This window comes from Pseudonaja textilis, chromosome 6, assembly GCF_049901715.1.
Source record: "Pseudonaja textilis isolate UNSWEBS1 chromosome 6, rPseTex1.2, whole genome shotgun sequence".
NCBI classification, from domain to species: domain Eukaryota; kingdom Metazoa; phylum Chordata; class Lepidosauria; order Squamata; family Elapidae; genus Pseudonaja; species Pseudonaja textilis.
This window is the reverse complement of record NC_141995.1, coordinates 28,432,274-28,576,452: the sequence shown is the minus strand read 5'-3', so window position 1 is coordinate 28,576,452 and position 144,179 is coordinate 28,432,274.

Genomic DNA, 144,179 nt, shown 5'->3' with positions numbered 1-144,179 from the left:
GCTTGTATTTTTAAAGCCATAATTGGGGTTGCAGTTTTGAAGTGGGTCTCAATGACTAAAACAAGAAACATAATTTATCATTACTTTTCTAAAAAAAAAATAGATAAATAAATAAATCTTTCCAAAGGGGAAAAAAGTTTTCAAAATGCATTCTTTTGTATAAGAATGAGTCAATATTAATTACATTTTATTTACTTTTGATTTCACACTCTGATGTACACGGTTTATTTTATGAATAATAATACTGTGAAAGATAAATTGAGAACATCTATGTAGCATAATACTACTAATCTACTGAATACTACTATTAATAATAATAATAATAGTAATAATAATAGTAATAGTAATAATACATATCATTTACAGTTCGGGAAAATATGATTGCTAAAGTCTAAAGGTGCTTTTTCAATCATGACCTGGATGACTGAGAATCTCAATAGACACGATTGCTAAAGCTTTTTTAAAAATTTGTTTATTAGTTGTGTTAAATTATTCAGCAAAACCGTAACAAAAATGTAATCTATATACAGTTCATAAACATTATATCCTTTCTTAGAACTAGATTAATCACAAATTAACATGACAGCAACATGCACTTTCACACAGATTGTTTTAAAAAGTATGCAGAACAGAACTATCATACGACCAGATGTTTCTGCATGAACCACCTTAGTTACCATAGTGACAGGCCAGCCACAAGAGTTATCTAAACATTTGATAAATTACAGACATCTTGTAACTCAGCAAACCTACCAGTATGGCACATAAGAAATATTGGATATGTCAATAGATCCTTAAGGGAAGAAATGAGTGCATGATGCCATATCACTGATTTTCTGAATTTTCTTTCCTATATTGTAATCAGATGCAATGTTCATATAATTCTGTACTTTCCCTTTATTTTGGCCCTTTCGTTAAAAAAAAAGTTGTTTTGTTCATACAATATATAGACAGGGTCACCACACATGCACAAATAAATAGAAACACACACATTTACTACTTTGGAAAGAGGCAATTCCATTCTAGCAAAAAATAAAACCAATAAAATATAATTCTACTAAACAATTTACAAGAAACTACATCCCTCATGAAATTAAAAACATAGTAACAATACTTTAAAATAAAAAAAAAATACAATTTTTGGAATATTTCCTGAAATCATTTTAGTTAGATAGCTGAATTAGTTTATGCTTAAAAATGGGGACTGTGATGGCACTTTTTAAAAAATTGACCAATGGGAAAAAAAGTACTAACATTTATTGATTGATTGATTTTACTTACCATGAGGTAAGTAAGCAAACTTTATTCTTTTTTATGCCAAATATAAATATGTATGCTATAAATAGTTTATTCTTCTGTTTTACTGAACAGGTTCTGTTTGTTCTGAATATTTTCTTTAATTATTATTTTATTGTTATTAAGAGTTGATAGATAGCAAAAAGAGCAAGTTAGTCACTTGATGATGGGTTTGCATTATTGGCTTGTTGGACTTAGATTTCTATTTCTACTTACATACACTGACACACACAATTTCTTTTCTGAAAATAATGTAATTGGATTTTCATTCTGCATGAACTCATCTTTCATAGTGGCATTCATTAGTAATAATTTCAAACATTAATTTCATGGATTATAATAATAGCAATCTGTGAACATTATCTAGGCAATGTATTTCCCCTCCCCAATAACTTACTAGGTTATTAAAATATATTTTCATTTGGTTATCTATTTTAGCTATTAAAATATAGAAAGCACCTTAAACCTGTCAAGCCATTCAATTTAAACATATAAAAACTATGATCTGAACAATTGAGTTGAGAAATTAAACTGCTAATTAGTTGAAGCATGCAATTGTGCTAAGATTAAGGATAAACAAAAGCAACCAATTTTCTGGTAGAAAGTGTCAGTGAGGTTCACAAGAATAATTTTAAATTGCTTTTTTGAAAACTCAAGAATATTATATAGATTAATGATCCATTAATGCCTATCATTTATAATCATAATAAAGTTTACCACTCAAAGTAGAAAACAATATTCTTTTCAAGAAGTACTATGGAACTTCCTCTATTAGTGTGGAGCTTAGGGAACAAATTTTGAAATTAAATCTAATTTTTCATGAACAGAACCAATGCATTTATGTAAGTGTAAGTGTTTGCATGTGTGTTCATCAGGTTTGAGAAACATTCAATTTCTTGTGAAGCTATATTAGAAAATTATTCACTTGTGTCAATATTAATTTGCCACTGCTGACTCATTTTCTTCATGGTTTGCTAAGGATTGAAAACCAAACTAAACTAAACCAAAAAAACCATTGCTTTTCAGAATTGAGATAAAATATGTTTCTTTTTCTTTCCACTGTAAATAATAAAGCTTAGCATTCTATAAAATGACATAAATCACTACTTTGTATGTATAGTTTGATAATTCACTTTACAAATAACAACATGAAATTATACAGTGCAAGTAACATTTATATAGGTAGTACTGATCCTTGCTGCAATCTCTGAGATAGAAAGGTATGTTGTGACATTATGGTGATCCTTTTGTTTGGTTTGTATTACAAATTTGCTTTATTGAAAAGCAAAGCAAAAGCGAATAAATGCATTAGATCAAAAAGTAGAGAAAATAATTTATTATTTAGTTAACTATAGTTAACCAAAAATAGGGGAAAATAGAAAACATTGTAGTTTTATTGTAGGTACTGAAACTTCTGATTATAATAGTAAATAATGAGAACATGATTAATTAGTATTTTTAAAGAAATTTCATTTGAAAAAAAAATGTCTTCCAATTTTCAGTTGTGCCTTAAAATCTCTACAATTTACATTTTATAACATATAAACATGCTAATAGGTTACAACAAATTGATAATTTGGAGTTTGTCATATGCAATCTACATCAGCATACATACACATGCAATACAGATAGTCAGTCAGTCAGACAGATAGATGTACACATGCACACACATATAAAAACACACACATACATATATAGTATATATACACATTCAAGCTAATTAAAACACTGACTATATGAACAGTACCATTAAGCAACCATTTTATTAATGTCTTGCATACATCTACATGTTCAAAAAGTATATATTCATGGGTAGGCATATGTCAGTTATCTTTTCTGATATCATGATCTTGCATTATGATGATATTGGTTCATGTAGAAGTCAATATGTTTGTTTTTGCACATATTCACTCTAAGCACATGAATGTCTACAAGAAAAAAAAAAGTCTTTTAAGTAATATGGTGGATAACTAAATAAATTGAATGTGAAAGGAACTACCAAACAATATTATATAGAAACTTAAACCTTAGGAATTTTGAATCAGATGCTGTGAAATAACCACACTTTCTAAATTGTAGATTATGATTATCCCTAAACTGCTGAGACCACAGCAATCAGGATTTCAGAATATTAATTTAAAATTTCTGATTATATATTTAATTTTTAATTCCTTCCTATTCTCAACATTATTATTTATTATTTCAACATTTGGTTGATCAAGAAGTCACTTGCAGATAAGTTATATCATTTTATACAATCACTGCTCAGTAGCATTACCTTTTCATTATTCTCTTTTCCTTCCTCCTCCCTCCCTCCCTCCCTCCCTCCCTCCCTCCCTCCCTCCCTCCCTTCCTTCCTTCCTTCCTTCCTTCCTTCCTTCCTTCCTTCCTTCCTGTCTTTCCATGCAACCATCCATCCAAAGTTATTATACTGGCTTAAAGTCATATTTAAACACATTTGGATTGAATAAGATAAATAATATATGAGTTCATATTTGGCATAAATGCATAATTAGAAAATTTAATGTTTGGGATTTTTTAATCATATATTTATGCTTTCTTTATTATACACGGTATGTCATAGGAGTAATCATTGATATGCCGCCATTTATTTAATTACATATCAAGGTAACAAAGGTGCTGAAAAAAGTGACTTAGGACTGGTCAGGACCACCATGTTCACATGATCAAAATTTGGCAATTAGCATATATTTATGATAGTTGCAGTGTCCCAAGATCACATGTTTGCCATCTTTGATCTTCCCAGAAGGCTTCTGACAATGGATGAAGCATATTTGCTAAAGAACTGTGTGATTCCTGAACAACCACATGGATTCACTTAATAACTGTGGCAAAAAAGTAATAAAATCTAACACAACTCTGTTAATAGCCACTTTTCCTACAATGGAAGTTCCATTCCAAGTATGGTCATAAGAGGAACATTACCTGTATGCAATAAGAAGAAAGATCAAGAAATTCCAATATGAACTCCAAGAAAAGAAAGGATTTTTTGAATACCTATTCATGCTTTCTGTTGTGGCCCACCAGCGGCCAGCAGAACTGGTGGCAGACTGGACAGTGAGGATGTTGGGGAGGAACATGGGCCAGTCCTGGAGTCTGGGGAAGACTCTGACAAGTGCTCTACATCGGAGGCAGAGACGTGGCCAGGGCCGTCTGACAGTTATCTTCAGTGTGGCAGAAGAACAGCTGGAGCCTCTTTCCAGTGTGTGTATGCACAGAGCTGCCAGGAGAAGGGAACAATTAGGGAATAAGAGTCAACTCAGGAGTAAAAGCTCAGATGAATGGTGAATAGCCCATCCCACAGGGAAGAAAGAGGAGTGAAAGGGGAGTGGTGTTTGCAGGAGACAATTAATTCAATTCATTAGAGTGAAGATCTATTCCTGACTTCTTGCCAAGTAATTTCTGCTATAGCGTGGTGTTTGGAAGATAACAGCCTGGCAACTCTCCAAGCCTGATAAAGGTCTGTAGTTGTGAAATTTCATGAAAGACTGTTTGCCAGGACTGCTGGAGATGAATTTACTTTAACCTAAAAAAAAAAGAGGGGGGGGTTAATCAGGACGAGGAGTCTGCTTCATAATCTTGGGAAGTCTAGGTCAGAATAATTTCTTTGTTTGCAGATATACATGTAGTCATTTCTATGTGCTTGATTATGGTTATTGTATGAAGCAAAATTATTGGAAATGAAGGTGAAAAAGGGTAAGTGTTTTCTATAATTAAACAGTGATAATAGTAATATGATTTTGCAATTAAAGACACTCAAGATAGGGTATATATTGATTTTCATTTCATACACCAACACACACTGAGTTTATAATTATGTTTTGAGAGGATTCTTTTTAATGAAAGAATTTTTTAAGGATTTTATAAGAGAAAACTTTGATTTGTATCATTATAATTACAAGAATTTACTGATACCATTAAGTTTATGAGAACAGAAACAGTCCCTGCTACAATAGGTTTTTATTTTTGTTTTGTCTTTCTTTTTCTTTTCCATAAAATAAGACAGAGATAGAGCTTCACATTTTTTCTATTGTTAGAGGTATATTAATGAAGTATTTTTACAAAGTATTTTTCTTTTCCCTTCATGTTGTGAAGCCTACATATAAAAAATATTGAAGCCTGGTAAAAAGTATTCTCTTGAAACTCTTCCCCACATTTTTTAAAATTAAAGATGGGTTACTAAATTTTGTCTACAACTTTGGCATAGAAATTGCAAATGATATTATCATCAGGAATCCATTGTGCTCAGCCTGGTTTCATAAAAGGTCAACAAGCTTCAAATAATTTCAAAGTGTCAACAACTGGTATGTTAGAGATATAGTCAGTGTATCTGGGTTATGCAGTTGTGGCATTGCTGGAGACACAAAAAGCCTTTAATATGTCGAATATTAAATCTTTGGAATAAATTTTGGTGTTGTTTGGATTTGTTTCCACTTTTATTAGTTGAATTTACAAGTGGCATTTGAAACCATAAGCTCAACTCAGGAAGAATATTTTTCCTATCATGATGTATTGTGGATTTCAATAAGGATATAATTTATTTACTTGAATGTTTTATTTGGGCTTGGAAAAATTGCTTTATTAGACAATCAACAGAAATTTGAAGTATCAAAAGTTGGAACATAAATTTAAAAAATCTGATTTTGAATATCTAGACAAAATTATGTATAAAAAAACCACTTATGGCTTTATTCAAATGAACTTAAACTTGTTAGAATAAGGTAACATCAATTTTTTAACTTAATTTTTGTTGATTGTTTAACAGTTCACAGTACTATAAATACATGGTATGTTCAGTGTGTACATGTTTACACACACACACACACACACACACACACACTCACACACACACACAAAGACATACATTCATTCTATCTGACATTTCTTAGATGCTTATGGTAAAAAATGAATGTTAAGAACAAATTAAGAACCCAAGGCAAAAACAATCTAAATGGGTCTGTCTTTGTTGAGAGAAGAAGATGAGATCAATCTAATCATGACAAAATTCGAATTGTAATGCCTTCTATATCCAGATGATAGACCAATACCTTGGAGGTAAGCATTAGATCAACATGATTTTCCATATGAGTTGGAGCTGGTAGGGCTTGGGTAAGGCTATTATAAACCCATATTCTCTGCTGGGACATAGTGTTCTCCCATGGTCTTTAAGTTGAAGTCTCATAGTTCCAGAAGAAATGAATCACTACTTGATCAACTAGTACACTAGAAAAATCATCTGCTTTTTTCTCCCTCTGGGCTAACCTTAATAGCCAGCAACATCCAAACAATAATTCTGACTAGATTCCAGAGAAGATTGAAATTGGTACTGAATCTGAAATTTAGCTGGACAAATCTGCAAGCAGATATATTACAATTATTTCTCAGCCAGGTCACACATACATCCAGCTAACAGCCAGGTAATACACATACATCCAGCTAACAAATAATGGGTTAGTGAGGCCTAATTGAGGACAGACATGGTTTTGTCAGTGCATACCTGAGGCCAATAACTTCAAGATCCAGTCACTGGATCCACAGAAAGAGAAAGCTAGAAAAAGATACCAATTTCTCACTGGAGATCTCTCTTCCCTTGCTTGTCAGCATCTCGCAATGCTTGTTCCTGAGCATAACAACACAAACTCCAATACCAACCTGCATGACACTAAAATCGTTTTCTCACAATTTATGAACAATTTTGGATTTAGGGAGCTTTTTGTTATTGCCAGAATTATGGCTTTATTTTGTTGGGAAAATTTAGTATGAATTTATGAATCAGACCTGAAGATCTCAACCATCTATGAGGGAGATGAGTGGTTTTAAAATGTGTTAAATTAATTAATTAATTGTGAAAAATAATTCCAATTTCTTTAGAAATCAATCATGTATTGGTATTAAATAAATTATTAATCATTTCTTTGAAGAAAGATGAGAACATGTTTTAGTTCATGAAATAACCTCAAAAAACAGTTTTTGATCAAATGTTTTCCACTTTTATGTTGATAGAAAGCTTTGTCTCATTGAACAAGCATACTATAGATTTGAAATTCAGAGCTCATGAAAATCAATATATACATACATATATACATACATACATATGTGTGTGTGTGTGTGTATTGTATATTATCCATGACTAAACAGAGAAAAATATTTAAATGTACTCTTCCTCAATAAAAAGCACCTAAAATCACTACATCATTGGCATTTGATACAAAATGGGTTGATAAACAATTAATAGAAGATGGATTGCAATATTATAACACAAACTTTATTCTTTTACCTTTGTTCCTTGATATCAAACACAAATAAGTAAGTTATGTGGCTTGTATCACAGCATTGTGGCTCATTTCTCTTGTTCATCTACTGATGGACTTTTATTAATTTTCCAATTTGTGATGTCACTGTGTTCTCAACCTCAATAAAGTATAGGTTCCCGCTGAAAAGAGTTCTCATTATCATGTACAATATTTCCTAAGGTTTTAAATAGATTTCCTTTTCACCTCTTCTTAGATAGGTCATAAATTTAGTACAGTATCTTCACGATGCAAACCAACCACTCTTCCACAGAACCAGGCTTCCTTCTGTGCAACATCTCTTTTATTCTCATGAATTCTGATTTTGATAGTGCACAGTGATTGCCAATCATCCTAGAGTAGCATGCTGCTAGCAAAGCATTATTAATAGAGCAGTGGCAAAAATAGCTATCTTTGCCAGAAGCCCTTATACAAAATCTTTTGTAAAGTTACAGAATTAGGACAATGGCTATGTGAGCTGGTTAAGCTGAGCAAGACTTTCATGCCTGGAGGCAAAGTAATATTGGATCTTCACATTCCATGACCTTTCTATTACTGTTATCATTTCTGGGGTATAATAATTTAGCTTTTTAACTTCCATGTACCTAGCTGTGATAAAGTACAAATATTTAGATAATAAATGATTTGCACAAGTAAAAGTCTGATGTCTTAGTGAAGATACAAGAATCAAGAAGAGGAAAAGAAGAGGAATAAATATAATTCATAGTAAATGTCCCAAGAAATAAATCTTGATGACCGATCTCATCATAAAATTGCTTCCCAAGTTGACCAGTGAATTTGTCAGATACTTTATTATTAAGTCACCCTCAGCAGCACTAGTACATGTATAAAATAAATTCATTCCTGAAAAATAGAATTGCAGTTGCTAAGTAAAGACGTATGCAGCAATGGCCAATGAGGTACATCACTGTTGCTTCGGGGCAATTCGCCAATTCCAGATTGCAGATTTGCTTCATTACTTGTTTCTTTGTCTCCTATAATTATCTATTTGTGCAGGCAAAACTACTTAAGGTAGCAAACTCCATTATCTAAACTCTGTTTACAAAAAGTCACCCCCCTCTCGCCATTACTTATATATTTTCAAAATCTATTAAGGCTCCACTAATATCCTGGCCATAATGACTAGGGAAACAGTTTGTCTTAATAGCCTTCCAGAAAGCGAAGAGGATGGAGGCCCTCTAAAAGTCAGGAGGAGGGCTAATTGATATGGCAGATAATGTGACAAAGATGACACCTCCTCAGTCCCTCAATATGCTAATGTTTACCAGACTTGGAGCATACTCCAAATCTAAATCATCCTGCTGGATTTGATGGAACTTGCAGAAACCCTAAGAGATCGTGATCTTGCAAGTTATCCATTCACTTGCCATGCAGGTGATTGCCAGTTCCCTGAACTGTAGACAAAAGCATTCTAGAAGCCCATGCAGATCACGTAGTGGGACCGTTGCATGAAAAGCTTTTGAGCATTCTGGTTCAATTGAAGCTTCTAAGTGTTTTTCAAGAGCAGCCGTATATAAGGCATGTAGCAATAATTATAGGGTGATTAAGGCATGAGTGACAGGGACCAGAACATCATGGTCACAATTAGCACACAAAATCAATATTTCCGGAAGCCCTCTTTTCTATAGCCTCCTGTTCTTCAAAAATATGATACAGTATATAATATCTCCCAATATGTGACTAACAGCTTGTATTTCTTGCTTTCCCAGAACAAAGATACCTAAAGTTTTGAATTGGCAAGTACAGATGACAACATTTTTAGTCCTCCCACTTCCTTCTGATGAGGTGACATTTAGTTTTATTATGTTGAATATTTTATATTAATTCATGAAAGCCAACTTGATTTTACTACATTTTGTACTAAGTTTTCCATGATGGCTCCATAATCTAAGTAATATCTGTTTGATTTCAGTTGTTATCCATGCATCAGTGAAAGCAGGAGGCATTTCTATAATGCTGTGTAAATGCTATTACTGAATTGTAAGGAGAAATTACTTATACCAAGCCCTCGCATCCATGCTGTGGATAATGAGCATTTATCTATCAGGAGCAGTATTCTATTTCAGCAGACTCTAACCTGCAGAGGCAGCATTTGCGGTAGATTGCTGTCTTCTCAGTTCTGACTTTTGTTTGCATTTGTTCTTAAGACTTGGTCTTATGCAGACAGAATTAACCCCTGTGTTTTTCTTCAACTTTTCTGCTTTAGTCATTGCCATATCTTGTAGTTATTGTTTATTAGTTTTTTATGTTCTGGCATGGGATACTTTGCGTTGCTGAGTCTCTTTTCTATTCTTCATGTGGTCTTTCTTGTAGGCAGTTTGGATTTAGGAGGTCTTTATGCTATACTAGCTTCAAAGCATCTTCTTCACTCTCCTTCAGTTTATTTTTAATGTTCTTTTTCTTCTTCAACTGTCTTATGTACTTGCAATATTCCATGCTCACCTATTTTCTTTAGTATGTAAAGTGTGTCAACAATTCTGTGTGGATGAAAAGTGGGATTTGTTTATTTATTTGTTTGTTTGTTCTTGCTATCCAGGGCTTCTTGTTTGGGTTGAGTCAAATCCACTATAGAGATAGCTGTACATCTCATGAATCTCATGAGAAGAATTGCCCAGGTATTAATCAGCTTGATGGTATTTCTACCACCACGTTTAAACTTTTTAAAAATCTTCATTCTTCTGATATATTCACTATAACCTTCTTCTTGATGTAAGTAAGCTTGAAATTGTCAACAAGAAGAATACCCAGGTTTTTGTAATAACCTCCTTCACCCAGACCATGGGTGTCAAACTCAATCACGTCACAGACTGGATCGTGAATATCGTGATTTTTTTTGCCTTTGTGGAGCTATGGTGGCCATGAGCTGCATATGATGTATCCGACCTGTGGGCTGCCAGTAAAGCAAGACAGGCCTGCTTCAGACCTTTGAAGTTCCATAGGGACTCTTCAGTTTTCAACAGGTTTCATAGCAATTCATACCAGATATTAATTTTCCTTATAGCTGCAGATTCTCCATGTAAAGGAGGTGTGATAGTCTAGAAAATGCTTTTGATGTTTGATAGTAATAGCCTGCCTTAATTAGTATTGTTGAAAAGAGGAATCAGTGCAATGACAAACAGTAGTGACAATAATGAGTATCTTTGAAAGATTCCTATCTTGCTGTTAACTTCTCCTAGTCTATCACCATTGATCACCAACTGTATCTTCTACTGTGCCATTAATCTTTGCACAAAGTTTCTGATGTTTCTAATGATTTCTGTTATTTAGAGACACTTGATTACCCAGTCATGTGACAGAGTGTCAAATGTATTTTTGTAATCAATTCAACATACATTCAAATTAGTGTCCATTCTCTTACAGTTTTCCAATCATCTTGTCAATTTGGAGGTAATTTTCTGTTCCACTGCTGTTTGGTACAATTCCCTTTCTGCTCAGATTGAAAAGCTTGATTTCAATTAGATACTGTTTGACAATTACCATTTAAGTTAGAAATCTGAAAGTTGTTTATAAGTAGATAATTGTCCTGTAGTTGACTGGTGCTGCCCCTTTTGTTGGATCCTACTTTATCAAGTAAGTTAGTCTGGATGTTAACCAATTCAATTTCATCTACTTGTTATTTGCTGTTACATTTTTTGACAATGAGTCAATGTACTAGACCAATCAGAAGTTTAACTAAAACCATGAAGTTTATCTTCATTTGGTGCTGATGAATTCTTGATCTCCCTTGTCCTTCCCTCCATCATTTCTGCTGTTGTTACAAATTCTTTCATTTCACTTCTTTTTTTTTAATATTGTCCTTTTATCCAAACTGCATTATTGTTGTATTTGTTTATTGTACTATAGCTGTGTCCAATTTCTCATTGTTGGTTGGTTCAATACAATCTATCTGTTGATGAATTAATAAATTGGAAGAAATATTTCTAATTTGTATGAAATTTGAGATGCTAACTTTAGTGAGCAATTCAAACTTTCGATTTTCTTGGTTATGTCTTTTCTTTGCTACTTCTTGTTTCCAGTGCTTCCTTAATGTTCCATGTCTTTGGATGACATTTGTTGATCAGGTACTCCTTGGTTTCTTGTTCTTTAGCTGCTTTTCTTTTATCTGTTGTAGCCTATTCACTTCTGAGCTCAGCCTGTTGATCTAATTTCCAACCTGATCTTTCATTTTGAGGATGCATTATTTTTATTGCTTTTTTTATTTTGTAGCCAAGATCTTCAGTTATAACTTCAGTTGTGCTGTAGATCAGTTTGTTCTTATAGTGAGCTGGTGCTTATGTTTGATGTCATAGTGTTGCCCTGTTTTAATACTTATGCTAGCTGTTCTTTGGAACAGGCTTTCAGTGCAGGCAATCTTGTAATGTTGCATTTGTGTTATTCTAGATACTCAGTTATTCTTCATTTCAGTTCCTCTATTTTCATTTAGAGGACTTTTTTAATGAGGGGAACATAGAGAAGAGGATGCCTTGAATAAGAATAGTTCAGTAGCAATGATAGCTTCCTATATTGCCAAGTTCACTGATTTGTCTATTGTCTGATAATATTTCCTTATTGTTTCTCTACTTCTGCAAGGCTTAAATTCCATTCCTTACACAAATCTTTATAGTTCCTCCAATTCTATTTCTGTTAATACTGTTAATATTTGATGACATCATAAATATTGATCTGCTCTGTTACTAGTGATTCTGAATATTGTTCTTTTGAGAAATGGTACAGTCTTTTCAGATATCTTTTTCTCATTGATCTTGATTTTAAATGATTTTTAAAACATTATTTCTTTAATTTCACTCTTTGCATATTTGTGACAGATAAGACTTTTTTTTTCCAGTAGTCCTGCAGCTGATGACTTCTGTTTCACAACAATCTTGTAACCCAAACTTGTCACCAAATGTCCAGGAATTGCAACATCTTGCATGGTCCTTATTGATCTGATATAGTTTCCTTTAAGTTGCTTTATTTTAAGTGGGATAAATGGTTTTCATCTGGTTTCTCTGATGAGGCCTGTCCAGTAATTGGACTTCTGGCAAGGCTCTAATCTTCCTCAAAACAGAAGCCCCACAAACACATCAAGGTATTAGTAATATTAATTTTAATCATACCTTAAACAAATTTTATATTGAATGTCTTATGGCCAGGGACCTTCCAGTTCAAGCCCAAGAAGTTTTTGTATCGTGGGACATTTTAAAATATGTTTTTATCTACTCTTAAACTTACAAATTATTTCAATGATACATTTATTTATGTCAGAGACATTCAAAGGCAAAAGACAAAGGAAAATAATTTTTCTTTGTTCTAGAAAATCTGCTACATTATACACAGAATACTATTTTTAAAAAGAGTACAAATTAATTCAAAATATTAAAAAGACGGTAGATTTCTAATTAGTACCTTAATATGCTATACCAGATAGCATGTTAGCATTATTTCAAATAGGTATAGATATTTTATTTATATTTTCTTGCATTAGTGCATTGATTTAAATACCAGTTCCTTTATTTTACCATGTGTCTTCTGTGTCACCTTGTCCATATGTGGGTAAATAGGAAGGGTAAATATGTAGATGGATGGATAGTTAGATTAATGAGACATATAGACAGTTATATTAAAAAAAAATCTGGATGATTTTCAATTTATGACACAATTCTGCTGCTATTATAAATAATTTCTGAATGGAAGAATGTCAATTAATTGATCAGAATAAATATTTGCATTGTAAAGCAGTTGCATATGTCTTTCCTCCATAGTGGTTTCTATTCTAAAGGACATAAAAATACTTTGTAAAGTGGAATATCAGAGGTAAGTGAGTCTCTGTTAAGCAAAAATTGAACTATAGTCTCCTGAGAATTAAAGCAGCATCTGCTTCTGTACAAAGATAAATGACCATTTTTTTCTTCCTTCTCCAAGAATCTATGTGAGGCCAGGCATAAATTCTGCACTAATTCAACATAAGGTGTGTCATTTGCTGAGTCATCAGCATCTACCAATCCAGCAGTTGTAGCAGGTGTTACCTGGCACCATTCATTGTGGATCTAGTATTATCTTGACCTTGTTAAAAAAAGTGTATTTGCTGAAGGGGGGCGGGGGAGAAATTCCCATCAGGATAACATTTCAAAAATATCGCTTCAACAACCTAATTTATTTTCTTTGTCCCATATAACAAGGTGAGTTTAAATTCATGTCTGTTTTACATCTTATCTAAATTTATTTTTTATTGTTTTCTGACCATTGGTAGCTGAGAGAGACACTTACACAACACAGCTACTGAAAAGAGATATAGCTTTATTTTCTTTCTTCCTAATTAATTTCTTGAAAATACACCCATTTTATTTTTGTTATAGCCTTGCTTTTTTTTTTTAGAAAGAGAGAAATGCTTTGTTATTTTTTTTTTCCTTTCAACCTAAAATTTTAACTAGCCTTTGATGACAGGACTGTGGTTGATTAGAAAGTAAGTCACTGGATTGTAGTTAGACTATAAAAAAGTGACAAACCATTTCGGTATTATTGTTAAAAATATACATTCTGGACCAGTAAAGCTTCCAAGGAATCTTCAATAGCAGCTCTGCAAGAAGTATGTCACAAACTAGAGGTTGAATTGAGCTGCTATTGAAGATTACTTGGAAGCTTTACTGGTCCAGAATGTAAAAGCAGTTCTGAGCATGTCTTGATATGGTCAAGTGTTTTCTCTGCTTTGTGAGCTGCACTGATTGCCAAATGGCTTCTGGATACACATTCAGGTGCTGGATGTCGCTGTACAAAACCTTACATTACCTATAGGCATGGTATGGAGCCTATATGAATATGGGACTGAACTTCTCCTACTATATGACAAGATCAGATCAAAGCAAGATTATATTGCAGGATGTCAGATACATGCCTCCTCTATGACAAATCCTGTGTAATAACATGATCCTGAAATCTCCATAGTTCCTAAAGGGCTAGCTTTTTCAATCAATTCTGGGAAAGGACAACATAAGATATTCTGTACTGGTTTAATTTATGTGGACAATATGGTTTTAATCTTTGCCTATATGAAAGGTGTTTTTCTTTTCTTTTTGAAATCTCCACAATACTTTGACTTTTTTTCATGAATTGAGACAACTAATAAATTGACCAAGAAAATAAACAAATATATAGCTATGGCTAGGCTATCCCCAGCAGTTGAGCTTAATTCAATAATATATGCTTTTTACACCCATTTTATATAGAAAGAGGGAAATACTAGGCAATAAATTATGTAATGATGAATTCCACATAGATATAACTGGAAAAATAAAACAGTTGATCAGTTAGAACAAGTAGAAATTAAAGCAGAGTTTAAAATATACTTTTAATATATGAAACTTTTTAAAATGAGGCATAACAGAAAAAAAATAATAGAAAAGTGAAACCTGATCTGAAATAACAAAATAAGTTTTTTTTTTACCATCATATAGCTCAAATTTGCCAAAGTCTTCTCTACCTGGGCAATTTATTGTGATGACTACAGCAACACCTGACTCACCTGAGACCCTATTTGTCTGTGAATTTTGAGAAAGAGGACAGTTCTGTTGACATAAATTCTGTCCTGACCTGTCTGCTAATTGATAACTTAATCCCTGCCTCTCCTGCATTTTATATTAGGATACAGGATGGATGACAACCTGATCCAGGAGCTTATCAGTGCTCTGAAGGAGGCTATAAAACACCTTCTCGTTAAGAAGTCATTCCTGGATCTAGCACTGTCTGAATTCTTTTGTCCAGTCTCTTTTTAAGGAAGGTTGTTGAGTAAGAAATAGAAACAGGAACAATTGCTCTTAGAGAAGTAGATTGTTTGGACCTAGATTAGAATTCAAGCCTGGATATGGGAAGGGAACAACATTTATTTGTTTGTTCTTTGTATTAAATAATTTAAGAAAATGCTCTCCAGAATAATTTTGTTTTCCATAACAGGTCAGGAGGGAAGAAGTAGGTCAGCTGTTCAATGAGAGGGCATCCCAAAACTATAATAATGACCGCAGTCGCAATACATATCCTCATCATCTTTCACATCGTAGAACTGAATTAACAAAATCTTGATCATGCTAGTATATGGATTTTGTTGGGACCAGGATAGAGTATGGCACCATCCTTAGTCTTTTAAAGACTTCTTAGAAACTTTCAGTGCATTGACCATTGTATTATCCTGGGTTGGCTGTGAGATTTGATTATTTATTTGTTTAAAAGGTATATAGCTACCCAAATTGTCAGTGGCATACATCAATCCATCCAAAAGACACTATAGCTATTTTTTTTTTAAATCAACAAATATGAAATAAATAAACCAATACATCAATACATATATTTTGAACTTTCCCTCCTAAAATATTGTTCTATTGCCTTGGTCTAATCCTGTTCATTGGTAACTTTCTTGGATGGCCAGTTAGTATTAGTTCTCTTCCCCATGCCCTAACCATAACCCTAATCCCAACGTCTATATAATAAACCACTGGAATAAATAATCCAATTATTTAGGACATAATAATGCCAATATGCTGACAATTTTATAACATTAAATTGTGCCCAAATGGAAGTTCCAGATGAGTTTTGTTCTGGTGTCTGGAGGCTTTTATAGCTTGGATGAAAATTGAAACCAAACATGAGCATGGTGATGTTATTGTTTGTTTATCATCATTTGTCTTTCTTTTCCAATGTTGTTTCCCAAGGGAAATCATGGAATATTTCTGAACTCATAATTTCTGGTTGATGATTGGCAGAAGCCCTGGTCTGGAGAACGTTTGGCTCCTAGTGTGGTAGTTGTAGGAGGACCTGACCATAGTGACTCATACCTTTATAATCATATGGTTAGATTTCATCAACATGCATGGATCTTGGAGTGTAGTGCACAATCACCTAAATATGAGCCAGCAGTGTGCTGCAGCTGCCAAAAACAACAACACAGTCTTGGGCTACATTAACAGAGGGATGGAATCAAGTTCACATGAAGTGTTAATATCACTTTGTAATGCCTTGGTAAGACCACACTTGGAATTCTGCATCCAGTTTTGATTGCCACAATGTAAAAAAGATGTTGAGATTCTAGAAAGTGGGCAGAGAAGAACAATAAAGATGATTAGGGGACTGGAGGCTAAAACATATGAAGGATGTTTTCTGGAATAGTCTAGTTTAATGAAAAAGGATTAGGAGTAACATGATAACACTGTCCCAATATCTAAGGGGTTGCCACAAAGAAGAGGGAATCAATCTATTCTCCAAAGCACCTGAAGGGAGGACAAGAAGGAATGGATGGAAACTAACCAAGGAGAGAACCATTGTACAACTAAGGAGAAATTTTCTGACAGTTAGAACAATTAATCAGTGGAACAACTTGTCTCCAGAAGTTGTGAATGCTCCACACTGGAAGTTTTTAAGGAGAGTATAGGGCTTCCTGCTTGAGCGGGGGGGTGGACTAGAAGACGTCCAGATCTGTTATTCTTTATTTTGTTATCACTGAGAAATTACAGTTAACATTCTCCTTTCTGACTAACATTAAATAATGTTATTTTATTTGACTTGCAATATTATATTAGTTGCCAGATGCTTTCCAGGAACATTTCAAAATGCTGATTTCTGTTATAGAGCCTTCTTTGAATATCTACATTTAGGACTGCCTACTCCAGCTAGAGTCAATTAGTCCAAGAGTTTGTGATTTGTGTTTATAATTACATTGTTATGTGGGGTGATTGAAGCTGATGTCATATAATTGTTGGTGTTAAATTATTATCCCAATGTTTTGGAACAGATTCCCCCCTAAAAGTCAGCCTAACCCTCAGTGATGTAATTTTGGAAGGTAATAATCATTGTATTATTAAAAAGGTTATTAGCCTGCTAGCAAGCCATAGTATTTTAGTATGTAATACCTTTTGAACAGAGCCTCTGAGACAGATTTAAAACTTTGAATAAGAAGATAATAGAATACATTTCTGTAATGTATATTATGGCCCTAAGCCATGAAAGATTTTAAATAGGTTTGAAGTAGGCTCAGGATCAAATTTGGAAACAGCAAGATAAAGCTTTAATATGATCATTAATTACCAATTATAGTCAGTAACAATCTGCCATAGATTATGCTAATTGATTTTTCAGATAATATATCTGAAAAAATATATGCAGCATATTGCCATAATTTAATTGGAGTTTTCCAGACTACATGAAGAAAACATATTTCTTTCTAATTATAATTATAGCTGGAATAGAAGTTTAAGCTAATAAAGGTGTTCCATACAAATGAGATCTGACATTCTAAATGATACAGATTATCAACTACATTTTTTAATCTACAAATTAGAAGTTGACTAATTTAAAGAGAACTCAATCCTTCTCTACCTCCCAAAAATTCTAAACCCAATTCATTTGAAAACATAAAGTAATTGGCCTTGTTGGAATTAAACTTCAATTCTTTTGTCCATAAATAAGGTAAAACAGTGCTGATTTCCATCTTGCTGAAATCTGATGATAGCTGAAGTGATCTAATATTGATAATATTAGATTCTAGTTTGCTTCACTTAGCAATTTCATGTAAACGCTAAGAAAATATATCCTGAAGAAAAGGTAAAATATATACTGTGGTGATACCATAAACCTCTTATGGTTTTCAGCAACCAATCAAGCAGATTCTGTTCCAAATCTGGAGGGATTGTATAAACTATTTCTAAATCAGATACCCTCTCCAGAAAAAATAATGTGTTATTAAAACACCCCAAGAGATTAAGGGGGGGTGTCACCTTTCTGATTCTCTCCAACAAGTATCATTCCACAAAGAAACTGGCAGAATGCAGTACCTTATTCTGGATTAAATAGGTATTAGAATACAAGTAAAAAAAACATATTCCATATACATTACTGCTGGATATGATTGCTCACTTGGTATGATCGTTCACTATTAGTTGAACATCTATTGAACTTTCTTCTTCTTTCTTGTACTTTCCTCATAGTAGTGATAATGACTGCCAGTATAACTTTGAAAAAAACTAAATCAGGGCTGTCAAATTCCTGGCATGCTGGGCAGTGGTGGGATTCAAAGAAATTTACTACCAGTTCTGTGTGCGTGTCTTGGTGGGTGTGGCAGGGGAAGGATACTATAAAATCTCCAGTCAGAGGTGGTATATGCTGGTTCTCTGAACTATTCAAAATTTCCACTACTGGTTCTCCAGAATTGGTCAGAACCTGATGAATACCACCTCTGCTGCTGGGTAGATACATCACATGCTAGCCATGCCCATGCCTGGTTTAGCAAAGGGGGAAAATTCTGATATGTTGCTTAACACCACCATGACAATGTGAGTTTGACACCCCTGCACTAAATGAATGGTTATAAGTCAGGGGTCTCCAAACTTGACAATTTTAAGACTTGTGGACTTCAACTCCAGCATAGCTGGCTAAAGAATTCTGGGAGTTGAAGTCCACAAGTCTTAAAGTTGCCAAGTTTGGGGACCTCTGTTATAAGTCAAGACTATCTATATTCCAAATCTTAATGACAATGGTAATGAGATACAACCTATTACCATTGCCACTGGTATTTGGAATACAGATAGTTTTGAATACAGATAGTTTTGATTTGATTGGAATACAGATAGTTTTGATTTATAACCATTCATGGTACATAACAGATATAAGTGTACATAAAAGCTATAAGTGATAAATCATGATATACACTGAGATCTTATGCACTGAAGCCAAATTCCTTGTGTGTCCAATCAGGGCTGCCGAGAGGATTATTAAGTGCTGGAACAAGATTAATATTGGTCCCTTCACCTACATATTAAGTTAACATCTCCCCTCCCCTGCCTACCACCCTGTGGATTTCGAATTACTCCCTGCACCAACATCACATAATTCCTAACCAACCTAGAGGGTCATTAAAAAGGGGGAGGGGTCTTCCAGGACAGTGAAGCAGATTGGAAAGTTGGGGTGTTGGTTACAAAGTACAGAGAAGCGGTGTTGGAGTCTGTGCAGCTCACAAATAGATTTTTTTTTCTACTGGGAGAAGAATGATTCACTCTAGTCTATATGGATGAAAGAAATGAAAGCCTGTTGCCCTTTGGCATGGCTGGCACACACAGATCCTCTGTCTAAGCTAACAGTGGCACCTCCTTCCTTTTGGTGTGAAGGATTTTGACAGGGTGAGAAGTGGAAATTCATTTTTCAAGAACTGGGGAGAAGGGGAAAAAGAGAGAGGATGAGGTGGAGGGAGGAACAATCATTGCTGCTGCATGATCGTTGCTGCTACGCAGGAAGGACACACCTTCCTTCCTTGCCAATTGCCCTCTGATGAATTGATTTGATCCAGTTTTGGAGTGTTTTGCTGGAGTCATATCATCATCATCATCATCATCATCATCATCATCAAATATTGTTTGCAAGCTTGCCAGTTGATTTCTAGCCAGAAAACTCAATTCAGATTCGCATAATAATTGTGGTAATTCACTGAACAACCATGGCAAAAAGGTTGTAAAATTGAGTGTAACTCACTTAACAATCACCTTGCCTAACAACATAAATCCTAGTGTCAATTGTGATTGAAATTCAAGGACTACCTGTACTAATTCAACCATTACCTGTGCATATCACATGTATTGTGTTATATGATAGTTCACCTACCTGTTCCACTTGATTATGAAATTAAGAAAGGCTTACAAAGTATGAAACACTTGTGATGGATCCACCTTATAGTACCTACAACTATTTTACACCTACTTTAATCTTTCTTTAAGTGTATAGGGTTCAAATGGACCCGAGTTATATTTCCAGAGGACTAAAGAAGGATAAAATAAAGAGAATAAAAACCATACTGCAGGCAAAGTGATCTGTTTCAATTGAACAAATTTTGATGATGATGACATTTATAAAACCTTTGAATATAAACATATATTGTCATAGACAGAATGACAAATTACCATTGTTAATGTACACAGAGGATATAGTACTAATGAAAGTGTTTTCAATCAATTTGAATAAGTAAATAATGAAAAAAGTTAAAATTGGAAATAAGAGCACAAAGCCAATTAATTAATCCCAAAGTATGTAAAACAAACATTAAAAGATTACATTGTTTCTTTCCATTATATTGAAGAAAGGTTTCCAAATATTCCCATGCTATATGTTGAACTATGCGTTAGAATCAACATTGTGCACTGGATTTTTGTTTTAGTTTTAAATTGATTTTTAAAAACTGATCCCCTTCACCAAACTGAGTATTTATTGAAACATAGGTAAGTAACTGAAAGACAAATGTTGAGAAAGTGACTACTTATAGAATTGCAGGATTAAAAAAAAAATCAAAGAAGATAGACTGAGCAGTCAGCCAGACAATTCCCATGTTTATTATAAGAGAATATGCAAGGGGAAATTTAAAGTGTGTCTGTGTGAATGCTGTGTAACCTTTGAATCAGGATTAACTCCTGGTAACTGCCTGGAAAAGTTTCTGCAATTTTCTTGGCCCATTTTTTCAGAAATGTCTGGCCAATGAATCCTTCCTAAGGCTGATAGTGATAGATCCAAAATCACCCAACTTGGTGCCTAAAGTGGGACTGGAATTCATAGTCTCCTGAATTTTAGAGTAGGCTAATGCCTTAACCATTACATTAAGCATGTTGCACTGTAAAGGACATTCTAACAGATGATTGTTTATTGGGGAAAATGAATTACCCCAAAATGTCTGGTCCAAAAGTTCTGTTGTCACTTCACAATATCAAATAGGTTTTTTTTTTTTTTTAAAAAAAAAGAAAAACCACCCTTTACTCAGTTATAAAAGTTAATTCCCAAACCCATTTTTCAGTTTTTACAGGTTTTTACATACCATTCTTCTCTTCACATCTTGAAGCCTTCACAAAACTACAAAACAGATGCCGTAGAATCTATCTTTCTTTCTTTCTTTCTTTCTTTCTTTCTTTCTTTCTTTCTTTCTTTCTTTCTTTCTTTCTTTCTTTCTTTCTTTCTTTCTTTCCATATGAAAATTGCATGTACTGTAAATTAGTAGTTAGGATCAAATACCATTTGAGAATGACCCAGCTATTAAGCAGTGAGGTAGTTGCCTTGAGCAACAGCAAGGATGAATACACACTGTTAAAGAAAACATCTCTGTGCATAATGTTTACTATGAAGCTTTAAATTCTCTGTTACACAGGAACATCTCACAGGGACCAGACATCAAACAAGGTCTTTTAACAAAATATACTTAATAAGTTTGCATTCCAGAGTAAATACAGACCACTAAAATGGTGACTATTCATGTGGCACATAGCAAAGGAAGTAACAGTCAATGTAAAAAGACGTGAAATGGAAATAGCATTCAGTGGAGAAATTGATTGTAAGTAACATTAGGATAATGTTTCTGACTCACATACCATGCTCCACCACTCATACTGAGTTTTCAATATTAGGATGGGAAGCAGAGGTATTTTTCATCTTAATCCTCTACAATCACTTCCATTGACCTTAAAAACACCTAATTCCCTCATTACTTCTATTCTTAGGCAACCTCTGTGAAAAATACAACATGTAAAATATCGTGTAACGAAGTCTATCGATCATCAAATTTATTGCTTGAAGTCTAAGCATTATCCAAGCATGTGGATTTCAACTCTCCGAACTTCTCTGCCAAATAACAAAGAATTTATATAAAATACATAACATTTATATAAAATATATAAAATTCTTTTATAAAATATATAAAATTCTTTGTCTACTATTCCAGCAGTACCATATATATATATGGTATATATATATAAACTCTATTACACATCTACATATTTGTTTTTATATATTTATTAAATTTGTTTGTCACCCATCTCACTATGAGGTGATACAGAATAATGTTCTATCAGAAAATAGGGGATACTCACATTTTGGATGAGAGATGGAACAAGGAATTATGATACTAGCTCTGAAATTGCCACAGAATAAAAATATGTGAAAATGAAGATTATATGACTGCAGCAGCAACACAATACAGCCACCGCCTATAACATGGCAACAGTCACAATTTCCCCAAATTTTATTTCTTTAGGAGTCAAGGGTCCCAGATTTTGGATACATGTTCTAAGTTAGCATCTGATGGTACCTTGGTTCAAACATTATTACATATTATGTAAACCACTTAGAGAGGGCTCTAAAGCACTGTGAAGCAGTATGTAAGTCTTAGTGCTATTGCTATTGTCTTATTATCAGTAGTGGGCTTCAAATAATTTAACAACTGGTTCCCTGCCCGATTGCTAGGTGGGTGTGACCATGGTGGGTGTGGCCCAGTCAGCTTCCTGTATTATCCTGGGAGTGAAAATGAGCTGTGGAGAGCCTGCTTTCAATGTCCCCGGGCTACGGAGGCTCTATGGATGCCAGAAATAGGCCTATTTTTGCCCTCCACAGGTTTCTGGGAGACCCATTTTCCATGTCCCTGGGCTCCATGCACCACCTGCTGTTACCTGGGGTCCAAAATGGGCTGTATGGGGACTCCTGGGGGGGCAAGGTGGGGCCAGCTGGTAATCAAAACTACCGGTACACCAAACTGGATGTAAAATTAACAGGGGGGGAAGGTGGGGCCAGCTGGATATCAAAACTACTGGTTCACCAAACTGGATGTAAAATTAACAGCCAGGTCACCTAAACTGGTGCGAATCAGCTAAAGCCCACCCTGCTTATTATCCACCATTTCACTCAGTTAAAGATCATGACAATGAGAGTTTTAGTAGTATATAGATTTTCCTAACCAAACTAGCCAAATTACATGAATGAGCTTGCTTTCATGTGTGCTAACAAGAGATGCTTTTGTGATCAAAATACATCAGAGATATATTTCAAAAGCCTATTTCACATTCTATCATAAGATATAACTGATTTTGTAATTACACATTTGTGAAACTGACATGGACACAGACTTTGCTTTCAAGCTATATAATAAGGAAATCAAACATATGCTAATATAATGCACATGGATATTGAAAATAATTATCAAGTTTGTCATATGTGGATCATATAGATTTTATTTTATTTGCTGCTGGAACATGCAGCACACTTTTATTCATGACTGCTCTTCATCTCTTGCTGAACTTAAAGGTTTGTTTATTATTCTCTTCATCCCTCCTTGGTTAACCTTTTCCTTTATTTTCCTTTTTCCCTCTCCGGGCTTATTTTATTTTGTTTCTTTCATGTCTTCCTCTCTATCTTACATTTGTAACTTGCAGCCATTATTCCACATTTTTTATATCTTTCCTAACTCCAGATTTCATTTCTTGCATTTCTATTTTTGGGACATGTTCTGTTCCTTTTCTTAGTCACCCCAAGATACTTTACATTAATTGTCTTCTTGCTTCTCTTAATAGCTGCCCCAACATTTCTAAGGATTTTTGTCCCTCTGCTTTTGACTACATTTAATTACATCCCTTTGCAATCAGATTCTGAGCACCCGAATTAACTCATTTACTTATCAATTTTAATGCAATCAATTCAGTTGCATGAAAATAAAATGAAGGGAATTATCTATTCTCTATTGCTTTGAAAAGATAAATTAATAATGATAAAATTAATTAACAAATTTCATCGAGCTTAAAGTGACCTAGTGCTCTGCTTTTGATTGCGTGTGTGTGTGTAGGTGTATAAAAATATTCATATTTATAGTACTATTTATTTATTGTATGAGAATCCTTGAGTACATAAAATGTGATAAACAGGAACAGGCTATATAATAATAAACTTATACTATTATAATTATACTAATTCTATAGCATGCTTTGATAAACTACATTTTCACACATATTTATGGGACAAAAAATTAAAATGCACAATGTTCTCTAAATTTTGTTCCATGCCTTAAGAAGCAAAAAGTTAATATTATATTTGTACTCTACTGCTTCTATGTTATAAGCTAACGATTAATAGTATATTTATACTTCTATGTTAGACAGAAGTTTGATATTGTCTTGCTTTATATTAATCATGATTAGGTCAGACTTAAAACATCATTAAAAAAGAGTTAATACAACATGAACAAGATGACCAAAGAGAGAGAGAGATTTCAGGACATTTTAACCACTTTTAGAAATAGATTTCTAAATAGCAATAGGTCTTAGACTAAGGTATAATGTATACCAGGGATGGGATGCTGCCGATTCGGCACGGTTCTATATAACCTGTAGCTGTGAAGAGCAGTTGACACTGAACTGGTTTGGTATTCAGCCCACCCATTAGCCCAGGCTCTAGGCTGTCCTTTATTCCCTGCTTTTCCCTCCTCAGCTGCTTTGTGCAGCACAGATGAGGTTGAAAAAGCAGGAAACAAGGATTTTCAAACATTGTGCACCCAAGCGCAGCACTTGTCAGCTGTCCAGGCGGCACAGCTGATTATTTTTTGCAAATGCTGAACACACCATTGTCAGCAGTTTGGAGAACCAGCATATCACTCCACTGGCCGGTCCCTCCCCTCCCCACTCACTCCTTACCTGGCATGCGAGCCATTCAACTTGCCTGCTTTGGTAAGTTGCTATTTTTCCTTTTCTTTCCTGACCACCAGCTGTTTTGCTCTTCCAGGAGATTTAGACTAGTTAGAAAGCAGGAAATCCTTGGATTTTTTTTTTTTTTTTTGGCTTTCTAACTAATCTAAAAGCAGAGCCAAACCTTCCTTAGGACTGAAACTTTTCAGTGCAGACTCAGGTAGCTCATTGCAGATAGATAGATCTCTAAATTAATCTTTGATTCTGTGAGCAACTCAATCTGCTTGCCTGCTTTGCCTGCTTTTAGGTAAAAGTTGCTCTTTTTTATAAAAAAATCAATATTTACATCCATGGTACGCTGTCAGTTAATTTTGTAAGTTGCTTGCTAGCAAATTTTATGAATTTGCTTGCAAGCAAATTTTATGTGACAGACTCAGATTGAAGATAGATAGATAGATCTCTAAGTGATTCTGTGATTCTGTGAGCAACTCAATCTGCCTGTCTGCTTTGTCTGCTTTAGGGTAAAAGTTGCTCTCTTTTTATAAAAAAATTCAATATTTACATAAATATTTATAATACTTACATACAAGCCATTCCCAGCCAGTCACATGACCACCAAGCCACACCCACAATTAGGCCACACCCATAGAACAGGTTGTTAAAAAATTTGAATCCCACCCTTGCTGTATACTGCATCATATAGTGCCTAACATCCCTGTCCTATTGTCCCCACTTATTTGTATCTATTTCCTGTATTCTTACTCATGTTTATACTTCTACTTATTATCTTGTAAGTGATTGACAAAGAAAATAAATAAAAAAATATGTATTACAGCATTCTCTAAGCAGTTTATAGAGTCAACATGTTGTGTCTAACGATCTGGGTCCTCATTCACTAACCTCAGAAGGATGGAAGGCTGACTCAAGCTTGAGCCAGTCAGGTTGGAACTTCTGGAAGCAGGCACAATTATCCTATAATATTGTGCCACTATGGTTCCTAAATGAAATAAAAGTACAAGTTATCTTTTAAACAGTTATCTTTTAAAGTTGAGAAGCCTATAGATAATGAATGTGCATGCCTTTTCAGTTTTATATTAGAGATTAATTAGAAACTTCAAGATCCTTGCTCATCCTTCTTATACTTTATTATCTTTAAACCAGATTTGGACTGGCAATCCTTCAAACAGAAAGTTCAATAAAAACATATCCTTTGATAAACTATCCAAACTTGATTGTTAGTCATTACTAAGGGAAATCATACTCCATATGAACTTGAAGTAGGTTATCTGGCATTTGTACCAACAATAGATTCCCACTTACCCAGAAGAACATGTATCATAATTTCATATATATGAAATTAAGCATTTGCAAATATATCAAATAATAAGTTAAAATGCTTTTCATTCATTCTGTTTGGTGTTTTGATTTATGACATTTTACAGGTCTTTCTTACACTCTGAACCAATAATACCTTCATTTGTATATCATGGTATTCAGTTGATCTTCATTCCTTTGAATGCCTCTAGAGCTTATTGCCCTGAGACTATCAGTCTTCCAAACTGTTTTCCAAACTGTTTCATATTTCCCCAAACATTCTCACTCTGATCACTGAAGAATTTGAAATTCATTTAGATTCCCTAGTGGGAGATAACTTATCTCTTTTTAGCTATGCATGAGGTTTTTTTTTTTAATCCTCATTCTGTAAGTCTGATCAGTGATTGATCTTATAACTTGCTGCTTATTCTTTCTGATATATCGGTTTTGGAGTGTGGTCTTTATGATAACTTTTCCCCCTTTATTTTTCATACTAACCCAGAAAACAAATAAAAAAATTTGCCATTGTTCTTTTGCTAAATTTTAGTTGATTTTATGACTTGTGGGATTTATTTTATTTTTATTACTTCTTCCTATTTTAGAATACAATATAATAACAGAGTTGAAAGGGACCTTGGAGGTCTACTAGTCCAACCCCTGCTTAGGCAGGAAACCCTATATCATTTTAGACAAATAGTTATCCAATCTCTTCTTTAAAACTCCCAGTGTTGGAGCATTCACAACTTCTGGAGACAATCCTGATGCAGATTTGGCAGGAGAGAAAATGATTTACCCAAACTCATCCAGTATTTTCACACTATACCATGCAAGCTTTCATTTCTGAGCCTCAACCATCTTATTTATATTTATTTGCTTTGAGAAATTATTTATCTCACAATGATTTATAACACTACTGAAGACAACCTACACATTTGTTTTGTAGATGAAATTGATAGATTTGAAAAGCTACTAAAAAAAATTATGACCAAAACTGAAACACAGTTTACTTCTGAACTTTCCAAGTAAAAAAATTAACTTTACTTTCTTTGTGTAATAATTTTTACTATTTATATATTTATTTGAGCTATTCTGCTATCACACTTTATTTAATTTAATGTATTATTTGTCTTGAAATGTTTTGTTTGTTTGTTTGTGGGCCAATATGATTTTTGGAGAACTTTTTCTATGGTGGCCTTATCTTTGCTTTAAATCTTCATTTAAAAAAGGAAATACATACATGTAAGCTATATTTTTAGTGACATGGTTGCTCAGTGGCTAAGACACTGAGCTTGTTGATTACAAAGATCAGCAGTTTGGTGATTCAAATCCCTAGCGCCGCTTAATGGAGTGAGCTCCTGTTACTTGTCCCAGCTTCTGCCAACCTAGCAGTTCGAAAGCATGTAAAAATGCAAGTAGAAAAATAGGGACCATTTTGGTGGGAATGTAACAGTGTTTCATGCACCTCTGGTGTTTAATCATGCTGGCCATATGACCATGGAGATGTCTTCAGACAGCACTACTCTTTGGCTTTGTAACGGAGATGAGCACCCCCGCTAGAGCCAGAAACAACTAGCACACATGTATGAGGGGAACCTTTACCTTTACCTAAGCTATATTTTATGGTGATAGTATAATAAACAGTGAAAAGAAAGAAAGGAGAGGGAGCTGTGTAATACTGTTAGTTTATATAATGCAGTTTAATAAACTATACAGTGTCTCTGCCAGTTGTAATATTGCTCCTTTAATAGTTCATAGACAGTAGAATAGAAGTTAAACAATGCAACAACATGAACCATAACCAAAGTCAATATTACTACAATTGTTAAATCTTGTTAAAAAAATAAAGTCTTGTTTGAAAAGTAACTTTTGATTATTCTAAATGCATGACAAGAGTTTGCCAATTGAGCTTTCTTAGCTGATATTTCAAGCACAAGTAACATAAGGAAGAAGACCTTTGAGAACTGTAACCATTCACAACATTTTAAAAAGCAAGGGCAATTCACTTCCTGTGCATCTAGAGTAGATAAGGGAGTAGTTTTGAGAATAAATTAATGCTCTGAAAATTAAAAGATGTGTTGTCATTTTTGTATCCTTGCATGTATGGAAAGTACTCCAAAGATACAGAGAGGTGAGATATTCCAGCCATGAATTTGAGCATAAGTATGTTGAAAAAAATCAACTGCATTCCCCTCCACTTTAAACTTGCACCCAGGGAAATAACAATGCATAATTTTGACCTTGAAATCTAAGACTAATATAAACTAAATTTTAGTGTAGCACTTGGTTATATTTTACCCCATTATAAGCCTGACCCTAATTAACCCTCTTAGTAAAATGGAATTCATTGGCTCTTAAGGACAGTCTCCTTGAAAAACAATGTTGCGGTACTATTCAAACACTTAAGTAATGCTGCTTTATAAAGGGATTTGTGGTAACAGCTTTTGAATTTTAATAACTTCTTATGGTATGCTATACTTTTACTCTGTTCATGTAAAGTCAAAGACTGAACTACTATATGTCAATCATAATGTTTAATAAGAAAAAGGAGAGAATTACTTCAGGAAAATAGGGCAGTAAATCTGTTCATGGTGATTTTCATGTCATTAGCATATTTGGAAGAATTCATAGCCATGCTTCTGGATGCAGTCTGCTGAAAGATTCAGCCTACAATATTACAAAGATTCAGCCTACAATATTACAAATAATTTTTTCCCTAATGTGCTAAATGTAATGGAAAAATAGGGAAAAACTAGAATTTGTAGCAAATAATAAGATGGCTAAAAAAAAACTATCGTGGAAACTGATCTAGGATGAGGGATAAATCTACCTGGAAAATAATTTGGAATAGGAATATACAGCAATTTGGTTTTTAATCTATGTTTATTATCCAGAGTCAGTAGGCATGAAAGGCCTTGGTTTACAAGGCATTTGTGTGGATATTCTGACTTAAGGGGAAACTTGTATTGCTAAAGGTGCTCCTTATGTACATAATTAAAAATTTTTTTTTGCAATGTTTATGCCATTACAAATAATAAAAACTCAGTTTTTTGAATAATTTAATATTACTTCTGAAATACAACTCTAGTTATAAAAATTGTCCTCTTGCTTAATGGAATAATTTTATTAATGAACTTTTGTTTTGGCCAGGGAAATAGAATGTAGGAGTACCAATACCCTCTTTATGCTGTATCAGTACTACAAGAATGGAGGAAAGGAGGAAAAAAAGGAAGGAAGGGAAGACTATTCGGTTTATGCCACATCAGGCCCATCTTTTACAGGCTTCTTTCTTCTTCAAAGTATTAGCTGAAACAATGAGTTTTAACATTCAACTTTAAATGGTAAATGACTATTTAGAAGGGGATCAAATATAATATTTCTATATGAGGTACATGGTACTTCATATGTTAACTGGAAATATGCTACTGCATTTATCTAGGGTTGTTTACTTCTTGTGTACAGTACGTGGCTTTGGCCTTTAAACACACAGAATGATGACTCGAAAGACCATGGGCCTTTTTGGCAATGCATTTGTTTGTAGAATTAAACAATTGAAAAACACCAAATAATATCTTAAGCTTTCTTAGCTGTGCTGCGGTGTTGGTAAACAAACTAGTCATCCATACATAACTATATGATTGGCTGAATGTCACCTGGAAAGTTGTAATAATGGAGGGTTCCAACTCATGCTTTTATAAACCTGTGAAGTCTCGCACTTAGAAAATTACATTGTAACCAGCTCTACACTGTTATCACTTGTGTGTCTTCAAGAAGGCTATTCACTTTTTTTTCATGAGATGAGTTATAAACATAAACGTGCCATCAAAACAGTGCTATAGTATTGGTCAAATCCAATATGACTTTTATAATGATATTAGAATAATTATGTTTCAGATTAACTAACCTTCTTAAGAAACTTGCAATCATGCACTACTGTCAAGAATTTCCAGTGTGATGATATAATACGTAGCTTCTACAGAATACAGCTAATTGTTCAGATGGCTAGAGAATACAAAATGAGTAGATTGGTTAATTGGATACGAAGTTTCTTATTAAATGTATGGTGCCTGTGCTCTTATTTGTCTTTCAAATTAATACTATTATTAATAATATTTCTCTTTGTTTATATTTTCATAATTTTTCTATGAATACTTTATTTAGGAACATTTTATTCAAAGTTTTACATATGGGATTAGTTTGTTAATATCAATTTTAATAGTATTTGTGTTTTTTTAATATTGAAATTCAATTCATAAAAAAACATTACAGTAGGTCTAATTCTTTTTTTTTTTAATAAATTTTTATTATTTTTTTAACATAGAAAACACAACAACAAAACATAAAAGTATCAGCTCCCCCATATTTTTGTACACACAGTAAGTCGGTTGGTCCATCGGTTTTGTGCATTCACCTCATAGTCACAATTACAGTTACTTTATATAATACTCTTATCAATACAAATTTATAAATCCTAGTATCGCTATTAAAGAAAAAAAAAAGAAAAATTTGACTAAACTTTTATTCGGTCATGCCTTTATGAGATAACTATATTTTAAATATTTTATTCTAAAACAAATCTTATAATCATACCAATTCTATCCCAAATATGAAAAAGAAAGAAACAAAGAAAACTATTATATAGATATAGTATCAAAAACCAATAAAAGGAAAGGGAAAATAAAGTCATTATTATTCCTTATTATCTAACTTTTATATTTTAATATTTCATCATTCAACCATTGATAGAAAAGATCCCAAACTAAATAAAATTGTTTATCTTCTTGCTCTCTAATTTCAAAAGTCAATCTACTCATCTCAGCACATTCCAAAATTTTCTTTACAACTTCTTCTTGCAATGGAATTTTCTCATTTTTCCAATTTTTTGCAAATACAATCCTAGCAGCAGTCAATACATTTACAATCAAATATTTCAACTCTTTACTATAAGTATCTGGTAGTATTCCCAATAGAAAAACTCCGGTTTCAAGTCTATATGCTTCTTTGTCATTTTTTCCAGCCACATGTGGATTTTAGTCCAATATTTTCTAGCATCCTCACAAGTCCACCACATGTGATAGTATGAACCAGGTTTCTGATGACATTTCCAGCATTTTTCGGATTTGTTCTTGAACATTCTTGCTATCCTTGTCGGGGAAAATGCCACCTGTAAAACATCTTATACAAGTTTTCTTTATAGGCTGTAGACATTGTCATTTTATAATTTTGCGACCATAATTTCTGCCATTTCTCTAAATCAATCCCATATCCAAAATTCCTCCCCACGCAATCATAGTTTCTTTAACTTGTTCTTCCTCAAGCTTAATTTGCAATAAATAACCATACAATTTTTTAATCACCTTTTCATCAGTACCCATCAAAATCTTATCCAAGTCAGTTTGCTTATCATAAAATCCCTCTGCTTTGGAATCCTCATAGTACTTTGAATGTATTTGCAAATATGAAAACCAATTCATCTGTATACCTTGTTCTTCCAATTTTGCATCGATTTAAGTTCACCCTTTTCATCTAATAATTCCCCATAGTTAACTGTTTGTTCCTTTTTATAAATTATAGGATAAGAGAACGCTTCTATCGTCGATAACCAAACTGGAATTTTCAAATAACACTGTTTTTTATCTTCTCCCAATTCAACCACAGAGACTCCCGTATATAATGTCTTCTAAAATACCCCTGTGTTTTAGTTCCTTATGTACCATAAAAAAGCATGCCAGCCCAACAACAAATCATGACCTTCTAATGTCAACAATCTGGTTTTCCTTAATGTTATCCATTCTTTAACCCACGTCAAGTTTGCAGCTTGGTAGTACAACTCCCAATTAGGCAGACCAAACCCTCCTCTAAATCTAGCATCCTGTAAAAGCTTTAACTTTATTCTTGCTTTCTTGCCTTGCCATATATACTTCAAAACAATTTTATTTAAATCCTCAAAATATTCTTTTCCAAGCCTAATTGGTATTGTTTGAAACAAAAATAAGACTCTGGGTAAAATGTTCATCTTGATTGTTGCAATCCTTCCTATTAATGACAATTGTAAGTTCTCCCATTTTTTCAAATCTTGAGCTATCTGTTGTTTAAGTTTAATATAATTATTCTCCTTCAATGTACTACATCTTGATGTCAAATATATCCCCAGATACTTAACCTTGTTTGTAACTTGAATTTTTAACAGTTCTGCCAACTCTTCCCTTTGTTTCAGCAACATATTCTTTGACAAAATCTTTGTTTTATCTCTATTTATTTTCAGACCAGCCACCTCCCCATAGACCTCTATCTTTTCCAACAGTTTCGAGGCTGTTTCTATAGGGTCTTCCAAGATAAAGACTAGGTCATCTGCAAAGGCTTGTAGTTTAAATTCTTCCTTTTTAATTTTCATTCCTTTTATAGTTTTATCTTCTCTGATATTTCTATTCAACACTTCCAAAGTCAATACAAATATCAAGGGAGAAAGAGGACAACCTTGTCTTGTGCCTTTTCTTATATTAATAGGATCTGTAAATTCTCCCTCCATCATTACCTTAGCTGTTTGTTCATTATAAATTGCTTCTATTGCCTGAATAAATCTTCTAGCAAAGCCCATCTGTTCCATTAAAAGTAACATAAATCTCCAATTCACGTTATCAAATGCCTTTTGAGCATCTAAAAATATCAAAGCCATTTGCTTTTCAGGATGCACCTCATAGTATTCCAAGGTGTCCAGAATTACTCTCATATTGTCTCTGATTTGTCGCTTTGGCAAAAACCCATTTTGGTCTGGGTGGATAAAGTTATTCAAGTACTTTTTAAGTCTTTCTGCTAATATTGAAGCAAAAATTTTATAATCTGCATTTAGTAAAGAAATCGGTCTATAATTCTTGATTTGCAGTAGGTCCGCCTCCTCTTTTGGAATAAGTGTAATGTAAGCCTCTGACCATGTTTTAGGTATCATCTTTTTTAACATAACTTCATTCATAACTTCTAACAGTGGAATACACAGTGATTCTTGAAAGATTTTATAAAATTCTACAGGAAACCCGTCTGGACCTGGTGCCTTTCCATTATTTTGTTTCTTAAATGCTTGGCTTAACTCCATCATTGTTATATTACTTTCTAGCATTTCTTCAATCTCTTTAGGTATCTTAGGTAGATTTGCATTCTGCAGGTATTGTTTAACTTTCTCCTCATCAATGTCTTCTTTCTTATACAAATGCTTATAAAAATCATAAATAATCTCTTTTTTTTCTTTGCTGCCATAACAAATTTTACCTTGGTCGTCTATTAACTGCGGTATTTTCCTCGACTCTTTCTCCTTTCTCAATTTGTATGCTAGCCATCTACCTGGCTTATTTGCATCCTCAAAATAATTCTGTTTAGCATTCCTAATTTTCTGTGCCAGTTCTTCTTTCTCTATTAAGTCCATTTTATGTTTAGTTATATCCAGTTTCATTTTAACATCTTTTCTGTGTGGCATTTTCTGTAATTCTTTTTCAAGTCCCTTATATTCATCATCCAAGGCTTTAAGAGTTCGCCTTTTCCTGTTATTCTTTTTTCTTGTATAGTCTATTATCAAGCCTCTAACATAGGCCTTCATTGTGCAGTAGGTCTAATTCTAATCAAAATGCTTGCGAAGCATCATTTCTTTTGTAATTATATTATACATTGGAATATTTTTTTTAAAAAATGTGTTTTATTTTCAAGTGATTAAATTTATCATTTTCCACTGAAGAAATGTATTTAAATAGGATGAATTATAACCCCCCCCCCCCAAAAAAATGATACTTATTCTATCATATAAACAAAATAAATTTTCTTACCGGAGCTCCCCAGGAAAAAGCTGCATTAACTATTTTAATTAAAATAGAAAATATAGAACTGAGTCAACTCAAGAAAGGACTTGTAGAGCTAGAACAATATAATTCAGAGCAACAGACTGTGACATGATTGACAGAAAGGCTCTTGACATGAAGGAATAGATGACAAGTTGTAAAATAAGTTCTGGATCTGATTAAATAGCTTGAATGACTACTTATACAGTAGGTCAACATCTAAGGAATATGTCATTTGGATTAATATAGAATTAAAAATTCTAGTATAAATTAATATATAACAATTAAAATCTATGATAAAGTCCAGTCTGTCAATTATACATTGTCCAACTGTACTAAAATTACAATCCATAAAATGTATGGCTCATTGTCACTTTAATACTAAAACATAAAGGAATAAGCAGTGCAAAGGGTTTGCCACATTTATTATATAACATAACTATAGTGGATTAGACACGTGTTTCCAACAAATCACTGTTCACCCTTAAGCAGCAACTGGAGATAACCAGAGTGTGGGTGGGTGCGCGTACACGCACACGCACACACATACACACATGAAATTAATAATATGTGATAGATTTTTATAAGCATAACTATTTTTATAAAATCCTTGAAAACACATAACTGATTAAATGGGAATAACCACTAGCTGATGGAATGCTCTGTATTTTACTTCAGAGCCTGCAAATAATGAAAGTACACCAACCTGCATTATTTCATAAAAATATTATTTCAGGCTATGGACAGAGAAGAGTTTTTAAGAGATGGTAACTCATATACATTTTGCTGTATATAAATTTTATTTGCAATTTAGAAAACCAACATTAAGGCACAAGGAAGAATAATTTTACTTAATTCAGTAGATATTATTGTTAATATTTATGAGCTGCAATAATTTACACATTTATTTTGGAGTTAAGTTCCACTGAAAATAATGACATTGCTTATCAGTCAACAAATATGTTTATGTATTGGGGATTTGTGTGTGTGTCTCTTGTGTATGTATCTGTGTGTGTAAGAGAAAGAGGGAGATCTCACATTTGCTATTAATGCTACATCAGAAACAGTTAGATTATATGGCCCTCTTTTGAAATTTAATTCTGATTCACAATGTTTGTTTATTCATTTATTCAATTGCCATAGCCACTCAATAACCAAGTGACTTTTGGACAACTTTATCTGTAGTTACATTAGTGGAATAGAACTAGAGATGAATTCAGCAGCTTCTGACCAGTTCTGGAGAACCAGTAGTAGAAATTTTGAGTAGTTCGGAGAACTGGCAAATGTCACCTCTGATTGGAGATTTTACAGTATCCTTCCCCTGCCACGCCCACCAAACCACATCCACAGAACCGGTAGAAAAAAAATTGAATCCCACCACTGAATAGAACCCGAATCTTGATACCATTTAATCTATCTGTTGAAGTGGGTAGATTTTTTAAAAAATATATATATTTGTGAATTAAATTTATTTTAATTTATTTACTTCATTTTTAATTATTATATTTATAATCATATTTTTAGAAATATTCTTAATAATTAATCAAAATTAATTTAATTTTTTGTCTTGAGTTTTAAGCCTTAAAGTTTATCTATCTGAAATTAGGAAAACACCATTTTCTTTATTCCTTGCAGAAGGAAATATTCCATTTTAAATTGTGTAATCCACATTCATAACTTTTAATCATAAATTAACTAGCAAGCCTCCTTTGATTTAATATTAACATACATTTATTCAAGTTAATGAATAATGTTTGAAAAGTACCATCTCTCTGTCTCTGACTATTCTATATAAATTCTCATGAGTATATTCAATGTGGTACAAAAAGTTAACAGTTAATTGATCATAGCTAAATTTATAAGGTTTTAATATTTGTAGACCATTGCATTTGCTAAAGATAATGTTAATGATTTCAAAGTGTAATTATGCTCCATTTTTCTCCTTCTTCGTTTTGGTATTGTTTCTATAAAAAGGGAAAGTGGATTAATCAAACCCGCTGCATGTAAATGACATCATTTCATGAAAATTTGACCTTATTCCTTCAGTCAAACATAATTTAATATTTAAAGCAAGGATTATAGAAAGATTTACTGCTTAAGATTTGTATTGTTAGTGATGGAAAGGATAGCAGTTTCATTAACATATGTTTGCACTTTCTTGAAACAGTAATATATGGTCAGTTACACACACACACACACATGGAAAGAGGGAGGGAAGGAGAGAGAAAGGAAAATATTCTGAACTTTTTAAGTGTGGCTTCCTCAGAAGCTGTGTTTATACTGTTACTAGAGAAAAATAAATCCAGCCAGCAAAGATAAATGTATGTATCCAGGATACACATATCATGCTGGAATCATATTTAATTGAAAAAGGAACTTTTTGCAGTTAACTTTATTCCTAAATATTGAACACCTACCTACTAAATATTGAACACTAACCTACTTTTTTTATAATTTTTATTTTATTTTTTTAAAAAATTAAATATTAACCTACTAACATAAAATTATTTTAGCCACAAAAAAGTATATCTTGTACACTAACTAAAATAACACTACAGGCTTCAAATAGATCAATAAGTGGATGTTGTATGACAGAGAAAATTATTTCTCCTGTGACTTATGCACGCGATTCAAGTTACTCCTGTCTTGACAGGAAATAACATGAAAATTAGCATTTACAAACTTGAAGGATGAGAGATTTGTGCGCATTACAGGTGATTTTGGAATCTACTTAGCTTTTTAGACCTGAATGAGATTTTAAGGAACATCACTTCTCTTTTGCTTCCCCACATCCCTAGTTTATTATGGTAAGTTCTTTTTTCCATTCAGTTAGACAATATCGTTGGTAAGTTAATTGAATTTTAGCTAACCTCAGTGCTGGACTCAGCTTTAGGCAGAATTGAGGTACTGTCTCAGAGTGGTGAATGCTCTGTGAGATGATTGCACAGAGTAATGGCAAAGTTCTATGGATCACAACAATGCCATATGTTCTTCTTTGTGCTTTATAAAACTCTAAATGCCACTAAAGAATGCTATTTTGTTCTCATATAATGCAGTCAGTATCTGGAATAGACTCAGTTTGTTTGTATTAAAAAAAATGGTGCTTGAAGACAAGACAGACTCAAAGATAAGTAGATAGAACATTTTTGTATACAATAGAAATAAATAATAAAAGTGGATTGAGAAATTGACTTGAATTCAGATATTTATATCAGAGAAAATTTTTGAGATTGTACTTTTTTCATTTATTGTTAAGTATATCTTTTTAGTTCTATAACATGTGGACCTTTTAGCAATATTTGGAAATAAGGCTTCTTAATACTATAGAATACCCAATTGTATCTATTTATAACTGAAATTCTTTGTAAAATTGGTTGTTCTAGTTTGCAGTTTTGGGATTTTCCCAGAACTATAATCTGAAAAGTAAAATCTTACAATATTTTCTTTTCCTGCCTGTTAAACTAATCTATTTTACACACAGATTTAACTAGTTTATATATATGATCAATATTATTATAATTATTAGTTGCGGATCTGATAAAACAAAAATAACTTATATTAAATGCTGAAACATAACCTCAAATGAATATTTTAGAAACAGTTTTGGTCATATTAATGTGGTATGTAGAGATCACAGCCTATGATAGCTACATTTATAATACTGAACGTTGCTTTTTTAAATGTCATACTTTTCTCTAGTTGAGCAAAATACTTGTGATAAGTAACACTAAGAATTTGTATGCTTTTTGAAATTCCAATACTATATTTAAAGAATACTTTTTCTTGAAAAAAATTTAACTAAATAAGAGCTAAGTCAGAAAAACAAAAGTGTTTCTTTTTGCTGTGAGTTTCAGCTTTTGTTTATATGTACACACATGCCTTGTATGTCAACTGCCATTTGGGAAGGCTGGAATCAGATGATGATGACATTGAAAACAACCAAAATAAACAAATATTAGATGACTCCTTAGAACAGTATTGCTAAAGCAGATTGCTAAAGATTAAGAGTAATTTGTTATCTTTCCCATTCACTGTTTGCTCTTGTAATGGAATTAGTGAATTTAAATGGAGAAATTGGGATCAAATTTCCTTCCCAGCATGATGCATGATCTGATTTACCTGTTCTTCATTACCTAGTTTTAACTACAAAAAACAATATGAATGAAACTCAACTGAAAAAGTTGACATTCTGACTTTGGACAAAGACAGGGTCTAGACAAGATTTATCACTGATTCTGATATTTTTGCCTGACTGATGTGAAAGTGCTGTTGAGTCACCGTTGCCACTAAAGAGCTCACAGCAACTTTCATTATCCTACAGATTAGTATATCATAAATAAGCCAATGTAAACAAGATACATCAGTGCAACAATTCTTCACATTCTTAAACTATGCATATGGATGCCTTTAGAAGTAGTCTGAATGGGGAATGGTCATTTATATGTTCAGTATTGCATTGGCTTTTAGACATTTTAAGTCCAATTCTAAATGCTGGACATAATGTTTAAAATCTTAAACTATTTTGCCATGTAACTTAACAAAATAGTTCCTCCCATATTTATTGATAGCTTAACATCTTCTTCAACACATTATTTTCACCAAGCTAAATTGATGCAAGAGAAATGCAGTATATCCTGCAAACAATGCAACTGTATTATGGTGCAGCACAGGGCACTTCTACAATATTTTTTTCTTTACATTTTAAGAACTGTTTATATTCATAAAACATTCTGTTCCTTTTTTTTTAAAATAAACTTTATTAATTTTACTTTTTAAAAAAAAAGACAACAACACAGCTATAAATTATATACAACAAAGAGACGCACCAGTCTTGGCATAAGCCAAGAGGGAAAAAAAGGAAAGTTTGAGAGAGGAAAGAGGGAAAGGGAAGAAAAGGGGGGAAAAGTGGGGAAAACAAAGGTAGGAAAGACAATTATAATAAAACCATATTTTGTGACTGTCAGTAAGGTCTTTTCTTCTTCAAAGCTATCGTCGGCCTTAGTCTTCTTAGCGGTGAACTATCTTTGATTAAGCCAAATATACAAAGGATTCCAATTGCTATAATAGGTTGAAGATTCTTTATTTTTTAATGCTTGGGTTAGATTGTCCATTTCTGCACATTGTAAAATTTTCTGAATGACCATAAGTTCAGTGGGGATAGAAGGTAGTTTCCAGCACTGGGCAAATGCCAGTCTGGCCGCGGTTAAGATATGGATTGTAATATACTTTGATTTTTTGGATATTCGTTTATCAAAAATTCCTAGAAGGAAGGACTCCGGTTTGTACTCAATCTGTTCCATGGTTATTTCCTCTAGCCAGTGCCTAATTTTTTGCCAATACTTCTGGGTTTCCTTGCATGACCACCACATGTGGAAGAAGGTACCTTCTATGTTTTGACATTTCCAACACTTGGGGCTCGTGTTGGGGTGCATCTTGGCCAATCTCGAAGGAGGCAGGTGCCATCTATAAAACATTTTATATAAGTTTTCTTTATAAGCTGCTGATTTCGTGATCTTAATGTTCCTGTTCCAGACCTTTTCCCATTCTGCTAGGGTAATGCTCCGACCCACATTTCTGCTCCACGCAATCATATTTCCCTTGACAATTTCTTGTTCCAGTTCTGTTTCTAATAAATATTTGTAAAATTTAGATATATTTTTTTTACTTGGTCCTAATAGAATTTTGTCTAGAGTCTGTAATTTATTGTAGATTCCAAATTCTTTAATGTCTTGTTTGTATTTACTATGAATTTGAAGGTACACCCACTGATCAATTATAAATCCTCGTTCTTGTAATTCTTGTCGTGTTTTTAACTTTCCTTGTAGGTCTAATAAATTTTCATACTTAATCATTTTGGTTATATCCAAATTATTAGGGTGTACTATCGCTTCCATTGGAGACAGCCAAATCGGTATTTTTAGATAAAGTTTTTTACGTACTTTTTTCCAATTAGTTAATAAAGCGTCCCTAATAAGATGCCTATGGAAATATGATTGCCTGGGTTTCCCTGATTCCCACAGAAAGGCATGCCATCCTTTCTGCATATCGTGGCCTTCTAATACTAGTGTTCTTTTGTTGGTTAGGTTTACCCAATCCTTTATCCATAGTAAGGTGGCTGCCGTATGGTATATTTCCCAGTTTGGCAAGGCTAACCCTCCTCTGCTTTTCCGGTGGCAGGACAGGGACGTCCAGAGGTGGAGAAGCCCAGCTGGGGCTTTCGAACACCTCTTCTCGCATTTGGAGGGATCCCCAGTGGATACACGAAACCCGTAGAGCTTCGTGTCAGAATAGAGGACCCCCGGGTTGCTGTTTGGGGGAAGGCAACTCCCCAGCAACGAAGGAAGAGCCTCTGAGACCAGCGCGATTGAGCCAGCTGCCAGCTAATGGCGGCTCCAAAGTCCGGTCTGCCACTGAACTGACGAAGCAAAAAGTGACAGTCTGAAGGGTCTGAGCGGAAAAGGGCAGAAGGATTACAAAGCCGTGAGAGTGATCGGTCCGATTCTCCCTGTTTCATTGTGAGTAACAGGGGGGGAAGCTGGAGACAAGCGGCTAGAAAAGCAGTTTGAAAAGTGAATGGGGGATAAACGCGTTTAGAGTGGCTCGACACTCAGAGTGAAAGTGTGGATTGGAGCGTTGCTGAGGAGAGAAAAAGGCAGTGGGAATTTAAGAAACTCGGAAGTGGATTGCCATCCAGGATCAGTGCTTGAGAAGGCTGGAAGACTAGGAGAGGATTTTGGCTGTGAAGGAGGGCAGAGCGAGAGGTGGAGAGCCGGAAAACGTCGCACTGACTTTTATATGCAAGATCCTTTCCTCTCAGCATTATTGTCTACAAAAACTGATTTTTAAAGTGATTAATCTGAGGCGGATACCCAAAGTGACGGTGGATTGACGGTTGCTGGCAGAGGGGGAGAAGAGGAGGGAAGAAGAAGGAGGAGACAGACGGAAGCCTGGCCAAGACTGATCGCTGACAGCAATTAGTCAGCACTTCCTCCCCCTGCTTCCTTGGTGCGCCCAGGAGGAGAGACTAAAAGACTAAACGCCAGCCCTAACTCAGACTTGTTTTTCTATGGAACTAATCCTACAGATACGTGCTTAGTGATTTCCTATAATTGGAAAGACCCCTTTCCTCTGGCACTCTTTCTCTCTCTCCCTTTCTCTCTGGTCTTTCTTTTTTTTTTATAATAGTTAAAAATACAAGTATAAAGTATAAAGCCAAACTGCTTGTTACAGGTATTAGGGTTTACAGATTAGACTCTCTTGGATATATAAAAATCTTAAGGACTGTTAATAGGGTTGTCTCAGATAGAATGGAATCTTAAATATTTATATATACTACAGGACAAAAGTATATATAGAGTGAGAAATTCTAGAGTTGGTTGTATGCTTTAAACAAGTATGATTTACTAGGGGTAAAATACAATTAACTCTGGTATTTGAATTTAATATAGAGAATAATACATAATACATAATATTTGATTTCATTCTATTGTATAGCACCTATTGTATAGTATTGTATAGTAACTGATAACACTCTATTGAATTGGAATTTAATTTGCCTGAATGACAGATTGGGCCAAAGAAAGAGAGCTAAAAGTATCTGGGGTGTAAGCATAGCAAATAGATTTGTAATCACACTTAAAGGGCTATTACATCGAATGGTGATTTGGGATAATATTCTTAACATTGTCCAATTGCAAAAACAAATCTTAGCAGAGATGACTTCCACAACAACCACGGCCCTGAAAACAGGAAGGAAGAACAATCAGACCTTGTTGACAACTCTGGCATCTGCCTCCCCAACAACGCAGAAAACTATAGAAGAGACCTTGAAAGGAGAAAAACAACCGACTGTTACGAATGCCAACTTACAAGTGACATTATTATCCCTGCAAGAATCAATGCAAGAATCGATGTCTAGAATGCAGGAGATTATGATTAGGAATCATAATGAGACCAGAGCAGATATTAGCGAACTGGAGGAAGAAATGGGTAAATTAAAAGAGGAGATGAGAGCAGATATACAGAGAGTTGAAGATAGGGTTGGGACAATGCAATTGGTCATGGAAAGAACTGAATTAAAAATAAAAGAAATAGAGAACAGGACGGAACAAGTGGAGAGGAACCTAGAAAGGACTGAGGAAGATTTCAAAAATGTTAATAAAGAAATGGAAGATTCCTTGGTCCAACTTGAGATGGACAGAGCAGCTGCATACTTAAGGTTCCAAAATGTGGAGGAATCCAAAAATGAAGAATTAGAACAATTAATGGCAGGTTTGTTGGCTGAACTAGTAGAAAAGAGAAAGATGAATTACTCAAGGAATTTGATGAAATCTATAGGGTGAATACCAGCTATGCAAGGCGTCACAATTGCCCAAGGGAGATCCATATCCGTTTTTCAAGAAGATGCATGAGAGACCTAATATATAGAAAGGCCAGAGATGAGAGAATATTATATAAGGGCAAAGAGATTATAATTCTTAAGCAGATTCCAAGTAAAGTGAGGGCCATGAGGCAAGAATATAAATTTTTAGCTAATTACTTAAATAAAAACGAAATCTCATTTAAATGGCTAATCCCAGAAGGGATGCTAATATCGTGGAAGGGAAGAAAAATTAAAATAGACTCAATTGAACAAGCACAAAACTTCCTAGAACAGCTAACAACCACGGAGGATCAACTCACTAGGGAGAAAATCCAAAGAAATATGCAGGAGGATCGTAACCGCCATAGGAACAAAGAAGAAGGATCTGTCCATATTCAAGGGAAAGACAACTTACATCGAGAAAGAGAAGAAACAACTCCATATCAACCACAAGAAGAGAGCTGTAGAGTTACGAGACAAAAAGCGAGGCAGACTTAAGTAAATGGACGAAGGAAAGAAAATTCTTTCCATTAATATAAACGGCCTAAATTCAAGAGCTAAAAGGAAAAGGACTCTAACCAAACTAATAAAACAAAATGTTGATATAATTTGCATACAAGAAACACACGTTAGGAAAAGTGAGGAGAAATTCCTAGAGTGTCCAAAACTGGGAAAATTATTTACAGCACCAGCAGATAAACACAAAAAGAAAGGCATCGCAATCTATGTGAGAGATGACTTAAAAGCGGAGTTAATCTGGGCGGACCCTGAAGGAAGAACGCTGGTAGTACAAATCTCGATTAATGGCATTACACTCTTACTGGTAGTAATCTATGCCCCAAATGATGATCAAGGTAAATTTTTAAACATCTCCATCAAAAAATAACAGAATTCGAAAATGGTAATATTATTCTGATTGGCGATTTTAACTCTATTGCTGACTACCGGAAGGATCATAGTAATAGGAGTAAGAACAAAAAGGGAATAGAGAATTTTCTAAGCCATGTAAGGATATGTTGAATGAAATGAATCTGGTAGATATCTGGAGAAAATTAAATCCCAAAAAGAACAGTTTACTTATTATTCTAACCCGCACAAAATTTGGACAAGAATAGATATGGCTTGGATAAACGGTGAATTGATTAATGAAATCAAAGATAGCGAAATCTTACCAAATGACTGGGCTGACCACAATCCAATTCAAATAACCTGGAGAGGTAGAGGAAAACCAAAGAAAAGATGGACTTTTAACACTCATTTAACAAAAGAAGAAGAATATATTAATAAACTGAAAGAAGAACTGAACTTCTTCTTAAAGGAAAATAATAATGATCTAACTTGAAACAAAATATATGGGACACATTTAAGGCATTTATAAGAGGAATAACAATCTCTTACAATGCTATGAGAAATAAAAGAAAGTATGCCCAACAAAGTAATCTACAACAAGAAATTAAAGATTTAGAAATCCAATTACAAAAGAACCCCAAAAACCAAAGAATACAGAACCAGTTAATAACAACTAAACACAAATTAAATTTACTGGAACAAGAAAAATTGGAGATTAGTCTGAAAATGACTAAACAAATCTACTTTGAGCATGCAAACAAACCAGGGAGATGGTTAGCCCACAAACTTAAGAAAATGAAAGAAAAAAGATTGATACACCAATTAATGGATGAGGGGGGCAATATGCAGGAGGAGATAGAGAAGAAAAAAGAGATTACTTTTAATTACTTCGAGAAATTATACAAAAAAGAAGAAGTCTCTGAGGATAAAATAATGAAATACCTGGAGGAAGCGAATGATAAAGCAATTGGAGAGGAAGAGATAGAATTATTAAATCAAAAAATAACATGGTCCGAACTGAAGTCAGCAATAGAGAAGCAAAGTAACAATAAAGCACCTGGACCAGATGGGATACCGGTAGAACTTTACAAAATTATCATAGAACAAATTGGACCACTGATGCTGGATGTTTTTAATGAGGTACTCTTAGCAGCCAAGATGCCGGACTCGTGGAGGGGAGCCTTAATTTCGCTGATCCCGAAGGAGGACCTAGACCACAGACTTATTAATAATTATAGACCAATTTCACTCCTGAATGCAGATTACAAATTATTCTCTTCTATAATAGCTAATAGATTAAAACAGGTTTTAAACACTTATATCCATGAAGATCAAAATGGATTTCTCCCATTTCGACAAATTAAGAATAATTTAAGAACAGTGATAGACATTTCAGAATACTATGAAGCACACCCGGAAAAACAATTTGCATTTATGTTCTTGGATGCTGAAAAAGCATTTGACAATTTAAATTGGCATTTCTTAATTCAAAAAATATATAATATGAATCTTGGCACCAGATTTGAAAATGTCATCACAACAATTTACCACACTCAACAGGCAAACATTCTAATAAATGGGGAACAAACTGGCCCGATAAAAATAGAAAAGGGGGTAAGACAGGGTTGCCCTCTCTCCCCTCTGCTTTTCATATTCGCCCTAGAATCTCTTCTGACGTACATTAGGCAAAATTTGAGAATTAGAGGTCTGAGGATCAAATCAGAAGAATATAAACTACAGGCTTTCGCTGATGATTTGGTTTTTTTTCTGGAGGAGCCTATAGAAAAAGGACACAACTTATTAGAAGAACTAGAACGATTTGGAGAAGTCAGGATTTAAAATAAACAGGGAAAAACAAAATTAATGACTAAAAATTTAACAGGAGACCAGAATAAAAAGCTAGAGACAACAATGGGAATACAGGTGACAAAAAAAATTAAATACTTAGGAATTTGGCTAACTCCACAAAGTAAATCGTTAAAAGAAAATAATTATGACAAACTTCTTCAACAATCTAAGAAAGACTTGGATTTCTGGAGCAAGTTACAACTTTCCTTATTGGGCAGGATTGCTTTGATTAAGATGAATATTCTGCCAAAATTTCTATATTTATTCCAGACAATTCCAATCAAACTAAATAAAAAAATTTTTATGGATGATTTTGTTTTTATTATGCTACACAACTCTTTCTTCTTTTATTGCTCAGTTTTATTTGTGTTGCTTTATTAGTTATTTTTTAAAGTAGAGTGTTTAGATGATATAAAACAAGACTTATTTTATAAAACAGGAAAAGACAAGACAATCTAAACTTTTTAGAAATCTGGTACATCTTTATTTTGGGTTGAAATATAATCACATTTTATTCTATTTACACATGGAATAATAATGAAAGAATTGTATATTATTCCATGAATGCATAGAATAATAATATATAAAATAATATATATATTCTCTATCAAATGTATATATTTCAGGAAAGGGAAAACAAACACATCATTTAATGACTTCAGGTTTTTTTCCTTTATTATCTTTGGTTTGAACCCTATTTATTTCATGTCTACTGTATTTATACACAGAATAATAATATATAAAATAATATATATATATTCTCTATCAATTGTATATATTTAAGGAAAAGGAAAACAAATACATCATTTAATGACTTCAATTTTTTCTTGTATTATCTTTGGTTTGAATGCTATTTATTTAATGTCTACTAATCAATAATCAGTAAAATTTATTTCCCTCACTTATCGTTAATGTTCTTTGGTAAAAAAAAAGATTAATTGAAAGCATTTTTTCTGCCTGTACTTTAGTGGTGGCAAAATACATAAAATCAGTGAGATAATATGCAGCCATATGTCAGGAGACCTGTGTCATTTTTGGTAATATAAATGGAATAATCATCTACATTATTTGTTAATGTTTAAATATCAAAACAATTAAACAGACCCAGAGACAGAATATCACTTGTTATAACACACAAAAAAGAAGCATGAGATTTTACATCCCACTGCGCTCGTAGTTTCACAACTTGCCACCTTCAATTATTGTCACATGACTGACCTTCATTAGTCTAAGCTAAATTAATTTGAAATCTCACCCCATTTTTTAATCAACATGTGACTGCAGAATATAGCACTATTATTGATGATATCAATAGCACAGCAAGATACTGAACTATGTAGGTCAGGGCTTAGTTGTAAAATGTTCCTAGTCTGTAGAAATACCGAAGATTAAATGCAATTGTTCGATTATGTACAACCAACTGTGATAGTGTAACTATAAACAGAACAGCTTTTGCAAATCTGCTTTACTAAGTTAGAATGATTGAGATTGTAGATTGACACAGCTGGAGAAGATGATGAAACAGTCTGATGTAAGCACATCTTTAACTAGATACATTTTTTTTAAAAAAAGGTCATGCTGTCCATTGCTATTTTATGAAAACTATTTTAAGAGGTTTGTGCACCTGTTGGGGCTCTTGGGGTTTGTCAGAATATTTTATTTATATTATTAAATGCATAGAGCCATACAAGGATTATTAATAATTAAACAAGCAAACAAATGTGGAATACCAAGAAATAGGAAGACTGAGCAATCAGTTCTTCATTTCATTTGCAATATTAGCAAATCCAAAGTCAGTTCAAATATGTATTTTATTTATCAAATTTTAAAACTTTAACATATTGTACATTGGATCTGGATTGGTAAATGTAGCACATTTATTCTGTATTATAATGCCCCCATATCTAGAGTTGATGGTAGGAAAAGAAAAGGTTCTACACAACAGCCTACACTCTTCAGAATTGAAGTTATTATCATAATGGCAGCAAAATGATGACCTTCAGTGAATGATAATGTGCAAAGTATTGCTTTATTCACATTGTGCCTTTTTCCTACAGTACTCCTTCATACTTTGCAGGAAAATAGCAATAGCACTTAAACTTATATACCACTTCATAATGTTTTACAGGCCTCTCTAAGCAGTTTATACAGAATATTTTCCCCCAACAATCTGGGTCCTCATTTTACCAACCTCAGAAGGACGGAAGGCTGAGTCAATCTTAAGCCTGTGAGGATTGAACCCCTGGCAGTCATTAGAATTAGCCTATGATACTCAATAATGAGAGAAAGACTTAAGAGATATTTGAATAAATTTATACATGCTGATCAAAATGGATAATTTTATACATGCTGATCAAAATGGATAATTTTATACATGCTGATCAAAATGGATTTCTGCCAAAGAGGCAAATCAAAAACAATATGAGAATAATTTTGAATAATTTTGAATACTTTGGAATATTATGACATACATCCTGAGAAGCGAATGGCCTTGGTATTTTTAGATGCACAAAAATGTTTTGATAATGTAAATTGGCAGTTTATGATATTACAAATGGAACAAATGTTTTTGGTGAAAAATGTACTATAGAGGCAATATACTGTAAGCAATCTGCCAAGTAATGATAAATGGAGACATAACAGATAATATTAATATTAAAAAAAGAATTAGGCAAGGATGCCCGCTGTCACCTCTGTTGTTTGTTTTGATTTTGGAGGTTTGAAATAGAAATATTAGAGATGATAGTGAAGTAAAGGGAATGAAAATAAAAGAAGAGGAATACAAGTTACAAGCATTTGCAGATGATCTGGTTTTTATATTAGAGGAACCATTAAAACAGCTCCTAGATTGATCGAAAAGATTGAAAAGTATGGACAGGTGGCAGGTTTGAAAATAAATAAGGACAAAACTAAGATTTTGGTTAAGAATATGGTGAAAAAACAAAGGAAAGAATTAAAAGAGAGATTGAATATCCAGATCACAAATAAACTTAAATATTTAGGAATACAATTAACAGCAAGACGTGGAACTCTTAAGATAATTATTATAAACTCAAACAACAGATTGCGCAGACTTGAAAAAATGGGAAAATCTACAATTATCTATAATAGGGAGAATATCTATAATAAAGATGAATATATTACCAAGGATTTTATATTTGTTTCAGACATTTCCAATTAAACTAGGAAAAGAATATTTTGAGGATTTAAATAAAAAATAGTGAAGTCTATATGGCAGGGAAAGAAGGCAAGAATCAAATTAAAATTGTTATAAGATGCCAGAATAAGAGGAGGTTTTGGTTTACCCAATTGGGAGCTATATTACCAGGTGGCCACACTGATATGGGTGAAAGAATGGATAGTCTTAAGGAATACTAAATTGTTAACAATAGGGGCTTCCGGTTTGAGCTTCTTCGGCGAAGACAGAAATCCACGATCATGCGTGGTTTTGGTCTGGGCTCGCTGCTGGAGCGCCATGAGCTGGCTAAGCCACCCATTAGAGGTGGTGAAGAGGGGGGAGACTTCCAGCAGGGTTGAGGAGAGCCGCATCTCTCCTCCTCAGCTGGCCATTACTCCCTTTCCCAAAGGCGGTTGCAGCGGTGGTCAGAAATGGTCACCTCAAAGAAGAACTCAACTGGAAAAGAATGTGCAGGAGGAAGATAAGGAGTGAAAGTTTTGGCTGACTGGGTTAAATTGCAAAAGCAACAACTAAGGTATCCTGGAATTTAAACAACAAAAAAAATAACATCGTTCCCAAAGAAGATTCTAAAGCAGCAAAGGAAAGTGAAAAGGGAAAGGTTTGAGTTTTTTCTTTCTTCTCTCCCTTTCCCTATGCTGACAACTAAGAGACTTAAATAAGAAATTGGGAAAAAAAATCTGCTTTGACATCAACAGGCCATTAAGCTGAAAATAAAACAAAATGTCAAATGGATAATAAAGATTTCTGGACACCAAAACTTTTTTATAAGCAGGAAAGGGGAGAAAAAGAATAAAAGGACAGGATCTGAAAAAAAGGGAGAAGACTGCCTGGAATTAAAAGGAATCTACAGTAAAACTTCAACAAGACTTCTAAAAGATACATTTTAACTGAAACTTGGCAACTAAATAGTAGAACCCCAGGAAGAGAAAATGAAAAAAAAAGCAAAAAGAAACAGCTTGCATGTATTTGGATTACTTGGTGATCTTTGGACTCTTGGTTATTGCATTTGAATGACTAAAATTAATTGGGTAGTTGTTTAAAAATTTATACAATGGCACTACTTCTGGATGAATTGAAAATGGAACTTAAAAAGTACAAAGAAGATGCACAAGAAGGGAGGGGTTCTTTTGGCTTCGTTTTTCAATTCTTAGAAATGGAGATTTGGAACTATGAGAAACAACAAGAAATGTCTGCAAAACAAAAAGACTGGGACAAAGAAGAAGCCATCTTTAATGAACAAGTAAGTAATGAACAAGTATTAGCATACAATACTGCATTGTTACCACTGCATCATAGATCTTAATTACAATAAATATGCTTCTGTGTTTAATGTGGATTTCTTGGTTCAGGAATGAATGTAGAATTTCATCTACATGTTACTTCTGAACCAGCAGAAGGAACCCTGAGAACCATAGGATTTTTATTTACTTTAATTTATTTACTATTAATAACTGAATAAAATAAATGGAATATTCTGAATCCTAAATAATATGATCAGAATTTATTACAAATAGCATGTTTCACTAGCAATAATAAAAATAATAGCAGAAATTCTATATTAAGTTGAGAGAAACAATGGTAAGAAAAAGTCTAACTAAACAAAAAATCCAATAAAATAATTATACCTTATATTAGTTTGGAATTGCAATACTATTTTCAGTATATTGTATGAATGATATACAGGTAGTCCTTGAGTTAAGAACAGTTCATTTAGTGACTGTTTGAAGTTACAGTAATGTGCAGCAGCAGCCAAAAAACCTAACACAACCCTAAATTGCATTAACAGAGAGATACAATCAAGATCAAGTGAGGTACTAATATCACTCTATAAAGTCTTAGTAAGACCACACCTAGAGTACTGCATCCTGTTTTGGTCACCACATTATAAAAAAGGATGTTGAGACTCTAGAAAAAATACAGAGAAGAACAACCAGGAAGATTATGGAACTGGAGACTAAAACATATGAAGAACAGTTACAGGAACTGGGCTTCGCTAGTCTAGTGAAGAGAAGGATCATAGGAGACATGACAGCAGACTTCCAATATTTGAGGAGCTGCAACAGAGAGGAAGGGGCAAGCTATTTTCTAAAGTGCCTGTAGGCAAGACAAGGAATAATGGATGGAAATGAACAAGGAGATATTTAATCTGGAAATAAGGAGAAACTTTCTGACAATGAGAACAATCAACCAGTGGAATAGCTTGCCCTCAGAAGTTGTGAGAATGCCATCATTTGAGACCTTTAAGAAGAAGAGATGAAAAAAATAACTTATAACCATTTTTTCACACTAGCTTTCCCATAGTCACGGAATAAAAATTCATTCAAGTTATTATATTTTTTATTTTGTCATAGAAAATATTTAGTTTCTAACTGATCCAGGGTCGAAATAGAAAAGGTGAGTATCCTTTCTACATGACATAGTGGTTTGAACAGAATCTATGACACTACATTTAGCCTGAAAATTTTCTTTAGACGAACTAGCCTCAGGATTTCTCCCTTTTGAACTTCAAGCCAAGAGATAGCCAGCTGTTACACAAGACCTTCCAATGGATTTTGATATATTTGATAATGTCGTTCTGCACCATTTTTTGAATTTATATACACAGGTAAGGTATATTAAATCTTATTTCATGGAAAATGTGGTTCTAAAAATGTGGTATTGATAATGATTGTGAAACATGGTTACATATTTAACATAGTTAACATCCACATGAAAGCAATGTACAAGCATCTCTACATGGATTTGGCTAGACGTTGCTATTATTTTACTCCTCTCTATTTTATTTTTATGTGATTTTCCTAGGAAAGCTTTTTATTTTAAAAAATGTTTGGATGTAATTTGAGATGCTCAATTTCAGTTTGGCTATCAGCTTTCCACTTCTTCCTCTTTATGTCATCAACTGCCTTTTCTTAAAAGAAAAAAAATCTTTTATGATTAAAGAAGGAATAAAAGCATAATTTGTCCCTGTTGCTTTGATCAATGTATCTTCAATGCAATGATAGTATAATAAGTGGGGAAAGAAAGGATCTGTATTAAGTGTCAAAGAAGAACAGGGAACATGGTACATGTATTCAAACATCTGAGAAAGTGAAGGAAAAAAAATCAGATTTGTTAAGAGGGGAAGGAAATCCTGAAAAATCAATCAGGCATACAAACACCAGGAGATCCATTTACACATAGAAACCAGTCAGTGAGCCTTGATTTTCCTTCAATAGATGAGAAGGGGAAAAAGGGAGAAATTGTGAACCTGTGATGACCATAATCAGGATTGAAAATCAACTCAACTGTATTGTCAATTCACTGCAATCCAGATTGGAATTTTTAAAGTTACCTCCCTCTGGGGACAGCATTAGGACAGCAAATGGGCTTCTGTTGCAATATGAAATTGCCTGAAATCCGGGCAGTTATTTCTCCAATAAATATTAAATATTTCTCCAATAAAAACTAAGAACTAATAAACCTTCAGTATCTAGAACATAAGGCGCATGTATACTGATCTGTGCAGTAAGTGCTAAGCTGTATGATTTCAAATACTTTGGGTTCCAAATTACTTAGTTTTTTTTTTTTTTTTACAGCAAACAGCATTTGTTTTCTTAAAGAACAGGATCATTGCACACTTGTTTATTTTAAACTAACACATATTAAAGTTACAGAAGGAGTATAAAGGCAGACACTGTTCAATTTAGGCAAAAATGCTTAAATACCCTTCCCTTCTTCCAAACTTACAGAGTTACATAAATATACTTGGACCAAATAACTTAATTTCTTCTTGTTTGAAGAAAACACTTCAGGGAAATGCTCAATTGTCAATACATCTTTTTTTATATTTCAGTATACATTCTTTCATCTGGATTCCTGAATTCATAGTTTTTCCCATTTTACATTAACTGGGTGATTACCAGAAAATTTTAAGAGCTTTGAAACAAAGACTTGAAATTCCAACTTAAGAAATAATAGCTTGTAATATTTATTTTGGCTTTACAATTGAAAAACAAGTGCTACCCAGTTGAAGTCAAGAAAGTAAATCAACACATTTGTTTCATTCTTGTTTGACTTGAGCATTTTGTGCTTAACACTTTAAAATGTAAGTTTTCTTTCCCACTTAACAATATTTTTTCTAGTGTATCAAGAACAAAACACTGACTGACTGTAAACAACTGCTGATCTTTTTCCCATTATAACCGATCAGTCAGTATTTGATAACATCACAATATTAACATAAAGGAGAGGGTATACTTCTGAAGTAACTATTTTGAGATCTTATCAATCACAGGTAATTGCTCTAAAACAAGATGTGGGCAGTCGGCAAAATGAGCAGCAATAGCCTAATATGAGCTAAAAAAAATTCTGAAATATTTATGAACTTGTTTGATACCTTCTTTTATTATGTGTGCTTAGATTTTCCTATAAATATCAATATTGGATAGTACCTTTCAATTCACAGTGTTAGAAACTATGTGCTAAAATGTCAACATGATTCTAGATAGATATATGGGTGAAACTCAAAAAATTAGAATATTGTGCAAATGTTCATTCATTTCAGTAATTCAACTTAAAAGGTGAACCTAATATATGAGATAGACTTATTATAAGCAAAGCAAGATAGTTCAAGCCATGATTTGTCATAATTGTGATGATGATGGCTTACAGGTCATGAAAACCCCAAATCCACAATCTCAGAAAATTAAATATTGTGAAAAGGTTCAATATTCTTAGCTCAAAGTGTCCCACTCTAATCAGCTAATTAAGCCATAACACCTGCATAGGGTTCCTGGGCCTTTAAATAGTCGCAAAGTCTGGTTCAATAGGTATCACAATCATGGGAAAGACTGCTGACCTGACAGTTGTGCAGAAAACCATCATTGACACCCTCCATAAGGAGGGAAAGCCTCATACAGTAATTGCAAAAGAAGTTGGATGTTCCCAAAGTGCTGTATCAAAGCACATTAATAGAAAGTTATGTGGAAGGGAAAAAGGTGGAAGAAAAAGGTGCACAAGCAGCAGGGATAACCGCAGCCTGGAGAGGATTGTCAGGAAAAGGCCATTCAAAAGTGTTGGGGACTTTCACAAGGAGTGGACTGAGGCTGGAGTCAGTGCATCAAGAGCCACCACACACAGATGGATCCTGGACATGGGCTTCAAATGTCGTATTCCTCTTGTCAAGCCGTTCCTGAACAACAAACAACGTCAGAAGCCTCTTACCTGGGCTAAAGAAAAACAGAACTGGTGTGTTGCTCAGTGGTCCAAAGTCCTCTTTTCTGATGAGAGCAACTTTTGAATCTCATTGGAAACCAAGGCCCCAGGGTCTGGAGAAAGACCGGAGAGGCACACACTGCAAGATGCTTGAAGTTCAGTGTGAAGTTTCCACAGTCTGTGTTGATTTGGAGAGCGATGTCATCTGCTGGTGTTGGTCCACTGTGCTTCATTAAGTCCAGGGTCAATGCAGCCGTCTACCAGGAGATTTTGGAGCACTTCATGCTTCCTTCTGCAGATGAGCTTTATGGGGATGCTGACTTCATTTTCCAGCAGGACTTGGCATCTGCTCACACTGCCAAAAGCACCAAATCCTGGATCAATGACCGTGGGATTACTGTGCTTGATTGGCCAGCAAACTCACCTTACTTGAACCCCATAGAGAATCTATGGGGCATTTCCAAGAGAAAGATGAGAGACATGAGACCGAACAATGCAGAGGAGCTGAAGGCTGCTATTGAAGCATCCTGGTCTTCCATAACACCTCAGCAGTGCCACAGGCTGATAGCTTCCATGCCATGCTGCATTGAGGCAGTAATTGCTGCAAAAGGGGCCCAAACCAAGTATGAGCACTTATGCATGCTTATACTTTTCAGAGGTCCGATATTGTTCTATGTACAATCCTTGTTTTATTGATTGCATGTAATATTCTAATTTTCTGAGATTGTGGATTTGGGGTTTTCATGAGCTGTAAGCCATCATCATCACAATTATGACAAACCAAGGCTTGAACTATCTTCCTTTTCATGTAGTGAGTCTATCTCATATATTAGTTTCACCTTTTAAGTTGCATTACTGAAATAAATGAACTTTTGCATGATATTTTAATTTTTCGAGTTCACCTGTTAAAGTTAAAATAAATAGAGCTATGTGTTATGACTCCCCTTCGAAATTCAAACGAACAAAACAGAAAGCAGCCGTTTCACAATTAAATCAAACTGAAAGAAGTCTTACAAGATAACGGCTGGCAGAAACCACAGCATAAATCTTTACTCTGTCCGGCAAACCAGTCCTGGCAATAAATCTTCAGCCTCAGAGCTCTTTGCTGTAACGTCTTCACTCAAATAGTTATTTTGTTCCTGGCGAAATGTACCAGCCCAGCTGTGTCCTTTTATACTCATTAAGGCAACGTGCTAATTTACTGACTTGCCCTTCTCATTCGCTCCAGCTGATTTTGCCTTTTCAACCGTCTTCTATTTTTTACATTTAACCACAAATTTTCCAAGTTCTCATCTCCACTAGAAGACTCTCTCAAAACTTCCCTGTCAGCCATTCCTGGCTGTTGATCAGATAAGGAACCAGAGGAGGTCAAAGGTCCTGACAATTCTAATACATCAGGTCTGTCATCCTTTGTCACGTCCATCTCCTCATCCTGGTTATCAGTCCAATCAGTAAGCCAGGCCGGTTCATATCGTTCTGCCATAACCTCTTCACCTGAACTCATATCAATCACAGGAGCTGAATCCAAGCCCGGAGCCACAACAGCTATAATAGCATTTTTTGAGGCTTAATTGTAATGAAATAAGTGCCTTGTGATTGAGAGGTCTGATTTGGACATTTAGTAATTCCCTTTCAATGATTGGTGCTAGATGTTGTATAATTTTAAGCAGAAGCTTGCTGATGTGAGGGATCAGAGGAATTGTGTGATGATTGGAACAATTTTTGGAGCTACCCTTGTCTGGCAGTGAAATGAACACTGAGCATTTCCAATCCTGTGGCATATGTATTGGCTTCCCAAATTTTCTGGCACCAATCTCTAATGATTGTAGGTGGTGCAGGTCTCAATAATTCTGCCACAATAGTGTCAATACCTGAAGTCTTGTTGTTTAGCAGTTGGTTAATTGCCCATATGATTTCTTACTCAATGATGCTCAGTTCTATTTCTACTTCTCTTTCTTTGTCAATCTGATCTTGGGCGTTTTTTCTACCTGTGTACAACTCTTCTGTGTATTCTCACCATCTGTTCTTGATGCCTTGTTGATCGGACAGTTCTTTTCATTGCTTGTTTTTGATGATTCCTTTATGAGCAATAAAAGTTGCTAAGATTTTTTTTTACTTGCATAAATACATTCTTGGTGTGACTTTTCATGCAGTCTACTTCAAGCTACTTACCTCACTCATCTCAGTAAACTTTGTTATCCTTCCTTATTGCTCTCTGAAAAGCTTCATTTAGTCTTCTTACTTCTCATTTGTCTGCTGCCTTGGCTATTTTTGTTTGCTTGGCTATTTTGGTGATTTTATCTGAGTTACCTGCACTTTTTTCTGGTTTCTTGTGTGGTATATGTTCTTCTGCAATTCCAATAATGGTTGATTGAATTTCCTGCCACAGTTCATCAAGTGTGTTCTGAGCAGTATTCAGTAGTTAAAATCTATTTTTCACCTGTATTATATTTGTAGTAGGAATTTTGGCAACATCAATGTTCTTTGTAGGCACTACCTTTTGATGGTGAATAATTTAACTTTAATCATTGCCACCAACAGTTCATGACCTAAACTGCAATCAGCACTTGGATATGTTTTAACAATAAGGACTAAACTGGTCAATCAATGTCTACATAGGACATAGTCAATCTGATTACGGTGAAGTCTATTTGGTGAGGTCCAAGTGTAAAAGTAGCTCTTGTGTTATTTGAATCACGTATTCATGGTAGTTCAATAGATTCTAAATCTTTTTTTCTTTGCAAAATTGTATCAAATGATCATCTGCATTGTTCCTTTCATTTAATCCAAAATGACTATGCTGCTTGTTACCAGTTGTTTGCCAACTGTTGCATTAAAATCACCCAGAATATAAACAATGTGCTTGAGGACACTTGTTTCTTTGTTTCTTGGACTATGGCATAAAAGCTCACTTTTCGAGCTCTGTTGCAGCAGTTGTTGGGGCATAGACTTAAATGTGATATTGAGAAGCTTGGAATGAATTCTGATGGTCATAATTCAGTCACTGACAATTGAAAAGCTTTCCACTGTTCTTGCAAGTTTCTTGTTTATAATAAACACAATTCTATTTGTTTTCCTGGTGTCATGTCCGGAAAAATTGACAGTGAAGTCCTCGGACTAGAAAAAATCATTGTCCGACCAGTGTAGCTCACTGACACTAAAGATTTCAATTTCCAGCCTGATCTTTCATGTTTGACAATATCTAATTTACACCGACTCACTGTTCTGACATTCCATGTCACTATTTGAAGTATCTCTGTATAATGCAGACCTTTGTTTCTACCACTGGTTGCCTCACTTGGATTCTTGTTATCTCATAATTGAGTATGCTAATCAGACATGTTTGATTCCCTTTCCATTGAAATTTCTGGGTGAGTTTTTTGTGGAGTAGGTCACCAATTCTTCCTCCAACCCTGTAACTCACTTTTTGACAGATGTCCAGAGACAGCAACTGCCTTATTAACCTAGGCAATGACCTAGCCATTATGGGATTCTTTTTCTATTGTCTCATCATTATTAATGGATGTGTGGATGCTCTTAGTCTGGATCCTTGAAATCTGTCTTCCTTTTGGTATAATTTCTGATAGTATACCTCCAGTATAGCTCTCAATCACAACAGAATACACAAGCCCTTTTCCCCAAGACAGGGGGACATTCACATGGTGGGGCTTTAATACCTTAGTAGTAGTTGATGAACAATTTCCTAAAGTGATTAGAAAGTGAACTTTGCAACTTTAAAGTCTGTGTCAGGATTGCAAGTACAGTGGCTAATCCTATCATTTCTTAAAACTCAGATGACTGAAAATATTGTTTTTCAAGTCTTCGTATAAGGATAAGCAATTTGGTCATTTTTGGGCAATCTCGCATCCTCTATGAGTTCTTTGGTCTTTGTCTTGTCTCTATTTTCTTGAAGATATTCTTCAGTTCACCATATCTCCTTCAGAGATCCCAAAATTAAATATTTGCTATTTCTTTTGAAATACTGTAAATTCAACAATAAATAGCGTGTTCTTAATTTTTTTTTTTTGTCTGAAGGTTGCACACATTTACTATATACATTATATGGCAATGAGATCATGGTTCTTTATCATATTTGAATTTTATTTGAACTGAGAGATTAACATTAGCAAATTCCAGTATGTAAGGCTGATAATGTAGTTCCATTGACATGAAAGACTAAGGCCTCGGATTCAGGTTTGAAATCTGAAGAAGCTGCTCCAGCTAAACATGTAGATGTCAGTCTCAGGTCACACAAGCCAAGAATCAAACACTGACCAAACACAGGTGCTACCTAGACAGCTGAAACAGTCAGAGAATGTTAATATCAGGTCTCTGAGCTCCTACACCCAGTGAATAGACTGAAGAACAAAGCAATATTATTGCATGAAACTTTTTGTCAAGCTAACAAGTACATTTCTTAATTAGTTCTATCTAGCTGCAGTCTGATTTTAGAAGATTTTACCCAAAAACCACAACCCAATCCACAACCCAATCCACAAAAAAAGCATAAATCAGATGAATAATGATATCCCAATCCTCATCAGAGAATGTTGAGAGCGAACGGAAATGTCAAAATGCCATCTTATTTAGTCTAGAGGACATCAATGACAATGATGATATCACAACTGTCCGAAACATCATCAGTGATTATCAAGTATCAACCAACTCCCCTGATGAAATACTTGACATTTCCGGCATTGGCCGAAAGCTCAAAAACAGAGATGGCTCTGTAGCCCCATGCTTCTGCAGGGTCATTTGCAAAAATGAATCAAGCAAACGTAAATTCATTTATACTATAAATTCACTTGCTAAAAGCAACACCAACCGTAAGAACCTCTGTTCTTGCCCCGACCTAACCATACAGCAACATGCCCGCTCCCATGTACTCTGCACAGAATTCAAAAAATGTCTAGACAATGGAGAGAAGGACCTGTAAATTGACTACCGTGCTGACTATATCAAAAGTAAGTCACACAACCTGCAACTCAGCTTTAACCTTCAACCACAACCCTACCTCAACCACTCCACCATCACATAAGATGAGACATGCATGGCCTTAACTACCTCAATTCCAACTACAGCTGGCCTTAAATGTAAGCTACTCAATGCAAGAAGCCTTGTGAATAAAATATCTGAATTTCTCCTCTTACTAAATATGGCTAAATTCGACATCATATCTGTCTGTGAAACATGGCTCAACACATCTCTCCCTCCATTACCACAGTAAGAGACTATCATGTTTACCAATCAGAAACTAAAATCTTATGGTATCTCTGGACAACTGCATAACTGGATAGAAGCATTCCTGTGAAACAGACAACAAATGATCAAAATTGGGAGTGTCCTATCAAATTATGTAGCTGTCAATAGTGGTGTCCCTCAAGGCAGTGTTCTAGGACTAACTCTCTTCATACTCTACATAAATGACTTCTGTGATCATATTAAGAGCAACTGTATTCTCTTCGCTGATGATATAAAGCTGTTCAATACCACAGATAATACTGCTATCCTTCAAAAAGATCTTGACTATGTATCAGAAAGGTCAAAAAAATGGCAACTTCAAATCTGAACAAATAAATGCTCTGCCTTACATATTGGAAAAAAAATCAGAAAATAAAATACAAGCTGAATAGTCAAGACATTGTTGATGATCCAAGCTCTGTAAAGGACCTTGGAATACTCATCTCTAATGATCTAAGTGCTAGAGCCCACTGTAACTACATAGCCAAAAAAGCATTAAGAGTTGTTAACCTAATCTTACATAGCTTTTTCTCTGGTAACATCACACTACTAACTAGAGCATACAAAACATTTGCTAGACCAATACTCGAATACAGCTCATCAGTCTGGAACCCACATTGCATATTTGATATTAGCACAGTTGAGAAAGTCCAGAAATATTTCACAAGAAGAGTTCTCCACTCCTCTACTCATTGCAGAATACCTTATACCACCAGACTTGAAATTCTAGACCTAGAAAACCTTGAATTACGCTGTCTTTGATCTGATCTAAGTATGGTATATAAAATTATACATTGCAATGTCCTACCAGTCAATGAATACTTCAGCTTCAACTATAACAACACAAGAGCACACAATAGATACAAACTCAAGGTTAATTGCACCAAACTTGATTGCAGGAAATACAACAAGTGGTCAAGGTCTGGAATACTCTACCTGACTCTGTGGTTTCTTCCCCAAACCCCACAAAATTTAACCTTAGACTGTCTACTATTGACCTCACCCCTTTCCTAAGAGGTCTGTAGGGGGTGTGCATAAGCACACCAATGTGCCTACCATCCCTGTCCTATTGTTTCTTTTATTTTTCTTATATGTACCCATTTCATGTATTCATAACTATGTATATACTTATACCTATTATCTTGTAAGCGATTGACACAAATAAAAATAAATAAAAATAAAATAAAATAAATAAAAAGCAGCTCTGGCTCATTTTCCCTTTGCTAAAAATAATGTCTGATCTCTGATGCTTGCATGACATTGCTATGAACCAGGTTTGTGTAATCTGCCTGACTTCTAGATTGGATTTGAACTATTCTTTTGTATGCACCTATTAAAAATAAATTCCTCAGGTAAGCTTCTCTTTGGCTTATGTTATTAGTTTGCTATTTAATTTAGCCTTGAAATAAAATTGATAATCTCCCATTGCCAAATATTTTTTTTATATTCATCAACTCTTTTTGCATCATATAGCTATTTTTTTTTTGCATTAGTATTATAATTATTATAGTAAATCACAAAAAACCTCAATATTTAAATTACTTGTATTATTCTATATACAACTCATAATTAATTTCTGGTAAGATTGCCTAAACTAAAAATTGTTTAACTTTTAATGAGAGAAACAACTGTTAGAAACTAAAAATATACAAGCTGATCCAAATGTACACTTTAAATTCTTTTTCTTTTTACTATGAATGCAAGCCATATAACAAAAATTCATAATGGATTTAAAGATCAGCAGGGATTAGTTTAGGGGCAACTATAGAACAATTTCTCCTTATTCACTCATGATCTATTTGTGTAAAATCTACCTGCCAACCTACCTGTGTAGATCTGGTCACTGTAATTGTTGAATTAAAATTCTATCCGTCCTTCTGTTTATGAGCACTTATGTCCTAAACTCATTACCAAAATTCATTCAGCTGTAACAAAGCTCCATTTCAAGATCAGATTTAATGAAGAAGCCAAGCCAAATCAAAATGATGGAAATTGATTGAGGCTGTGAGTTTCATTCTCAGAGGGTCTATAGTTTCTTCTGATTACAAGAAGAAATGTGATCCTGTATCCTTCACAGTATGATTTATACTGTTTGTATTAATATTTTTATATCAGATGAACTGTTACAACAGTAGAAATCTAAAACCATTGTTTGATATAAAAGATACACTCCCTGCAGATGTGTGGGTGTGTAAACAAAAAAGTCTTCAAAGTTAAGAATCCTAGATTTGTAACACCTATTTAAAATTTTAAACAATATAGTAATACATTTTTTATTCTTAAGTATTTTTGCATGCCTAATTACATATATAGGAGATAAATTTCATAGATCTATAGCAACTGTAATAGATCAAAGAAAATAAATTAAATACTGATTATAGCAAATGCACTTGGTTTTATTCCAAACAGTTTAAGATATGTACAGCTTTGCAAGAAAATTACCTGTACTTATCTACTTACATACCAACTCTCTTCCAATCATGACAACATTTTGAATTTCTTGAAAATACTACAATAATGGTTGGGATACACTGTTAATTGGAACAATAATGATAGGAAGAAGCATATTCATGAAAATAATTTAGTACTCTGCTAGTGGTTCAGAACAAGAGCCAATAATATACAACTAAATTTCTTACTTACTAAAATTCAATGGAACATCCTGTTGAATAACCTAACCAATGTTTTATTTAGGATGGATGGATGGATGAAGGAAGGAAGGAAGGATGGAAGGAAGGAATTTGACTATATTTTTATAAAAGATACTGAGAATGTATAATCCTTATAACACTAGAAATATGTATGTCATGTTTTAAAAACAAAGAAGAAAAAGTTGTAATTCTTCCAAGAAGATTTCTTTATTGTTCTATAGACAGAATCTTGCCAAACTAAAGCATGCTAAAACCCACATAAGGCATATACTCTGGAAATGTCTTTACCCGCTTTCATACAAACTATCTGAACTGTATGGTCTCTTGTTTTTTTGGAAATCACTCCATTCCTTTTGAGAGTCTGGACTACATTCCATGACAGTGCATAATACAGTTCATTAGCTAAATCTAAATCCAGAATAAGATGATGTGGTTTTATAAATGTGATTAAATAAATAAATATTCATATTGGAAGAAAGATTTTAGAGGTTTTATGGATCACTAATTCTACAGACATGAAATTTCAGGTTTTTTTTTTAATAAGGTATTTATGATCCCCATTAACATTATATATGTGTTAGTAACCTAAGTGCTAATCATGATGCCTCAATATTAATTCATTAGAAGTAAGTACATTGTAAAATATCAATACCTGATGTAACTCAAGTATGAACTGTTTGGCTTATTATAAGCTGTGGTGGTGCAGTGGTTAGATAACAAATAATCAGAGTTGGAAGGTATCTTGTAGGTCATCTAGTCCAACCCCCTGCCCAAGCAGGAGAGCCTACACCATTTCTGACAAAGACACTCCAATCTCTTCTTGAAAGTCTCAAGTGATGACGCTCCCACAACTTCTGAGGGCAAGCTGTTCCATTGGTTCATTGTTCTCACTGTCAGAAAGTTTCTCCTTATTTCCAGGTTTAATCTCTTCTTGGTCAGTTTCCATCCATTATTTCTTGTCTGGCCTACAGGCACTTTAGAAAATAGCTTAACCCCTTCCTCCCTGTGGCAGCCCCTCAAATATTGGAAGACCTCTATCATGTCTCCAAGCCCAGTTCCTGCAACCATTCATTGTATGTTTTAGTTTCCAGTCCCCTAACCATCCTGGTTGTTCTTCTCTGTACTTTTTCTAGAGTCTCAACATCTTTTTTATAGTGTGGTGACCAAAACTGGATGCAGTACTGCAGTGTGTCTTACTAAGGCTTTATTGAGTGGTATTAGTACCTTACTTGATCTTGATGTATCCCCCTGTTAATGCAACTTAGGATTGCATTAGCTTTTTTAGTTGCTGCTGCATACTGCTGGCTATTTAGCTGGTTGTCCACTAAGACTCCAAGATCCTTCTCACAGTAATTGCTGTTAGGTCTGCTAGAATGCAGGCTACTTCTGCTGACTGCTGTCTGAGTGCAATTTGGCAGTACAAATCTCACCAGGCTCAAGGTTGACTCAGCCTTCCATCCTTCTGAGGTGAGTAAAATGGAGACCCAAATTGTTGGGGGCAATATGCTGACCCTGTAAACTGCTTAGAGAGGGCTGTCAAGCACTGGTAAAGTAGTATATAAGTCTAAGTGGTATTACTGTCATTCTATTTGTAAATGTGGTGACAGAAAAAAAGCCTCTTTTTATTCTATGTTCTTATCTCATTTATCCCCTTTTTATTTATTTAAGATATGGTGTTTGTATGTTGAGAGCTATGGAGTCTACAATGTTTTTACAGTAGTTTGGCTGCCTAAGATTGCTAATTCATTAAGTTTATGCTCATACATTACCCAGGATGCACTGCAAGGGGTAAACTAGCTCAACACACAAAATAACTAGCAATATTCTGTTGGGAGTGTCAGAATCATCTGGGTCTTTTCTCCACCAACTTTGCCTCCTATTCAGGGAAATCCATCACTGGTTAGTTTCTTGCTGTCACACAAACTGTCATTACTTTCCCACCAGAATGTTACTTATTTATCTACTTGCATTTTACAGCTCACTTCATCATGGGCTACTAGGGTTCCAACTGGTGGGATACAGAGAGCTGACCTTTAATGGTCAAACATCAAACAATCAAACTTCTTTAAGCAACTGAGGCACTACACCTCCCATTGCAGGGAACACTGCACTGCACTGTTTCCAAAACATTATTGTCCAAACATCAACTCAATCATTTCTTTTATTCTACTTTGCAGTATTTGTAATAATATTGTGACTGAGGGAAAAAAGGCTCACTTCCATTGTTCGTTTATTTTTCTGTTTCCCATTCTTTGTAAATAGTTAAAGTCTTCATTGAAAGAATCATGGTATTCCTACAATCCAGAAAGGGGAAAAAAAAAAAGGTTCTAGAACTTTCTCCCCAGAAAACCAACTTTAGAGAAATAGGAGTTAGTATTCCCATTCTTTTTAAAAAAAATAAACTCTTATATTATGCACATTTATTCTGTTTACTTAATTATGAAATATTTCATTTAATAAAGATCCATAATCCTTTTTTTGGCATTCCATGTAATAGTTCTAACATTTTAAGATGCAGCACACTGTATATATGCATTTTACATATACAGTAACCTTATTCCATCTGGCATTTTTAAAGATAACAGGGCTAAGAATTCTATACTATGGAACATGCTCCTTTCCAGTTTGTCGAGTGATCCTGACACCTCTGGAGAATACTAGATGAGAGGAAGTCAATCTATAATATTGTAATACCAATGTGATAAGAAATTCATCTCAAAGAATTAACTTGTGAATCCTGAGCAAAGTTGGAAATATTCCTGGGTTCTTGAACACCTTTCAGAAAAGTTATACATTTTATGTTGATTTATAAATTGAATGATTGAAGTATGCATATGTTTTTGTCTGTAACCTAATTTGGTAATTCAGAAAATAGGCACCAATAAGCAATCAAGAACCCATCTGGGATTATATCAAATTCAGAAGCTTCATGATTTTTAAACACTATTAGGACTAAGCATGTTAGCAGAAGTGAGATACCTTCTTCAGAAGTCTGTACCTAGATACCTCTTTGTTGATAATCTCAGTTAAACTATCATCTGTAAATGCAGATGGGAGAAGAGAGAGAAAGAAATTACAGATGAGACACAATTGAGCACTCATCAGGCTAAAATGTAACTTACCAAAGAACTAATTGTAAGAGGCTTGATTGCTTGATTGACAGCAGAAGAGCTGAGAAGGGAAGGAGCCTCTTTGCTGAAACAGACATGTTGACAGCCTAGAGCTAACTACCAGTTTGTAAAGAACATTTTTTCCCATTCCCAACACAGGCTGAAAGAGTGCATAAAGCCACACAATTTAAAACAGCAATTGAGAACAGAATCTGAAACAAAAGAGTTCAACTAACTTCAAGACTAGTATCTAAAGACTTTGTTATAGTTCAGGTCAAAAAGAGGAAATGAACTGTTCATAAGAACATGGTAACTGATATCCACATAGGCACAAGCATTAGTATAGATATACTATATACAAAAGTTTACTGTTAAGATTTAAGTTATAGCTTAATAAAAACAAAATAAGTAAAGTTTTTTTTTTAATTATCAGTGAGTTGACAAGTTGAAGATATAGAACCAAACCCATTTTTTCTTGTGGTTCCTAAACAACTTGTGATTATAGCTGCCAAAATTTGATTGCATAATTCCTGGAATTTCAAAGTAGGACACATATAAATATATAGACTAAAGGCATAAAAATAGAAATAGTATAATTTATAAGACAAACAACCACCCCAATGTCTCCATCACAAAATCTTAGTTCCATCTACTTGTATCATGTTCTATCCTCTGCTGCCCTTGATCATCCATGAAATATTAAATGTATATAAACATCAAAAGATATAAATTTAAAGAAAAGATCCGAAGATGGAATTAACCAAAATTCTTAGGATTTTTTGTTTGTTGTTTTAGGAAAAAATAAAATTTTATTTGTTTGTTTCTTTGATTATTTATTATTTTTATATGACACAAATCTCACAGTCACATGGCTCTGGACACATGATAACATAATAAAAATAGTATTATAAGAGTAAAATAGTATATGTAACATTAAATTAAGAATTACCTAAAATGGCAGATGTAAGCAATCGATGGAGGTGGAATCATCTATTTATTCCAATAACGCCCTCCAGATGGCACTTCTCCACCTAGGCTCAGGCTGACCCCAGAGACTTTCAGAAAGCTAAGAGGTGGGCACTTTGAATGGTAGGATGTTACAAAAGGAAAAGAGGCACAGCAGTAAAGAATTCTCCTGAACTCTGCCAGTGAAGTTTCTTGGCAAAGGAAGCCCACTACATGCCTCCTCTGCAGGCACAGGTGGGCTGGATGAATCCTATTAAAATGAAAGAATTCTTCATTTAAACTGGAATTGAAAATGAAATTAGTATAAGTAATACATGGCTTATAGAACATACAATATTCAATACATTAATTATTTATCATTTGCAACTAATACTTTTGTAAGGTGACCAACTTTTTTACAATGAAAAAGAGGACACAAATAAATTGAAGAAAAAAACCAAAGCCACTGGCGCGTGGTCCACTCTTGTGTGTGGCACACTCTCTCAAAACAATTATCCTGTGTGGAGCGCATGCGCCCCATAATCGTGTCTCGCTGCACTGTACCGAGCCTTGACAAATCATCATGTCAAATACAAATACATCACATCACACACAATGGATTGGCTAGGCATTGATCAAATATGGAGATTTTCAAATATCAAAAAGGAGGACATGTAGGAGGACACTTTTCGAGGGAGGACAGAACTTACAAAAGGAGGACTATCCTCCCTAAAGGAGGACGGTTGGTTACCTTAACTTTTGCCCAGGGGTGGGCTTCAAAATTTTTAGCAGTGGTTCTCTGCCCGGTTGCTGGGTGGGTGTGTACATGGTGGGCATGGCCTACTCAGCCTCCTCACCATGGTGGGTGGCGTTTTTGTACTCCCCATGCTCCGGAGCCTTTCCTTGAGCCTCCAGGAAGGCAAAAATGGCCTCCCAGGCTCCAGAGGCTCTCTGGAAGCTGAAAACAGGTTCATTTCCAGTTTTCCCAAACTTCCAGGATGTCCATTTTTTCACCCTCCCCAAACCTCTGGGCATACCCTGCACTTACCTATATCCAAAACTGGCTGCCTGAGGATTCCTGGGAGGGGAGGGGTGGGTGGGGCCAGGCAGGAGTGGGATTTGGGGGGTTCTATGAACTGCACAGAATCTTTGCTTGGGGCTCTCCCAACCCTGAGAACCCCCAGCAGCCCACCCCTGCTTTTGCCCTGAAAGATTGTGATGCAAACTTAGCTATTTTTAATTTGATTCATTGTTTTAAATGTTTTATAAGACAAAAATTATGAGGGCTATTGTATTAAGTGGGTGCAAGTCTTCATAAATTTTTAACATTCACACCTAGACCATAAGCACAAAGATGTGCTTCATGTAACATTTGGTGGTACTTCTTTTACAGAAGAATATATAAAATATTGGCAATGTTTGGTAGGGGGTAGGAGAAAAAAAACTTTCCAGAAATGCAGACTCCACTCTTGCAGAAGTAATTATATATCTCCAATGATTTGGCAGAAGTTGAATTGTTGTGCATGAAGTTCCAACTCAGTCTGGTAGTGAAAAAGAAGAGAGATAAATGGACAATGGACAAGATACTTAACTTATTAGCCAGCCCTGGATTGCCCACATAAAAGTCAGTTCACCTGGTACAGATATTCTATTGAAAAAGCTGTTTTTGCTTCCAGCAGGCCACTCATTAGTGACATTTATGTTCTGCTTTTTTTTCTCCAACAACCACCAGATTCCATTTTTCTTTTTTAATTAGGGGGAAAACATGTGAAAGGATTCATTGACCCCTTAGAAATAAAATAACTGAAGAGTCTTTTCTGGTGCTTGATTTTATCTGTTGTTTAGTACAAAGACTAGAGTCTTAGAAAGCTTTCTGCTAGTTATTCTGCAGTACACAAAGAACACAAAAAAAATCTGTACATTTAAAAGGAGTCTGTAGACACACAGAGATACACACAATATTGCACATTCGTAATATCCAAGATAATATACACAGTATGCTTTTCATTTGTTATAAAAATCTGATAGTACAAAGTAATGTTTCAGATGTAGATTCCTGAAAGAAGTGCTTGTATGGAGACTTTAAGAATTTTCAAGTAAGAATAAGTATCAAAGAAAATTTACATCATCCCTTTATCTTATTAAAAATGTTACACTTTACCAACCTCCAAATGCTAATGCTGTATGGAATTGCTTACAGTATAATAGCAAACTGACATTAAAGTAGCTTTTCTAAATCTAAAGGGGAGGAGCAGATGGAATAGCATAATCCTATACATGTAGCAGAAATGAGAAATATGTTCCATTAAGTACAATTAAGATTAACTTCCAAGTAAGTGGATATAAATTGACAGCATGCAAATATTTCATCTCTGTCTTAAAGAGAGAGAGAGAGAGAGACAGAAAGATCAAATGATGTCTGCTTAAAACCAACAAATAGCAACATTTTACATATACCTATGTGGGTGTGCACATGTGTGTATAATTAGAGAAAATTGTGCATCTTAAGAAAAGATACATACAAAATTAAATGTAATTTTAGTACATCTTTAAATTATATAATATTAAATTTTAAAGTATAAGATTAAGGGCTGTGTGTATAAATAGTTTGCCCAGTATAAGCATAAAGTTATGAGTATTTGTCAAGGGTAGTAATACCACAACATGGTCTTTTACTATACCATGTCCATAAAGGCAATCTCTGTCTGGAAGGCAACTTCTTTTGCTATGTAGCAACAATATTGTTTTACCAGCTCAAGTGGTACTGTCAGTTTTCCTGCTCTTCATCTCATTTTGGCCTGGTATGGAATGATGAAAAACTGGTTTTTCTATTTGTCAATTTTACACAATTTTAGTAGTAAAAGAATGAAAAGAGACCTGGTGACAAGGTTTTGTTTTGTTTTCTCTGTTTCTCATTATAGAGCAGGGGTTCTATAATCAAACTTGACAGCTTTAAGACTTGGACTTCAACTCCTGGACTTCCTCCTCCAGTCATGTTAACTCAGGAATTCTGGGAGTTGAAGTTCACAAGTCTTAAAGCTGCCAAGTTTGAAGACCCTTGTTATAGAACAAGTGATAAAATTGTGATCCCCTTGTCCCCACCTCCTCTTCCTCTTTTCCAGACTGAGACGGGTGGTTCAAACAAATCAAGGGGAAGGATAGATCCTGTTATAAATGTGGAAGGTAGGACATTTAGCTAAAGGTATTGAAGTCACCTATGCAAACAAAAGAATATTGGACAGGAACAGAAAATAAATGTGACCTTCAAGAAATGTGTGTTGGGAAGATACCTGAGAAAATGAAATTGAGGTTGTGGTCTGCATTTGAGAAAAGCAGCTGCAGCCAAACAGAAGTGGAGTTTCCCCGCCTCCATTTTCCCAAACAAATCTCATGCTTTTTATTGCAAAGGGCACTAAATGTTTCCAGCGCCATTGACTTGGGAAGAAACAAGCTCATTCATTCATTCATTCATTCATTCATTCATTCATTCCCCCCCTCACAGTTTACTCACAAGCATCCATGATGACTAATTGAGCCATACCCAAGACTTCCAGATATACATGTGGAAGAATATTTTAGTGCTGTACCAACATCTGTAGGCAGCATCACACACCCAGGTCCTTTGCCCACAAAAAAATATGAATGTGTGGGATAAAAGGGGGAATAAGAAGACAATGAGGAGACAAAAAACCTGATATCTGGGAAGTTACAGCTATTACAGGCAAGCAAGTCAACTGCCAGTACCATATGCAACAGTAACCAGTCCATTGTGATGTGATGCCTGCCTGGAGTTTGCCTGGAGCTCCAAAAAAGGAGCAACTATGCATAGACAGTACCTTATCCCAACAAATGCAAGAACTTTTGATGAGAGATAAAGGTTTTATGCTGCTGAACATACTTTTATTTGTTTAACAATTGCTCTGTGAAGGTAGACTATAAATTTGATATGTAGTTTAATTAAATAAATAAAGAATATCAAAAACTTACTTACATAAATTTAACCATCCTTGGAGGATGGAGTTAACCCTGGGCAACAGCCTATTATAAAGAAGGCATGAAATTGCAATAAATCAGTTTCCTCAATGTTTAATAAAACAGTTATCGTTTATATGTCCAGTCCTGTGAGCCCAAAGAAACCTCACAGCCCTTGGTATAAATATTTCTCCTAAATGTTGGCAGACCTCTGCTGGTGTCTTTATGCTTTATTTTTATTTTCAAATTCACAAAGGAATAGCAAAATACTCAGTGCTTTTTTTAAAAAAAATGGAACAGTACAAACCAAATGTCCCTGTGTATTTTATGCTCTTTTTTAAAAATCGTGTTTAAACATTTCTCATTTTGTGTCTATGTGATAGGGGAGAAATGTAATTATTTATTTGTCTTCTTTACCAGTCTAGGAATCAGGAGAATTCACCAGTCAGTGGCTGTGGTAAACAAAGTCTGCATCATGGCCAATGAAAGGATGTCTTAATTCATTCCCAACTAGTTTCCGTATGGAAGACAACAGCCGAACATTCTGATGTGGATTTTTTTTTGTCACAAATAATTATATATGAGACTTTCTGACACATATATGGAAGAATCTGTAATGATTACTCGAGGAGAGTAGGTAATGATTTCACAGCTAGACAGGGCCAACATAATGTAGTATTTATCACTAACTTGTGCTCATAATTTCCTAGCTTGAATGACCTTAGTAAGAATATTTTCAAAGATTCACAAAGTTATTAAAATGTTTATTAGGGTTGTCAATCAACATAGGATAGGTGGAGTATGGACAATTAAAAAGATAAAAGATACACCAAGGTCTAACAAAAACCAACAACCCTTGAACTATGTGTACTAATTGAACAAATCTTGATTGAAGAAACCTTGATTATTTCATATCTTAGCTAGTTGGACAGCTGCAATGTGCTCTACTCAAGCTGCCTTTGAAGATTATAAGAGATGTGTAATTGTTCAGAATGCAAAATGGGTATTTATGGGTCACTATAGTATGTCCACAAGCTGAACTGTGAACTTCTTTGTGTTATGCATAGTTTTCACATAAGAAAAGCAGAAGCCTTAGTTATTTGTGGAGCAGCTGTCTATTTCTGCCATATCATCAGCTCTCATAGATTAGACAAATTTCAGGGCCCTTGCTGAAGCAGTGTCATCTGATGGGTGATAGGAGAATGCCTTTCCAATGTTAGTCCTGCTTTGAAGTTCAAATAACCCTGTCCTATACTTGCAAATGGTTTAAAGTCTGGGTTTATTTTCTCTAGAAATAGGCCCAGGATAATAAGCAAGACAAGTGTGTATTGGTTAATTATGACTGGATGTTTTCTGATATATTTTTTCTTTTTCTTTTGATTTTCTCTAGTTTCTTAACCTAAAATAATTCTCTTTGTTTGGTTTTTATTTTCTGTATCCCATTCATAGCCACAATTACACAAATTGTATAACTACAGAAATTCTATAAATAGATGATAGATAGATAGATAGATAGATAGATAGATAGATAGATAAAGCTTGTTTTCACTATGTGAGGATTGTACATTACACAAAAGAACAACTGAGATCCCTTTTACAATTTTATGATTCAGGCATCCTGGAATTTGGAGATGGAATGAAAAATGTTACCCAATGAATTTTCTTCATAGAGACTGCGAAATATGACCAAGCAAGAGAAACTTTAAAAGGTAAACACACGTAAAGATCAAGTTAAATTATCTGTAAGTGTAAAAGCCAGGGTCTGATTATATAATCACCAGGTGATATCATAAAATGTTCACATCTTTGAACCATTGCACATTTTAACATTTTCCATAAGTAGTTTTGGGGGATCCGTGCCTGAACAATCTATTCATACCTTTCTCTACCTATAGTAGTAGAAATCCTCCTCAAAGTTTTGTCTACATTGCCTCTTTCATATGGGCATCTGAAGCACCATGGTTCATTGATTAATTGCCATCAGGTCATTATTGATTCTTGGCAACCACATAGGTAAGGTTTCTTGGTAGTGGTCTGTCCCTAATCTGATTTTTCAGTTCTTCCAGTGATGTCCCCTCATCACCCAATAAATTCATCCATTTTTGCTTTTAGTAGTCCTTCTCTTTCCTTCCACCTTGAACAGTATTAGAGCCTTTCCCTAAGAGATAAATCTTTGCATAATCTGTCTAAAGTAAGATAATTTGAGCCTAATTATTTGTTGGACTGGGTTGATTTGTTCAGTCATCCCTTTGTTTGTTGTTTGTTTTTTGGCAGTACCCACTATTCTCAGGAGTCTTTTCTAACTACTACCATGACAGCCCCAGTAATGAAAAGATTTCTAGGTGCTACAAATAAGTTTTATGCAAATTATCTACTTGCAAACAAATATTCAAAATTCACTGTCAGAAGCAAAAATGTTTGGCCACTTGCCAGGAAGAAAACATTGCAAAACAGAGCAGAGTTGAGATAATAAAAAATGTATTTTTACACTTCATAAAAATTCATGAAACTCATACCTTTCCTTTGTATCTATAAGAATAAATCTAATGAATCTTTGACACTATTCTGAAACAATAATAATGTTTATTATTAATTGATTTTTTTGTCCTTTTTCTCTAATCTCTTCCCCATAGATCCCAGATGGAAATGTTAAAATGTCAATCAGCATTTAGTTTGGGGAAAAATGGTCTAAGATAATACTTTTTAAATGTGTTAACATTTCACAATATTCCTATGGCAAGCTATGAACTATAAAATTACATACAAAACTAAATTATGATAACCAATAGTAGAACTTTTTTGTCCTTTACTGAAAGACTATTGAAGCTTTTTGTTTTAAATAGCAACAACAACAACAACAACAAAGCCTGATATTGATCATGTATCCATCTACTGAGTCAACTGCTAAGTCTTTCCCAGAATATTGTAATTTATCTTAAATTCACAACAAAACAAACTGCCATAATTCATTGTTTTCATCTGATAATTTCCTGGAACATCTGGCTGCTTCTCTATGAAATAGTTGTTCCAACACAAAATTTGGACCGGCATATTTAAATTAATTTTAACAAGAGGCTTTTTTTTTTTAAAAAAAAAAGATCCAATAGCTTATTTATTGTACTGCTGCCAAATTGTAATGCATTGGCATGCTGTCTCTGCTCTATTTGCTGACACTCAGCAATACTATGACAATGTGGTGAAGCACTTAAGCATTTCCCCCTTACTAAGTGGCTCAGCATGCTGCTTTATTAATCAGGAGCCAAATGTCATTGGTCTCAATCCTATTTCCTTGTATCATTTTAATGGTAATGATGCTGTTAAAACTGTGGCATGGAATAAGATTGTGCTTAATGCTGTTATTTTGCTGATCTTTGTACAACAAGTGTCATTGTTGATGAGATATTATTTCCCTAATTAAAGCACATCCATGATTTTGAACTTACTATTCCTCCCCCCACTTTAGTATCTGTCACACAGGCAGCTAAATTCATGCTCAAGGACTTTTTCTCCCAAGTTAATATAAGGCAATTTAGTGATATTGAAAACAAGTGGAATTCAAATATAGTAACTTCTTGCCTTATTGAACATTAAACCTACATATCTAACAAGTTGGGGAAAGATGTTTTACTGTGTTTTAAAACTGCACCAATAGCCTGGTATTCCAATCTTCTTTGCCTACTTGTTCAAAGAAATTCATAAAAATAAAATAAAACAAATGCTTATATAGATGACAGTATCATTTTTGAATCATATTGCCAATCTCTAAAAAATAAAATCTATTACTGAAGATTTGGATTTGTAATATTTTTTAAAAAAATCATACCAGGATAATTAGTTTTTTGCCATTTTATAAAACCCTGATGCTGCATAAACAGAAAGGGCAAAATTTATTTCATTCATAGAAAATGCATAAGGTCAAACATAAATATCAAGTGAAAATAATTTCTGGTTTTTCTGCTGAAATATTTTCATTAATAAAAGTTATTATTAATAACTTTTATTAATAACTTTTAATAACAATAGTATACCATGATAGGCAGGCAGGTTAAAACAAGTTTTAGTTATTAAAAACAATAGCTATATATTTATTATCTTATTTTACTATTATACTAATTCTACTCCATATGTTGTAAGAAGTATAGATTTTTCAACTGCAGACAAAATTGATGAATCTATAACATAAAGCTATTGAAATTACAATTTGGAGATCTTATACCTATTACCCTAGAAACCCTCTGTGTCTATTTTGTAGCACCATAGTAGTTTCTGCTGTAATTATCTTCTAGGTCAATTTAATCATTGCTTTACTGTATAATTCCAGTGTATAAACAAATAGGATTTGTACAATCTGTACTGCCTTTCCAGTTATTATTTATACTAGAAATATTTTTTGTCACTTTAGGGTTATTCCAGCACTTTAAGGTAGGCAAGGTCAAGAAACAGAACAAGCAGAATAGCCAATTATTTCAGGGATGGAATAATAGAATCTTTAAAACCTTTTAGGTTTTTTTTTTCCTGCGTTATCATACACCTGTCAGGCAACAACAACCAGCCCCATACATATAGAGTTTGAGCTAACTTTATTATGTTATGCCAATAATACAGAAATCTACACAACCTGGCAGCATAATCCATGAAAAAATAGATAAAGTTTCAAGAAACATAGTGGGAATTGGATCTAGTCTCTGAGTTGTGCAGTGACTAGTTTCATGCCTGATCCTTCCTCTGTGCCTGGCTTAGTTCTTTTCAATACACCAAACAAAATCAAAGCAGAGTCATTCTGGATTTATTTTTTTATATTTTCCAATTCATTCTATGGACTGGGTGATTTTTTAATGTAAGTCCCTCCTGCAGCAGTCCACCTTTTTTCCCCAAATCCTCAAGGCCAGGTTTACATTCCTTCACAGGCTATATAGTATAGAGTGAGTGGTCAGCGAATTGAGTGCTTCCTCTTATAGAGTTTTTTAAGAACTACTTCTTAGTAGTGAAATTAGTTTTTGACAGTGATCACACATATTAACACTGCCCTTCTGATGACTTTACCTTAATGCACAGGAAAGGTAGCTAAGCCTGTAGAAGATAAGGGGTTTATAATTTTACTTTTCTGGGAAAAACAAAAGCAGCAACAACAGCCTGCCATCTTAGAAAGCAATAAAAAACACCACATTTCTTTTTTATCATTTTAAAAATACTTTTTGGGTTAAGATTGTACTATTTGAACCACATATATGTATTTGTTTTTAAATTTGGGATTTATTTATATCACATCTTTATTATTTTTATAAATAACTCAAAGTGGTGAACATAATCAATGCTCATTCTTCCTCCTATTTTGCCGAAAGTCTGTGCTGAAAGAGAGTGACTAGACCAAGACCACCCAGCTGACTTTCATGTCTAAGGCAGGACTGGAATTCACGGTCCCTAATTTTTAGCCTGGTGCCTTAACCACTAGACAAAACTGACTTTGCTTGAAATTCCACTATTCTTTACACTGAGTCCAATGCTTTACTGTTATTTGTCAAAATAAAATGATTTCTTGGAATCCCTCTAATAAGTTGGTCATCATTGGAAAAAAATGTAGCATGTTTTCCTCCCAAGAGTGATACACATAACCAATAGGAAAATTTTTTTAAAGGCAAATTAAAATATATGCATCCTTTTCAATTTGAAATAATAAAGTGCTAATCTGAATATTTGAAATGATGAACTGCAAAACTGATGAATGAGATTGGGCCAGCAATTTAAAAGAAAATCGTAGAAAAAAAAAAGTGCTGTTCCAGGCAGGCAACACATTGGCACTGTTCTTCTATGAAGGAAACCAAGATTCTCCTCCCAGAATAATATTCATCACAAGGCATGGATAATAATAATAAAAAAGTACATGTCCCAATATTATTTTATAAAAAAAAGTAAAGGGAGAGTAAGAAAATCAAAGAAATATTTTTGGCCATGACTTCATTATGCATAATACTGGAGTTATACACTATTTCTTAACTAACACAGAGAAATGAATATCTGAGATGGTCTGACATAAGCAAAATCTGATACAGAGTATATATAAATTGATATTTCCTGGGATTTTTTTTATAAACATTTACAATCACATTTTATAAATTGAATAAACTGCCAGGAAGTGCTCCAAAATAAATAACATTTTTAAAAATGGCAAAAGTTTTGAAAAGAACTTCTGAATGGTTTCAAATAAATCAGATTACCTAAAACATAGATTTATCTTATATGTTTTAAATCTAGTTATTCTGTAATGTCCTTTTTTGTGCGCACATATTAGGCAAAAGAATACTCAATATTTTCCAAATGTTTCTTATAGCATTAAGTATTAAATTAATTCATGCAGAATCCTAATATTTGCCAGCAGATCAATATAGAGAAGTAGAAACTCTATGGTTGGTCTCAAGAAGAAATACATTTGAATTGGTAATAAAAATTATCATGATTTGGAAGAGAAAAAGTTGATTTGATCCAAAATATAAAACATTGGCTTGTTTGCAATCAATATTTAATATTGTCATGACCCAGGACCCAGACTCTGACTCTGCAGAAGCTGTTCCAGATGAACTAGTGCCGTGATGGTGAATCTATGCCACTCGTGCTGGGAGTGGCACACTGGGTATGTCAGCCATTGCCTGTTGCTCTTCTGGATTATGGGGGGTGCTTGCATGCTGGCCAGCTGGTCTTAATGCACATATGCACATTATAAACCAGAAGACCAGGTGGCCAGCGTGCATGCGTGTGCCAGGAAGCTACACTTCTGGTTTCCAGGGCTCCGAGGTACATGCATTGAGGAGCTGCTCTTCCAGTCTCCGATGCACATGCATGTGCTCCCATTTCAGCACTCTGTGCCAAAATGGTTAGCCACCACTGAAGTAGTGGAGTGTCACTATCAGGAGACATCGAGCCGGGAATCATCTAAGCTTGATCAAGTAGAGGAACCAGCTGAAGCAGTGGTGGGATTCAAAATTTTTTACTAGTGGTTCTGTAGGCATGGCTTATTTGGTGGGTATGGCTTATTTGGTGGGTGTGGCTTGATAGTCATGTGACTGGGTAGACATGCTTGGTGGTCATGTGACTGAGTGGGCATGGCCAACTCAATGTCACTCATGTCAAGGGGTGCCTCACCTGGCTCCTCCCCTCCCAGTCATTCCTTGTCACACCCAGCCGCAATGTATCTATAGTTCTGTAAAAATGCTGTTCACCTTGTTTGACTTTATTATCTACATACTATAGATGTACTTTCCTGGACCAGTGAAAGGAAGAAATGTCTCACATCAATGGTGAGATTCAAATTTTTTTACTACTAGTTCTGTGGGCATGGCTTGTTTGGTGGGCGTGGCTTGCTTGTCACGTGACTGGGTGAGTGTGGCCAACTCGGCAAGGTGATGTGGCTCCTTGCTACGAGTGACCTACTTAGTCATATGACCGATGCTGCAGAGACAGAGTGATTTCTTATATACCTTCAGCCCACCACCCTTGGGCTGACAAAAAAAAAGCCCAACTAAAGATCACAGCTGCCTGCCGAGTCTGTCTGCCGAATGGGTTTTCTTTTGGAGTGGTTTTTATTTTGATTTTTGCCAGAAGCCCCTACTGGGTGGCAGGGGTGACAGGGGTGTGTAATGGGTCCCTCCATAATCCCCTCCTGGGTGATAGCCAGGGCTTCGGCACCTCCTCTTTTCCTCAGAGGCACAATATCTGCCTCCCTTCACACTTCTTGTGGAGGGACGCACATGCCCATCACCCCTGCTGCCACTACTTTTGCTCTCAGTTCTTGACTTCTTCCATAGGGGTAATCTTAAAGTCAACCTTTAAGTGGTCCTGGGACATCTGCCCGCCTATCCAGCACCCACCCTCCTAGAGCATGCTTTCTTCCTTCTCCTGGTGAATACACCTCTTCCAGCCCAGCCTGGCCCGGCCAGCCAGCAGGTGGCCACATGTCCCAGGGCTTCTCACCTACCTTGTCACAAGATGCCTGCAGCTGCTGTGTGGTTTTCTTTGGTGTGGCTGCAGTCCAGCAGCCGCATTGAAAAATGCATGCCCTGTTCTATGTACCAGGCCTGGCAAGTCCGAGCAGCCAGTGCATAGAACAGGGTGGTGCCAGATGTTTGAGAAGTGGAGTGAAGCCAGAGATCAGTAGCCACCTCTTTCACAGTGCAAGAAGCCTCCCTGAATCAGCTGGCTCCTCTCCTCTTTCTCTGCCTGTTTGTTCTGTATAGCCAAGGAGGAGGAGACCAGCCAGCCAAAGGGGCGGTTGTTTGAGGCGACTCTTTTTCAGTCTCCAGTCACCTCTTTCAGTAGAAAAAGCCTCCCCCAACACACACACACACACACACACACACACACACACACACACACACACACACTCTCCATAGACTCTTGTGACACACACACACCTGGTCTGGGAGGAACTAATTCGGCAAGCTCCAGAGCAGCAGGTGGTGGGAGAATGAAGAAAGCAGCAGCTCTGGGACATCTACCTGCCCTCCCTTTTGGAGCACCATGGCAGGGGCAGCGGGGACGGGGGTGGCAGTGGGGTGGCAGCAGCACAGCTGCAGAAAGGAGTTCCCACCCTCCCGTTCAGGGCATCTCCACCACCACTCTTAGCCTCAGCACAGCAGAGAAAGCAAACGGCCATGACATGCTCTGGCTGGTGCCACTGCTGCATCACCCAACGCAGTGCTCTTCCCTGAGGGCTGCCTGCTCAGCCAACTGCTAGCCAGACTGGCTGGAAATGGCCCCCACCTTGACCTCATCCTGCCTGGCCACTGGCTTCTTGACTGGATTGGAATAAAAGGCTGTGTGGCTGTGGTAGAAAGAACCAGGGCAACACCCGGCAGCTTGAATGAGAAGACACAAGCAAAATGGTGGCTGCTCTTGCATCAAGAAGCTCTGGTTCTTTTCACCTGAGATGTGCAGCCTCTTCCAATTCTAGCTATGTCCTTGGCACCATGGCAGGACCCCAGCACTGTGGTTTCCCTCGCTCCAACCAGCAGCCTCTGCTCATGTGAAGAAGATGGTGTCCAGGTGGGAGGAGGCCAAGGATGGGCTCAAGGTGGGGGAGGCCCTGGATAGGCCCGGCGAGGGCTCGATGAAGCCCAGGGATGACTGGGTGAGGTCCAGCAAGGTCCTGGGATGGGTGGCCGAGACCTGGAGAGGGCTAGGTGAGGCCCGGGAAGGCCCTGGGATGAGTGGCCGAGGCCCAGGGAGGGCTAGGTGAGGCCTGGGGAGACCCAAGAAGGGTTGCCCGAGGCCCAGGGAAGACTGGGCAAGGCTCAAGGAGGCCACCCAAGGGCTGGGCGAGATCAGTCCAGGCGCGGTGAGAGCTGGGTGAGGCCCAAGAGGGCTGGGCAAGACACAGCAAGGCCCAGGGAGACCTGGGGATGGCTGGGCAATGCCTGAGGAGGTCCAAGGACAGCTGGGCAAGGCCCAGGGACAGCTGGCCGAGGCCCAGCCAGGCCCTGAGAGGGCTGAACAAGGCCCTGTGAGGGCTGGGCAAGGCCCAAGGAGGGCTGGGTGAGGCCCGAGGAGGGCTAGGTGAAGCTCAGGGAGGGCTATGTGAAGCTCAGGGAGGCCCGGGGAGGGCTGGCCAAGGGCTGGGGAGAGCTGGATGAAGCCCGGGGAGGGCTGGCTGGGGCCTGGGGAGGCCCGGGCATGGCTCAGGGAAGCCTGGTGTCTGTGGGGGAGGGGCTAGCGCAACTCGCTTACCTGTGAGCAGGCAGATCAGTGCTGCTCATTTGGGGTGCAGGCACCATGTGGGGAAGGCAGGTTAGAATAGAAAGGTAAGCCACAAGGACCCATAATCATCTGATTTGCAGCTCTGTCATTCTTGTGATTCCTGCTTCTGAACTTCTTCACTGGATTGGCTGACAAACCTGAATGGATCTCTGAACTTCAGACCTGATTTTGACTATTCTTTTGTGCATTCCTTCCATCAAGTAGGAAACCATCAAGCAGGATTTCTTTTTAAGAGACTGTGTTAATTTGCATCCCACCCCTTGTCTTTTGTAATCTGCTCAGCCTTGAGTAAATTGATATTCTCACCTAGCAACCAGGGTGTGAGTTTGAAACCTGAAAAAGGACAACCCTAAACTTTCCTCCATAAACAAAACAGAAGGCAACCTATTTCTGATCCCTATAGTAACAAAATAACACTTTGCTTCACTGGAGGAAATCCAGTAACGTCACCACTGCAAAATCAAACCAAAATATGTGTCTGAACTCCAAACAGATTCCAGGATAACACAACTTTTTATAAAAATGAACCTTTGCACTGAAGAACTATTTACTATTTATTAGGTGGATTTAAACACTGAAAAAAAATGAAGGATCCATGGAAAAGAATAGAATAATAGAATAGAATTCTTTATTGACCAAGTGTGATTTGACACACAAAGAATTTGTCTTGGTGTGTATGCTCTCAGTGTACATAAAAGAAAAGATACATTCGTCGATAGATTTAGAGAGAAATAAAAAGAAAATACACATATGGCTGGAATAAAGTAAGATAAATATGAGTAATCTTCACAATTTTTAGAAGAAAATAGCTAAAATAATGATTTGTCATGGTGATTATCAATAGTAGATAGAAAATGTTATGTTAGGCTTACCTAAATAAATTGTTACTCTTATTCATATCTAGGTCATTCAAGGCCAGCAGTGTCTCAGCAACCTCTTAAGGGGGATTTTCTTCTGAATTGATTCCAGGTTAACTATGAAACTGTAATCATATGTGGTAATGAACTCAGAAGACAGGATGAAGAGCCACAACTTAGCTAACAGTTTGATAAATGAAATTTAAGACTGAAAGAAAAAAGGTGGAGAAAGCTAGGAAAGCCTGCCTAACCACCAGGATAGTAAAAGTAAGGAACAGAGTATGGATATTCTCAATCATCCAAGCCATGGTTGTCCCAAAGGTGCTTTTTCCAAAAGGTAACTGGACTTTCTTAGTCTTTTTTTCTTTGAAAATGTTTCATTTCTCACTCAACAAGCTTCTTCACTTATAAAGTTTTCAAAGGAAAAAATTCCCAAGAAAATCCAATTGCTTTTGGGAAAAAGCATCTTTGGAACAGGAGGGTACTTGTGGACTTGCACAGTTCTCTTAATATAATATTATAATACAATTAGACTTATTATTCATGGTTGTGCTTCTTGCCCGGACTACCTTGAAGGACTAACAGAAATCCACTTTTAGATGCAGCTCACTTATCTTAATTGTCCTATTGAGCATTTCTGATTATCAGAAGGGAGCTAGTAGAAAATGGATCAGGGCTTTATCCATAGCTGCTCTAAAGTTTGAAATTCTCTTTCCTGGGATTCTCATTTGACCTTTACTTTGCAGGTTTTAATGCTATGTAAGCACATATAAAAACTGCTATTTTGCAGCATGGAGAAATTTGTGGTGTTATACTGCTAGTTATGTTGTGGTTATATTTTTAAGAAATGTGTTGCTTTTTTTAAAGTAACTATCATTTACTTTTTCCAAAAATGACAAAAATACCAGTTTCCAAAAATACCAGTTCTACTAGTTATTTTGAAAATAATATCTTGGTATCAAAATCTTACACTTAATTAAGGCTTTGAACAGTTGAAAAACAGAAGTATAAGAAAGTACGGTGCATTTCCTGTTCAGCAGATCATTATCCACATGATCAGAAAATAAATATATTTCAGCTATACTCTTTCTTCTAGATAAAATTTTGGCTCTGTTTATTCATTTGTTGCTTTTAAATGTCTGTGTTGTATTTGTAGCAAGAAGATATTGTTTAAATAAAATGAGATCCTATCAAGTGTCCTGGAAAATTTTTTTGCTTGTCCTGATATTTTACATTTTGGCTAAGATAATTTTTTGAATAAAAATGGAAACATATATCACATTATTACTGATATAGTAATGCAGTCATAAGCAATATTTTTCACTATGTTGCATAAATGATTAAATTGTCAATTTGAAAAAAAAAATTAAAAACAAGTGTAAGGGAAATACTTCAAGAATAATGTACAAGCATTTCTTTTAGGACTGAATAAAGTTATGGTACAGAATACTGAGTGAATGTATAGGAAATCAAATTTATTCAGAGAACTAGATAAATCTGTGCTACTGTGATAAAGAAGCTGAATAACCTCAGAGCTAGACCTCTGTATTGCTTCTGAATTCGAAATATTTGTAATCTTTTATTCAAGTCCTTTTTGACAAATAGGATAACCACAATAGATTTGACCAAGCTAGGCTCTTAGTCCTTTTTTCTTATATCACCTTGGAATATAATGCCTGCCCTTCTATCCAGGGATTCTACAGTTCACACCTATTTGCTAGAACCAGTTGTTACCATTCTAAGCAGTTTGGAGAACTGGTTGTTAGAAGAAATTACTGGCCTAATCCTATAAGGAAGGCAGGAGGGAAACATTCTGGTGTTGCTTACAGAAACTGCCTCTCTGCTAACCCTTATTACATTCTTGTCAGGACTAGACTTCCTGTCTCAGAAACTTCTCTGGAATATTTTCCCCTCTTTTGCGGGTACTTTGCTTGTGTGGAGTAACCATTCAAAGTTACAATGGCACTGAAAAAAGTGACTTATGACCATTTTTCACACTTACAACATCCCCACAGTTATGAGAGGCCAGGCAAGGAGATGAGTGCCTCGATGTGAGTGATATTGAGTTGGCCACACCCAGCCAGTCACATGAGCACAAAACCACAACCACCACCTCAGCCATGCCCACAGAACCGGTTGTTAAAAAATTTGAATCCCACTCCTGCTTCTGTCTAATTAACTCCTGAGAAATTGCACATTTGTCAGCAGAAGATCATAACCTTAAAATTATTATTTGAACAAAATGCCATAATTTAGGGATAGATGGAACATCTCTGTCAAATGTGACCATGTTTAATGTAGTCTTAAACTGAAATCAGTAATAAGAAAAGAAAGTAAGTTTACATGAATATGGTTATTAATATTTGAATATATATATATATATATATATATATATATATATATATATATATATATATATATATATATATATATATATATATAATATTGAATATATATCTCAAACTATCCCCCATGACCAGACAGGCACAACTGAATTCAACTCAACACCAAACCAACATTGCACATTTCAGGTAATAGTTTGAGTTTGGTTACATATCTCGGTATTCTATTAAATCAGAAATAGACATTACATTTGTATCATGAGTAATACAGTCTGGTTGTGGGAAGGTGCAAATTAAAAGTTTGGTTTGCCATGTTGCATACAAATTGCATAATTTTAGATTTCAATTTAATATTCAATTTAATATATAAAGTATGAGAGAAACCTGTAGACATTTTATGCTATTCAAATGTATTTTTTCCTTTTTCTTAATTTTGCTTTTGTTCTGTGATTCATTATCCACTGGATGTTAGAAATGCAATCTCAGGTAATTTTGCCATCCATAGATCCACCTTGGACATTTGGCATTCCTTAAATTAAGATTGCAGTTTAACCATTATTTAACTTGCATATAATAAAAGTGCAACTTTTTCACTTACATTTTGATTTTGATTATCAACTTTTTTTAAAAACAAATTTTATTGATTTTCAAAAACAATACACAAACAAACAAAACATAAAACATAAAAACATAAAACATCTTTTCTGAGAGCAGCTTGATCCCAGGTTACATCTCTTCGTACAGACACAAATTCAAATTCATGCTCATTTTATATACCATTCCATATCTTAGTGCCATTTTACATAGTTTCTCCCCTCTTTTAACTTTCTTAATTTTATTTTATTTACCTCATCTCAGTTCAGATCATTATGCTTAATATTCTTTGTTTCCAGCTATCTATTATCTTTTCCCTTTAAACAAAATTTCTCCTGTACACTGAATGGAGTATGACGCCTTTATCTCTTTCCCCTAAATTTATAACACTTAGTATAGTACATAACTTCCATTTAGATTCTGCTTAGTACATTCTAAAGTTACACACTATATTTTTTTTAAAAAAGAAAAGATTATAAATATGTAATATAATTAAAACAACAATCCATACCAATTCAAATCTATCATTAATATTCATTTAAATCTTGAACATTTTACACATTATTTTTCAATTAAATATCATACTTTTATGGGAACACTCATGAACTTTCCATAGTTATTTCCCCCCCCACTTCACTTATATTTTAAAACATTATGTCATTAAAATGTTCCCATTCCTTCCTAATTCAATTCTCTCATTTATTTCATTGCCTTCCTTTTGTTCACAAAAATTTCACTGAATTACACTGAATATTTTATCCCACTTTTTAATCACATGTTATTTCCAATTTTCTAACGTTATTTCTAATACAAATATAACAATACAATCTTATGTACCTTTGCAGAATCCCTTTTTCAGTTAAGTTTTTACCCATTATCTCTAAATAAATCCTGTTTCTTTACATCTTGCTCCATACCATTGAAACTTTTCATCCCTTCCTTTCTCCCTTGCTTCTTCTCCCTGCTCTTTTTACCCCCTTGTCTCTCCACCTCCATTTCCCTCTTCTGTATTCCTCCTTTCTGTTGTTTTCTAACATTATATCCACTTTTGACCTTATTTTTCCCTTTTTTGGTTGTTTTTTTAGATCTCCATTTTCTTTTCCTCCTTTCCCCTTTCTTCCCCAAGTAAAGTTATTTGTTCATCAAAGATGGCTTCTTCTTTGTCCCAATCATCTTGTTGCGCAGTCAGTTTCTCATAGGTACAAATTGCCATTTCTAAGAATTGAAAAAGAGAGCCAAGAGAGCCCTTTCCTTCTTGTTCCTCTTCTTTATATTTTTTCAATTCTATTTTCAGTTCATCCACAAGAGATGCCATTGTAGAAAAAAAAACTTTTTTCCAAACAACCACCCAAATGATTTTAGTTCTTCAAATATAATTTTCAAAAGTCACAAAGTCACAAAACAGTCCAAATAAGCTGTTTCTTTTAACACTTTCTTCTTTCTTCATTTTCTCTTCCTGGGGTTACTGTTTAATTACAAAATTCTAGTTAAAATGTATCTTTTAGAAGTCTTGTTAGTATTTAATGATTCTTTTAAGTTCTAGGCAATCTCCTCCTGCCTTCCAAATCCTGCTCCTATTCTTTTCCTCTCCCTTCCCACTTACAGCAAAAAAAATTTTTTTTTAAAATGTTCAGAAATCCTTATTATCCCCTTGACATTTAATTATCCAGTTTAGTTACCTATTGATGCCAAAGCGGGTTTTTCCGATTTCTTGTTCATTTCTGTTCGCTGTCAATGTTAGGAAGGAGAGTGAAAAAAAAGAAGAACTTTCCCTTTTAACTTTCATTTGCTGCTTGCAAGTCTTTGAGAATGATGTATCTTTTGCAAATTTTAAATTCCAGGGTATCTTAGTTGTTACTTTTTGTCCCGGTCAGCCAAAAACTTTCACTTCTTAACTTCCTCTTGCACTTTCTTTTCTAGCTGAGTGCTTCTTTGAGGTGGCCATTTCTGACTGCCACTCTACCGCCTTTGGAAAAGGGAGTTTAGCCTGCTGGGGAGGAGAGGTGTGATTCCTCTCAACCCTGCCAGATCTCTCCTGTCTTCACCACCTTCTACAGGGTGGCTTAGCCCTGAAGCCAGATGGCTTGGGGCACTCCAGCGGCAAGCGCAGGCAGAATCCACGCACAATTGCGGATTCCTGCCTGCCCCGAAGTGCTGCAAACTGGAACTCCCCGATTTTGATTATCATCTTGATAAACTTGTGAAAAAAAATGTCTTCTGCTTTTTTGTGCCACATTGTCCAGATAAGATTTGTCTTCCTTTTGTTTGCTTTGTTTGTCATTTGGTAAAAAGTTTTTGATAAGAAAACAGTTGTTCTACGTTTATTTGCAGATCTTTCTGTTTTATAATTTTTATCCAGTTCTTTATCTTCTCTTCTGTTGTCATCAGACACTGCAATATCCACTATTCCAGGGGTTGCCAACCTTTTGGACCTCAGGGACCACCAAACTTGTAATTTTAGATCCCAGGGACCACTAACTGGTTCTGTGGGCATGGCCTAATTTGTGGGTGTGGCTTGGGGGGGTCATGTGATTGGTTGGGCATGGCTTGTATATAAATATTATAAATATTTATATAAATATTGAATTTTTTATAAAAAAAGAGAAACTTTTACCCAAAATCAGGCAAAGCAGGCACATTGAGTTGCTCACAGAATCTGTTGGGTATATGAATACTCCAACTAGGTTTGGGTGAATAAATGTATAAACCTAGGTTTAAGTGTTTGTAACTTTAAGCACCTAACTGCAATGTAATTAGATAATTATGGGTGCGGTTGCAAGCAGCAGTAATAAGGCAGTGAGAGAGACGTAACACTTCCTGGTCTTCCTGGTTACTGTTTCTGGTGCCTGGTTTCTGCTTCCTGGTTTCTGGTTCCTGGTGTTACTGGTCGCTGGTCTGCTGGTCTCTCTGATCTCTGCTGCCTGCTGTTTTACTCCTGTATGAGACGTCTGCTTGTTGGCTACTGTGCAAGATACCATTTCTACTGAACAAAAGGACTGTTTACTTGGTGAGCTGTGCATACTCAGCGTTGTCTTTGAGAGAAAGGTATCGGGAGGAGAAGATTTACAAGCAGATAAAGACATTGTATTTACTGTTAATGGACTAGGTAACTGGATGGATATACTGGATACTGACATATGGACTGAATGACACTTCTTAATCTCTGTGTGAATTAAATAACTATTTTAAAACTACAAACAGTGTTTTTGTCTCCAGTGTGTGTATACTCTTGGGCCCAGCCTCTCTCTCATTTGGCTGCCTGGCTTGACTGCTGCTGTGCACTCTGCTTGGGGGTTTGTCCCCAAACACTAACAGATTTATTCAGTGATCTATCTATCTGCCATTGGCTAGCTCAGTCTGTCACATAAAATTTGCTTGCAAGCAAACTCATAAAATTTACTCACAACACACCATGCATGTAAATATCGATTTTTTTTATAAAAAAAGCAACTTTTACTCCAAATCAGGCAAAGCAGGCAGATTGAGTTGCTCACAGAATCATTCAGTGATCTATCTATCTGCCATTGGCTAGCTCAGTCTATCAACTTTGCTTACCGTGAGTCTGCACTGAATTTACTTGCAAGCAAACCTTCAGTCCTAAGGGAGGTTCGGCTGTGCTGAGCTGAAGATCTAAAGACTAGCTAGAAAGCAAGAAACCCAACCATTTCCTGCTTCCTAGCTAATCTAAATCTCCTGGCATAGCAGAACAGATGATGGTCGGAAAAAGGAAAAATAGCAATTTAGCAGGCAAGTTTACCAGGTAAGGATTGAGTGAGCAGGGAGGGTTCCCGTGGGCCAAGTAGGTGGTGCAGCCTTGTGCTTCTGTGCAGCCTATATTAATTGCTTTCTGTGGGTGTTCTGAAGGTGAGATTACTCTCTGGCCCACCAAAATTTTCTCACAGCCCACCCATGGGCCGCGGCCCACGAGTTGGTGACCCCTGCACTATTCAGACCTTTTTGTCTTACTCAGAATGTTGGGTGGCAGAAGTTTGTCTATTTGAATTCTGAAGTTACAGAACACTTTAGCCTTTTCATTTTATATTATTGTGTCTATTTTGTGTTCCTTTCAGTTCTCACTTGCAGTCAAATGGTATTTTTTCCAGATATGTTAATATGCAATTGTTCCTACTTTGTGTCAGTGGTAACACCATTGGCACTGACAAACCACCATCAGTCCATTGCAAAAGACAGCCTTACTTGGAACAGCTTAGGATTCTGTAGTATTACCTTTAACATCAACAACCACTAATATCTGCCTACCTTAAATCTTTTAGAAGGACTAGATAGGTGGACAAAAATCGCAATTCAATCTAAATATCTGGCTTATTGTGCACCAAACTATTATTTAACTGGATATGGAGTAATTCACATGCTAGATCCTTCCCTGATTACCATATAGTAATAATGATAAACAATATATTTCTTAAACCTAAGATTCAACTTAGGTAGCTGAAAAAACTGAAAATATAATGCATTTTTCAGCCCACGCTAATAAAAAAGAAGGTATTATTTAGCTATCCCAGCTTTCCTCAGATATGATATCATAGCTAAGAGGACAAAGTGATTTATGGTTGAACAATCCTTGGTGGCCTTCTCATCATCATATGTAGGAAATGACATCTCCAAAGAAATATTGGGATATAAAATCAATACGAAGTGAACAGTATTTCTATGACTACATCAAGGTTTCATTGTTTTTGTTGAGAAAGAAGAATGATACTGACAGAACTTTTTGTGTGTGAGCAAAAGTCTTAATTACTTTTGGTAATTGTGGGGGTTGTTTACCTTTTGAATATCAGTATGAATGTCAGAATGTTGTAGTCTTTTAAAATAATAAATATATTATGCAGATAAGATTCATAAATTAAAACAGTGATAATATAATTGCAGCAGCTTTAGAGATTTCCCAGTCCAAGCACGCACACAATGAGAGAGAATGTCAAGGAATAATCAGACATCATGGTCTAATGTCAGGCACCCAATTTTTAAAAACTGGAAGTTTTTGAATAGCTCTTTTGTTTAATTTTCCTGCTGATTAACACAAAAGGCATCGTGTTCAGTGAAATGATGAAACAATTAGAACTTCTGAAGAATCAAAAATACATACCCTTCAATAGAGTTTTTTCATATTAAATAAAGTGTGAAAATTGTTTCTTAAAAATCCACTTGGGATCTCAGCAATGATATTTTAAACAGATAACAATTTCATTGAAAATCATCTGAATGCCGTCTAACAACACTTCAGTTTTCAAGATAAGCTCCCTCTTTTTGTCTGGTGCTCTTCCTTGTCTCTACAAAAAACAGACAATCATCTCTGCAGCTGCTACCTTTGTACTTTAGTTATAGAAAGGTATTGCTTCAGCTGGAGTAGCCACTGAATAACTCAAGATTAAAATTGGAATTTTGTTACAGATGCCTGTGAATTAATAGGTCATAGCTGGCTCCTTAAATTGCCTTTTTAAATCAAGGGTTTGATATTGATCCTTTCCATTTCAGGATTATTTTGTGAATGTTACTCTGAAGATGCATTGACATAAATACATGCAAGAAATGAGACAGCACAATTGTAAATTCTCGAAGGAGTCTTATGATCAGATTCACAATCTAGAAGTAAATCGGGTACCTTTTTTGCTTGCTTTTATCTCCTTTCTTGATTTTTATGTGTTCTATTTCTGCCAGTCAGTGCTGGCAACTGTTTCTTACATAAAATACCTAAATGTTCCTGATAATGGCCACAATTTTGGGTTAAGTATGGGTTTTATTTTAGCATCACAATCAGGCAGATTAAATCAGACAGTAACATGGGAATAATCTCTATAATTATTTGCACAGCCATTTTGTCAATTATCAATAAATGCTTGACTATAAATCAATATGGATGTTCAATATGTGGATTTCTAAGAACAATCTCCTGAGCATTCTTACCACAAAAATCTATATTCACTTGCCTTCATTTTAACTGATTTACACTCTGATGCAGTTCACTTTCAAGGACCTCCATTTCTCTAAGTGCTGCCTTGTAGGTAAGCAACTATCCATCAAATCACTACCAGCATCCAGGAAGCTTATATTTAATTATAGATAACAAAACCAGTGGATGTGGGAACAGAGAATATCAGTCCTCAGATTTTACATTTGGTGCAATATTGAAGAAAACATTCAGTGGACAGAAAATGACAGAAACTGCTGCTAAATTATCTTTTTTTTTTTTAATTAATGCTACTCTTAAAAATATGAACAGGGACCAACCTGCATTATAAATATGTAATCCCTTTCCTCAAGGGTCACATTATTATCTGAGAAAAAAATATTAAGAAATTGTACAAGTAAAAGCTCCTTCATGGATCATTAACTTGCACTAGTAAAGGGACTTGTATACTCCAATGACTCTCTGAGTTATATTGCTCACTCCCAGAAAAGACCTTTACAATAGAAAAATCATAGGCAAGGTTTGTATTAAATGTATTTTCGTGCCAAAGGAAGTGACAATTTCTTTAAAGTTGGTGCTGTTCAGGATCCAGCTATAAAGGATGTCAGAAGGAAACCAGAAGATGGGCCATCTCTGTATCCCATGTATCATTTGAAACAGCAATGTCCTGCAGTACGCATAGTCCCTAACCCTGTTGGGCTTTCTTAGAACTTTATTCTAGAAAGCCTGATGTAGATCCAGAATGACCTGCTCCTGACAATGGATTGTGGTCTTCTGATTTGCCTTTCTACCATGTGTGTTGGGCATTGTTACTTTTGTTTGCTAGTTCTTATTGTTATTTTTTGTTAATAAACTTAAAGCATAGCATTCTGTTACAGAATTACTTCTGTATGTGAAACAGCATTCAAGTTCATTAAATAAGTCATATTTTGCCAAGAAAATCAAATGGGTACTTACAACTCTTAGTCAATGTTAAGTGAAATGTAAGGAGCCAGGTCTGAAGTATACAACAAGATCCTAGGGAGGAGGAGGGAGAGGAAGGGAGAGAGAGAGAGAGAGAGAGAGAGAGAGAGAGAGAGAGATTTCATGCTGCACATACATATATCAATGGTACCTGAAATTCAAAACAAAGAAACTGGAAACCAAGGCAAATTTGATATGTCATATGAGAAATGTCAAGATTGAACAACTGATTTTGGTGAATGAGTTAAAGTTCAATGTAACTAGTCATTTCACATCAGATAAGCATTAGTATACTAGCCTTGAAAGATAGCGCTAGTAATAGCACTTAGGCATATATACTGATTCACATTGCTTTACAGCCCTCTCTTGTATTCTTGGATGCGCAGAAGGTCTTTGACAATTTAAAGTGGCAATTCCTAATTCAACAAATTTACAGTATGAATCTAGGCACTAAGTTTGAAAACATTGTGATTACAGTTTATGATTCACAAAAGGCAAATATTATAATTAATGGAGAGTACACGCGCTCAATAAAAATAGAGAAAGGAGTCAGGCAGGGATGTCCATTATCCCCCATGCTCCTTATATTATCTTTGGAAACATTGCTTACACGAATTAGACAGAACCCAGGAATAAAAGGACTAAAAATTTAAAAAGAATATAAACTCCAGTCATTTGTGGATAATATGGCATTTTTCATAGAGGAACCAATTGAAACAGGTCAAGAACTATTGAAAGAGTTAGATCAATTTGGGGAAGTTGCAGGACTTAAAATTAATAGGGAAGAAATGAAATTAATAACTAAAAATTTATCAGAAAAAACAAAAACTAAAATTGGAAAGGATAATGGAATTACAAATAGTAAAAAAAAGTTAAATACCTAGGAATTTGGTTGATGGCTCAATACAAAACTCTAATGGAAAATAATTATAATAAATTATTACAGCATGTTAAAAAAGATTTAGAGATATGGGTTAAATTGCAAATCTCCTTATTAGGGAGGATTGCCACTATAAAAATGAACATTCTTCCCAAATTTATTTACTTATTACAAACAATACCAATAAAAATACATAAAAATTACTTTGTGGAACTTCACAAGATAATCACCAAATTTATCTGGCAAGGAAAAAACTGAGGATAAACCTAAAGGCAATGCAAGATATGAAGAGCAGGGGAGGTATGGCACTCCCAAATTGGGAATTATACTATAGTGCAGCCTCCTTACTCTGGTTGAAAGAGTGGATAAATCTGTCAAATAAAAGGATCTTATTTTTAGAAGGCCATGATTTACAGAGGGGTTGGCATGCATTTTTATGGGACATTGGGAAAATTAAGCGAAGTATTGTCACAGACATATAATTAGAGATTCCTTATTGGCTTATTGGAACAAAAAAAAAAAACATTATTTAAAAATCCCAATTTGGATCTCAACAATGGAGGTGATGATACATCCAAATAATCTAGATCTTAATAAAATGATAAAATACAAAGACCTTCTTGATGCGCAAGGAACTTTAAAATCATGGCAAGATCTCCAAGAACAGGGGCTAAAAGTAGACCGGTGGGCTTACTTGCAAATTCAAAATAGATATAGCCAGGACAAGAAAAATTTTGGAATTTATACTAAGGCACAACAAATAGATAAAATTTTATTAGGTCCAGATAAAAAAAATATAACTAAATTTTATAATTATTTACTAGAGACGGAATTAGAAGAGGAAGTAATCAAAGACAACATGATAGCTTGGAGCAGAAACATAGGATGTAGCATTACATTATTAGAACGGGAAAAGGTTTGGACGAGGAATAATAAAATTACAAGATCAGCAGCATATAAAGAAAATGCCTATAAAATGTTTTATAGATGGCATCTCTCACCCTTGAGAATAGTGAAAATGTCTCCTAACATAAATCTGAATTGCTGGAAATGTAAAAAGAAACAGGGAACATTTTTTCATATGTGGTGGTCCTGTACTGACGCCCAAAGATACTGGCATAGAATAAAAAAATGGTTAGAGGAAATAACGGCACAGCAAATTGAATTAAAACCAGAATTCTTCATATTGGGGATATTTAATAGACAAATTCCAAAAAATGTCAAGTATATAATACTGCATATTCTTACTGCAGCCAGAATAACCTTTGCACAGTGTTGGAAACAAGCAGATATTCCAACAGAGGAGATGGTTATACAGAAGATAACAGCCTGTGCAGAGATGGACAAGTTAACTTTAGCACTTAAAGAAAAAGAAACATAGAATATTAAGAATATTAAGAATATTATAGAAATACTGGCAGAGAATTAGAAAATGGCTAGAAGATATAACAAAAGAACAGATTGAGTCCTTCTCAATCCAGAGTCCTTCCTGTTAGGGATTTTCGATAAACAGCTACCTAAAAAAGTGAAGTACATAACAATACACATATTAACAGTGGCCAGACTAGCATTTGCTCAAAGTTGGAAACTACCTCACATACCTACAGAACAGATGATCATCCAAAAAATCTCAGATTGTGCAGAAATGGACTAACTAACTCTAGCCTTAAAAAATAAAGATTCTTCAATATATTTTAACAATTGGAATTGCTGGTATAAATGGTTAGATCAAAGATAGACTTTATATTGTAAGGTAAAAAAGAATAGGAAAAATCTATATGAGTGATATATAAACATATATATGGATGATATGTGCATATATGGCATAAATCATGAAGAGAAAAGATCTTACAAACTGTTGAAAATGGGAATGTTTTTAAGTGTTTATTTTTCCTTTCCTTTTCTCTTTTTCTCCTTTATTTTTTCTTTTCCCTTTTCTTTTCCCTTTCTTTTTTCTTATCTCGTTCTTCTATTCGTGTATATGTTGTTGATTTGTTTTTAATTGTGAAATCAATAAAATTTGTTTTTTAAAAAAGAATATTATAGAAGCTGGGAATGCTGGTATGACTGGATAGAACAAAAATAGAAAATATATTAGTAAATAATATATTAGTAAATATATTCACAATAAGATGTATTTGTAAATGTATCACCAATATTGATAACAAACAAGGAACCATAGTCTGTCAATAGTAGAATTGTTAGTTTTTTAATCATTATCTTTTTTTTCTAATTCTTTTCTTTCTTCTTCTGTGTGTTGTGTTTGTTTGATATTTTGGTTTTGTAATCAATAAAGTTTGTTTTTTTAAAAAAATACCATTGTGGGATGTACAGCATTTTGAGTAATTGAGTGATGATGATTTTGTCAATATTATTCAAGTGGTGATCCAGTTATTTTGGAATTATACCTAGGGCTCTTATTTCGCTTGGTACTACCTATGCTTTCTTTTTCTACAATTGTTCTGTTTGCAGTTTTTTTTGTGATTTTCTCCAGTTCTTTTTCTTCTATTCTACTGCTCCAGTTATTGCCGTATCTACTATCCAGACTTTTTTTTTTTTTGCTTTATCAACAATGGTTACTGGCTGTATATACAGACAGTGTTGAATAACAATTCTATTTCAGGTAATATTTTCCTTTATATCCATGCAAGGATCATCCATGTAAATAAGGCAGGATAGCCTAGCAGATGTTTTTTTTTTTTATGTTTGATAGTCATGGCCTGATTGTTCAGTATTGTTGATGTATCTGTGGAGTAAAAAAAAACAGTAATGGTGATCATATTTCTGTTCTATTATTCTCTCTCATTCTATTATCATTAACTAGCAACTGTACATTCCATTATGCCAGTTTTGTTCAAAGCTTTTGATGTTCCTAGTGACTTTTGTTATTACTAGCACTTGGTTATCCAGTCAAATGTTTTCTTGTAAGCATTCCAAGATATATACAAACTGGTTTCTCTTCTCTTGCAGTTTTCCAAATCATGTTATCAGTTAGGAGCTGACCGTTTGTTCCTTTGCTGAGCAGAAGTTTCCTTTCTGCTCAGATGGAAAGAGCTTGTTTGCAACTAGATACTGTTGGACAGTATCAGTCTCATACCAGTCAGCAATTTGAAAGTTTTAATGAGTTCCACCATTATTTAAAATATCACATCACTTATTACAAAATGATTAATTTTGTTTTAAAAACATTTTAGCCTATATTTCTAATTTTTAGAAAAAGGCATTATTTGTTCAATTTAATTGCTATTGCTTTTTATCTTTTTTTAAAATGGCTGTATAATCAGGAAAATGGAAGGTCGAAGTGTAAGCATTCTTCACTGAGAAAAAGAGTATGGGAGTGGAAGAATCTTTTAAAAGTCACTGGAAATAAAATGCTCTAAGTAAGTTACCATTATGTTTAAGGATTAAACTTCCTAACTAAGGACACAATCAAATGATAAATGTTTTTCATGAGGTTATTTTTTTATTTATAGAAATAAAGTTATTCTCAGAGGTGGGTAAATAGAGAAACAGATTTTAGGGGGAAAGTAGTATTACATACATGCTGACTCCAATATAATTTTATTAGCTTCAACTCAACAAGTAATGTAATAAGAGGAAAGAATAATAGAGAGAATAGAACCTACTTGCAGAAACGGTATTTGAGAAATGTATATAAGACCCTACTTTCGGTGTGACAAGACAGAAAGTGGGAGAAAGGAACAGAATAAAAACAAGAAATAACACTATATCTTATCCTTTGCTGCCCAAAGGGCTACTTATGGACAAGGAGTAAAGGAGAGAAGAAGCAGTACTTTATGAAACTAAGTCCATGGCATGCTGGCAATATCACTTGTAAGACACTTGCCAGGAAATTTGGTTGGGAATGGAATAGTTTAGAGCAGAGGTTTCCAAACATGGCAACTTTAAGACTTGTGGATTTCAATTCCCAGAATTTCTCAGCCAGCTATGCTGGCTGAGGAATTCTGGGAGTTGAAGTCTATAAGTCCACAAGTCTTAAAATTGCCAAGTTTGGGGACCCCTGGTTTAGAGGATAGAATGAGAGAAGCAGAATGGAAATCTAACTCAGAAAGAGTGAGGTCGAAAGACAAATAGTGTGAGCATTTGCAAGAGGTGGGCAAGCGGGAATCAATAGTGCACTTTAGGTCTATATATTGCATTTCTTTAGAAGACTGATAATAGTTTTGTGGAAAGCCATTAATGTATTTGTATATTACAGTTCATATGCCTATACATTATTCCCTAATGACAAATAAAGTTATAAAATGTTCACAATTAAAGGATATTCTGTTGTCATATTGAATGAATTGGTGGGAAATAAAATGGTCTCTGCTGATCGAATGTTTTCTAACAGACATGAAAAGAGTCTTCCTGTTTGGGAGATTCTTTTGGGGACTCAACTCTTATACTCAGAACTAGTTTTTGTAATACTGCAGAATCTAATTAAATAGTCAAGCAGACACTGATTTGTTGAATTATCTTTTTAAGAAGCTAAATTCCTTCTAAAATGCTCATAAACTTGACAGATGATAGTCACAGCAAAATATCCTCTTTAATTTTCAGAACCTAAATCAACGAAAACAGTGATCTTGGTCATTTTTGCAAATGCAGGAAAAGGCAATATTGTTTGAAACAATTGTCACAGTATATGGCCATGCCAACTGAATAAGGAGAATAAACAAATAAATCTTCTTCTGGTAGCAGATCAAATATCTTTCTATTGAGTGACTACCACCCAAGTTGTTAAATCTTGCTAATATTTTGAATGACAGTGCTAGCATTTACAATTTGTCACAAACACATTAATTTTAATCAACTCTCCAAAACCCATATGTATTTTAACATGATCTTTATTTTCAAAATATGCTACAGATTTCTCATAATATCCTGTTGAATGATCTTCCCACCTTTTCCACAAAAGGTTCAGATCACTCTGAAAAAAAATGAAGATAAAGTAAAAGCAGAGGAGAAAGAAATCATTATGTGGGCTTGATTCTATGTTGTTCAGAAGTTTTAGTTTAAAAAGATTTAAATATTTGAATGAAAATATAATTAGTAGCCCATGTTTCTTGTAACTAATGACGCCAATGCTACTAATTAGTTAACAAAACATACATTACTTATTTGTCCTATTACATAATGATGCCTTTATAATTAGATGCATTTATAACATTCTACCTGGATTTAAATAAACAGACAATAACATTATAATCCTTATCACCCATCACTCCTTATCACCCATCCCCTCCCACTTATGACTGTAACTTTGTTTGTATCCTTACAATTTATATTGACTGTTCCTAGTATGATTTGATTGCTTATTGCACCCTATGACTATTATTAAGTATTGTACCTTATGATTCTTTACTCTTGATGAATGTATCTTTTTTTTATGTACACTCAGAGCATATGCACCAAGACAAATTCCTTGGGTGTCCAATCACACTTGGTCAATAAAGAATTCTATTCTATTCTATTCTATTCTATTCTATTCTATTCTATTCTATTCTATTCTATTCTATGCTAAGTTCTTTTTCTATATGATGCAAACAATCTCAGAATTAAATATCTGTATTATGTTCCTTTATATGAAAGTGAAGTTTTCTCACAGCCTAAACTGAAGAGAGTATATACAGTAGTTTTGTGGATATTATTACTTGTGCATTTGCTCAAATATAAAAGGAAGGAAGGAAGGAAGGAAGGAAGGAAGGAAGGAAGGAAGGAAGGAAGGAAGGAAGGAAGGAAGGAAGGAAGGAAGGAACAAAAACACTCTTTATTTTGACATTTGCAGTCTAAATAATGAGAGAAATGATTGTTAGAATGAAGAGAGAGAAATAGGAAAGGAGACAACAGGTACCTAGAAGTGTGTGGGAGGGAATATGAAATAAAGTAAAAAGTAAAAAAAGACAAAAGCATATGGCCGTCTGCCCATTTGGTTTTGACAGATTTCTGCACTGCGCCAGTTCTTTATCTCAAAAAGATACTGTGGAGCTGAAAACTGTAGAACAATTTCTCCCTAAGGAAAGATTATTTTTTTATTGAAGTCAAGTAAGAAATAAGGTTTATAGAACCTTAAAAACCTTAGTAGATACTGAAAATTTCCCTTCTTAGAATTCAGAATTATCATTTGAAGCCAACAGCAGGAAGAATAAGATGTTCCTTCTTTATAATTCTCACCGTTAAACTAGATTGTTAAACTAGATTTCAGATATGGTGATGGACAGGTATTTAGATGGCTTTGAATGATCCTAGAAAAAATTATGAAGGATTGGGTTATCTTCTGAATTACAGGCAACATACTTAAAAAAAAACTGCTATAAAGTAATAGTACTTTAGCAAGAGATCATTGCTCTGCATCACTGATGTGAATTTTCTAAATGCTTCCATCTGGCCATTAAATATTATAAAGTGCTAGATTGGATGGGTTTTTGAATGATCAAGAAATATTATGCTTTTAAATTACATGATTTTTTTAATATTGTTATTTTCAAGGTTAAAATACAGGATCAAGGGGAAAAATACAATACAAAAATAAAAACAAGGAAAGAGAAATAAAATGTATTAAAATTATCAAGCATACACACAAAATGACACCCCTGGTTGAACAAAATTAAATGTTTTAGTGACAACATCCTCATCCAAAACATCCTCTCTTAAAAAACAGGTCAACAATCTATAAACTTGTACGTCTATATCTGCAAAATTTCTATATAACATTTCAAAATATCACAATTATAGAAATTTATTAACAATCAACCAATTTGACCCACTATCTATCTAAACAAAAGTGAATAGGTAATTCCAACCAGAAAAACAAACTCTCAAAGTCCTCTACTAACAATCTATTGTTGTATAGTATTTAACTTGCAGAAAGTCTATAAGTGGCCGATATTCTCTTATAAGACTGTTACAACCATTGCTTTTATCCATCTAGTATCACATACCATCTTTTGATTCTTAATAATAAAAAGAATATCCAGTTTATCATCTTAGCTTTTCTTTAAAATTACAAATGGAATCTTTCTAAACAACTGCTTCTCACTCCCCCCCTCCCCCCAAAAAATGGTCTCCATTGAAAATATCTCCATAATAATTGTTGTTCAAAACTTTTTCCCACAAATTGGGAAATATCTTGACAGCTGTCCTGTAATTGCATATGATGTTTCCATTCTGTAACCTCTATCAGCTTTTCTGAGAAGGTCAAGTTCATTCATATCCTCTTCAGCCTTCTTTAACAAATGTCCAGTTTTCAAACAAAGTTTCCTCTTTTTCAAATCTGTTGACAGCAGATGAAATTCTAGTCCATCCAATTGCATTGCTGATTTAGCTACTGTTGCTGTTTCTGGAGATCTTCTTTAGGATGATTTAAAATTGTTACAAATTAATCAAACCTTTATGCATTTTTTCACTTAAAACTTGCAAATATTTTTTTTTCCAAAAGTTCTAAAAAGGTTTTAATGTTAAAATTATCTAAATCCCATCTCTCTCTTATATCTCTTTTGGGGCATTGGATTAATGGATATATAATACAATATTCAAACATCTTAATTTATTTTTATTTTGTTCTTGTAGTCAAGTTTTTATAGAAAAATTTCCTTTAGAGCGGAGAAAAAGAGCCACAATGAAACAGAGGTGAAAAGTTTCACAACAGAGAAGATGGGGAGAAAAAAATGAACCAACAGAGTTATTTTAGGAAAACTCGTAAAATACAAAATTCTTAAAATAAAAATCAAGCATAAATCAGATTCAGTCATTTTCACTACAAAAGGAAAAAAGAACCTTATAGACTTCTTTTCAGCAAAAGAAAAATTATTTAAAGCTCTGAAAAAATCAATAAAAGGTTACAATTCTAAAAACAAATGGGTATAAAGAATATTTAGCATCCAGTCAGCTATCAGAAACTAGACTTAAAAAGTGATGTTAAAAACAACAGAAGTGATTAAGAAGCAAAAGAACAATAAAACACCAGGACCGGATGGGCTACTGGCAGAACTTAAATACATACAAGATTCTTTAGGCCCACAAATGATGAAAGTCCATAATGAAGTATTGTTAGAAACGAAGGCACCAAATTCATGGATAGAAGCAAATATTACCCTTACATCAAAAGAAGACTCAGATTTAACACAGATAAAAAACTATAGACCTATATCTTTATTGAATGCTGATTATAAATATATGCTTCAATAATAGCAGAGAGATTAAAAAGGGTCATGAATGAATTTATACATTCAGATCAGAATGGATTTTTACCTAAGAGACAGATTAAAAATAATACAAGAATGATCTTAAACACACTGGAGTACTATGAAGCACACCCTGGAAAACAAATGGTATTGATCTTCTTTGATGTGCAGAAAGCATTTGATAATGTAAGTTGGCAATTTATGTTACTACAATTAAAATTTATGGACTTTGGTGAGAAATTCATCAACATGATTAAGGCAATATATTATAAGCCAATAGGAAAGGTTATGGTAAATGGAGATATGATAGAGAATTTTAATATAAAAAAGGCATAAGACAAGGATGTCCACTACCTCCTTTACTAGTCATACTGACATTGGAAGTGTTAAACAGAAATATTAAACAAGACATTGAAATTAAACTTATGGAAATAAAAAAACAAAATACATGTTGCAGGCATTTGCAGATGATTTAGTTTTTATCCTGGAAGATGCACAAGAAACTAGACCCAAATTAATTTAAAAAAAATAGAAGAATATGGTGAAGTTGAAGACTAAAAATAAATAAAGAAAAAAAACTAAGCTTCTAGTTGAAAATCTTATAGATACACAGAAAAAAGAGTTAATAAAGAAAATAGATATTCAGATAGTCAAGAAAGTTAAACACCTAGGAATCCAACTAATGGCAAGGTGTGTACCCATTAAAGAAGATAATTATTATAAATTGATTCAACTAATTAAAACAGACCTGGAGAAGTGGAAAAACCTGCAACTGTCATTGACAGGAAGAATAACTACTATAAAAATTAATATCTAATCAAACTATTATATCTGTTTTAAACAATACCAATAAAGCTGAAAAAATATTTTGAAGAATTAAATAAAATAATAAGATGCATTTGGCAAGAATGTTTGAAAATGCTGAAGATTCAAAAAACAGAGGGGGCTGTGGACTGCCAGATTGGGAATTGTATTATCAGGCCTTGGTATTTACATGGGAAAATAATGGCTTGGTTTGAGGCACAAAAGATTATTGACTTTAGAGGACATGATCTCCAAATGGGTTTGGCATGCTTTTTTATGGTATGGGAAAAATAAAATAGTTATTTCCAAAGACATTACATTAGAAATACATTATTATCAGTATGGGTAAAAATTAAAGAACAACACTATTGGAAAATACTAGTCTGGCTCTCCACAATGGAGGCTCTGATCCACCTAAATGGAATATGGAAAACATTACCAAATACAAAGACATCTTGAACGAAAAGTAAGCAAGAACTGAGTAGTCAAGGATTGACATAACATGGTGGCCACAAATGCAGATATAATCTTGATATGAGAAGGATGACAAAATGCATGTTTTTTAATAAAGAATTAACAGAATTAGATTAAATACTAACAGGGACAGATGAAAAGCTAATAATATATAGATGATAGTATATAATATATAATAATGATAGCATGGTTAATTTTTTTGGTTATAAAATAGTGCTAGATAAATGGCAGAAATGTGGGATAGAAATTATAAACTAATGATGTCAACTACATATAAAGAAAACTTTTATAGATAGTATTTTCCACCCTCAAAGATGGCAAAGATGTTTAAGGATATGTTTGCTAAATGTTGGAAATGCCAACAAATACCAGGTTTGTATTATCATATGTGGTGGACATGCCAAAAAGCAAAAAAAAAAATTATTGGACAAAAATACATACATGGTTGGAAAAAATGGTAAAGCAACATATTGATTTAAAACCACAAATATTTTTGTCGGATATTTTACTGAACAAGTTTAAGACATATTTGATTTTACATGTATTGACTGCAGCAAGAATTTGCACAATAATGGAAAAGTGAAGAGATTCCAGCAGATGAAAATCTGATTAAAAAGATACTATAATGTGCAGAAATGGATAGATTAACACTTATAATTAAGGAAAAGGAAGAATCTGAATATTTTTTGATGTGGGATTTATTTTATCAATGGTTAGCTGATAAAAACAGAAGTTAGAAAAATGGAAATATAAGAAAAGAACCAATGAAAAAAGGGAGGTTTGTTAAAATGGATAAGCAAGCATCATGATGATGATGATGATGATGATAGAATTAATATCAATGTGATGAATATTATTGTAAACACATTGATGATTATTTTCTAAAACTGTTTTATCCGAACAACACACTGTTTAAATAAAAATGGAATTTTTATATGTTATAAAATAAAAAAAAACTTTATGCCAAAAAAAGTGATGCTAAAAACTGAAGCCCCCTGAAAAATACAAACAGCTGTAGGAAAAGATGGAGACCTGACCATTGCAGCCACTCTTACTGGGAATTGAAATCTTTCTGATATCTTTGCCCAGGCAAGTATATGATCATCCAAAGGTTGTTGTAGATCATTTTTAGTTACTCTCATTCAAATCTGGGGAGTACACCTCCAAAGAACTGGCTTAGGCAGCAAAATCAGGAGTTTATCATCACATTAAAAAAAAATCCCCACTATTCAATGCATTATATTCTGGAGACTCCAAATTACATGCATTTCTTGTCAGATTAGCAAGGATTATCATATTTGTTTACCTCTGAAACAAAACAGCCTCATCTTTTCTTCTTGTTTCACTTCTCTCTTTGTGCATAGAAATCAAAACCCTTCCATTCGTAATATGACAAATACTATAATAGATATATAGAAACTAGGGTTCCAAGCTGCATGTAGCATCCAAACATCTTCCCTGTTGCCAAATCTTCTCAAAAGTTGCCATGAAATTTTCTTACTTTTTAAATTGAAGAACAGAAGGGGATACTGTTGAATATACGAGGAGTGCACACAATACCTGTATTCAGCTAAAATAGTAAGATACATAGAGTTATTTACTTGCCATAGTAATTGAGTAAACAAAGAAACAAACTTTTTAATTAATTCAATACAAAATTCCTATATTGCTAGTTTTTTTTAATATTTTTATTGAGTTTCCTTTGTTACATCATAAAACATCATAGTTTCAACAGCATTCTTGACATCTATACAGGTTCTTAACTTAAATGTCTTAACACATTATATTAAATTTGTCTATTATTGGATAATAACTAACTATAATTATTATTCTTATTATTCTTATTACATTTGTCTATTATTGGAAAATAATTTTAAGTATAATTATTATTCTTATATGAAGGGAAAGTGAATGAATAATATTGGACATTTTTCCAGGATACAATTAATGAAACAACGTTTTGATTAAGGTTTGATTGAATTTATTAGGAACCTAAAAGCTTAAATGATATGAAATTCTGAGAAGATTGATGAACTATTATCTTGATGATTATTGATTGATTATTATTAGTTAATGAAATTAGTAAGGTTATATAAATAAGAAGTGGAACCTAGATCTGTTTAACTCTATATTTAAATATCTACCACTTGCTTAAAAGAAATTGAGTTCTATAGTCAAGGATAAATAATATAGTTGATATAATACAATATAATACTATAATATAGCTGTATAAGGATAATTTATAGTAATCATATTTTATTCTACTCTATCCCACTTTTACTTTTTCTTCCCCCCTTTTGATAACATCTTTCCTGTCTCCCTCCTTTCCTCCTTCCCTCCTTCCCTCCTTCTCTTTTCCAATATTGGTGACCTATTTAACCCTTAGTTTCAACATAAGATAGAATTAGTTTTGAATAATATAGGCATATAGCATTATAAGTTGGATCTGTGAAAAGATATATTTTAAGGGAAATTACTGAACAGAATTGACAACAAAGAGAAAATTAAATAGTGAATAGTAAAGTGGGAAGAAATCTATAACAAATTTAGGAATATGACCAGTATTACAACAATGACTTTGAAAGGGAAAAAAAAACAATTTTGGGTTCATCAGTGTCCATTGCATCTCCATCGGGTCAAAAAACAATAGAAAGAATGTTGAACACAGAAAAAGCAAGTCACACTGCTAACATGCAGAAGATGCAAGCAACACTCTCAGCCATACAGGAAACTGTGATCAAAATTCAGGAGGCAATGGTAAATAACCATACAGATATGAAGACAGAAATGGGAGAAATGAAGGGTAACATCCAAAAATTGGATAAAAAGATAGGAACGATTCAACGGATGATAGAGAAGAATGAACAAAAAATAAAGAATATAGAAATCAAAGCTGAACAAACAGATAAACGATGGACAGAAAAGTAACAAGATGAACAGAGACTTGAAAGATTCCATCATCCACCTCAGAATGGAATGTGCAACATTTTATCTGAGGTTCCAAAACATACCAGAATCTAAAGATGAAGACCTAGGAGCCATAATGTCCCAATTAATTGCAGAGGCATTGCAGAGGGACCAACAGGAGATAGTGAAAAAATTAGACAAGGTTTTTCAAATCCATACAAACTACACAAGACAAAACAAGCTGCCAAGGGAGGTCCATATTAGTTTTGCCAGGAAAAACATAAGGGATATTGTATATAGAATTACAAAGGACAAGCGAAAAAGAGATTATGACTTTGAAACAAATCCCAAGGTGGGTGAGAGAGTTAATGAAGGACTATAGATCTCTGGTGATACTCCTGAAACACCTGATTCAGATGGCTGGTTCCTGAGGGAATGCTGGTGATGTGGCAAGAAAAAACTATAAAAATTGATAGTATTGAAAAGGCACAAGGATTTTATGATTGGTAGAGTTGGTAGAAATAGAGGAGGAGGGGAGCAGCAAAGAAGAGTTGGAAAGTCAGGAGAACCAAGAAGAAGACCAACAGCAGGGAACACAGGAAACAGATCAAGAAGAGAGAGGTAAAGAAGAGAGAGAATACCCAAGGAGAGAAGGACTAAGAGTAAGACCCCAAAGAGAAGCAAGAACCAGCATAAGATTTAGGTAGACCTAGAACTGATAATGGAAAAAGAAATCAAATTATTCTCAATAAATATCAACGGATTGAACTCCCAGATTAAGAGAAAACAAGTACTAACTAAATTAACTAAACAAAATGTTGACATATGCCTAGAGGAGGTACATATCCAAAAACAACACAGAAAATATTTAGACAATCCCAAGTTAGGTGTATTATTCACAGCACTGGCAGATCAAAAGAAAAAAGCAGGAGGGGGTAGCAATTTATGTAAAAAAAGGAATAAATGGAAAACAAATCTATGCAGATAAAAAGGCAGAATTTTAATGATACAAATCAACTTGCATCAAAAACAATTAATACTGGTAGGGATATATGCCCCTAATGAAAATCAGAAGAAGTTCTATAAGAGATTATATAATAAAATAATTAGTGTAGGTGAAGAAAATATTTGCTTAATGCCATTGTAGATGTAAAAAAAGGATTATGTTAGCATGGAAGAGATTAGGAAGAAAAAAAAGAGAATTCTATCAAAAACTTTCTTCAATTTAATGAAAGAGACCAATTTGGAAGACATATGGCAGAAGAGAAACCCAAATGAGAAGAAATTTACATACTACTCTAGTCCACAAAAATCCTGGTCGAGAATCAACATGGCATGGGTGAATGGAGCAATTGAGAAATACTTTAGTGAAGTAGAAATAATGCCCAATATATGGGCCGACCATCGCCCAGTGAAAATTACATGGAGAGGACAAAACAAAAGAAAAAGATGGATACTAAACTCACAAATAACAAAAGAAAAAGAATATACTCAAAGAATCAAGGATGAATTAGAGATATTTTTAAGGTTAATCTAAAACAACACACTAGTTTATAAAATCTATGGGACACCACAAAGGCTTTTGTGAGAGGTATGTCAATAGCTTATCTAGCTAAGAAAAACAAAGGAAAGTGGAAGAAACAGAATGAATTACAAGAAAGGATTAAAAAAATTGAACATGAACTCCAAAAAGATCCAAAAATATGGAACCTAAAAAAGAAATAGGGATGATTAGACATAAATGAAATCTGATTGCTATATTGCTAGTTTTATTCACATTTTTTTCACCATGTCTCCTGACCGATCATTTTGGGAGTAATATAATTCTTTGCCTTAACAAATTAATCTACATTTCTGACTTACAGAATCAAATCTGAATCATTGCATACAAATGGATGTGTACAAGTGGATGTAAACACATACATTTTTCAAAATTATTTTCATTATTCAATTTCCTTTGTTACATATAAAATTTCCACAATGACAGTGTACTGCCTGGGTATAATCTCTTTTAAATACAAATAACAAACCTTATACACACATTAATTATAACCATGGATCTGAATAGCATGAAAAAACAAACAATAGCAATCTGGAACTTTAGATGGCACTCATATCAGAACACTTGTTGATTATAGTAAGTGTAATTTTCCTAACTCTTAACTGCATTATACACTGCCTCTTCATATTAATGACAAGTGCAGACATACATACAGCATAAATCAGCCTCTCACACAACAGCTTCCCTCATAATCTAAACATAAATATAGACTTCCTGGCACATCAAGGACTTAATTGTAATAAGTGGTGTTTACTTAATGGCCACAAATGCAGCTTTTGAATGATTGGCAGTTTAAATATGTGAGTGCTGCCAGCTGTTATCATCAATTTGGGAATGGAGGCTAACAACCCAACGCTGAAGATCTAGTACATTAAAGAGAATAGCACACATAATGCAAATTTATTTCTAAATGAGTCAGCAGACCTATTTGGTCAATGCACTATTCTTTGCATTGAATTTTTTATGTCTTTCTAAACTAATAGTATATTCTACTTTCTAAACAAGGTGTATTAAGCTTTTATAAACCAAATTTTTCTCACCTTTCTATCGTATTATTTTTAGAAAACTTAAAATGTAGAAATGACTCATTACAGTGTAAATCTGTACAATCATTTTTTGTGGACTACTACTACTTATTTAAAGCTTTTTTTAAGATTAAGGTAAGTAACATCATACATGTGATCATCATTTAGGTTTAAGGTAAGTAACATTGCACATGTGATCATTATTTCATCCTTGTCCCTACCTTCTCTATTCCTAAAATTAATTCAACAATAGTTTTAAAAAACTAAATAAAACACAATTTAAATAGTAATTGATTACATGGTCAAAATCTCTCAAGGTTTGGAGTTTCCATATGAAGACATGTGTCAGTATTACATTTGTAGATATACCTCAATTGTCTCATGCCCATTCTAGAGTGCAAATTGAGAACAACTATTTCAAGTAAAATCTTATGCATCTTTTTTATGTCCTCCCTGCCCATTAATCTATCCACAATTATTACATTTACCTTATTTTCTTCACTGAAACATTTAAAACATTTCTAGTCTTATTGCACCAGCAATAGTCAAAAGTACCTAAACATTGTGAACTATTATAAAAGCAAACTAGGTTCCAAGAAGCAATACTTGGGTTGAATTTCAGTTTTCATATTTTCAATCAAGAAATATTAGCTCTGGATAACATATTTAATACATAGAAAGTTGCTGATCATTAGAGCTTTGCACTGCCATGAATTCAAACATGAAAGATGTTTTAGAGCACAGAGGAGCATATTTTACTTGTTAGCAGCTTCTTAAACCGATCGTGTATTTTCACAGATCATAATACAGCTGAAGAAAGAAGCACTGGACTTAAGAAATTGAAAGAGATGAATTCATATGCTAGGTAAGCAGACTCACATGCTCTAAAGCAGGTATTTTTTCTTTTGAATCTGCAAAGACTTTACAGTCTGATAATTCTTTCTGCCTGTAATGTGAAAATATTATTCATTACATTTTTTAAAAAGTTGCCCATCTATCACTAAAGCAGAACTGAAAGTTTCTGGTGTGTGTGTGTGTGTGTGTGTGTGTGTGTGTGTGTGTGTGTGTGTACAGTATAAATAGCATTATGTTATGTCCCTGGAACTTGCCAAAGTCCCCACCCAGGTCCGTTCATGCTGTGGGGGAGTTTGCTGCCCCTCATTGGCTGGCTTCCCTCGACAGCCGGCTATAAAAGCCAGCTGCAGGGTTCGGTCAGCCGCTGTTCGCTGTGAGCCTGCTCCAGGCAGGGCTAACACGTTCAGTCCTTTATTACTTTAATAAAGTCTTGTTGCATCCATGCCCTGGTCTAGCCTCTCATTGCTCAATCTACAACACTGGCGACGAGGATGGGATGGCTACCAGAGGCATTCCGCAACAGCTGAAGTCACTCAATTGCTGAGCCGCAGCCGCGCCGCCGGAGAGCTCGGTCAGCAAAAGTGAAAGGAAGAGCATCTGTAGCCGCTCGGTTAGCAAGCTACAGGGAAAGTGAAGCGCTGCGAGCCGCAGCCGCTCAGCTCAAAAGGGCGCGAAATTCAAACAGCTGTCGTTTGAATTCGAGTCGGAGTACAGCGCGGTGCTGTCATTCCGGCAGTCTCTGACGCCAGCACAGGACGCGAGATTCAAATCACTGTCAGCTGCGGTCAGCCATTACCGCCTACGCTCTCCAGGAGCGCGAAATTCAAATAACTCTGCCAACGACCGTTGCAGCCTGAGCCATAGCGTAACCCAGAGAGAACAGAGAGATTCTGTGGAACCTCTCAAGAGCTGAAGTCACTAGCCTGACAAGAGCACAAGGGCCAATTGTCGTCCCAGAGAGACCTCACAGCGGTGTAACCTGCAGAAGTTCACAACATGAACTCCAACCCAGCCTTCTCACCGTTCAAGCCTGATGAAGAAAAGTGGGAGTCATACAAAAATCATTTTAACCACTACATCGATGCCATTGGTCTGGCTGATGTTGGGGAGCACAGAAATAAGTCATTCTTCCTCAGTTATTGCGGAGCCATCATTTTTGATACCGCCACAGCACTCGTTGCTCCACGTGAGTTAAAGAATGTTCCCTGGTCAGAATTGCTGGAGATCCTCACCAATCATTACTCCCCCAGGCCCTCACAGATCGCGAGGCGTTTCACCTTCCGGATGAGGAAGCAAGCTGAAAAGGAAACCGTCAACCAGTATATGGCCGCCTTGAGGACTGCAGCTCTCCACTGCAGGTTCGGGAACTACTTAGATGACATGCTCCTCGACCAGCTCATCTGCGGGGTCAAGGACCTTCACCTCCAAAGGCGACTGCTTGCCAGGAAGGATCTCAACCTCTCCCAAGCCGTCGAGGAAGCCTTGGCTGCAGAACTGGCAACCCAGTCAGCCACCGAGATTCAAGGTCCCATTCCCAAACAAAGCTGTGCCACCATCCACTCAGAAGAGGTGATCAACGAAGATGATCTCAACGATCAAACAGACATCCACCGCCTCGCTCATGCCAAACAACCCCAGGTAGGAACCAGGCAAGAAAGCAACAGTGCACCCAAACACATCATCCTGTGCCTATCCTGTGGCGGACCTCACTCGAGAGCTTCGTGCAAATTCAAGGGTGTCACCTGCAACAATTGCCACAAAAAAGGCCACATTGCCAGAATCTGCCAGGCCGCACACAACTCAGCACAAAAGGTTCCTTCCTTTTCCCATTCTGGACCCCAAAGGCAAGTACTAAATTGTCACACTTGCTACCATGCTAACCACACCTGTCATTCTATTAGTAAAATCACACTCTCCATTTTATTAGAAGGTAAACCTTGTCGTATGGAGGTTGACACGGGGTCAGCGCTCTCAATCATCTCTTGGAGCACTCTCAAGAAAATCCAGCCCAGACTATCCAGAAACCAGCTCCAGAAGTGCCCGCTCACCTTGAGGGACTATCAAGGGAAGGACATTCCAGTACTCGGCAAAGGCAAGTTCCTTGTTAATTTTAAAGCTTTCAAAGGCCACCTGCCTCTAGTGGTAGTTAACGGCAACCTCCCCAGTCTCTTGGGGCTTGATTGGTTCCCCTACCTCGGCCTAGGGTTAACAGGAGTCCATGCTGTCTCAGCTTCTGACACTGACTCCTTATTCACTGACTACTCAGACATATTCAGCGATGAGTTGGGGTATTATAACGGTACCCCCATCTCATTTGCAGTTGACCCCCAAGCAGTTCCAGTCCGGCTGAAACCTCGTAGAGTCCCATTCGCCATTCGGCCTAAACTGGACGCGGAACTGGATAAATTATTAAAGCAAGGGGTCATTGAGCCGACAGACTTCGCCAAATGGGAGACGCCAATTGTCACACCCCTTAAAAAGGACGGCAGTCTGAGAATTTGTTCGGATTACAAAACAACAATTAACCGCTTTCTACAAGTTAGCGCTTACCCAGTCCCGGTCATTCAACATTTATTGCACACTTTTGAGCCTGGCAACATTTCTGCCAAATTGGACATGTCACAAGCATATCAACAGTTCCCTGTTGACAACCAAACAGCCGAATTACAAACTATTGTGACCCACAGGGGTGCCTTCCGGTGCAGGCGTCTCCAGTTTGGCGTAAGTGTTGCCCCCAGCATCTTCCAATCCCTCATGGAGCGTATACTTCAGGGCCTCCCTGGCGTAGTACCCTACTTTGATGACAGGCCCCAACTCTTCCAGAGAGTCTCGGCCAGGGACAGGCCCCAACTCTTCCAGAGAGTCAGAGCAGTGTTAGACAGGTTCAGACAGCATGGCCTCAAATTAAAAAGGGAGAAATGTGCCATTGCCACTAGACAGGTGGACTTTCTGGGCTATAGAATTGATGCCTCAGGCATTCACCCCCTAGAATCCAAAGTCAAGGCAATCCATGAGGCACCCACACCAACCACTAAAGCCGAGCTACAAGCCTTTTTGGGATTATTGAACTTCTATGCATCATTCCTACCTCACAAAGCATCAGTAGCAGAGCCTTTACACAGGCTCTTAGATAAAAAATCACCGTGGCACTGGGGACACAAGGAAGACACCGCTTTTCGTGCAGTCAAATCACTGCTCACATCAGACGCGGTCCTTATTCAATTTGACCCACATCTCCCATTAGTACTAGCAGCGGATGCATCCCCTTTTGGGATTGGAGCTGTAATAAGCCACAGACTACCCAACGGCTCCGAGGCACCAATCGCTTTCTTTTCCAGAACGCTCTCAGCAACAGAGCGTAACTATAGTCAAATTGACAAGGAGGCTTTAGCCGCAGTGGCAGCGGTAAAGAAATTTCATGAATTCCTTTTTGGCCACAACTTCGAACTAATCACGGACCACAAGCCTCTCCTGGGTCTCCTATCCGGAGACAAGCAGACTCCCCAAGTGTTGTCTCCCAGAATGACGAGGTGGACCTTGTTCCTGGCGGCATACTCATACAAGCTCATTCACCGCCCAGGAAAAACGTTAAGCCACGCAGACGCCCTCAGCCGCTGCCCCCTGCCAGCTCCAGCTGAGGACCCGGCCCCGGTCCATGCCATCTTCGATGTCACCGAGCTCGACCTTCCTGTCACCACCCTCGACATCGCCACCAAATCCAAGACGGACAAAACAATCACCCAGGTACTGGACTGGGTGAGGAGGGGGTGGCCGGGCTCTAACCTCGCAGCCGAATTCACATCTTTTAAGACAGGAACTATCTAGCTTACAGGGCTGCCTGTTGTGGGGCACCCGAGTTGTCATTCCGGCCTCGCTTCGCACACCAGTCTTAGAGGCACTACACGAGGGCCACCCGGGCATCGTCCGGATGAAGGCGTTGGCTCGGAGTTACGTCTGGTGGCCTGGCTTGGACGACGACATCGTCAAGTGGGTAAGCTCTTGCCAACCCTGTCAGGAATCCAGACCATCCCCTCCAGTCACCACCCCCACAAAGTGGGAGAGCGCCAACGTGCCTTGGTCAAGGCTTCACTGACTTAGCGGGTCCAATACATGGCAAAACCTTCTTGGTGGTCATAGATTCATACTCTAAATGGATCGATGTGGCCCAACTATCCACGACCACCACGCAAGCGGTTACCAAGGCCTTGACCCACCTATTCGTGACACACGGGCTACCAGATACCATAGTTTTGGATAATGGCCCCCAGTTTGCCTCAACAGAATTCAGCCGCTTTGCCACCAATCTTGGCATCCGACACATCTTCACGGCCCCCTTTCATCCTGCCAGCAATGGATTGGCGGAGAGAACCGTTAGATCCACAAAAGAAGCGTTAGCCAGATTCAGCAAAGAAGACTGGCATCACAGACTCTCCCGCTTCTTACTAAGCCAACACTCAACCCCTTGCATGGTTACCAACAAATCCCCAGCTGAACTTCTGATGGGTAGATGCCTAAGAACTGTGTTGGATAGGCTCCACCCTCACTATTGCCCTGACACCCCTCTTGCTTCAATGATGGGGGTCAGAGATTTTGTCTTGCAGGAACATGTCTTTGCAAGGAACTATGCCGGAGACCCACTTTGGATTCCAGGAGAGATAGTAGCCATCACCAGTCCCAGGTCGTACCGAGTCCAGCTGGAAGACGGCCACATCTGGAGAAGGCACCTGGACCAGCTAAGGAAGCGACAGGGTACCCTCGCCAGCGTCGGATCGTGGGCACAGGTCAGCCCCCAGGTGCCTCACCAAACCCTCATCGAAGACCATTCCAGAGGCTCTTCGCCACCATCACCCGAGCCGAGGGAGCAGGACCCGATGGGTCCTCCGCCTGAACCATCTGATGGAGCCACGACATCGCCGGCCAGAAGCACTTCACCGGTACCAGCGCAGACCTCCGAGCGAGGTTGCACCCCATCACCAACCCTACCCGTTTCCTCGAACTCTGAGACACTTGGTAACTCACCGGAGTTACGACGCTCGGGGCGCCAGCACAGACCACCCGCTTATTTAAATGACTATGCGTGTTCGCATCTGGGGGGAAGGGGTGTTATGTCCCTGGAACTTGCCAAAGTCCCCACCCAGGTCCGTTCATGCTGCGGGGGCGTTTGCTGCCCCTCATTGGCTGGCTTCCCTCGACAGCCGGCTATAAAAGCCAGCTGCAGGGTTCGGTCAGCCGCTGTTCGCTGTGAGCCTGCTCCAGGCAGGGCTAACACGTTCAGTCCTTTATTACTTTAATAAAGTCTTGTTGCATCCATGCCCTGGTCTAGCCTCTCATTGCTCAATCTACAACAATTAAAAGCAACATTTATTTATTTTTCAGTTTATTTAAGGAATTTGAAAATATAAATATAACAGTTAGTGAGAATGGACTGTCTGGATTGTCTGTAGAAGTCTAAAAATAGTAAAAAAACATAAATATGTATAAGGAAGAATAGATAAATTATAAGATGGAGTTTTAAAGTAAAGAAAATACATTCTACTAGTTGCAATAAACATGTTTAATGAAACAGCTGTTTCCACTTTCCTACCACTCAAAACCATTAAATATATATATATATATATATATATATATATATATATATATATATATATATATATATATATATATATATATATATATATATATGTGATTTTTTTGTTCGTTCCGAGATTCAGTATCTGAACGTTTCGATGAGTCTCATTCATCATCACAGCCTCTGTTTTTTGCCAGAGTGATGTGAGGTTGCAACCTCACATCACTCTGGCAAGAGCCAAGACAGAGGCCTGATGATGATGAATGAGACTTCATCAAACGTGCCTAGATACTTGAATCTTCGTGAGAAAACCAACAACAAAGATCCACATACAAATACCGAACCTCAGAAAACAAATATATATATATATATATATATATATATATATATATATATATATATATATATATATATATATATATATATATTTCCTAAATAGGCATCCTTTCAATACTATTTTATCTCTGATCTTCATTCACATCTTGTAGCAAAACAACAGGCAGATCTGGGGGTTGGAGTCAAACATGTTATCAGGTTAGATCTGTTACATTTTCACAAGAGTTCCAAGTCCAATCCCTGACAAATTCCATTAACCCTTGTTTGATGTCAGTTTAGTGTTTACTTTAGTTGATCAGATTGTGTACAGGCTAGAATAAATATCTATTCTGCAACCTTATTGAATGACAATTGATCTTTCAGAACATTAGCTAAAACAATTTCATAATAATTAACTGTAAATGAAACATTAAGCCCTGTTTCCAAAACCAGAATAAATTTAAAACATTTTGCCTCTTACTAGAATGCCTTCAAATAAATTAATAAGCAAATATTTATAGGAAAAGAATCTCATAGTTTGATAGTCGTAGGAGAAAATGCCTTGTTTTCTTTGGAGGCCAGTTATGTTCAGGAAATATAATAGATTTGAAATTAAATGGCAGATTTTAAATTTTAGGCACATTAGCAAGAAAGTGAGTATTGATCTAGATTCCAAAGCACAGAATTCCAGAATGCAAAATGTAACTAGTTAAGATTGTATTATATTAAAAATAAAATGAAGTTTAAACCATTACCTAATAATGTAATGTTAAAAACATGAACAAAATAATGAAATAAGTCAAAAGTTTTCAACAGACAACAGAAATCTAGCATGCCTAGACTGATGTGCTATTAAAATATAAATCACTGTCCCACATAGCAATTATAGACTAGAATAAGAACCTCCACATTTCTGCTTCTTTGTTGGGTACAGGGTACAGAATGGGAAGTGTTGACCAAAACCTGGAGATAAACAGTGATTGTACTTAATATGCTTATAATATTCCTCTAAATATTATAGGGATGGGTTAGCTTTAAATAAACAAAACTAAATCAATGTGTAATATATTTCTGAAGTTCCATATTGGACTCTTGAATTAAACCTTGTAACCTGTATAAACAAGCATAAATTATCCAAGGTTTTTCTGAATAATATCCAAATAACATCAAGTAACTCCAATACTATCAGTCCAGTGGAAGATCTTTTCCCTGCTTTACCTTTGTGCCAATTCCAACTGCTGGGGAGGACTGGTACAAGAAGTATAACAGTGTAGTGCAGGGTAAAGTGGTACTTTAAATTAACAGAAGTCTTCAGTTAAGTATGGATCTTTCTATTAATTTATGGCAACAAATATAACTTAATTTCTCAAAATTCTGATTATGAAAACTGGATTTAAACATTCTAAATCATCATGAGTGTCTGAGGAATCTTGCTCATGCACTCATCATCCTCTTAGCTTCTCCTGAGGGCATCGTGGCTCTCCTTTCACTCATACAAGCAGAAAGTTTTTAAAGGGTGCAATTTATTCCACTAAAACCAACTATTAAACCATTAAGTCTCTCAAATGTATATAGAAGAGGATCGACTTAGTTCTGAAATACTTAAGGACACATGAGATATGAAGTAAAAGAAAGAAACTCATACAAAAGGTTGATTCAATAAAACTATTTGACCTCAAAATTGCTCAGGCAAAGAAACAGGACTGTTTCAACTTCTACCCTAAAGACAATGCTACAGGCACTGCACATCAGAACAACTAGACACAAGGATAGTGTCAGCTTTGGAAGCCATATTGAGATTCGATGCTCCCACACTGCCACAACTGAGCCTGAGAAATTAGTTGTTTAGCAGAGTGATGGCATTTTGGGAAAAACTGTCTGGAATTTTGGGAAAAACTGGAGGAATTCAATTGAGTATATCTAGTTAGATAAAATAAAATTCTTTTGTTGGTTCAAGGTCACTGACTGTGGTGCATAATAAAATGGGAATTATACTTTAGGACAGATGGTGATTGGACCTTGTGATAAGGCTAAGCGGGGATGGATTTGTAGTTTTGACTTTTGCAAGGAAGCCCAAAACTTTCAGATTCAGGATTCCACAGATGTGCCAGTTACTATCCAAATAAAGGTACCTTTGAGATATGTCTGTCTTGGAGTTATTGATTGGAATGGAATGTTGACAAACAGCCTTCCCCAAAATGCCATCACTCTGTTTAAATAACTAATTCCTAAAACACTTTCAAATTATTTACTAAGACTGTGTTACTATTATTCTTCTCATCCTTCCTATTACCTGTCTCCTCCCACTTATGACTATAATCTTGTTGCTTGTATCTCTATGATTTATATTGTTTTATTTGTTTCCTAGTATAATTTGATTGCTTAATCAGTAACCTATGACTATCACTAAGTATTGTATCTTATGATTCTTGATGAATGTATTTTTTTTCTTTTTATGTATACTGAGAGCATATGCACCAAAGACGAATTCCTTGTGTGTCCAATCACACTTGACTAATAAAGAATTCTATTCTATTCTATTCTATTCTATTCTATTCTATTCTATTCTATTCTCAAAGAATTGCATGCTTAGCTTCTTAATTATACATTCTACCACAACATCAGTGACAACATCAGTTGCCTATAAACACCTACATAAAACCTCACAGTAAGACTAAATTACAGATAATGGTTCTATTATTTCAATGTCCAGCAACCATCTACTGCAAGAGAAAAAATTAATCGTGTTTGTCAGATCCATTTATCATTTTTATGTATATATGTGTTCAGTATCTCTATCAAAGAATTCATTCAACTTTTGGATAGGAAGTAATCTTATAAATATCTATATATGTACTATATTAAGTCTTAATAGACTGATCTTTATAAAAATAAAGTATTAAAAAATCAGTCTATAATAAATTCTACCTGCAATTGTCTTTTTAGTGTGTGCCTTAAGAAAACTAAATATCACCAGGTCCCTCAACAAGTGTTTTGCCAAGGCAATATTTATGCAGAAGATTATTTTCAAAAGAGTTTAAAACTTATTGAAATGGTCCATTTAAAAGTATGTATTGAATGCACATTTATTTTTTTAAAAAAAAATATTATGAAAATGTCATAGCATACAGTGGAATTAATGATAGTTGCCAAAATGGATTTAGCTATTAGGCTATCCAGTTCCAAATAAAATTACAAATTATATCTGTAATGACTTTTTCACTATTGTTAGATTTTAAATTGAAAATAAGTTATAGCCTATATCTAACATACAAAGGTGAGTGAAATTGTTGAAATAATTTCCAAGTATATATTGGAAATGTTCTAAGAAGATAAGAAAGAAGGAAAAATTTCATTCAAAAATGTAACCAATGTTCCTCTTTGATCATAGAGGTTCATTAAGAAGATTTCATGAAACAGACTAAAGAAAGATCTCTTACATAGCTACCATGTTTCCCAGAAAATAAGATTTGGTCTTATTTTCTTTTGGGCCCTGAAATAAGCACTTGGGCTTATTTTCAGGGAGATCCTATCCTCTCTGTTCCATTGTCTGCTTCCCTGTGTCCACAATGGCCAAGCAATCTGTATGACCTGGACTCCACCTACCCTGCCTGCTTTACCATCTGCTACTAGGACACTTCTCAGCCACAGCAGGCACTATGCTGGCTGCTAAGTGGCTGCCCATGCTGCTGCTGGCCTCACCAGGAGCTCTTCGCTCTCCTGGCAGGGCAGGTGGAGGCTGGGGCATGCCAAGAAGTTGGCCCTGATTGAGTGTCCCCAGGGCAGAGCCCGCAGCCCGGGCTTGTGAGGGTCTTGGGGGAAAAGGCCCTTTTCCACAACTCAGCCTCTTTTTCAGGTGGACTGGAAGCCCCTTCACACAATGCATCTAGCTAGTTGAGAATTGGGTGGTTTCCTGCAAAAAAAAAAAAAAAGATCTTGCAAAGTTGGAAAGTCTGAACTATTTTTTTACTGTAGTTCCACAGACTATTTTTGTTGCCCTGCACGCAGTGGAGGAGAATAGAACTGGAAAGCAGGATAGCGAAGGGATGTAATTGCCCTGGGGAGGAGTGAGAGTTTGGCATAAGTGTGGCCTAGCTAAAGGGCCCTCAGGTAAGATGGTGTAGGGTGCGTGGACAGCTTCATACCCCCTGCCTTGCTTTATTTTCTGCCCCATACTGCCTCGTTTTGTTCTACTTTATTCTTTGTCACTTTTTCTCCTTGCTCATTGCCATACCGGAGCCAGAGGCTGAGCAATGCACTGGTACAGTGCCACAAAGTGAGGTGGTAGGGGCATGTAGGACAAAGCAAGGCAGGGGTTGTGGAGCTGCCCCTCAAACCCCACACCCTGCTTCTTCACAGCCAGGCCATCAACATCCTGACAACTGCCTTGTCTTGCGGTGACCCCAGTAGTCCTGTCCAGGACTCCATGTGCATTGCTCAGCCTCTTGCTCCATTGTGGCAGTGAGCAAAGAGAAGCAGACCAGAGACCACACTGAATTGTGGTGACAAGCAAGGAGAAGCAGACCAGCGACCTCACAGAATGCTATGAGGCTTGTTGCTCTGTTGGAGTTACTCATGGCAGAATGCAATGAGGCTCGTCTTGCCAGTGGGGCCACTCACTGCAGAACTCTATGAGGCTTGCTGAAAGGCTGGTCTCTACAGTGGAGCTGCTTGTGGCAGAATGCTGTGAGGCTCATTTCACTGGCGAAGCTGCTCATGATTGGATGTTGTGTGGTGTGTTGTGCCACTGCACACATGAGCGGTCCCAGCAATGAGATGAGTCTCGTGGCATTCTGCTGTGAGTGGCTCCGTCAGTGCAACAAAACTTGTGGTGTTCTGCCAGATGTGGCTCCACTGCCGCAATGAGGTAAGTGGGATGCATGTGCACCTCTATACCCCATCCCCATTCTAGCTTGATTTGTACACCTGCGTCTCCCCCACTCCTACAGCCAGTCAGTGGGCGGCGGTTAACTGGCCCTTGTTTTGGGAGTAGGGATTATATTAGACACAGGTGTGAAAATCAGGTTATGTATTGTTTTGGGGGTAGGTCATATTCGGGGAAATATGGTATATAACTAAACTTCAACAGACTGCTTATGTGACATTTCAAAACCATATATTGCTCTTATCCTTTTCTTGTAAAAATATAGAGGCTATTGCCATGGCCTCTTATTGTTCGCTGTGATTGTCTATTACCATCCCCACCCTGTTTTGAAAGTTCTGCTTTAAAAACTAGAAGTATGAATTACATGCAATTCTACTATTCCATCATTAACCTTAAAAGAGCCAGCCTGATCTAGTGGTTAAGACACCAGGCTAGAAACCAGCAAACTGTGAGTTTTAGTGCTGCCCAAAACATAAAAGCCAGCTGGGTAACCTTGGGACAGTCATTCTTTCTTAGTCTAACTCACCTCACTTGTTCTTGTGGGGAAAAGAAGAGGCAGAAGGAGTTTTTGGTATATTCACTGTCTTGAGATTTTTAAAAATAATAGATGTAATATAAAATCTTTTAAAATTGTTTGTACATGGGTCCTAAGGTGAAACTTATGAAGTGGGGCAGGGCCCTCATAGTACATATGAAAAGTCAAATTGCAAAGGGAAAAAAGTAAGCCTATAATTTTTTCTCCAAAAGGAATAAAAACATATTTCTCTTTGTTCAAATCCCAAACAGCAATCATAGACACATAAAGCTAAGAAAAAGTCCAAAACAAATATTAAAAGTCAGCTTAGAGCTCTTGTGAGATAAAATGACATGTGCTTTTTCCAATAGCTTTTAAAAAGAACTGCACACTTTTGAATTGATCTGAAGGGATTTTATCTGGTTTAACGACACCATTCAGAGCAATAAAACTGAAGTGAAAATATATGCACAAGAGACTATTGATTCAGTGCTGAGAAGGGTTTATGCCTTTTGCTGTCCTGACATGTTAGCTCAAGTGGTCGTTTGTCTTTTAATGCTATGTCGAGGCTAGATATTTTTTTTAAAAAAAGTCTGTCAACCTACATTTCTAAAGGATTATCTGTCAGAGATTATCTGTTAGAGATTATTCTTTAGTAGACAGGACTGAAATTAGAAACCGGTCATTCCTTTTGGGATGCTGTTGGAAAAAATATCCATCTGGTTCAATTTCATGCTGGGAGAAAGACACTGGGAACATGGAGGCTCATTGGAAAGATAGTTTATTGATGAAACAGACCCACATTTGATTCTGGGCAGCTGACAAAATGGAGTTGAGAGTAGGTAGGTTTTTATATCAGCCTTGTATTTGAGCTTCCTGTTCCTGTGCAAGAACATGACCTTTAATATTCTATTGTCTGTTGCCAGATTCCTATGGGATCATGTAGGGGTTATATGGGGGCTGTTCTGTACAGACATTTGCATACTCGAAATCCGGCAGCCCGGATTGGCCAAAGCGCACGGCCACCGGATTGGCTGAGTGCGCGGCACCGATTGGTCGTTCGGAATCGACCGCGATTGGCTGAGCCGATCGCGGGCGATTCAAACGACCCCGATTGGCCGCAGCACTCAGTGAAAAATGCTTTTAAGCCGCGTTTCTTCCCCACTGACCCCATTTGTGTTTTACCCCAAATAAAGAGCTGAACCAAGTCGCTGCCTCGCGTCCTTTGTTCGTATGAGAGATCACGACAGGGCGATAGCTGGCTTTTAGGCAAAAGAGGAAATGTAAATCCTAGGTGCTTGTCTGAGCTAATCTGATCAACCTCTGGCTTATTGTTTATCTGAGCCCCAGGTTTCTGTGACTTTGAAATTTGGGCTGCAATGAAGGAGTTTGTGTTCTGAACGGGTGTTGGGAAATCCTATTGTGGTTAATGGCTTTTGTCCTGTATTGGAGCTTACATGAGGGACTGCTTTCTAATCCTACCATTCTGCCAAGGAGTTTTGAAATATCCTGTCTTGAATGGATTACTAAATCTGCATTTCTAAAAGCTGGCCTCCTCCATTTCTGCTTGGGGACAGAGACATTTCTGCTTTGGGGGCTGGTTTAAGAGCACGTTTCTCCATTTCTCCCTTTGAGAAAACATAATATCTTGCCTTTTAATATTCCTCAAAATATTTCATTCTTCTATGATGGGGGGGCTTCCCATAATGCATTGTTCTCTTTTTCATCTTTCTGTTTTTTCTCTTTCTATCATAGGACCTGGTACTTGAGAAACTACCTGTAACATCAGCCCACCTAATTCAATTCTGTGGGGTTGGTGTTTTTCAGGTCCTTTGGTTAAATATTGTCTCTATGGAAAATTTCCCCTTGGATACAGATGACTTTAAAAGAGCCATGGAGACCTAGCTTTTCATCCAGGTCTTCAGCAAGGCAGAATGAGACTACGTCACGTAGGACCAAACCAAGAGGGGAGGGGTGTTCTGTACAGACATTTGCATACTTGAAATCCGGCAGCCCGGATTGGCCAAAGCGCATGGCCACCGGATTGGCTGAGTGCGCGTGCACCGATTGGTCGCTCTGAATCGACCGCGATTGGCTGAGCCGATCGCGGGCGATTCAAACGACTCGATTGGCCGCAGCACTCAGCGAAAAAAATGCTTTAAGCCGCATTTCTTCCCCACTGACCCCATTTGTGTTTTACCCCAAATAAAGAGCTGAACCAAGTCACTGCCTCGCGTCCTTTGTTCGTATGAGAGATACGACACTGGCGACGAGGGTGGGATCTTAAAACAAGTCCCACACCGCACGTGGCTCACGGAACCGCAATTGGCAACATGGCCAGCGGCAACGTGCCACCCGCTCCCTTCAACCAAGCTACGGAGGACTGGGAATCGTACATAGACAGATTCCTCATGTTCTTGGAGAGTAGCAACCTCAAGGATGCGAACGGGCAGTGAAAACGAGCCGTCTTCCTCACGCACTGCGGGCCCGCAGTGTTTAAAATGGCAAAAGCCCTCGCCAAACCTCTCGACGTGAAAGCCATGGACTGGGCCGATCTCGAACCGCTGCTGAGAAGCCACTATGCGCCCGCCGTGCCCACCCTCATCCGCCGGCACGAGTTCTACCGCCGTGACCAGAAGCAAGGCGAGAGTGTCAGCAACTTTGTGGCTGACCTCAGGGACCTCGGGGCCTGTGCGGGTTCACCGATCTCGATGAAGCCTTGCGGGACCGCGTCATCCTCGGCCTCAGGGACCCCGTCCCCACAGAGTCGGATCATGGCAAAGGGCAACATCTCCTCGCCGACGCCCTTGCCGAAGCCACCGCAGCAGAGGCGACCCGGAAATCAGCGGCCCAATTGCGGCAAGCCAGCACCGCAGAGCGGCCCGCCAGAATCGGTCCGAAATCAACCACCGAGCGGCCACATCCACACACCACAGCGACCTCGAATCCCCCTCCGACTCGGAAGACGACGAGGAAGACGTCCACCGGCTGCAGACGGGGCGCGACCGGCGTGAACCACGGAACCGAAAATCAAAGTTCCAGTGCGCCGGCTGCGGCGAAGGCAGCACCCGCGGTCGGAATGCCAGTTCTTCGATGCGATATGCCGGCATTGCGGCTGCCGGGCCACATCGCCAAGGTCTGCCATTTCAGACGAAACCACAGCCCCCGACACCGAGATGGCAGCCTAAGGAGACGCGACAACGCCAGGCGCGACAACACCCCCGAGGAGCCGTGACCGAGATCTCGAGAGCCGGTGGAGCCGGGAAGCAAGGAGCCGCCGCTTTCAGCGAAAACCACCAGCGTGAGGAAACGCACCAGACGATCATCGTCGGCCATTCCTCCAACTGGGATGGCCGGAAGGTCCACGTGGAGGTCGCCATCGAAGACCGCCCATGCAAGATGGAAGTGGACTCCGGGTCCTACCTATCCATGGTCGCGTGGCGGGAGATCAAGCGGCTGGTACCCTCCATGAAACGGCATGAGCTGGAGAGCCAGAAGCTCATCCTCAAGGACTACCAAGGGAACCGCATCCCCGTGGTAGGAACCGGGCATTTCAAGGTCGCCTTTAAGGGATGCACCGAAATACTCCCCCTGACCATCGTCGAACGAGACCGCCCCAGCCTCCTGGGACTCCAATGGTTCGCGCCGCTGGGAATAGAAGTGACCGGCACCAATCACGTCGCCGAGGCAGACTGGGAGGAACAGCTCGTGCGTGAATTCCAAGAGGTCTTCGACGGAAACCTAGGCAAGTACCGAGGGCCCCCAATAACCTTCAGCCTTGACCCCACCATTGCTCCCATCCGCCTCAAACCCCGGCGAGTGCCTTTTGCCCTCCGTCCCAAAATCGATGAGCAATTAAATAAGCTCATCGAGCAGGAGTCTCGAGCCAACGGACCATGCCCGGTGGGAGACCCCTATAGTCACCCGATAAAACCAGATGGGTCAGTGAGAATCTGCGGGGACTATAAGGCCACCCTGAACCGCACGCTCCAGCAAAGCGCCTACCCCGTCCCAGTAGTGCAGCACCTCCTACACTCACTGGGGGCAGGGTTTTCGCCAAACTCGACCTGGCCCAAGCCTATTAGCAAATGCCGGTCGAGGAGGAAACCGCTGGAAGCACAGACCATAGTCACACACCGAGGGGCATTCTGTTGCAAGAGACTCCAGTTCGGAGTCAGCGTAGCCGGGGGTGTTTCAAAGCCTAATGGAGAGGCTACTCCAGGGCATAAGGGGGGTAGTACCCTATTTTGACGACGTGCTGGTAGCCGCGACCGACCAGAAACAATTGGAAGGCCGCCTAAGGGCGGTACTGCAAAGATTCCAAAGTGCAAGGTTAAAAGTTAAGAGGGAGAAATGCCAACTGCACACGGCAAGAGTTGAATTCCTAGGATACCTCCTAGACCAGCACGGAATCCACCCCACCAAGAGCAAAATCAAAGCCGTCAAGGAAGCCCCGAGACCCAGAAACAAAACTGAGTTACAAGCGTTCCTGGGGTTGATTAATTTCTATAATGTTTTCCTGCCCCAAAAGGCAACTGTGGTGGAACCGTTGCATAGGCTGCTCGACAAGGCAGCCACCTGGACATGGGGAAGGTGAGAAGAGGATGCGTTCAACAAAACCAAGGACCTTCTCACATCAGACGCTGTCCTCATCCAGTACAGCGAGACACTCCCCATCACGGTAACTTGCGATGCATCACCTTTCGGCATAGGAGCCATCCTCAGCCACACCCTCGCCGATGGAAAAGAAGCCCCCATCGCCTTTTTCTCAAGGACTCTCTCAAAACCCGAAAGAAACTACAGCCAATTGGACAAAGAGGCTCTAGCAATTGTCGCAGCCGTAAAGAAATTCCACGAATACCTTTACGGCAGGGTTTTCTCCATAATCACGGATCACAAACCATTGCTGGGAATACTGGCGGGGGACTGGGCCACCCCAATCATCCTCCCCCCCAAGGATGACAAGGTGGTCCGAATTCCTCGCCACCTACAATTACCGGCTAACCCACCGACCCGGTAAGTCGATCCCACACGCGGACGCCCTAAGCCGCATGCCATTACCGACCCTGGACGCTGACCCAGCACCCACCACATCCACCCTTAGCATCGAGACCTTACCCAACCTACCCCTAACCGCGTCAGACATTGCCCTAGCAACCAATAAAGACAGACGTCTGGCGCAGGTTCTAAGGTGGGTGGGAAAAGGGTGGCCGGAAAAGGACGTGGAGGATGAATTCAGAGCCTTCCGGAGCCGACAAACAGAACTATCCACACAAAAAGGCTGTTTACTGTGGGGGGGACAGAGTCATAATCCCAGAGAGACTGCAGAAAAAAGTCCTGAGCATGCTGCATGAAGGGCACCCTGGCATCATTAGGACAAAAGCCCTGGCCAGAAGTCACGCCTGGTGGCCAGGGATGGACAAAGAGATCGAAGCCTGGGTGGCCTCCTTCAGGCAGTGCCAAGAATCAAGACCAAACCCCCCCGCCGCCCCGGTCCTAGAATGGGAAACCCCCAGGGGACCATGGTCCCGGATCCACATAGATTTCGCGGGACCAACCAGAGGACACACTTTCCTGGTAACCGTAGACGCTTACTCCAACTGGCTGGAGGTAAGCAACATGAAGACAACCACCACAGATGCCGTCATCAGAGAACTCAGCAAGCTTTTCGCAACCCATGGCCTTCCCGATGTCATCGTCTCAGACAACGCCCCCAGTTCACGCGCTGCCATTCGAAAAATTCTTGGCGGAACGAGGGATCCGGCACGCGTTAACGGCGCCAGCGCACCCGGCGGCGAACGGAAGGATGGAGAAAATGGTCCAATTCACGAAGAAGACCATTCAAAAGATTGAAACCGGGGACATACAAGACAAGATAAACCGGATGCTACTGATCCAGCACATAACCCCGAACACGACAACAAACAGGAGCCCAGCGGAGCTACTGATGGGGAGGAAACTGCGATCACCGCTCGACCGCCTGCACCCCACATACAACCCAGAGAAGCCCCCTGACTCCACCAGCAAACGCAGAACATTCGCACCAGGAGACAGGGTCTACGCAAAAAACCTTACCGGGGACCCCCTCTGGGTGCCGGCAACAATAACCCAAGCAACGGGCCCACACTCGTACCGCCTGCAAACAACCGACGGACGAGCGTGGAAATGTCACATCGACCAACTGAGATCAAGAACCACCGCGGGAAATACAAACGACACGCAAACAGCAGACACAGAGGAGAACCGGCAAGACACCAACCAAGAGGGGAGGGAAGGCCCCAAAGAACAAGAAGGACAAACCCACCCAAAAAGAAACCAGCAGTACTCACCACCTGAAGAACCGGAGAGCGACCCACTCGAAGCCTCACCTGGAAGGAGCAGCCGAGCCAGCTCAACCGACCCGGGAAGCCCGAGCGGGAGCAGCCTAGACAGCTCAACCAGCCCGGGAAGTCTGAGCGGGAGCAACGAAGCCAGCGGCTCGACCAACCCGGGGAAACCAGGAGGGAGCCGCGGCGAGAGGCCTGACTCACCCTTCCAGGCGGTTCCATCAACGAGGCGGAGAGCGACAGGAGTCCCACCCGAACCGGCCGACAGTCAGGAAACAACTGACCAGCGCAGGTCCAGTCGGAAAATACGGAGCCCCGCCTACTTACGGGACTACGTCACGTAGGACCAAACCAAGAGGGGAGGGGTGTTCTGTACAGACATTTGCATACTTGAAATCCGGCAGCCCGGATTGGCCAAAGCGCACGGCCACCGGATTGGCTGAGTGCGCGGCACCGATTGGTCGCTCGGAATCGACTGCGATTGGCTGAGCCGATCGCGGGCGATTCAAACGACCCTGATTGGCCGCCACTCAGCGAAAAATGCTTTTAAGCCGCGTTTCTTCCCCACTGACCCCATTTGTGTTTTACCCCAAATAAAGAGCTGAACCAAGTCGCTGCCTCGCGTCCTTTGTTCGTATGAGAGATACGACAGGGGCGATAGCTGGCTTTTAGGCAAAAGAGGAAATGTAAATCCTAGGTGCTTGTCTGAGCTAATCTGATCAACCTCTGGCTTATTGTTTATCTGAGCCCCAGGTTTCTGTGACTTTGAAATTTGGGCTGCAATGAAGGAGTTTGTGTTCTGAACGGGTGTTGGGAAATCCTATTGTGGTTAATGGCTTTTGTCCTGTATTGGAGCTTACATGAGGGACTGCTTTCTAATCCTACCATTCTGCCAAGGAGTTTTGAAATATCCTGTCTTGAATGGATTACCAAATCTGCATTTCTAAAAGCTGGCCTCCTCCATTTCTGCTTGGGGACAGAGACATTTCTGCTTTGGGGGCTGGTTTAAGAGCACGTTTCTCCATTTCTCCCTTTGGGAAAATATAATATCTTGCCTTTTTAATATTCCTCAAAATATTTCATTCTTCTATGATGGGGGGGCTTCCCATAATGCATTGTTCTCTTTTTCATCTTTCTGTTTTTTCTCTTTCTATCATAGGACCTGGTACTTGAGAAACTACCTGTAACATCAGCCCACCTAATTCAATTCTGTGGGGTTGGTGTTTTTCAGGTCCTTTGGTTAAATATTGTCTCTATGGAAAATTTCCACTTGGATACAGATGACTTTAAAAGAGCCATGGAGACCTAGCTTTTCATCCAGGTCTTCAGCAAGGCAGAATGAGACTATTTCACTTCATTTTGCTTGACAATCTTTATTTTTATTTTTTTACTTGCTTGTAAATTGATTGTTTTAGAGCCACCAGACTGTTGAGAATTGTACAACATACACATTTAATGAATCATTATCATCATTATTATGATAATATAATAAATTATCATTATTATAATAATCCCTAAACATAGTCACTCATGCCTTAGTCACCTCCAAGGAATATTGACTTTTGCTACACAGTCTACATGTTGCAATAGTAAAGATGGGACTGCCCTGGAAAAGCATCCAGAAGCTCCAGCTGATGCAAATGCAGTGGCTCACATGGTTTTGTGCAGACCTTGATGTGCACATATTTATCTCTCTTATGAGAGCTGTATTGGTTGCCAATTTGTTTCTGAGTGCAATTCAAGGTGCTTATCACCTTTAAAGCCATTCATGGCTTGAGACTCAGATTATCTGAAAGACCATCTCTTACTGATCACATCCACCTGACCTACTAGAGTGGAGAGGCAAGAAATGTTGCAAGTCTCATCCCCTAAGGAGATGCATCTGGCTGGACCCAGAAGAAGGTCCTTTTCCATGGTGACATCCTTTCTCTGGAATATCATCCCTCTGGAAATTAGATTGGCTCCCACTCTGACACTCTTTCGAAAGGCTCTGAAAGCATGGTTCTGTCAGTGAGCCTGGGTAACTCAGAGTGGGATGAAGTCCATTAAATGGTGGATATGAGTGTGTGTTGTCACCAGGGTGGGGATGGGTAGGTGGTTATTATTTTATTATTTTTAGTTTTATTTTTTAAAATTTCTTTTATATTTTGTTTTTTTTTCCCTGTAAGCCACCTTGAGTTACTGTGGCAATATAAATTTTCCAAATAAATAAATGAAATTTAGCCAAGAAACAATAGGTAAGTAAGATGTTTCCAAAAGATGGAGAAATGGACAACTCTGTGATGGCGCCCTCCATCTGGAATAGCAATCTCCTTGTAATAAAAGGGCATGATGTCTCATTAGTTAAAGAAGAAGAGCTTTTAGGGGAAACAGGAGGGAGAAAGATTTCAGATGCTTCCTACCACTTTCCACAAGGAAACTCAATGGGAAAGCTGACAGGAAATCAAAAGTTGATTTTGCTCCACTAGTTATTTGTCCATTTGTGATCATTCTGCTTCTATGATTAGATCAGGAAATATCTTTAAAATGATGACTCAGGGTTTCCTCATTTTTTTGCATTATTGATAGCATTCTTGAGAATGACAATGGTGTAACCAGAAGATAAACCATGGTATGCTTAAATTGAGAATAATGTCAGTAGAAACATGGTATTTTCAAATATATTCTATGTGCACCAGAAACTTTCAAGGGAATAGGACATTTCACATTCATTTATACAACTAGAGAGAAAATATATAAGTTAATAAAAACAAGCAGAAAGTTGTTTAAAAATGAAGGTCTCCAACTGAAATGCTATAGTGAATAAAATAAGGTAATAGTGATGTAGAGAGCCAGTTTGGTGTAGTGATTAAAGGATCAAGAGCTGCAGTGGCGCAGTGGTTAGAATGCAGTACTGCAGGCTTCTTCTGCTGATCACCAGCCACCAGCATTTTGAAAATTCGGGTTTCACCGATTCAAGGTTGACTCAGACTTCTCTCCTTCCAAAGTTGGTAAAATGAGGATCCAGATTGTTGGGGGCTATATCCTGATTCTATAAACTGGTTAGAGAGGGCTGTGAAGCACTGTGAAGTGATATATAAGTTTAAGTATTATTGCTATCAAGCTAAAAACTGGGAGGACATGATTTCTACTCTTAGCTTAGGCCAGGACTGTCAAACTTGTAGCCCACAGGCTGGATGCATCACATGTTGGCCATGCCCACATCCAGTTTAGCTAAGGAGAAAAAATTCACTATACATCATGTGACGACGCTGTGACAAGTAGGAAGGAGGCAATGCCAAACCACTTCTGAAATTTAGCCCAAAACACGGCCTGATTCTGCAATCATCAGAAATCAATATTGATTCAATGGCACATACCTACAGATACACAAAAGACCTATACCTTGATGGAACAATAACAACCAATAACAAAAGAAATCAAGCATGTTAATAGGAAGATAAGTATTCATGAATTATCTTGGAAAGGTAAGAATATATACATACCATTTTTTTTCTTAGACTTATGCCATAATAAAAGAATGCTTTTGTTTAACAGAGGTCATGACAAGATTTGTGCTTCTAATTGATAATGTAGATAATATCACATTTATGATTTTTTTTCTGCATGCTTGGAATATGTAGTGTGTTTTTTTTTAATAGGTAGAATGGTAGTTAGATGATAGGAAAGCTACATAGATCAATTTATACCTAATTATAAGTACTTACTATTTGTACTACAAAGATGAAATGAAAAAAGAAACATGGCTGAGTGCCCAGAATCATTAAGCTGGAAGAAGTCTTACAGATATTCAGTTCCCTATAATGATTCTAATTTATCCCTAGATTGTAAGACCTTCAGACTCCTTTACAGGAATATTTTCAAATAATCCTAGACAACTTTATTTCCCAACTTTTCTAATCTCCATTTTACATTATCATTGTTGGGCACCCTGATGTTTTTTAATTAATTTATTTATTTGTGAAAGCTTTGAACATGTGTGCTTACAAAGGAAGTATTGGATGAGTTTTAATTAGAGAAATGCTTAATCATAGTACTTTAAAACAATCAATTACTTTCACTAGACTGGCACATTGTTTCTATATTTTGTACAGACTTACAAAAATATTTTTTCTTGGAATTTTTGAAAGGTTGAAAGAATCCAGGTGCTTTCAGGTCCTTGGTGCTTTCTGATATTATTTTCTTTCCAAAGTTTCATTACTCAAATCAGTGTTTGGGTAATATAATCATCATCATTATTTAATGATCTCAATAATCCCTTGTCTGGGCAACTGAATGGAGTAAACAAATTGTTCAATGTCCGGATGCCCTTCCTGTTGCCAATGCAGAGTTTCATTCAGCAGATATATTCTCAGTATGCCCAGAGTATTTGTATCTCTCTACCTAGGATTGAAATCACAGTCTCCTGATTGCCTCTAGGCCATCACACTGCTCTTAGTTTGAGTAATATAATGTCTTCAAGAAAACAACTAAGTTCAGAGAATACCAAGGATTTTTCATTTCACATTTATGCTACAAATATTCTCCTTGATAGGTATTGAAATAAATTGTATTCCAAGAGATCTCATTTGGTTTCTGTTGCCTTGAAAAGAACTTCCACGGAGTCTATGACTCAGAAAGTCAAAAAGAAAGAATCCAGGATTTAAAACTTAGAGCAAAGATCTATTTAAAGATTTTGATTGCTCTGATTGCACTAAGAAGATCTATTGTAGTTGGTTTCATTCTTCTCCATAATAAGATTTATACTATGACTGAGAGTTGACCGCTGAGTAATCCAATTCAGAATAAGGGTGAAAAAGTTAGATGTACAGCTGCCCTAAGTTTAAGCACAACACATACTTTACTCTTTATATAAGTAGCCTTCATACATGCACAACATAATATCAGGACTACGAACAAAATAAAACTGTGATTCTTCTTCTGTGAAATGAAAATCATAAGCTATTTTTTCCAGTTCAGTAGAGATGAGCTGCTATTTTACAGGAAATGCACTTGAAATTCTATTGCTCTTATAAGAAGCCAATTTGCATGACAGCTTATTTGCAAAAAAATAAAAATAAAAATCTTGTAATAGAATATATTCTGAGAGCCAATTCAAACACGCCGAAATAACAAGTGTGTCTCTGAAATATGCCAATATAGACTGCAAATAAAAGAACAGTAGAGTTGAGTGACATCCCATGGCAAAAGTTCCCTTCTTAAGGTAAGGAAGTAAGTTAGGAGTGAAAGTGTTCAATGTGGCAAAGCTGTCTATATGTCAGAGGCTTGAATAGTGATTCTATGTGTATGTTTATTTAAGAAGAAAGAGATACGTATTTTATTTTCTTTATATTTCTAATTAGATGGATAATTTTATAGATTTTTCCCGCACTGAACATTTCAGATAGTATATTTAAATGCATTAGATAAATGGTACTAGGGGAAAATATAATAATAGTGATTGTGATTTTGAAAGAAGAAAGGTAAGATTTATTAAATGAAATGAATTAAAACGTGTTAAAATTACTATAAATATATTTTACTGAAAACATTATTTTTGATTCAGGAATATTTTTATCTTTCAGTTTTCTTGTTATTTTTTAAAAAAATTATTTAAGAAAACATCTGCTTGTCATAGGCACCTGGGAAAACAGGCATGAGAAAGTAAGAACATAAAGGGATGCTATTCAAACATAAATTGTCCTGTTAACTGCTTGTCAGTTAATAGTGCAAGCTTCTAGTGCAAATTACTCTGTTAACACTAAGCAGGTGGTATGTAATGCTAATTGTATCAACAAATCTTCCATTAAAAAGCAATGACACGCCACTTTAAGTTTTGTTTCAGTAAAATTATGCTGAATTCAGCAACATAAGAGATCATATTCAGATATAAAGTGTTATAAAAAAAACATTTAGAGAGACATTTAGCTTAACAGCATTGCGATGAACAATGATCTTTTCTAAATGCACTCCTCTTTGGAAAAGCTAAATCCTTCAAATCTCATCAGCCCCTTTAAAGTTCGAAGAAATATTTCTGATTTTGTTAGAGGGACAATCATTTTTTAGACAGCCAAGACAAAGAATTTCAGCATACATCTTTTTTTTTTCTAAACGCTTATTGCCTGCAGTAATATGATTTTTATTCCAAATGAACTTTTAGTAATACGATATACTGTATTTTTCAGAATTGGTGCCATGTCTTGAAAGAGGATCTCTCACAGACGTGCTAAATAATTTCATATATGATTGCAGTAAAATAACAATTGATTAGTTTCTAAAGTATTTATGATGTTCTTTTACTCACTGTTTGGTTTAATTTTACTTATGAAGACTATGTTCTAATGCTAGCCAACTGTAGAAGTTTGTAATTTGTTTCAATTTTGTAAGAAGGAAGTAGATTGATATTTTAAATATAAATAGTAAAAATGGTATGAGCCTGCTTTTTTAAAAATAAACTAGGTTATAAAGGCAAATTAGTGTCAGCAATAAACTGAATTGCTATAATGCTTGCATAAATTATATTTAGAATCAAAGGATAATATGCAAAATCATGCTTTGCCAAAAGAAACGTATTTGTCAAAACTGAATTTTTGCTCCGACAAAAAGCTTTAGATACCAAACTTTGTTAAATCTTCCTTTTACAAGTCATTTAATAACAACTTACCATATTTTTTGGAGTATAAGATACACTTTCCCCCTCCCAAAAGTGGGTGGAAATGTCTGTGCATCTTATACAGCAAATATGGGCCTGTTTTTGGCCTCCAAAGCCTCCGTGCATCCTGTTTCTGCACTCCCCGGTGTCCAGAAGCACTCTGCAGGCCAAAAACGAAATCAGAATTTAATTAATCACACACACAATTGACAAATGTTCTCTTAAAGTACTACCCCTATAAGAAACTGGGAATGTTTGTATGGAGAGTACATATGTTTATAAAAGGTGGACTGAGGCAGAAGAAAAAAAAAGGAGAGTGAAAACAAAATCATTTTATTTTATTTATTGGAAAATTTATTTTAAAATACAGTAACATTGAAAATGTTTAAAGGAAAACAATTTATGTTAGTAAAGACAACTAAATGAACATGAGAAGCAATTGCACTTAAATAAATAGTCTATTATCATAGTCTATTGTATAGTCTATCATCAAGCCTCTAGCATATGCCTTCATTGTATCCCATACATTCTGGATTGATGTATCTTTTTTTTTTTGTTTTCTCTTAAAAAAAAAGCCAATTCTTTCTCCATCCACTCTGTGAAGTCTTTTCCCTTTAAAATAGCATTATTTAACGTCCATCTAGATCTTCTTTTTTGTCCTTTCCATTTAATTGTCATTGGATTGTGATATGCCCAAGTACTTGTTTCCATATTTATTTCTTGAATATTAGTTATTAATTCTGTTGACATCTATATCATATCTATTCTGGACCATGATAAGTATCTATTTGAATAGAAGGTGTATTGTTTAGTTTTGGCATTTCTTTCTCTCCATGTATCTTTTAAGTTTATTTCATCTACCATTTAAAAAAAATATTTAGGGAGAGTCTTTCTGTTTTGCTTTATTGTTTTCTGTGCTATATAGTCCAATTCGTTGTAACTATATTAGCATAGTCCAGTTCAATTATTTTCATATGTAATTTTTTGTAGAATTCTCCTTGTTTGTCATTCGGGGCACAGATTGCAATCAGGAGTGTTTTTGTATTATTGTCCATTATTTCCACCATTAATATTCTTCCGTCATCATCGGTATAAATCAACTTCGCTGGGATGGTCTCTTCAATATATAAAACCACTCCTCTTTTCTTACATTGTGTCAAGGAAGTAATTTTTTTCTCTAGTTTTGGCTGTATCAACAATTGTTCATATTGTTTTTTTAATATGTACTTCTTGTAGACAAATTATATCAAATTTTAATTTCTCTAATTTATGAAAGGTTTTCCTTCTTTTAACGGCTGAGTTAAGTCCATTTATATTAATTGTAATCAATTTTTTCTCTTCCATGGTTATATTTTATAGTTAGGTTAGTTTTATAGTTAGGTTTTAGCAGCTCTCATAGATCTTAATTCATGTTGTTCTTTGGCTTCCACCTTTCCACCTACTGCACCTTCTTCTTTTTCTACCTCTTTCTCTTTCCCTCCAAAAATTCTGTATAAAATAATTCTGCTTTTTCAATTGAGTCAATTCTGTGTCTCTGTTCTTGCCATGTAAACATTAAACCTTCTGGATTCAGCCATCTATAATTCATCTCTTTTTAAAGTAGCATTTTAGTCAGGAATTGGTATTCTCTTCTCATCTCTTTCACTCTTCTGGGTATTTGTTTCAAGACCACAATCTCCTTGTCTTTATATTTCAATGTTTTCTCTTTTGCCACTTGCAATATTTGCATTTTAATGGCTTTCTTTGTAAATCTAATGTGAACTTCTCTTGGTAAGCTATTTCTCATCGCATATCTTGTGAAAACTCGATAAACCTCACCTATTCCATCCATCATCTTCTCTTGAGTTATTTCCAAAGCTTCAGCCAGTATTTCTATCATTATCTCAGCTAAGTTTCGTCCTTTTTCTTCCTCTACATTTTGGAATCTGAGATAGAATTCTGATCTATCCATCTCCCATCTCAACATACCACTTTTATCTTGTTCAACCACCATTAATCTATTATCAATATCTCCAATCTTTTTGTCTCTTTGTTTATCTTCTTCTTCCATTTTTTGGAATCTCTCATCATACTTCAACATCATTTGTTGGATGTTCTCCACTTTTTCATCGGTTTTCCCTGTTCTTTGTTCAATGTTCTCTGTTCTTTGTTCAATGTTCTCTATTCTCTTTTCAATATTCTCTGATTTTGCTTGAATATTTTGAATTTCTTGCATAATCATCTGCAGAGTCACTTTTTCTTGTTCTTTTTCTTGCTTTAACATTATCTGTGTTGAATGTTGTCCTCCAGATGGTGGAGAGGAAGAAGTAGAAGTTGAAGAACCAGGAGCTGTTAGTTTCCTACTCATTTTAAGCAATTCAAAATCTTCAGGTTCTTCTAAACCTTAATCCAATTGTGAAATAACCAATTGTAGTTCAAAGTAAAAATAGTAGAAAAAAGAAGCCAAATAGTAATGGTAAAAAAAGAAAGAAAAAAAGAAAAGAAAAAGAGGACAAAATTTGTTCAGGTTCTTGTATACCTTAATCCAATAGGTGGTTAGATGCACAAAAAGGCTTGGGGAAAAAAAAGAAAGGAAAAATTCTTCAGGTTCTTCAAGACCTTAATCCAATTGAGAGGTCTCAAATAGAAAAGAGTACATAAAAATAAACCAGAAAGGTAGATGAAAAAACAAAAATTCCAGCAAAGGAGAAAAAAAGGCTATTCCCTTAAAAAAAAAGAAAAGAAAACATTAATACTAAAGCTTTCTCTTTAAGATAAAAAAGCAAGCGTAGAGATTGGACTTCCAAAGGAAAACAAAAACAAAGACAAGCTCCAACAAAGCCAAAGATCTAAATAGCTATTGCAAAAAAAAAAAAAAAGATAAAATGAAATAAAAAAAGCTAGTGAGGAGGGATAGCACAACTTAGCAAAAGTAAAAAGAGCACACTGCACTTTGTTTAATTATCCAAGGCTCTTATTATAACTCTCTTCTCCAAAAACATATCACCTTTTCTTTTCCTATAAGCTTCAACACCAGACTTCAGCTGTTGATAGAAACCCAGAAGAGCATCTGCAACAATACTCTCTCATGCTCTTCCCTCTATTTTATCAAACAAGCAGTGTCCTTGAAAAAAAGTTTCAATTCCTTCTCAACTTTGTCTCGTCAAAGGAAAAGTAGAGTATTTCCAAGCCTTTAGTTGGCAGTGTTACAAAGTTTCTTTAGCTTTCACTTTCCCCCTCCTTTTCCAGCAGAGTATAATAAAAATTAGTTAAAAAAGGAAGAAAATATTTTTTTTTTTAAGAAAAAGACTAAAAGGGAGTCTCTGGCTTAATATATTATAAAATCAAAAAGGGGAAAGAAAAGAGTAGATTAAAAAAAAGGAAAAAACCAGTCCAGTTTCAAAATATAGGATCATCAGCAATAAGAAAAAAAAATATTACTTTGACATTCCTGTTTAAAATTGCCGCTTATTCACTTCTGTCAAAAAACCTTTTCAGATTCTTTCTTTCCCTTAGGGTGTCCTCTCAGATCTTTAAATAAAGAAAAGTTCTCACAGGCAGGACAGGGACGTCCAGAGGTGGAGAAGCCCAGCTGGGGCTTTCGAACACCTTTTCTCGCGTTTGGAGGGATCCCCAGTGGATACACGAAACCCGTAGAGCTTCGTGTCTGAATAGAGGACCCCGGGTTGCTGTTTGGGGTAGGCAACTCCCAGCAACGAAGGAAGAGCCTCTGAGACCAGCGCGATTGAGCCAGCTGCCAGCTAATGGCGGCTCCAAAGTCCGGTCTGCCACTGAACTGATGAAGCAAAAAGTGACTGCCTGAAAGGTCTGAGCGGAAAAGGGCAGAAAGACTACAAAGCCACGAGAGAGATCGGTCTGATTCTCCCTGTTTCACTGTGAGTAACAGTGGGGGAAGCTGGAGATAAGCGGCCGGAAAAGCAGTTTGAAAAGTGAAAGGGGGATAAAGTGGCTCGACACTTAGAGTGAAAGTGTGGATTGGAGCGTTGCCGAGAGAAAAAGGAGGTGGGAACTTAAGAAGCTCAGGAGTGGATTGCCATCTCGGATCTGCGCGTGAGAAGGCTAGAAGATTAGGAGAGGATTTTAGCTGCGAAGGAGGACAGAGCGAGAGGTAGAGAGCCAGAAAAAGCGTACTGACTTTTATATGCAAGATCCTTTCCTTTAGCATTACTGCCTACAAAACTGATTTTTAAAGTGATCGATCTGAGGCAGATACCCAAAGTGACTGTGGATTGACAATTGCTGGCAGGAGGGAAGAAGAAGAAGGAAGAGACAGACGGAAGCCTGGCCAAGACTGATCGCTGATTGCTGACAGCAATTAGTCAGCACTTCCTCCCCCTGCTTCCTTGGTGCGCCCAGGAGGAGAGACGCTAAGACTAAAACGCCAACCCCAACTCAGATTTGTTTTTCTATGGAACTAATCCTACAGATATGTGCTTTGTGATTCCCTAAAATTGAGAAGACCCCTTTCTTCCTGCATTCTTTCTCTCTCTCCCTTTCTCTTTGTTCTTTCCTTTTTTTTCTATAATAGTTAAGTATAAAGGCAAACTGCTTGTTACAGTTATTAAGATTTACAGATTAGACTCTCTTGGATATATAAAAATTTTTAAGGACTGTTAATAGGGTTGTCTCAGATAAAATGGAATCTTAAATATTAATATACACTATAGGACAAAAGTATATATAGTATATATAGAGTGAGATATTCTAGAGTTGGTTGTATGCTTTAAACAAGTATGATTTATTAGGGGTAAAATACAATTAACTCCAGTATTTGAATTTAATATAGAGAATAATACATAATACATCGAATGGTGATTTGGGATAACATTCTTAACATAGTCCAATTGCAAAAACAAATTTTATCAGAGATGACTTCCACAACAACCACGGCCCTGAAAACAGGAAGGAAGAACAACCAGACCTTGATGACAACTCTGGCAACTGCCTCCCCAACAACGCAGAAAACTATAGAAGAGACTTTGGTAGGAGAAAAACAACCGACTGTTACTAATGCCAACCTACAAGCGTCATTATTATCCCTGCAAGAATTAATGCAAGAATCAATGTCTAGAATGCAGGAGATTATGATTAGGAATCATAATGAGACCAGAGCAGATATTAGCGAACTGAAAGAAGAAATGAGTAAATTAAAAGAGGAGATGAGAGTAGATATACAGAGAGTTGAAGATAGGGTCGGGACAATGCAATTGGCCATGGAAAGAACTGAATTAAAAATAAAAGAAATAGAGAAGAGGACAGAACAAGCGGAGAGAAACCTGGAAAGGACTGAGGAAGATTTTAAAAATGTAAATAGAGAAATGGAAGATTCCTTGGTCCAACTTGAGATGGACAGAGCAGCTGCATACTTAAGGTTCCAAAACGTGGAGGAATCCAAAAATGAAGAATTAGAACATTTAATGGCAGGTTTGTTGGCTGAACTACTTGGAAAAGAGAAGGATGACTTACTCAAGGAATTTGATGAAATCTATAGGGTGAACACCAGTTATGTAAGGCGTCACAATTGCCCAAGGGAGATCCATATCCGCTTTTCAAGAAGATGCATGAGAGACCTAATACATAGAAAGGCCAGAGATGAGAAAATATTATATAAGGGCAAAGAGATCATAATTCTCAAGCAGATTCCAAGAAAAGTGAGGGCCATAAGGCAAGAATATAAATTTTAGCCAATTACTTAAATAAAAATGAAATCTCATTTAAATGGCTAATCCCAGAAGGGATGCTAATATCGTGGAAGGGAAGAAAAATTAAAATAGATTCAATAGAACAAGCACAAAACTTCCTAGAACAGCTAACAACCACGGAGGATCAACTCACTAGGGAGAAAATCCAAAGGAATATGCAGGAAGATTGTAACCGCCACAGGAACAAAGAAGAAAGACTTGTCCAAATTCAAGGGAAAGACAACTTACAACGAAAGAGAAGAAACAACTTCATATCAATCACAAGAAGAGAGCCGTAGAGTTACGAGACAAAAAGCGAGGCAGACTTAAGTAAATGGACGAAGGAAGGAAAATTCTTTCCATTAATATAAACGCCTAAATTCAAGAGCTAAAAGGAAAAGGATTCTAACCAAACTAATAAAACAAAATGTTGATATAATTTGCATACAAGAAACACACATTAGGAAAAGTGAGGAGAAATTCCTAGATTGTCCGAAACTGGGAAAATTATTTACAGCACCAGCTGATAAACACAAAAAGAAAGGTATTGCAATCTATGTGAGAGATGACTTAAAAGCGGAGTTAATCTGGGCGGACCCTGAAGGAAGAACTCTGGTGGTACAAATTTCGATTAATGGCATTACTCTCTTACTGGTAGTAATCTATGCCCCAAATGATGATCAAGGTAAATTTTTTAAACATCTCCATCAAAAAATAACAGAATTTGAAAATGGTAATATTATTTTGATTGGCGATTTTAACTCTATTGCTGACTATCGGAAGGATCATAGTAATAGGAGTAAGAACAAAAAAGGAAATAGAGAATTCTCTAAGCCATGTAAGGATATGATGAATGAAATGAATCTGGTAGATATCTGGAGAAAATTAAATCCCCAAAAAGAACAGTTTACTTATTATTCTAACCCACATAAAATTTGGACAAGAATAGATATGGCTTGGATAAACGGTGAATTATTTAATGAAATCAAAGATAGCGAGATCTTACCAAATGATTGGGCTGACCACAACCCAATTCAAATAACCTGGAGGGGTAGAAGAAAACCAAAGAAAAGATGGACTTTTAACACTCATTTAATAAAAGAAGAAGAATATACTAATAAATTGAAAGAAGAACTGAACTTCTTCTTAAAGGAAAATAATAATGATCTAACTTCGAAACAAAATATATGGGACACATTAAAGGCATTTATAAGAGGAATAACAATCTCTTACAATGCTATGAGAAATAAAAAGAAAGTATGCCCAACAAAGTAACTTACAACAAGAAATTAAGGATTTAGAAACCCAATTACAAAAGAACCCCAAAAACCAAAGAATACAGAACCAGTTATTAACAACTAAACATAAACTAAATTTACTGGAACAAGAAAAATTGGAGATTAGTCTGAAAATGACTAAACAAATCTACTTTGAGCATGCAAACAAGCCAGGGAGATGGTTAGCCCACAAACTTAAGAAAACGAAAGAAAAAGATTGATACACCAATTAATGGATGAGGGGGGCAATATGCAAGAGGAGATAGAGAAGAAAAAAGAGATCACTTCTAATTACTTTGGGAAATTATACAAAAAGAAGAAGTCTCTGAGGATAAAATAATGAAATACCTGGAGGAAGCGAATGACAAAGCAATTGGAGAGGAAGAGATAGAATTATTAAACCAAAATATAACATGGTCCGAACTGAAGTCAGCAATAGAGAAGCAAAGTAACAATAAAGCACCAGGACCAGACGGGATACCGGTAGAACTTTACAAAATTATCATAGAACAAATTGGACCACTGATGCTGGATGTATTTAATGAGGTGCTGTTAGCAGCCAAGATGCCGGACTCGTGGAGGGGAGCCTTAATTTCGCTGATCCCGAAGGAGGACCTTGATCATAGACTTATTAATAATTATAGACCAATTTCGCTCCTGAATGCAGATTATAAATTATTCTCTTCTATAATAGCCAATAGATTAAAACAGGTTTTAAATACTTATATCCATGAAGATCAAAACGGATTTCTCCCATTTCGACAAATTAAGAATAATTTAAGAACAGTGATAGACATTTCAGAATACTATGAAGCCCACCCGGAAAAACAATTTGCATTTATGTTCTTGGATGCTGAAAAAGCATTCGACAACTTAAATTGGCATTTCTTAATTCAAAAAATATACAATATGAATCTTGGCACCAGATTTGAAAATGTCATCACTACAATTTACCACACTCAACAGGCAAACATTCTAATAAATGGGGAACAAACTGGCCCGATAAAAATAGAAAAAGGGGTAAGACAGGGTTGCCCTCTCTCCCCTCTGCTTTTCATATTCGCTCTAGAATCTCTTCTGACGTACATTAGGCAAAATTTGAGAATTAGAGGTTTGAGGATCAAATCAGAAGAATATAAAGTACAGGCTTTCGCAGATGATTTGGTTTTTTTTCTGGAGGAGCCCATAGAAAAAGGACACAACTTATTAGAAGAACTAGAACGATTTGGAGAAGTTGCGGGATTTAAAATAAACAGGGGAAAAACAAAATTAATGACTAAAAATTTAACAGGAGACCAGAATAAAGAGCTAGAGACAACAATGGGAATACAAGTGACAAAAAAAATTAAATACTTAGGAATTTGGCTAACTCCACAAAGCAAATCGTTAAAAGAAAACAATTATGATAAACTTCTCCAACAAACTAAGAAAGACTTAGATTTTTGGAGCAATTTACAACTTTCCTTATTGGGCAGGATTGCTTTGATTAAGATGAATATTCTGCCAAAATTTCTATATTTATTCCAGACAATACCAATTAAACTAAATAAAAATTTTTTTACGGAACTAAACAAGATAACATTGAATTTCATTTGGCAGGGGAAAAAAGCTAGGATTAACGTAAAAGCCCTACAAGATTTGAAAAGCAGAGGAGGGTTAGCCTTGCCAAACTGGGAAATATATCATACGGCAGCCACCCTCCTATGGATAAAGGATTGGGTGAACCTAACCAACAAAAGAACACTAGTATTAGAAGGCCACGATATGCAGAAAGGATGGCATGCCTTTCTGTGGGAATCTGGAAACCCAGGCAATCATATTTCCATAGGCATCTTATCAGGGACTCTTTATTAACTAATTGGAAAAAAGTACGTAAAAAGCTTTATTTAAAAATACCGATTTGGATATCCCCAATGGAAGCGATAGTACACCCTAATAATTTGGATATAACCAAAATGATTAAGTACAAAAATTTATTAGACCCACAAGGAAAATTGAAAACACGACAAGAACTGCAAGAGCGAGGATTTATAATTGATCAGTGGGTGTACCTTCAAATTCATAGTAAATACAAACAAGACATTAAGGAATTCGGAATCTACAATAAATTACAGACCCTAGACAAAATTCTACTAGGACCAAGTAAAAAAAAATATATCTAAATTTTACAAATATTTATTAGAAACAGAACTAGAACAAGAAATTGTCAAGGGAAATATGATTGCGTGGAGCAGAAATGTGGGTCGGAGCATTACCCTAGCAGAATGGGAAAAGATCTGGAACAGGAACATTAAGATCACAAAATCAGCAGCTTATAAAGAAAACTTATATAAAATGTTTTATAGATGGCACCTGCCCCCTTCGAGATTGGCGAAGATGCACCCCAACACGAGCCCCAAGTGTTGGAAATGTCAACACATAGAAGGTACCTTCTTTCACATGTGGTGGTCATGCAAGGAAACCCAGAAGTATTGGCAAAAATTAGGCACTGGCTAGAGGAAATAACCATGGAACAAATTGAGTACAAACCAGAGTCCTTCCTTCTAGGAATTTTTGATAAACAAATATCCAAAAAGTCAAAGTATATTACAATCCCACATCTTAACATGGCCAGACTGGCATTTGCCCAGTGCTGGAAACTACCCTCTATCCCCACTGATCTTATGGTTATTCAGAAAATCTTACAATGCCGAAATGGACAATCTAACACAAGCATTAAAAAATAAAGAATCTTCAACCTATTATAGCAATTGGAATCCTTTGTACATTTGGCTTAATCAAAGATAGATCACCTCTAAGAAAATTAAGGCCGAGGCCTCCGAGGCAGAGATAAAGAAAAGCACTGCCGATGATAGTCTGGAAGAAGAAAAGACCTTACAGACAGTCACAAAATATGGTTTTATTATAAATGTTTTCTCTACTTCTGTTATCCCCACTTTCCCCCCCCCCACCCTTCCCTTCCCTTTCCCTCTTTCCTCTCTCAAGCTTTCCTCTCTTCCCTCTTGGCCCATGCCAAGACTTGTTAAATCTTTTTGTTGTATATACTTTGTAGCTGTGTTGTCGTTGATTTTAAAAAGTAAAACTAATAAAGTTTATTAAAAAAAAAAAAAAAGAAAAGTTCTCACCAAACCGGTAATCCTTCATGCATGTGTACTTGGCATAGGCTCCTCAGGAACCTCCTTGTTACAGCTGCCAGCCCCCACAATCTCTGAAGGCAGCAGTCCACTCCCTGATGGTCCTGGTCCCTCATCAGAGTCATCACTCTCCTCAACCATCTGCATCTGCTGCCGGCTAACCACAACATTAATGTACATTTAGCATACATGCAACATATTGCCAATTTGTAACCAATTCCAATAATTTTAGCTTCATGTCAAGTTGATTTCTTAGTCTCTTTTACTTAGTGATGCTAACATAAAACAAACAAACAAAAACAAGGAAACAAAAAAGACTATACTATCTTTCCAAACTAAGATGTCGTAGATATCCTATTCTATTCTTTCCATATACTTTACTGACTGTTTGGTCTTGATGGAACAATGTCATATATAATAAAGGGATATTTATATAAGGTAATGTAGCTAAAGCCATTGATTCTTCCTGAGACATTCCTTTGATAAATCAGTGTGGTAGACATTGAATTTTCAATTATTCATCCACTCTTTTCTGCAACCTCTTTTATTGATCAAAGGATCTTGAAAAATGTTCCAAGGCCCTCAGATTGTTAAAATCTCTTTTGATCAGGGTTGGAGGAAAGCCATTAGCTGAACCTTTCTCCCTTTTTTGGTGTCTTTTTCACTTATTTTAGTAGTTTTGACCATTCTTTGTCCTCCACCTCCACTGAGATTTGCAAAAACAAGATAGACTAGAGACTTCATGTCTATTATTTCAATCAATAATTTAAGACACTCAGAAGAACTGAAGAGATGAACATTCTTTTCTTCCATAAGATAAATCTCTTGGATCCATCTGAAACCAGAATAATGTGACTTGAAGAAGCTGTCAAGCTCGTCTACTGAATTTCATTTGCAGTAAAATGTTGCTGAGCTTTACAGGCATTGAAATCAAACCTTCAGTAGGTTGCTGTATTACATTTTACAAGCAGAGCTTTTCTGCATCTGTGAAATTCATGCTGAAGTAGGTTTCATAACTCAAAAGAGTTACATCAGTTAGATCCAGAGTCAGACAAAGGTGATGCATGTCAGTATTCCCCACTCAAGTAGTCTGAGTGTCAAGCTCAAAAAGAGCATAACTTCAGAAAACCAGTGAATCCATTGAACAATCAACCAAAAGAGTACTGATAAGTAACTATTGATAAGGTAATTTATTCTCCCCAAATGTTGAAAGATCTGTCTATATGACTTTGAGAAGCAGAATTGTATACCAAAGCTGTCCAGTACTGAAAAAGAAAGTTTCTTCTGTTTCATTCCATACACTAATTTATCCTGTATTCCCAACTGAAGTAGTGCAAATGTTGTGCAAATGTTGGCTTTCCATAACATGTGAGCATGTGCATGTCCATATACCCATATTATATTGTTAAATGTTTGCCTCTCTTTGATGTAGTAGGATCCTATAAAATTCTGTCTGTCTTTGTTGCATAAGAATCGTTGTTTGTCCTTTTTAAATCTGGACACTATATAACATGAATTTTTGAAACTCTGTTTGACTTTCTCTTATTGAACTGAAAAAAAGACTATATTGTAAAATCCCTGCATTTCTTTCATTAAATTGAATAAAGGGCTAAGTTGCACCAGATCACAAGCTGTTATTTATTTGATTGCTTTATGTATCAGTCTTAAATATAATTTTTTGCTAAATTTACCATATATTTCTAGATGATGAATACTTAATTACTCCGTAAAACAATAAATAGTTTTTTAATAAATCATATTGATTGACTATTAATTGTAGTTTTATTTTTGGACCTTGGAATGCAAAAACCTCTCTACAAATTGTTTAAATCTTTTTACACCATCCAGATTCATTATTGAGAGGTGGGTGGCCATATAAACAAACAAACACTATTGTTATGATTGCAATAGAACCGCTGTTTTGGGAACATCCTCATAATATCAGAATATTTGCCTTATATTAGAGTTGGACAGAAAATAGACTATGAGTCACCTCTGACTTGAAACTAATCAAGAAGAGAACCAACCTAGAAATAAGGAGAAATTTTGTGACAGTTTCCAGAACAATTCATCAGTGGAATGACTGTCTTCAAAAATTGTGGGTGCTCTATCACTGGAGGTTTTTAAGAAGAAACTGGACAACTATTTGTCTGAAAAGGCCTCCTATTTCTAAAAAGCCTCAGGCTGAGTTTTTTAGATGGGACAGGGTTTGTGGAACTTAATATTATGGTCCTGTTAAACTTGTTTTCTGATGAGGAGCAAGATGAAAAAGCAGAGCAGGCACTTCTAACAATAATTGTCTTGGAGATGTTGATTACAGAAATGTTGAAGCCAGTAACTTCACTCTGGCTGAGGCAGATCACTGGATTTCTTGCCTGCACCCACTGACAGGCTTTCAGACTAGCCAAGAAGCAGGCTGGCAGGAAAATAGTCTCCAATGAGTAATGTGCCTCAGTTATTCATCTGAGTAGTGGCTGAGCATAGGTTATTTATTGGCCTCACTTTTTCAAAGAAAATGCTGAGAACAACTTTTCAAGTCTTAAGCTCTATCATGTATATCTTGTCCTATCCAGTTTTGAACTTCAGTTTCCCCTTCACTATGTCTTCTCAGGTTTGTCATTTGTTTATTGGATTCCTGATCTTAATCATGCCAAATCCTGACTTTGTCTCAAACAACTTCAAAAAGGATTCTTTGCTTCTAAAAGTTCCACATGAGTTTGCATATCTGTGGACTAAGCCAAGTTTCCAGCTTTCTATCATGTATCTGGTAGCCAGAAATGCCAGCACAGAAAACTTAAGATGCCATTACTTTCCTTATAAAATGTTTGTTGTTCCAAAAATTGGGGTAAACATCCATCAGTGATTAGATAAATATCAAGTGGCATCCAATGTTCAGCTCACAGAAATGTCTCCAATTTAGTAAAAAGTCACAAAAAATGGAAGGTAGCAGAAAGAGAAAGAGTATTTTTACACATTTGTTCTTTTTATAGTGCTTTGTATTGCATACTATACTTCTGTAGTATAGAACATGTTTACTTGGAAAGAAGGAATGAAAAGAATAGAAAATCAATTTCCCAATTTTATTCAGAACTAAAAGACACTTATCTCTCCATTGATTAAAATTGAGATTATTTATCTAATGTACTTATTTTGGTAACT